General features: G+C 36.7%; 8 protein-coding genes and 1 long non-coding RNA gene across 10 annotated transcripts; 3 read left to right on the top strand and 6 right to left on the bottom strand.

Moving 5' to 3' along the window:
* Nucleotides 1-7,191: 7,191 nt before the first annotated feature.
* Nucleotides 7,192-38,429, bottom strand: LOC149621145 (uncharacterized). The gene is made up of 14 exons (XM_089854715.1): nt 38,110-38,429; nt 37,970-38,041; nt 36,371-36,502; nt 36,144-36,280; nt 35,334-35,422; nt 34,582-35,238; nt 25,083-26,449; nt 23,136-24,122; nt 15,187-16,373; nt 14,998-15,065; nt 10,256-10,326; nt 9,988-10,189; nt 7,476-7,528; nt 7,192-7,359 (listed from the first exon to the last, which is right to left on the bottom strand). The coding sequence occupies exons 1-14, from the start codon at nt 38,146-38,148 to the stop codon at nt 7,192-7,194; spliced, it is 5,229 nt and encodes a 1,742-aa protein (XP_089710841.1). The 5' UTR covers nt 38,149-38,429.
* Nucleotides 38,430-39,804: 1,375 nt separating this feature from the next.
* LOC149621144 (uncharacterized) lies at nt 39,805-42,059 on the bottom strand. 2 transcript variants are annotated; one of them, XM_089854761.1, is made up of 3 exons: nt 40,731-42,059; nt 40,406-40,650; nt 39,805-40,091 (listed from the first exon to the last, which is right to left on the bottom strand). In XM_089854761.1, exons 1-3 carry the CDS (start codon nt 40,745-40,747, stop codon nt 39,913-39,915), a joined length of 441 nt encoding a protein of 146 aa, XP_089710887.1. In that variant the 5' UTR covers nt 40,748-42,059; the 3' UTR covers nt 39,805-39,912. The 2 variants fall into 2 exon arrangements, with proteins under 2 accessions (XP_089710887.1, XP_089710886.1); XM_089854760.1 differs by having other exon boundaries at nt 40,406-42,059.
* Nucleotides 42,060-43,009: 950 nt separating this feature from the next.
* LOC149621143 (uncharacterized) lies at nt 43,010-44,665 on the top strand. Its single transcript, XR_016375275.1, has 3 exons — nt 43,010-43,822; nt 43,913-43,998; nt 44,540-44,665. It is a non-coding gene; the product is annotated as an uncharacterized LOC149621143 (long non-coding RNA).
* Nucleotides 44,666-51,190: 6,525 nt separating this feature from the next.
* Nucleotides 51,191-53,860, top strand: LOC149621142 (uncharacterized). Its single transcript, XM_089854714.1, has 5 exons — nt 51,191-51,332; nt 51,395-51,566; nt 51,751-51,891; nt 52,020-52,379; nt 53,773-53,860. Exons 1-5 carry the CDS (start codon nt 51,191-51,193, stop codon nt 53,858-53,860), a joined length of 903 nt encoding a protein of 300 aa, XP_089710840.1.
* A 7,120-nt stretch (nt 53,861-60,980) lies between these two features.
* On the bottom strand, nt 60,981-63,814 carry LOC149621141 (uncharacterized). The gene is made up of 2 exons (XM_089854181.1): nt 63,448-63,814; nt 60,981-62,347 (listed from the first exon to the last, which is right to left on the bottom strand). Exons 1-2 carry the CDS (start codon nt 63,503-63,505, stop codon nt 61,227-61,229), a joined length of 1,179 nt encoding a protein of 392 aa, XP_089710307.1. The 5' UTR covers nt 63,506-63,814; the 3' UTR covers nt 60,981-61,226.
* A 16,734-nt stretch (nt 63,815-80,548) lies between these two features.
* LOC149621140 (uncharacterized) lies at nt 80,549-83,278 on the bottom strand. The gene is made up of 4 exons (XM_089854134.1): nt 83,151-83,278; nt 82,891-83,060; nt 82,787-82,830; nt 80,549-81,770 (listed from the first exon to the last, which is right to left on the bottom strand). The coding sequence occupies exons 1-4, from the start codon at nt 83,244-83,246 to the stop codon at nt 80,998-81,000; spliced, it is 1,083 nt and encodes a 360-aa protein (XP_089710260.1). The 5' UTR covers nt 83,247-83,278; the 3' UTR covers nt 80,549-80,997.
* A 543-nt stretch (nt 83,279-83,821) lies between these two features.
* Nucleotides 83,822-89,363, bottom strand: LOC149621139 (putative glutamate receptor). Its single transcript, XM_089854713.1, has 6 exons — nt 89,036-89,363; nt 88,852-88,940; nt 87,973-88,063; nt 87,752-87,913; nt 87,467-87,611; nt 83,822-83,868 (listed from the first exon to the last, which is right to left on the bottom strand). The coding sequence occupies exons 1-6, from the start codon at nt 89,063-89,065 to the stop codon at nt 83,822-83,824; spliced, it is 564 nt and encodes a 187-aa protein (XP_089710839.1). The 5' UTR covers nt 89,066-89,363.
* Nucleotides 89,364-90,853: 1,490 nt separating this feature from the next.
* LOC149621138 (sodium-coupled monocarboxylate transporter 1-like) lies at nt 90,854-98,128 on the top strand. Its single transcript, XM_089854712.1, has 13 exons — nt 90,854-90,898; nt 90,996-91,123; nt 92,390-92,672; nt 93,656-93,721; nt 94,791-94,910; nt 94,970-95,265; nt 95,976-96,114; nt 96,179-96,386; nt 96,831-96,985; nt 97,058-97,236; nt 97,786-97,898; nt 97,968-97,998; nt 98,083-98,128. Exons 1-13 carry the CDS (start codon nt 90,854-90,856, stop codon nt 98,126-98,128), a joined length of 1,809 nt encoding a protein of 602 aa, XP_089710838.1.
* LOC149621137 (uncharacterized) lies at nt 94,020-107,263 on the bottom strand. The gene is made up of 9 exons (XM_089854711.1): nt 107,223-107,263; nt 103,194-103,259; nt 102,796-102,877; nt 102,622-102,726; nt 101,326-102,049; nt 99,613-100,904; nt 96,781-99,529; nt 94,984-96,710; nt 94,020-94,924 (listed from the first exon to the last, which is right to left on the bottom strand). The coding sequence occupies exons 1-6, from the start codon at nt 107,261-107,263 to the stop codon at nt 100,765-100,767; spliced, it is 1,158 nt and encodes a 385-aa protein (XP_089710837.1). The 3' UTR covers nt 94,020-94,924; nt 94,984-96,710; nt 96,781-99,529; nt 99,613-100,764.
* Nucleotides 107,264-112,896: the final 5,633 nt, after the last annotated feature.

Below are 112,896 nucleotides of genomic sequence, written 5' to 3'. Positions count from 1 at the left end.
CCTCTACGTAAGATGCGTTTCGCACAACCATTTTGTAGTATTTGTAATTGATTTAAGTTAGATTTATTTGAAGTGGTATATAAGATGTCACAATAATCGAATAGTGGTAGGATCAATGCATTATAAAGAATACATAAAGAATTTCTGTCCAAGGCACAAAAGAATGGATATAGTAAATAAATACGTTTCCTTATTTTTTTACAAGTATAGTCAATATGATTGGTCCATTTGAGGTTCTCATCTATATATATACCTAAATATTTCACTACCGAGACTCTTTGGATGCCGGTATTGCCCAGTGTTGTAACGTCCCTGACCTCTAACTTCATTTTTTTAGATGGAGAGAATATCATAAAGACAGTTTTTTGGATGTTTATTCTTAGGCCTTTTTGTAGAAGTTCTAATCGCAATGAATCCAAATCAGTTTCGAGTTTAGAGGTCAAAGACACCAAATCACTATCTGAATTTATTATGGCCATATCATCCGCATATTCTAAAAGATCGGACTTTTTAACTGCCGTATGGTTATCTTTAGTATATAGGTTAAATAATAACGGGCCTAGTATGCTACCTTGTGGAACCCCCGATCTAAGATATTCAAATTCCGAATAACTACCATTAAGGCAAACCTGTTGTCTGCGATTTTCAAGATAAGATTTAAACCAGAGTAATGAGTGACGGTTAAGATTACAACTTTCTAATATATTTAAGAGGACCTGATGGTTTACACAGTCAAAAGCCTTAGATAAGTCTATAAAAACAATGCCTACAAATTTGTTATTCTCCAATCCTTTGATTATTCTTTCATGTAAATTAACTGTACCAGTAAGAGTCGAATGCCCTGGTACAAAGCCTGATTGTAATTTATGAAATATACCGTTTCCTATTGAAAAGTTCATCAATTGGTTGTGCGCGCATTTTTCGTGTATTTTTGACATTGTTTGCAGTATTGAAATACCCCTGTAATTATTCACTTCAGTATGGTCACCAGTTTTATAAAGCGGCACTACCTTGGATTCTTTCCATTTTTCGGGATAAATCCCGGTCACGAAGGACATATTTATAATTTTAGTCAAGATTGGGGTTATTAATATGGCCAAGCCCTTCAAGTATGCTGTCGATATACCATCCGTACCTGTGGCTCTACTATTCGGCAATTTTTTTATAGTTTCGAATACTGTTTTTTCAGTAACATTCTCAAACGCGAATTCTGGTATTTCATGAGTGATAGGGGAATAACTGTCTAGTATTACATTTAAGGGGGCTTGATTATTAATAAAATGTTTATTAAATATGTCCGCCATTAAGTTACTTTCAGTTATAAGTTTACGATCCAATGTTAAAGATGATATTGTTTGTTTTTTGCATTTTAAATAAGGTTTTAGATTCTTCCAGATGTTTGTTGAGTCTGAGGGTTTAGCTAATAGGTCTTTAAAATAATTATTTTTGGCTTTTATAACCATTGAGTTAACCTTGTTTCTAAGATTTCGGTAGGATAGAATTCCCGAGGGTTTAATGTAAGATTTCTTTTTTTCGATATCACGTAAGTGCATAAGATGTTTAATTTCGTTATTTAACCATGGAGGGGGATTAATATATTTTCGACATTGTTTAAATGGTATATAACGGTTTAAATTTTTCAGTACTATATCGTTTAATTGTGTGACGGCTTGATTAACATCGATAACCGACAAACCCTTTAAGTCAGATGCCAGTGACATCACGAGTTCATCTATCTGAACCTTTCGTATATTTCTTACATTAGTTATAACTCTTTGAGGGCGTGGACAACTTTTTTTTCGGACAGCTAGGATTATATCGTGGTCAGAGGCCCCATTTGGTATAACCTCATTATGTTTGATATTTTGTGGATGTGTGGTATAGAAATGGTCGATAAGGGTGGCACTAGTTAATGTTATTCTTGTAGGGGTCTTAATCATTTGATAGAAGTTATTCAGGGTAGCTTTTAATGTTCTAGCTTTGGGCGTCTGACTATGGAGTAGATCGGTATTAAAGTCACCCATAATCAAGAGTTCCACATCAGCGTTGTCTTGTATTTTGGAGATCACTACGTCTAGGTCCTGAAAAGTGGCTACATAATCGATGCCTGGTGGGCAATAACAACACACAATGTTGATTGGTTTGGTATTCTTTTCACAAATCACGCACCATAAGAGTTCCAGGGAAGAGTTTTCTGGTTGTTCATATTCTATTGTTTTCTCGCGAATTGTGAGATGGTCCTTAATAGGATTATCGATTGTAACATTTTATATTTCTGTATAATTATCATATTTGAATGTGTTTGGGGAACAAGTAACGGACGCCGCCACGAGGCGTCGTTTTCCGTTTGTGACCTTTGATCCCGAATATACGCGCTTAGTCACTTTTCATTTAGGTGCGGCATGGTTTGGGCTTGTTGGCGGTATACGGGTGTCTCTCACTTAGATGGAAAACTGTTGGAATAAAAGAACTAAATGACGTAACGTATTATTTATTTATTAATTAATGGACTCTATAGTAGTAAGATGTTTTCTCTGGCCCGCTAACTAGCTTTAATGTACAGATTGTACGATTTGGTCTGTTACAGCCTTACTCGGCTCAGCAGATGTGATATTAGGCTTAATAGACACCTGCATTAGATACTGATTCTTTCTCTCCTCTTTGCTGCAGCTACAGTGAGGGTGCACAATATGCATTTGGCATCAGTGGTGGGACGTGACTCCTCCCACAATAATAATGACTATAATTAAAGGGTTCCACATCCACGAGTCGCTTGGTACGGATGAAATGACACTACCTAGCTTAAACTGCACTAGGTGAAATTAGCGCCATTGTCGCGGAGCAAGATTTTTCCAGTGGAAAGTATATGAAAAGGAATTGCTGACCGACTTCAAAATATATTTCCATTGCATATTTTGAGTTTCTATTTTAGAATCAGATACCGCGGTGAACTTCTTGCAAGGTTTTACAATAATAATAATAATATTGGCTTTTTATTGGAACAATCATTAAGGTGGAGTCCTAATTTACAATGATGTCCAGAGTTAATTTAATAAATAAAAGTAATGGATAATAACTTAGATTAAAAGTATAGAGCCTGTTTACAGATAATCCCAGCCTCATTGCCTTAATTTCTGTGCCACGTGATTGCTCATGGCATCTTTAAAAAGCATTATTGATGTTATTATTTTGTGGTGATTTTCTAGTTCATTCCAATATTTTATGCCTTGAATTTTACATTCTTGTCTCTAACGCGCGAGTTACAACTTTCAGGGTAGAAGTTATATTTGTCTCCACGTGTTCTTATATTATTATTCCCCTTTGGGAACCAGTTTATTACATATTCTGGGAAGAGACCATTTCTCACTTTAAACATGAAAATTAACAGGTCAAAGTAGTAGTTGTAGTCCGTGGTATTTATATTTGCGACTTCCGTCGCGGAGGAGTATTTTCGAGTATTGGATATAAATGTATGTATATTTTTGAAAGTAATTGGTTTATTTGTTCACTTTGTTTATATATTAAAAACAGTAAGTTGTCCCTATGATTACGTGTGGCAGAATTGGGCTCAAACATGTTTATTTGCTATTACAATTATGAAACTAAATTAGTCAAACGCAAAGGTGAATCTATTTCTTTTCAACGTCAATAAAGGATCAATGTATTGTATTTGTGGTTTATCATTATAATAAGCACACAGTAAGACCAAGTGTAAGTCACTGAACTAAATTAAATACTTACTAAAATAGGACGAATGCATTTCAATATCGTGGCTATGTAGGATCACATCCGCAAACCAAAATTTTGGAATAAAAAGAGTATAAAACAAGCGTTCAATATAAAACTATTTTATTTTTTTCCCGAGTGACCGAACATTCTCAAATATAATAAGTAAATCTTACACCTTCATTTCAGTTTAGACCATCTAAATAATCAAAAACAAACCACCCTTTCACAGCATGAAGTTAGAATAATAGACAGCCCGCGCCTTCAAACCGTCGTCTGCTCTAAGTCTAAACTGTTAAATGGCAACTTATGTCCAGCACTGGTAGAAAAAAAAGGTCTGATCATAAACCAACCTTAAAAATTAAAGGTGGCAGCACATTCTTGGATTTTTTTGAAGCTGTGCGGACAAGTACAACTCTAGGGGCGAATCGTGAGCAGATTTCCGCTTTAAATTGTGTAGCAGTCATGGTAGCAGACGATGGTTTAAGGGCGGCACGCAGGCAACGCAGCCTGCCGCACGCTTCCACGCTGGCAGCCTGGCACGGGCATAGAGCATTCCCTAATTTCCCTTTTGAAATTTTAAATAAAGTGCTTCAAAGAGAGAATTATTCAATTCTAAATATGAACTTTTCAAGGCGAATGAGCGCTATCAAGGAACAATAAAAATTGCAGACCTTGATTCTGCAGAAACGGTCTTTAACTGGTGGCCTCAAATACTTCTCCCATTTTCATTGCTCCATGGAAGCTCAATGAGTTAACTTGGAGGAGATAGTGGGCTGGAGTAAAATGTTGGTGGGACATGTGCGGCAATGAAAGTCTCCAGGAGTACCTTGCGGACGCCACTACCCTTCCATAGTTGATTATTAAGTTCTGCCGCGTAGCACCATTGTATTTGTATGAGAGTAGTTTCTATTTTTAAGACATAATGGACATCTTTGACGTTTTCGTACCGTATTACCCCATACCGAAACAGCGGAGAACGTAGTTGCCATAGATGTGTTTATAGAGGCTACTTTATAGGTAAAGATATGAAGTCTCCATCCCACTCTCTTCTCCAAGTAGGAAAGTCATAGCCCATTCGATTCTATTGATTCGAATGACCAGAAATTTCATTGCGACATGTGTTGCAATACATTCTATTTTGCCATAGCAGGGATAGATTTAATTTTAGAAGCAGGAATGGAGAACAGAGTAATGTGGGCGCGCGTCAAAGCCCCGGACCCCCTTCCCCGGGATGGGGGGTATGAAATAAAAGTCGGGTCATAGAGATAGAGGCAAAAAGGAACTACGTATTTTTCGACACCCCCATCAGCAACGTCATCAAAACGTAGTTTAAGTGAACCAATAGGATAATTTAAAATTTTCGTTACGTGTTGGAGGGAGGGGTCTATGCTGGGCTATGAGTCGAACTGAAGTAAATACTAACCGTTCCTACTTCTAAAATTGAATTTATCCCTGGCCATAGATTATACTAAAAAGGTTTCGAAGTCTTAAAGTTGATAAATAAAAATTAATTTGCAAAACAAAACTGTAAATTCAATAGATAGTTACACTGGTCTGATTTCTTGTGTGTTAAAGTGAAATCAAGATTATTATTATATAGTACACCTAAAGTTTAAAAATGTTTAAACATAAGAATTTTATTTGTCAAAATTACTTGCTTAAATGTTACGGGTGTATAAGGCTTAATTGACTGTACATAAATAACAAGCAAACATGTAACGTTAAGAAGTTCATTAATTTTATTACGAAATTTAATTTTTTTGTATTATTAAGGTGTTTAACTCAATTTATTATTTTACTAATTCTGATTAAATACACTAGTCGAACGCGTACATATTCGTATAATTCAAAATATTCCACGTCATTAAACTGACTCCAAAATCACCTGATACAAAACATCCTTTTGAACTTTAAATTCTTCTTCATATTCAATAATTTCCGTGGGAAAACTTACAGGCAAATAATCATCATCATTCTCCATAGAATAATAAATTATAATATAATTATATAACTATCTAACCACTGCCTTCTCTAATACTAGGCTTTGCGATAGGAATAAAAAGGGGGTGGCAGTTAGGATTTCACAAATGACGCTAGATGTCGCTTTTCTGAGGTTTTAAACAGGCGGCAAATTCAAAACTATGGGAAACTGTTAGCAACGACGAAGTGTAATCTGCTAAGTTCGGCTCGAAAAAGAAAGCAAAAAACCGGTCAATAAACCGGTTCATGATGCTGAACGGTTTCCGAGTTCGAAAAATACTAGTTTAAATTTGTTGTACGTTTTGACACGTGTCAATGGCGTCTGCATGGAAATTTCAACCTATCACAGCCCTTAAGTTTTTCCCAAAAACTGCCACTGCCAATGAAATGCCTTAAGTTTGATTTGGATTGACCAATGAGCGAGCTTAGGAGAGGTAGGAGGAGATTTCTTTGACAGCTGAATTCGGACACAGACATTATAAACTCCAATATTTTAATTACCCACTTCTCTAGTTTAGCAGACGATGTGCCCTGGTCAATGGTCATGGGCATTGGGCCAGGTTATTTAGTAGTTTAAAAAAATCCTTATTTCCCACCCTGGTCCGCCATAAGCGAAAGACGTGACGTCATGCGAGACTGCGCAGTACGAATTTACTTTCGTCATCGCGAAAATTCGCCTCAGAAAAGAGCCATATAACGGTTACTAAGCGCAAATTCAAAATGTCACATAAAAATGCTTCTGTTGTACATTTCAAGGCCTAGTATTAGAGTTGGCAGTGATCTAACCCTCAGACACATTTTTATATAACTATCTATGTATATGTATATAGTATTGGAGCTGTGTGATCCCTTGTGACTATGTAACTATCTATGTATATGTATATAGTATTGGAGCTGTATGATCCCTTGTGACCCTAGCTCGACGAAATAATGAAAAAAAAAACCACATCATCAGATTCAAAATCATCCTCTTCGGTCATTGGTTGAAATTTCATCATGACGTAATCACGACCGCGAGTGAAGTAAAACGCCGCACTTATAACGACGAACAATATAAACAATCCAAGGTTCTTTTTCTTAACCCTAATTATCATTTTAAACATAATTACTGTCTCAATCATTGACTATAATTAAAACACGTGATTAACGAATCGACTAGTGACGTATTTCCGTCAGCCATGCTGAGTGGTTCGAGGCCATGGTGGGAAATAAGGATTTTTTAAAACTGGACATTGGGCCAGTGTTTAGTTTGCTAAACTAAAGAAGTGGGTAATTGAAATAGTTGAGAGATAATGGTAGGACTCTGGCTACCCTTGAATTTTCTTAGTGGTCCCGTGGACCACTGACCCCCCTCCGATTTAATTTTTAAACTGGTCCAGGCAATTTTTAAACTGGTCCAGGCAATTTTTAAACTGGTCATTTGCCCTGTGCCACCGGCGCCCACCGCCTTATTTCCCACGCTGTTCGAGGCTGAATGTGGGCCTAATCAAATATAAATAGTTTTTCACCACTTTGAATGCGTTGATGTCTGAACAAATCACTATTCCGTGTGTAAGAATAATCACACTGATCGCTTTTAAAGGGTTTTTCACCAGTGTGAATGCATTGATGTCTGGTCAAATCATCCTTCCGCGCACCTGCATAGTCACACTGATCACATTTGAAGGGTTTGTCACCACTGTGAATGAGTTGATGTGTGATCAAATTAATTTTCTGCGTGAAGGGTTTGTCACCACTGTGAATGCGTTTGTGTTTGATCAAATTACTCTTGTTCTTGCTACCATAGTCACACTGTTAACACTTGAAGGGTGTTTCACCACTGTGAATGCGTTGATGTCTGATCAAATCATCCTTCCGCGTACTAGCATAGTCACACTGATCACATTTGAAGCGTTTTTCTTTGATATCCTTTCGAATGTCAAGTTCAAGCTCCCTTTCATTTTCAGGTGAACATTTGTATCGAGTTGAACATTTTTTCTTGGATTTTCCTACAGAAAGGAAATAAATTAAAACTTCATACGATATCAAACAACTCGCATCACAAACATTTCACTATCCAAAGGCAATTGATATAACAGGTTATGCTTAGGCTTAAAAAGACACAAAGGCAAACAGAACAAGTTCAGAAACAATAATCGATGTCCGAATCGAAACAGCGGTTTCCATAGATTTGACCTTATCAAATCTAATACATGCGTTGAGAACGTGGAAGATTCAAACTTGATCCCACGTTAGACACTTGCGTAATACAGAATGCAAACTTCCCCATAATAAAGGTATAATAAAATATACGTGACAATATGAACAGCCATGTTCTGCCATTAAACCTCTGTAGGTGCATGAGAACACCTACTAAGAAGTGAAAAAACACAACCATGAATTCAACGGTAAAGTTAAGCTTAGCGACAATTTTGCTGTTTCTGCCGAAAACAACTAGAACAAGAAGTGATCACGAAGTTAAAGTAAGGAAAGACGCAAATTATGATTAATCAATTATTATGGAAAAAATATTCTTTAATAGCGAAGATATAATTACTGTTAATTATAGTTTAGAAAAAGGGTTACGTTAAATATTGTCGTGAAGGTTTCATAAATAACTAACACAAACATCGTATTACTACCAGTTTCCCGTTTAGACGTTAGGCTAGTTACATTTCACAATTTTATAATACGATATAGCCTGTCCGGTGATTAATCCGTAACGATAGGCTTTTACAATTTTCTCATGAACGAAAACTTTTTCTTAGTGAGCATCTACTACAGTTGTCAAGAACAGCAAAGTGTGAAACGAAAATGAAAACACGGTGCGCAATTAACACATTGTGAAATGGTTCTTTCCAAGTCTTAAATTAATATAAGACAACTGGATAAACTTAGCGATGATAACACTGTCAGCATCTTATTATCGTGATATTATTTAACTGTATAATAAAAACGTTATTTACACAACGACTTCATTTTTTCGAAATATAGTATAAAGGTAAGCCAATAATTCTTTTTGGGTATAGAACCAAGAAGGAATTTACTATAATAAGGCCTAAAAAGGCGTCCGGTGCGCGCGTGATAGTGGACAATCCCCCTCATGGGTGGGTGGAGGGTGGAAACGGAGGCGGGACTTAATATTTTATCTTTACTCTATGTTTTCCACTATCTATCTCTTTTACCTTTCTGATTTTCCGTTGTAACCAGTAACCCTATGTGAAGCATACTTTACTTTGCCCCTCGCCCTTTTTGAAACGGGTCTATTTCTGACAATTCGTTCAAATCGTATATGAAAGGTTTTTAAAACGCTGACAATACGATTACATTAATATCTTAAATGACCACAGGCTTCAACAATTAGAAACAGATTAACTTACCTGAACTTGAGTTTTTTAAATAAGTTTGTAACTTTTCAAATAGATTGTAAAATATTATTAAAAAAATATTTTCAATTATCGCGCAAAATTCTCCGTGACTACAAAACATTTTACATGGGCAACTGGAACAAATTCATATTAAATCCCATAAAAAGAATGCAAAACAAGTCACGTTACTGAAAATAGACTTGTTCGAAAGGAAAAAGACGCTTTACATGTAGCTACTTTAAAATTGTTAATACAAATACCAGTAATGATCTATTTTCGTGAATTAACTTTTCATTTGCACAAAATATATGAGTATTTTTAAACTCAGATTTTGTCTTAAATCTAAATAACGCTAAATTAACAAAAATTGTATTTTAAAAAATTGTGTGTATATATCTCCCTTTAACGTTAATCTTGTTTAACTATGAAAAGTAACATTACTGTTATGTTGTTTTGTAGGATTTGAAAATGAAACCCAGTTCAATTCAAATTATTTCTGAAAATGGCGACAGAGTTTTGGCCCATTCATTTACGAAGAGGATGAAATACGGTTTTTGTCCAACACATTTAAAATGTAAATCCATCTATTCATGCATGTGTCTTCTACGTTTATGTACGTTCAGCTTACTCTTCTGCGTAACTTTATAGTCGCACTGATCACATTTGAAGGGTTTTTCACCACTGTGAATGCGTTTGTGTAGGATCAAATTACTCTTCTGAGTGCATCCATAGTCACACTGATCACATTTGAAGGGTTTTTCACCACTGTGAGTGTGATAATGCGCGATTAAAAGATTCTTACGATTACTAGCATAGTCACACTGATCACATTTGAAGGGTTTTTCTCCACTGTGAATGCGTTGATGTATGATTAAACCACTCTTGTTAGTGCTGGCATAGTCACACTGATCACATTTGAAGGGTTTTTCACCGCTATGAATGCGTTGATGGATGATCAAATTATACTTCATTGTGCTAGCATAATCACACCGATCACATTTGAAGGGTTTTTCACCACTATGAACGCGTTGATGGATGATCAAATTATACTTCATTGTGCTGGCATAGTCACACTGATCACATTTGAAGCGTTTTTCACCACTATGCGTGCGTTCGTGTCTGATCAAATTACTCTTGTGTGTACATTTATATTCACACTGATAACATTTGAAGCGTTTTTCTTCGCTACCCTTTCTAACGCGACGTTGTAGACCCCTTTCATATTCAGTTGAATATTTGGTCCCCGTTATACGTTTCTTCTGGAATTTACCTACAGAAAATATAAAAAACACAAATTTAGTATCAAAAATACAATTCCATTCAAGCGAATTTCATAAAAAAAGGTAATGCGCACGAAAATGCAGAAAAAAGGTGAGTTGATCAACTGAGGCGTTAGCCTAGAGTAAACGAGCATATCAACAAAAAGGGGATGAAGATTAACTTAAATAAATGGAAATCCGTAAGGTTGTACTTTCAACTTTTCATTGTTCGCAAATTAATTTTCGTTGAATCGTTTTAAAATAGGTTCATTCGAACTTACTGCGCGATGAGACTAATTCTAAAGTATGTAGGACTGATTTAATTACAAAAATACGAGGATCATAATAGTTATTAATAAAAACTGTCATTGTAGACAAAGACGGGAAAGTGTAAAAGATAAGTGTAGAAAATGAATTGCCAGAAGTAACAGATATTAAAATTTTTACTTTTGAAGACATGATCATAAAACATCGATTATTGTAAAAAATTCTTATGTTAGTTTTTTTTTCACCAAATTTTCATTAAACTCAATATATTTTTCTACATAATTTACACAAGTATTTTGCTCTATATAATAGTTCCAGAAAAAAATGGTATCTTCAAGTTTTTTGATACTAGGTTTTAGTTCAAATACTCCAATTTTTATATTTTATAATTGGAAATATTGCCAAGCAGAAAATTACAAAGGCCGTTTGACTGTGATGTAGTTATTAATGTTCAAAAGATATTTTGGGACCTATACATCACGTTAATTTTGATACTTTTAAAACTTTCAAAATAACGACTACGATTTTCACACAGTATTTTTTCAACCATTTTCTGACTATTTTATTCTCCTTATAGGACCGAATACTCAAAACTCATTGTAAATTTTTGGTATAAAAAAAAATGTACACGCGTACTGGTTTTGAAATGATGCACATGTTTCGTGACAAAATATTTTGACTAATTTTAGTGAAAAAAACTAAGATAAGAATTTTTTAAAATAATCGATGTTTTATGATCATGTCTTCAAAAGTAAAAATTTCAATATCTGTACTTCTGGCAATTCATTTTCTACACTTATCTTTTACACTTTCCCGTCTTTGTCTACAATGACAGTTTTTATTAATATCTGTTACTTCAGTCTTAATATTAATTCAAATTCAGAAACCTTAGGAGAGTAAAAGTATTAGGGCATTGTGCATACATTAGTAAACGCGTTTGAACTAACCAACCATCTATTATAAAACTGTCATTCCTGACTGCTTGACTTGACAATGAACGTCCGATCAAACTCAAATTGCTTTCCCGTCATTTTCACATGCAATACAGAGGAAGCTGTACATAGTTATACCATAAAAAGATTCCGTACACCTGAGCACCAACACATGTCATATACTTATCAAGTTCAATTACCAGTCATCTGTAATCTAGCTTAATTACCAGTCGTCGGTAATCTAGCTTTATTACCAGTCGTCGGTAATCTAGCTTAATTACCAGTCGTCGGTAATCTAGCTTAATTACCAGTCGTCGGTAATCTAGCTTAATTACCAGTCGTCGGTAATGTAGCTTAATTACCAGTCGTCGGTAATCTAGCTTAATTACCTGCCGTCGGTAATCTAGCTTAATTACCTGCTATCGGTAATCTAGCTTAATTACTTGTCATCGGTAATCTGGCTTAATTACCTGCCATCGGTAATCTAGCTTAATTACTTGTCATCGGTAATCTAGCTTAATTACTTTTCATCGGTAATCTAGCTTAATTACCTGCCATCGGTAATCTAGCTTAATTACTTGTCATCGGTATTCTAGCTTAATTACCTGCCATCGGTAATCTAGCTTAATTACCTGCCATCGGTATTCTAGCTTAATTACCTGCCATCGGTATTCTAGCTTAATTACCAGTCGTCGGTAATGTAGCTTAATTACCAGTCGTCGGTAATCTAGCTTAATTACCAGTCGTCGGTAATCTAGCTTAATTACCAGTCGTCGGTAATCTAGCTTAATTACCAGTCGTCGCTGATCTAGCTTAATTACCAGTCGTCGCTGATCTAGCTTAATTACCAGTCGTCGCTGATCAAGCTTAATTACCAGTCGTCGCTGATCTAGCTTAATTACCAGTCGTCGCTGATCTAGCTTAATTACCAGTCGTAGGTAATCTAGCTTAATTACCAGTCGTAGATAATATAGCTTAATTACCAGTCGTCGGTAATCTAGCTTAATTACCAGTCGTCGGTAATCTAGCTTAATTACCAGTCGTCGGTAATCTAGCTTAATTACCAGTCGTCGGTAATCTAGCTTAATTTCCAGTCGTCGGTAATCTAGCTTAATTACCAGTCGTCGGTAATCTAGCTTAATTACCAGTCGTCGGTAATCTAGCTTAATTACCAGTCGTCGGTAATCTAGCTTAATTTCCAGTCGTCGGTAATCTAGCTTAATTTCCATTCGTAGGTAATCTAGCTTAATTTCCAGTCGTAGGTAATCTAGCTTAATTACCAATCGTAGGTTATCTTGTTAACTTAATATACATGTGTGGGGTCCTTTTCCAACTTAACTTGTTAGCTAACACAAGCTTACGTTCTCTTGTTTTTTTACCACTACGAAAATTCGACCAAATAGCCTTAACCATGCTTACATCATAAACTGACTATTATCCATGCTTAAATAACGCAGATTGGGGTAATTTTGAAAATTTAAAATTAAACATACTTAAACTTAAAATTAATCAATGAAAGCTGGAAAGCACAAATACTAAATATGAGGCTTTCGTTTAAAACCGTTTTCAAAACAAACAAACGTATAGTTATATCATGACGGCTACCACAAGATAATATTTTCCCATGTTATTTCTATGGGAAAATTTCGAGGTTTTCGTCAAAATCTATGATTATTTTTATGGAAATGAAAACCACCCTTAGCAACTTTATTTTTTATAAAATAAACTATTAAATGGATCTCTTTGACATTTTAACCACATATTTAGGGCCCGAATTGTAGTTCTGTGTAATTTTTTCAAAGCAGTTAATACGATACAAAAAAGTTATAACCAATCAAAAAACCATCCTTATACATTAAAGTCGGTATGAAGTCTTATCTAATTATCTAATAGAGCTACCGCTCTCATAGAATGAATCATTTAAAAGCATGATAAGAATAGATGCGCGAACAATTGTCGTAAGTTTAGCCAAGTGGAGGTTAGACAGTTCCTGTAATTTTTCCCCTAACGATTATAATTATACAAAATATGAAAACTTCATATATCATTTATTTAGTATCGAAAATACACTAATACAGTAACATTCAAGGGAACTTCATTAAAATGTAATACTGAGGCGACCGAAAACAGTGTGTTTATGGAAAGAAGCATTGTTGATCAAAACCGTTAGCTGATGAATAAACGAGCATATAAAATAGATGGGATGAACATCAACTTAAATGGAGAAGAAACCTTGGCTCAAAAATCGAACGGCCGTATTTTAAGCTTCTCTTTGCTCTCACCATTAACAACGGATTTTCAGTGAATCAAATGCTAGATAACGCCGCGTAAAGAAAAGTTACCAATTTATTTATTGCGTTCTGGCACCCCCTCTTTGTTAAAATAGTTTTGGTCGAATTAAGTAGTACCAGCGATAATAAGAAATGAGCAAAGACCCTTCGGAAAGAGGGCATTTTATTATTTCATCTATTCAAGAGGATGAAAGGTCGTAAGTGCTACAGTTCAAATATACGTTATGCACAATTTTAAAAGCAACATAAAAAAGTGTGAAAGTTTTGTCCCACACATTTAAATATGTTACGGGTCCAGAATAGGACGTTCTTAACAAGCTTAATGGCTGGGGGTTCACCGCATTACTAGTGTAGAAAATAACTTAATCAAACCACTTCTAAAACTTCCCCATAGTGTTACCGATATAAACCAGGCAGCTTGGTCATATTCGGAAAGAAGAAAAATTAAAATCAACAACTTTCGAAAATATATTTAGATAAAAATCCGATCACTGAGACAAAATACAGAATGCAAAGTTATACTAATAAACGCATGATAAAATATTCGTTACAATATTATAGAACAGTAAAATAGAGGCATTAAACCTCTATACGTGATACACCTACTAAGTACTGGAAAAACAAGTTTATAATTCGACAATTTTCGTGTATCTGTTATTTCTATTGAAAGCTGATCACGTAATTTGTGATCAAATGAATCTTCTGCGTACTTGCAAAGTCACACTGATCACATTTGAAGGGTTTTTCACCACAATATTATAGAACAGTAAAATAGAGGCATTAAACCTCTATACGTGATACACCTACTAAGTACTGGAAAAACAAGTTTATAATTCGACAATTTTCGTGTATCTGTTATTTCTATTGAAAGCTGATCACGTAATTTAAAGTAATTAAAGACGCAAATGAAGATCCGGGACTAGGGTCCAAAAATAACGGCAATTTAGGAAAATGGTAAATTACGCCGTAAGATACAGCGTAAATTACCTTTCAAGGTAATTTAGCAAAATTCCAAAATATATTATATTGATAGTTTTTATTCTAAATTAATGAAAGTTCCGAGCTGGCTGGTAACAGAAATGAAAATGGTTCGATAGAAGAAAAGCTAAAACGTTTGGAACAATTCGAAAAAAGTACCTGGTTTATTTTAACATCCTCTATGTGAATTCTATTACATTTAATATAAAATTACTTCTGAAAATGGCCGTGTTACAACTGGATATGGTGCCCCAAGAGTATTTTCTATGAAAATGCGCGGCGCTTCCGTTAATACAATTTAGAATAAAGAAATTTTATGGATTGATACATACACAGTTTCGGCCCATTAATTACAGAAGACGAGCAAATATGGTTTTTGTCCCACACATCCATCTATTCATACATGTGTTTTCTGCGTTTAGGTCTGATTAAATTAATCTTCTGCGTACATCGATCACATTTGAAGGGTTTCTCACCACTGTGAATGCGTTCGTGTCTGATCAAACTACTCTTCCTACTGCATCTATATTCACACCGATCACATTTGAAGGGTTTTTCACCTCTATGAACGCGTAGATGTGTGATCAAATGAATCTTCTGCGTACTTGCAAAGTCACACTGATCACATTTGAAGGGTTTTTCACCTCTATGAACGCGTAGATGTGTGATCAAATGAATCTTCTGCGTACTTGCAAAGTCACACTGATCACATTTGAAGGGTTTTTCACCACTGTGAATGCGTTGATGAGTGATCAAATTACACTTGATTGTGCTGGCATAGTCACACCGATCACATTTGAAGGGTTTTTCACCACTGTGAATGCGTTGATGTCTGATAAAATCAGTTTTCCGCGTACTTACATAGTCACACTGATCACATTTGAAGGGTTTTTCACCGCTATGGCTTCGTTGATGAGTGATCAAATTACTCTTCCACGTGCCTTTAAAATCACACTGATCGCATTTGAAGAATTTTGCACCACTGTGAATGCGTTGATGTCTGATCAAATCCCTCTTAAACGCACTTGCATAGTCGCACTGATCACATTTGAAGGGTTTTTCACCACTGTGAATGCGCTTATGTTCGATCAAATGAGACTTCCACGCACTAGAATAGCCACACTGATCACATTTGAAGGGTTTTTCACCACTGTGAATGCGTTGATGAATGATCAAATTACCCTTGATTGTGCTGGCATACTCACACCGATCACAATCGAAGGGTTTTTCACCACTGTGAATGCGTTGATGTCTGATAAAATCAGTCTTCCGCGTGCTTACATAGTCACATTGATCACATTTGAAGGGTTTTTCACCGCTATGGCTTCGTTGATGAGTGATCAAATTACTCTTCCACGTGCCTTTAAAATCACACTGATCGCATTTGAAGAATTTTGCACCACTGTGAATGCGTTGATGTCTGATCAAATCACTCTTCCACGCACTTGCATAGTCACACTGATCACATTTGAAGGGTTTTTCACCACTGTGAATGCGCTGATGTTCGATCAAATGAGACTTCCACGTACTAGAGTAGCCACACTGATCACATTTGAAGCGTTTTTCCTTGGTATCCTTTCGAATGTCAAGTTCAAGATCTCTTTCATTTTCAGGTGAACATTTGTATCGAGTTGAACATTTTTTCTTGGATTTTCCTAGAGAAAGGAAATAAATTAAAAACTCATATGATATCAAACAACTCGCATCACAAACATTGCAATGTTCAAAGGCAATTGATATAACAGGTTATGCTTAGGCTTGAAAAGACACAAAGGCAAACGAAACAAGTTCAGAAACAATAATAATCCATGTCCGAGTCGAAACAGCGGTTTCCAAAGGTTTGACCTTACCAAATCTAATATACGCGTTGAGAACGTGGAAGATTCAAACTTGATCCCACGTTAGACACTTGTGTAAAACAGAATGCAAACTTCCCCATATATACGTATAACATAATATACGAGACAATATGAACAGCCATATTCTGCCATTAAACCTCTGTAGGTGCATGATAACACCTACTAAGAAGTGAAAAAAACACAATCATGAATTCAACGGTAAAGTTAAGCTTAGCGACAATTTTGCAGTCTCTCGATTCTGCTGAAACCAACTAGCACCAGAAGTGATGACGAAGATAAAGTAAAGAAGCTAATTATGATTAATGAATTATTATGGTAAAAATATCACTCTTTAATAGCGAAGATATAATTACTAATATACCATTTGTTATATTAAATATTGTTAATTATAGTTTAGAAAAAGGGTTACATTAAATATTGTCGTGAAGGTTTCATAAATAACAAACACAAACATCGTATTACTACCAGTTTCCCGTTAAGACGTTAGGCTTGTTATATTCCACAATTTTATAAAACCATATAGCCTTTCCGGTGACTATTCCGTGACGTTAGGACTTTAGTTTTTACAATCTTTCTATGAACGAAAACCTTTTCTTACTGAGCATCTACTACAGTTGTCAAGAGCAGCAATGTGTGAAACGAAAATGAAAACACGTTGCGCAATTAACACATTTTGAAATGGTTCTTTCCAAGTTTTATATTAGTGAGTATGCTTAAATACAATCCATTTTATTAGTCCATGTGATTATAACGTCGATGTCTGATCAAATTATGCTTCATTGTGCTGGCATAATCACACTGATCACATTTGAAGGGTTTTTCTCCGCTGTGACTGCGTTCATGTTTGATCAAATTATACTTCATTGTGCTGGCATAATCACACTGATCACATTTGAAGGGTTTTTCACCGCTATGAATGCGTTGATGTGTGATAAAAACATACTTCCGCTTACATGCATAATCACACTGATCACATTTGAAGGGTTTTTCACTACTGTGAATTCGTTGATGTCTGATCAAATCAGTCTTCCACGCACTTGCATAATCACACTGATCACATTTGAAGGGTTTTTCACCATTGTGAATTCGTTGATGTCTGATCAAATTAGCCTTCCACGAACATGCATAGTCACACTGATCACATTTGAAGGGTTTTTCACTACTGTGAATTCGTTGATGTCTGATCAAATGATACTTCCGCGTACTAGCATAGTCACACTGATCACATTTGAAGCGTTTTTCTTTGGTATCCTTTCGAATGTCAAGGTCAAGATCTCTTTCATTTTCAGGTGAACATTTGTATCGAGTTGAACATTTTTTCTTGGATTTTCCTAGAGAAAGGAAATAAATTAAAAACTCATATGATATCAAACAACTCGCATCACAAACATTGCAATGTTCAAAGGCAATTGATATAACAGGTTATGCTTAGGCTTGAAAAGACACAAAGGCAAACGAAACAAGTTCAGAAACAATAATAATCCATGTCCGAGTCGAAACAGCGGTTTCCAAAGGTTTGACCTTACCAAATCTAATATACGCGTTGAGAACGTGGAAGATTCAAACTTGATCCCACGTTAGACACTTGTGTAAAACAGAATGCAAACTTCCCCATATATACGTATAACATAATATACGAGACAATATGAACAGCCATATTCTGCCATTAAACCTCTGTAGGTGCATGATAACACCTACTAAGAAGTGAAAAAAACACAATCATGAATTCAACGGTAAAGTTAAGCTTAGCGACAATTTTGCAGTCTCTCGATTCTGCTGAAACCAACTAGCACCAGAAGTGATGACGAAGATAAAGTAAAGAAGCTAATTATGATTAATGAATTATTATGGTAAAAATATCACTCTTTAATAGCGAAGATATAATTACTAATATACCATTTGTTATATTAAATATTGTTAATTATAGTTTAGAAAAAGGGTTACATTAAATATTGTCGTGAAGGTTTCATAAATAACAAACACAAACATCGTATTACTACCAGTTTCCCGTTAAGACGTTAGGCTTGTTATATTCCACAATTTTATAAAACCATATAGCCTTTCCGGTGACTATTCCGTGACGTTAGGACTTTAGTTTTTACAATCTTTCTATGAACGAAAACCTTTTCTTACTGAGCATCTACTACAGTTGTCAAGAGCAGCAATGTGTGAAACGAAAATGAAAACACGTTGCGCAATTAACACATTTTGAAATGGTTCTTTCCAAGTTTTATATTAGTGAGTATGCTTAAATACAATCCATTTTATTAGTCCATGTGATTATAACGTCGATGTCTGATCAAATTATGCTTCATTGTGCTGGCATAATCACACTGATCACATTTGAAGGGTTTTTCTCCGCTGTGACTGCGTTCATGTTTGATCAAATTATACTTCATTGTGCTGGCATAATCACACTGATCACATTTGAAGGGTTTTTCACCGCTATGAATGCGTTGATGTGTGATAAAAACATACTTCCGCTTACATGCATAATCACACTGATCACATTTGAAGGGTTTTTCACTACTGTGAATTCGTTGATGTCTGATCAAATCAGTCTTCCACGCACTTGCATAATCACACTGATCACATTTGAAGGGTTTTTCACCATTGTGAATTCGTTGATGTCTGATCAAATTAGCCTTCCACGAACATGCATAGTCACACTGATCACATTTGAAGGGTTTTTCACTACTGTGAATTCGTTGATGTCTGATCAAATGATACTTCCGCGTACTAGCATAGTCACACTGATCACATTTGAAGCGTTTTTCTTTGGTATCCTTTCGAATGTCAAGGTCAAGATCTCTTTCATTTTCAGGTGAACATTTGTATCGAGTTGAACATTTTTTCTTGGATTTTCCTAGAGAAAGGAAATAAATTAAAAACTCATATGATATCAAACAACTCGCATCACAAACATTGCAATGTTCAAAGGCAATTGATATAACAGGTTATGCTTAGGCTTGAAAAGACACAAAGGCAAACGAAACAAGTTCAGAAACAATAATAATCCATGTCCGAGTCGAAACAGCGGTTTCCAAAGGTTTGACCTTACCAAATCTAATATACGCGTTGAGAACGTGGAAGATTCAAACTTGATCCCACGTTAGACACTTGTGTAAAACAGAATGCAAACTTCCCCATATATACGTATAACATAATATACGAGACAATATGAACAGCCATATTCTGCCATTAAACCTCTGTAGGTGCATGATAACACCTACTAAGAAGTGAAAAAAACACAATCATGAATTCAACGGTAAAGTTAAGCTTAGCGACAATTTTGCAGTCTCTCGATTCTGCTGAAACCAACTAGCACCAGAAGTGATGACGAAGATAAAGTAAAGAAGCTAATTATGATTAATGAATTATTATGGTAAAAATATCACTCTTTAATAGCGAAGATATAATTACTAATATACCATTTGTTATATTAAATATTGTTAATTATAGTTTAGAAAAAGGGTTACATTAAATATTGTCGTGAAGGTTTCATAAATAACAAACACAAACATCGTATTACTACCAGTTTCCCGTTAAGACGTTAGGCTTGTTATATTCCACAATTTTATAAAACCATATAGCCTTTCCGGTGACTATTCCGTGACGTTAGGACTTTAGTTTTTACAATCTTTCTATGAACGAAAACCTTTTCTTACTGAGCATCTACTACAGTTGTCAAGAGCAGCAATGTGTGAAACGAAAATGAAAACACGTTGCGCAATTAACACATTTTGAAATGGTTCTTTCCAAGTTTTATATTAGTGAGTATGCTTAAATACAATCCATTTTATTAGTCCATGTGATTATAACGTCGATGTCTGATCAAATTATGCTTCATTGTGCTGGCATAATCACACTGATCACATTTGAAGGGTTTTTCTCCGCTGTGACTGCGTTCATGTTTGATCAAATTATACTTCATTGTGCTGGCATAATCACACTGATCACATTTGAAGGGTTTTTCACCGCTATGAATGCGTTGATGTGTGATAAAAACATACTTCCGCTTACATGCATAATCACACTGATCACATTTGAAGGGTTTTTCACTACTGTGAATTCGTTGATGTCTGATCAAATCAGTCTTCCACGCACTTGCATAATCACACTGATCACATTTGAAGGGTTTTTCACCATTGTGAATTCGTTGATGTCTGATCAAATTAGCCTTCCACGAACATGCATAGTCACACTGATCACATTTGAAGGGTTTTTCACTACTGTGAATTCGTTGATGTCTGATCAAATGATACTTCCGCGTACTAGCATAGTCACACTGATCACATTTGAAGCGTTTTTCTTTGGTATCCTTTCGAATGTCAAGGTCAAGATCCCTTTCATATTCAGGTGCACATTTGTATCGAGTTGAACATTTTTTCTTGGATTTTCCTAGAGAAAGGAAATAAATTAAAACCTCATATGATATCATACAACTCGCGTCACAAACATCTCACTGTTCAAAGGCAATTGATATAACAAGTTATGCTTAGACTTAAAAAGACACAAAGGCAAACGAAACAAGTTCAGAAACAATAATAATCCATGTCCGAGTCGAAACAGCCGTTTCCAAAGACCTGACCTTACCAAATCTATTATATGCGTTGAAAACGTGGAGGATTCAAACTTGATCCCACGTTAGACACTTGTGTATACAGAATGCAAACTTTCCCATAATAAACGTATAATAAAATATACGTGACAATATGAACAGTCATATTCTGCCATTAAACCTCTGTAGGTACATGATAACACCTAAAAAATAGTGAAAAAACACAAGTATGAAGTCAAGGGTAAAGTTAAAGGGGCTGTTCGGACAGTGGGACAAACGACGATCTTGCTCATAGAGCTTAACATAGCGGGTGGGTAAAAAGGAGAGGGGGTTGGACAGCCCCTTTAAGCTTAGCGACAATTTTGCAGTCTCTCTTCTTTCTGCTGAAACCATAGCACCAGAAGTGATGACAAAGATGAAGTTATTAAAGAAGCAAATTAAGATTCAATGCAATAACATATAAATCAATTATTATGGTAAAATTTTTATTCTTTAATAGCGAAGATGATATTCCATTTTTAATATAAAATATTGTTAATTATAGTCAAATACAAGTTGGGAAAACCAAAATATTACCTCTCCGTGTCAAGAAGATTATATAAACTTAAGTATCCAATGAAAACGTTATTATGTTTCTGAGTTGGGGTTTCCCATTTTTGTTGTTGTTTTGAAAAATATATCGCAATGCACGGGCCTTGATAGATATAGGAGGCAATGAATGAAATATATCACAATGCACGGGCCTTGATAGATATAGGAGGCAATGAGTGAAATATATATACAATGCACGGGCCTTGATAGATATAGGAGGCAATGAAGGAAATATATCGCATGCACGGGCCTTGGTAGAAATAGGAGGCAATGATAATCTCTCTCTTTGCACGAGAGGTTTATCTTTAATATTTAAATAAATATAATTATTTTTAATTATTTTAATCTTCAATAATTAACATTAATAATAGTTAAATCGTTTAAAATAAAGTTATACCTATTATCTTCTCAAACTTTGCTAATATTGGCGTTTAAAGTGAAGGGTACCCCTCTTGCCGGCTTTATTCAAATTTGGGGTATATATACGATTCGTTTCCATTATAATAGTAAGGAAAAAGCGCAATTGCGAAAACCTTTGGTGGCGATCCCACCTTAGGGAGGCTAGACGTTTCTCGTAACCCTAACTGAACGCCGCGTATATCCTAAAACCAAACGATGATAATGGAGTAGAAGCGAATGATACAGATTGGTGTCTATGTGGAATAGACGGAAGACCAGTGGATGGTGGTGTTAGAAGCCAGTGTAAGTGCAGACTGGTGTCAATGTGGGATTGACAAAGAACAGAAGATGGTGGTGATTAGAAGCCAGTAAGAACAGACTGGTGTCCGTGTGGGATGGACAAAGACCAGAAGATGGTGGTATGAGAACTCAAGTAGAGGAGCCATTTCCGTGACTGTGAAAGCAGTTCGGAGATGGCGAACACGTTTGCTCCGATACGCAAACTGCGAACGCGGTCACGTGGGTGTAACAACGGACAGACAGACACACAGACACACACACAGACACGGCCGTTACAGAACCTCTCCTGGACTACGTCACACGGAGAGGTAAAAAGGCTATATTCAATATTGTTCGTGAAGGATTTATAAATAACTAACACAAACATAGTATTACTACCAGTTTCCCGTTAAGACGTTAGGCTAGTTACATTTCACAATTTTATAATACGATATAGCCTGTCCGGTGATTAATCCGTAACGATAGGCTTTTACAATTTTCCCACGAACGAAAACTTTTTCTTAGTGAGCATCTACTACAGTTGTCAAGAACAGCAAAGTGTGAAACGAAAATGAAAACATGTTGCGCAACTAACACATTTTGAAATGGTTCTTTCCAAGTTTTACATTTGCTGAGTATGCTTAAATACAATCCATTTTATTAGTCCAAGTGATTATTACGTTGATGTCTGATCAAATTACTCTTCTGCGTGAATCCATAGTCGCACTGATCACATTTGAAGGGTTTTTCACCGCTATGAATGCGTTGATGTTTGATCAAATCACTCTTCTGCGTGAATCCATAGTCGCACTGATCACATTTGAAGGGTTTTTTACCACTGTGAATGCGTTGATGAGTGATCAAATTACACTTGATTGTGCTGGCATAGTCACACCGATCACATTTGAAGGGTTTTTCACCACTGTGAATGCGTTGATGTCTGATAAAATCAGTCTTCCGCGTACTTACATAGTCACACTGATCACATTTGAAGGGTTTTTCACCGCTATGGCTTCGTTGATGAGCGATCAAATCCCTCTTCCACGCACTTGCATAGTCACACTGATCGCATTTGAAGGGTTTTTCACCACTGTGAATGCGTTCATGTTCGATCAAATGAGACTTCTGCGTACCTCTATAATCACACTGATCGCATTTGAAGAATTTTTCACCACTGTGAATGCGTTTGTGTCTGATCAAATCGCTCTTCCGCGCACTTGCATAGTCACACTGATCACATTTGAAGGGTTTTTCACCGCTATGGCTTCGTTGATGAGTGATCAAATGAGACTTCTGCGTACCTCTATAATCACACTGATCGCATTTGAAGAATTTTTCACCACTGTGAATGAGTTGATGTCTGATCAAATCCCTCTTCCATGCACTTGCATAGTCACACCGATCACATTTGAAGGGTTTTTCACCACTGTGAATGCGCTTATGTTCGATCAAATGAGACTTCCACGTACCAGCATAGCCACACTGATCACATTTGAAGCGTTTTTCCTTGGTATCCCTTCGAATGCCAAGTTCAAGCTCCCTTTCATTTTCAGGTGAACATTTGTATCGAGGTGAACATTTTTTCTTGGATTTTCCTACAGAAAGGAAATAGATTAAAACCTCAAATGATATCAAACAACTCGCGTCACAAACATTTCAATGTTCAAAGGCAATTGATATAACAGGTTATGCTTAGGCTTAAAAAGACACAAAGGCAAACGAAAAAAGTTCAGAAACAATAACCGATGTCCGAGTCGAAACAGCGGTTTCCAAAGGTTTGACCTTACCAAATCTAATACATGCGTTAAGAACGTGGAAGATTCAAACTTGATCCCACGTTAGACACTCGCGTAATACAGAATGCAAACTTCCCCATAGTAAACGTATAATAAAATATACGTGACAATATGAACAGCCATGTTCTGCCATTAAATCTCCGTAGGTGCATGATAACACCTACTAAGAAGTGAAAAAACACAACCATGAATTCAACGGTAAAGTTAAGCTTAGCGACAATTTTGCTGTCTCTCCTGTTTCTGCCGAAATCAACTAGAACAAGAAGTGATGACGAAGTTAAAGAAAGGAAAGAAGCAAATTACGATTAGTCAATTATTATGGTATAAATATCATTCTTTAATAGTGAAGATATAATTACTGATATACCATTTGTTATATTAAATATTGTTAATTATAGTTTTTAAAAAAAGGGTTACATTAAATATTGTCGTGAAGGTTTTATAAATAACTAATACAAACATCGTATTACTACCAGTTTTCCGTTAAGACGTTAGGCTTGTTACATTCCACAAATTTGTAAAACCGTGTAGCCTGTCCGGTGACAATTCCGTCATGACAGGTTTTTTAGTTTTTAATAATTTTTCTATGATCGAAAACATTTTGTTAGTGAGCATCTACTACAGTTGTCAAGAACGGTAATGTGTGAAACGAAAATGAAAACACGTTGCGCAATTAACACTTTTTGAAATGGTTCTTTCCAAGTTTTAAATTGCTGAGTATGCTTAACTACAATCCTTTAATTAGTCCATGTGATTATAACGTCGATGTCTGATCAAACTAATCTTCTGCGTGCTGCCATAATCACACTGATCACATATGAAGAGTTTTTTCAATGCTATGAATGCGTTGATGTGCGATGAAACTAATCTTCTGTGTACATTTATAGTCACACTGATCACATTTGAAGGGTTTTTCGCCGCTATGAATTCGTCGATGTTTGATCAAATTATGCTTCTGTGTACATTTATAGTCGCACTGATCACATTTGAAGGGTTTTTCTCCAGTGTGAATGCGTTGATGTGTGATCAAATTACTCTTCCGCGCACTTGCATAGTCACACTGATCACACTTGAAGGGTGTTTCACGACTGTGAATTCGTTTGTGTTTGATCAAAGTACTCCTGTTCTTGCTACCATAGTCACGCTGTTCACACTTGAAGGGCTTTTCACCGCTATGAACGCGTTGATGTGTAATCAAACTGATCTTCCGTGTAGATTTATAGTCACACCGAGCACATTTGAAGGGTTTTTCACCAGTGTGAATGCGTTGATGTATGATCAAACCATTCTTGGTCGCACTTGAATAGTCACACTGATCACATTTGAAGGGTTTGTCACCACTGTGAATTCGTTGATGGATGATCAAACGATACTTCCGCGTACTTGCATAGTCACACTGATCACATTTGAAGGGTTTTTCTCCAGTGTGAATGTGCTGATGGACGTTCAAATCGTTCTTCCGCGTACTTGCAAAGTCACACTGATCACATACGAAGGGTTTTTCATCACTGTGAAGAAGTTCATGTGTGATCAATGTACTCTTCTGCGTACTTGCAAAGTCACACTGATGACATTTGAACGGTTTTTCACCGCTATGAATTCGATGATGAGCGATCAAATTTCCCTTCTGCGTGGATCCATAGTCACACTGATCACATTTGAAGGGTTTATCACCAGTGTGAATACGTTGATGTCTGAGCAAAACATTCTTCGTCGCACTTGCATAGTCACACTGATCACATTTGAAGGGTTTTTCACCGGTGTGAATTCGTTGATGGATGATCAAATGATACTTCCGCGTACTTGCATAGTCACACTGATCACATTTGAAGGGTTTGTCACCACTGTGAATTCGTTGATGGATGATCAAATGATACTTCCGCGTACTTGCATAGTCACACTGATCACATTTGAAGGGTTTGTCACCACTGTGAATTCGTTGATGGATGATCAAATGATACTTCCGCGTACTTGCATAGTCACACTGATCACATACGAAGGGTTTTTCATCACTGTGAATGCGTTGATGTGTGATCAAATTGCTCTTGTTATTGCTACCATAGTCACACTGATCACATTTGAAGCGTTTTTTCTTGGTATGCTTTCGGTTGTTAAGTTCAAGCTCCCTGTCATTTTCAGGTAAACATTTGTATCGAGTTGAACATTTTTTCTTGGATTTTCCTGTAGAAAGGAAATAAATCGAAACTTCATTTGATATCAAACAACTCGCGTCACAAACATTTCAATGTTCAAAGGCAATTGATATAACAGGTTATGCTTGGGCTTAAAAAGACACAAAGGCAAACAAAAAAAGTTCAGAAACAATAACCGATGTCCGAGTCGAAATAGCGGTTTCCAAAGATTTGACCTTACCAAATCTAATATATGCGTTGAGAACGTGGAAGATTCAAACTTGATCCCACGTTAGACACTCGCGTAATACAGAATGCAAACTTCCCCATTATAAATGTACAATAAAATACACGTGACAATATGAACAGCCATATTCTGCCATTAAATCTCCGTAGGTGCATGATAACACCTACAAAGTAGTGAAAAAAAACACCACAAGTATGAAGTCAAGGGGTTAGCGACAATTTTGCAGTCTTTCCTGTTTCTGTTGAAACCAACTAGCACAAGAAGTGATGACAACGGTAAAGTTATTAAAGAAGCAAATTAATATTCAAAGCAAAAATATATTAATCAATTATTATGGTAAAATTTTTATTCTTTAATAGCGAAGATATAATTACTGATATTACCATTTGTTATATCAAATATTGTTTGTTATAGTTAAAACAAGTTGGAAAAACCAAAATATTACCTCTCCGAGTCAAGAGGAGGACTACTACTACAAACTTATTAACCTAGATATAGAATTATTTCTCTTTTTTGAAGTAAAAATTTACGAATTATTAAAGCAGTATTCCAAGCATAGCGAATATACAGTAAAGCAGACGACATTTACATCCAATAAAGATATGTCTTGGACACATTTAAATCAGTAAATGGGAAAAAACAGGACATGAAGTGTATAAATTTTGCAGAGATACAACCTTTATGTGTTTGAAAAGGCCCAATTGTCTACGCCTCAACTGTTAACCCTATATTCTTATAGCTACATTCACAACTAGTTAGCAGAATAAACACTACTGTCTTGTTTCACCTCAACGATATTCTTAGTTTGCCAACATGAGTGTTAACGTTAAATATCACCAAAGCTGACTTGTGGTTAGATGCACTGATAGTCAATGCGCAACCTAAAAAAATTTAAAACTTCTGACCTATAACCCGAAACCGATTAGCCCTTTCACTGATCTAATTGCCACCATGATGCTTATTTTCTATCATAAAATCTAAACCTGATTATTTAAACGTGTAATTAACTTTCGGCTCACTCTGAACCGTTAATGTCCCTTCATTACAGACACGAAAATTAAAACTCAAAGTTTACTTCACCTCAGGTCTCAACTATTTACTTTTAGGTTCACTAAGCCTATTGCGGATAACAATTGATTCACCCGACAGGGTCCAGGCCTTAGCTTTCTTCTCGAAATCATTAAAGCAAGGATTATTCTATATGTACTATAGCTTACAGCCATTTCAAATAAAAATATTAAAAAATGTCCTTGGAATATCAAAATGAAACAGGGCATTAAAGCTACAAAAGTACTAAAGGCATGGTAACCACGAAAAATACTTCCACATATTCATTTTATATTATGGAAAAAGTGAATATTAAGCTTCTGTAGGATTTCTTTACACATCAAAACCAGAGAGAATTTATAAATGGGAGTGGAAACTGAGGAATATAATGTAGCTCAAAAATCACGTGATCAACAAAACTGGCCAGGTCTATTTCCGGTACTATTTTTGTGGCCCCTCCCTCTAGGGTGGGTCTAGAATATTGCGGGAGGGTCTAGGGGAAATAGACGCTACCTTTTTAGGGTAAGGGAAACATCTGACTTAAAATAACTCCAAATGGCGCCAGTCGTACTAGAAATCGCGAACCCTTATTGGGTAATTGTACAACCAACAGTGATTGAGGGCAAACTTTAAAATTAAAGTAGAATCATGGGACCGGAAATTTACCTGGCCAGTTTTAGCGTCGCAGCCTACTTGTTTGAGCTACATTGTATTTAGCACTGTCAAGGGCGAGAGCTTCCACTCCCTATTATAAATTCTCTCTGTCAAAACATTGCAAACTGCGAACGCGGTCACGTGGGTGTAACAACAGACAGACACGTCGAAATTAGAACCTCTCCGTGACATACGTCACTCGGAGAGGTAAAAAGGGTTATATTCAATATTATATATATTGTGATTGGTACGTTCATGTCTGATCAAAATATTCTTTTGAGTGCAGATATAATCACACTGATAACATTTGAATCGTCTTTCGCCACTATGAATGCGTCGATGTTTGATCAAATTATTCTTCAATGTGCTGGAAACTCACACTGATCACGTTTGAAGGGTTTTTCACAGCTATGAATGCCTTGATGTGCGATTAAAGTACTCTTACGGGTACTAGCATAATCACATCGATCACAACTTGAATGTATTATCAAAGAAAACGACTTTGGAAACAGAAATAATCCATGTGTCCGAGTCGAAACAGCGGTCTCCAAAGACTTGATCTTACCTAACCCAATATATGCTTTGAGATTGCGGAAACTTGAAAAAAAAAATTGTAGGGTAATAAAAATATATAAAACATTCTATATTATTTGTTTGAATGATATTCCACGTGAACCTAGGAGGTGCACAAACCTATGATGGTTGAATATATTTGCAGTGATGTAACCGGGTTCGATCAGGGAGGGGGAATGGAAGCTTTCCCCCTGATTCGATTAGTTAAACTTATAGAACCGTCTGAGTCTCTATTTCGAGACAACGCACAGTCTGCTTTATGCCTTCAGATGTTTAGCTCGTGAGAATTTTATTTTCGATCCAGTACGAGCCGTTAAATCTTTGCAGAGACAATTGTAGTTAAACATTAATGTGCTTTGCACATTATATTATCTAAAGAAACTTTGTTAAACAGCCCGATATGTACCTATCCTATGAATGTGCTTATGTGCAATCAAGCTACTCTTCCGAGTGCTTCCAAATTCACACTGATCACATTTGAAGGGTTTTTCACCAAGTGCTGTGAACTCGTTGATATATTATTAAACTACTCTCGTGCGTGCTGGCCTAATTACACTAATCACATTTGAATGGTTTTTCACCACGGTGAATGCGTTGATGGACGTTCAAATGACAGCTCTGCGAGCTGGCATATTCACATTGATCACACTTGAAGGGTTTTTCACCGCTGTGAATGCGTCGATGGATGATCAAATCGTTACCAATTTCCAATTTATTCTGGCACCCCCTCTCTATTTGCCAAAGTATTTTGGGTCGAAATAAGCACCAGTGATGATAAGATAAGAGTGAAGATCCTTGGGAAAGGGATCATTTTAAGGGTTTGTTTCATTATTCAAGTACTACAGTTCAAATTATGGAGAATCTTAAAAATAACATAAAAAGTGTGAACGTTTCGTCCAATACATATAAATATGTTACAACCACAACGACTGAAAATTAGCATAGATTAGCGGCTTTTTGCCCAAGATTAGTTTTCATCTAACTTTAAAGCGGAATTTTTCGGCCTGATTTTCCGGCAGGGAGTCTGTGTCTCCCACATTCGCGATTTTTGGAAGATGAAAGCCAAACAAGGTCGATCTCAGAGCAGTTAAATCATGTTCACGTCTGATCAAAGAACCATTCTCGGAGCTAGTATAGTCACACTGATCACGTTTGAAGCGTTTTTCTTCAGTACCATTTGTAATGTGACGTTCAAGATCAATTTTATATTCAGGAGAATATTTGCAAAGAGTTGAACGCTGCTTCTCGGATTTTCCCTTCAAAAAGCAAACAAACTGAAACTTCCTTACAATTTGAATCAAACACATTACTATGTTCAATAGCACTTGATAAAACCGGTCATGCCGAGGACTAAAATGACACAAAGTTAAAGAAAACACAAGTTCGGAAAACCAAATTAGTACCGCTCCGAATCGAGATGACTGTCTCCGAAGATTTTACTTATCAGAAAGTGGAAACTAATGGTTGTTAAATATTAAGAAAATATTTAAGGTTTTAGTCTATTGCAATATAAATATGCTTATAAAATAAATTGGAAGGGAAAATGGTATGACTGCCGTTATTAAAAGACGTTATAATGTCCTCTCCTCTTTTTTGGTTCTAGGTGATCAAGTTAAAATGCAAGTAACTGCAATTTGTTAACACGTAACTCCTAATTAGCTCAAGACTGTGTGGGAAACATTTCGCCCTGGCGTTACCCTTATGAACTGAATATGATGGTAGAGAAAGCGGAAAATTTTCGATAAGTTGGATATCATCATAATTTTAGGATATGATGGCCACTTCTCCGAGGCGTAAGCGGTGTATGTGACAAAATCGTGATTTACTTATTGCAACGATTAAGTCAGAAGAAAAGAAAACGTCTTGGATAGTTTGCAACGACTATAACATTATTTTGCCGAAAGGCTCAACCCAAATCGCAAGGCTGTATACCTTAACACCATTTTCTCTTTAAAACCCTTGTTTCCCATACATTTAGTCTTTTCAATACATTAGAAATGGTATTCATTACGTTTTCAATAATAGATAGTTTCATCTTTCATTATCAGTAAGACCAAAAGCGGTAAGGCTTCACACACAAAGTATGCATCTTGGGCCTAGGTGAGCTACACGATATATTCGAAACGCTTCGTATAGAACCTCCTAGCACGCGAAGGACAATTATTCGGTGACGCGGTTCCTTCGACACTACCTCAAGAACCGATTGGCCACTTGCATCAAAGAGAATATACCAAGAGGAGCAGAAACTTTGTAAATAGGGACCGGCTCTGAATTTGGAGCAACTAGTTCCGGTTGTTCACGTGACCTTGTAGTCTTCGGTCTACTTAAAAATTACCTTTTGTACGTCAATATTCAACCCAGAGATCAACCCTTAGCCACCCAGGGCCAGAAATAAGCGCAGGACACTGGACCTTATCAAATAAAATATAAAAATGTCCCGTAAATGTTTTAAAAACTAAGAGGTTCACTGGACATTTTGACCAATAAATTTTCCGAAGTTTTGATAGCTTGACTATGAAGATGCGACACTATTTACGCACACGCCAGTGGACAATGTCCAGTAAATTTTCCAGTCAAATACAGGGGTCACTGGACACGTGTCCTATAAGAAATTTTTCATATTTCCGGCCCTGTAGCCACCATCAAAAATGAGCAGTCGACATAATTTAACCGATAAAAGGCGTCGCTGCTTAGCCAATCAACACAAACCGGATCTAGTTACGACCAAAACTGTGGCCGGGCCTTTCAAAAGCCTTGTGAAAGGCTAGACTTTCTGCTCCTCTTGGTATATTCTCTTTGCTTGCATAGATTCGAGAACTGCTATAGAGACGGAGTAAGTTCTCGAAAATATTCTTTAGATGAAATTATTCACAGTTTCAAAGACCATTGGGAGTAAAGCACTAAGGTCTTATCAATCTAAGCAACGTTTGCTTGGGCTCCTTATGGTCTGGAGGATAGCTGAAATAATCATGCACTTTTTCAAGAAAGCATGAAACTTGGTATAAAGTTAGTTTGAAGTATATTAAGTCAATTAAAGATTGGAGGCATTCCGTATCTCTGTTGTGACAGCCGTGACAAGCCGTCAAAGCGGCCGTGAAATTGTAAACTCACCTAACATCATTTTAGGTAGCACCCCTCGAGATACGCCGCCTTCGAGCTATAGAGAAAATGTAGGGTCGTGTATAAAGCAAAAATCTCGTAGGAGCTCAGTAAGGAATGAAAGAAATTTTCAATAGAAAATCAAACCACGCGCTACAAAATGAAAAAAATAATTTAATTCTTAACTGCTATTATTGAACATTTTACAATAACATTTTGGCAACATAATTAAAGGCATAATTTCGCATAAGCACAACTCCAAGTAACACCTGTTACTGTATGAAGTCTTATCTAAGAGAGCTACCGCTCTCTTAGAATTATTGAACATTTTAAAGTAACAATTTCGCAACATAATTAAGGTCACAAATTCGCAACATACTTAAGGTCACAATTTCGCAACATAATTAAGGTCACAGTTTCGCAACATAATTAGAGTCATAATTTCGCAACAATATTAAAGTCACAATTTCGCAACATAATTAAAGTCATAATTTCGCAACATAATTAAAGTCATAATTTCGCAACATAATTAAAGTCATAATTTCGCAACATAATTAAAGTCATAATTTCGCAACATAATTAAAGTCATAATTTCGCAACATAGTTAGAGTCATAATTTCGCAACATAATTAAAGTCATAATTTCGCAACATAATTAGAGTCATAATTTCGCAACATAATTAGAGTCATAATTTCGCAACAATATTAAAGTCACAATTTCGCAACATAATTAAAGTCACAATTTCGCAACATAATTAAAGTCACAATTTCGCAACATAATTAAAGTCACAATTTCGCAACATAATTAAAGTCACAATTTCGCAACATAATTAAAGTCACAATTTCGCAACATAATTAGTCACAATTTCGCAACATAATTAGTCATAATTTCGCAACATAATTAGAGTCATAATTTCGCAACATAATTAGAGTCATAATTTCGCGACAATATTAAAGTCATAATTTCGCAACAATATTAAATTTATAATTTCGCAACATTTAAGAATAAACAACTGTCAACGTTTTTAAGTAATAATTTGAGAACATTTTAATTATTCTTCACATTTTAAAGATCGAAAAATATTTTTATGATACAGGCACTCAGTTAGAAATTCGGTATCCCAATACTGCTAATTAATGCTTGTTAAGTTGTAAAGATCTGAAACTTCATGGTAAATTTTGGTATTGCAGTGATAGAATGGATGGATGTTTTTCTGCTTTTTCTGGTTTTTTAGGTTATTTACGGGGTTTTAGTCATCTTTTGCATGACAAGAAATATTAGGACTTGATATCATAGTTGTATAGTGCAGAGCGCGGTTCACTATGAAGTTACCGGAATTTTTCTTTTATAAAAGTAGATTTTAGCTCCCGTCGTAGTTAAATCCAAGTTAATTTATACTTCGGCTTAGTTATGAACAAGTTCGTGTTAGTGAAAGGCGATTCTCTAAATTTAAAAGGAAACGAAGAAACCGAGATAAACTGGGAAATATGCTTCTTATGTCAAAAAAATACCACTGAAAAACTGACTTGCCCTGGCAATTATGAAAATAGATTTAAAGCAGTTGGATATAAAACAATTTCCGAAACCCACAGAGGGTTTTACACATGAATGATCAAAAAAATTGTTTACAACTCTAATAATATTTATGGTTAAATATTTTTATTAATAAAAGTAACAGGTGTTACTTGGAGTTGTGCTTATGCGAAATTATGCCTTTAATTATGTTGCCAAATTGTTATTGTAAAATGTTCAGTAATAGCAGTTAAGAGTTAATTTTTTTTTTTTTCATTTTGTAGCGCGTGGTTTGATTTTCTATTGAAAATTTCTTTCATTCCTTACTGAGCTCCTACGAATCGGAGAGATTTTTGCTTTATACACGACCCTACATTTTCTCTATAGCTCGAAGGCGGCGTATCTCGAGGGGCGCTACCTAAAATGATGCTAGGTGAGTTTACAATTTCACGGCCGCTTTGACGGCTTGTCACGGCTGTCACAACAGAGATACGGAATGCCTCCAATCTTTAATTGACTTAATATACCTCAAACTAACTTTATACCAAGTTTCATGCTTTCTTGAAAAAGTGCATGATTTTATTGAAAATCGACAGTTATCCTCCAGACTATTAAGACACCAAGGAAGGCCGGGAACCTGCATTTTTAAAAGGGAATATTGTCTCCTCCGGTGGCCACGGAGCTCAGTCTGAACCGCTGAATTTAGGTAACCAAGTTTTGAGCTTAATATTATTCGCAGGGACAATTTTCCGTTTAAATTTAAAGTTAAAAAACGTATTAATTTAAATGAGACAAAATTTTTAGAAACTTAAGATTTAAAATGCTAAACATTGAGGATTAGGTTGAAAAATCGCAGGGAAGACAGAAAGTAATCAGGGTTAGAAAGGACGGGGTTAAAAAACCTGTTAGGGGAACTACCACTAGAAAATTTCGAAACATCCTCTGTTTTTGGTGAGGTTTCTACTGTAAGTGGCTCAATTTTGACGATTTTTGAGTCTTATGTTCCAGTCCCGAAAATCGTTGTTGACCCTAAGCGTAAAATGACTTACCAATTTCCGAACTGGCAGAAGTTGTATTACTTTCGGAACTACTTGACGAGCTACTTTCGGATGAATCAGAGCCGGACACTGAAGTATTGTCTTCAACTTGAATCGGTTCTTTTGGTAAATCGCTTGGCAAGCACAGTTTCATAGTTTGATTTTGTCTATTATCAGTTTTCTTTGAATCGGTCAAGGTGATTTTGGACTGGTCATCATCAAGATTCTCCTCTGGGGCTTCTTCCTGAGAATTGCTTTCCTTATTTGCGTCAAGCGACGACAATTCCCCATGTTTTTCAAGGCACAATTTCTTGGATCGAGTTGCTATTCTCTCATTTCCTCTCTTGGTCGAAGAAATTCGTGATTTGGGATAAGAATTGTTAACGCTAAGATTGTTCTCGGGAGGCGAATCTGTCGTTGGGACAGGAGACATTTCGAACTGCGCTTCGCCTTCAAGGTTAAGTAAAGGAACACCGTCACGGAATTTGAGTTTAGGAATACATAGTTTCATAATTCGCGTTGTAAAACGCGCATTTTTTGAGGTAGTTTTAGTTTGGGACGTGTTTCCTTTGCCAATCTCCGCACCACATTCAGGTGATTCTTCCTTAATGTCTTCTTCAGTCAGCGTTCCTTCGATATTGCAAGCACCTTCGGCTTTTGCCAACGAACCTCGATGATCAAAACGAAAAAATAACCCTAATAGTTTTATCAAACTGGAACTACATCAGGTTGCGTGTCAGAATCACAATAATGTGACACCATACCTATCCCAAATTGCTCGAGGTTCGTGGCTTCCACTTTAAGCAGACTTTGGTAAATGTTGTTGGTAATCTCAGCTGGTATACTTTGCGAACTGTCCAAATAAAAAATATTAAAAACTGATATAGCAACAGTAATAAAAGATTAACTCATTTTATCAGAAGGGGATAATAGAAAAAGGGTGACACTCTTTAATTATATCATGTAACATGATTCTTCCCAGGCGAAGGACCCCTTTTTGAACATTTGCTTTCCTGCTCATCAAACTTCAGATGGGCATCACAACGTGGGGTGAATTCTATAACTGTTTGGTATTTGCTAAATCCTCAGCAATCAACACTGCACAAACCGTGATTGTCTTGACGTGGATGGGACAAAAATGACCACAAGCGCATGCATGCGCCTTGGCAAATAGTTAAGCACTAATTGAGTAATAATGAGGGAACTATTTAACGCGTGTGATTTGGTTTAATAGTAACCTTGCTCCAAATATAAAATGATGTTGGGAAGAATCATGTTACAACTACCCCACTTCTCCCTCGAAGCATTATATACTTCTGATTTTATTCACGATTCTCAGGGCAAGGCTTAACGAATCAAGTTTTATGGACGCGAATTAGTCAGTCAAATAAAATATTATACTTGAGCTTAAACTTAACCATAGCCGAGACTTGACTATGGTTTAGTTTAAACAAATGCCACTAGAGATGCTCCCATAGTCGAGGGGTGGAGTTGACAGCCCCGCTGAGCTTAGCAAAGGCTAGTTTTAGCTCCGCCTCGTTGACAAGTTCTCATTGGTTTTTTGCTTTAAATACCTTTGTATTTGTTCTTCTGTTTGTTGATTTATCAGAACAGGATGAGATAATTCCTGTTCATTCAGTCCTGAATCATTTTCAACAGGTTCTGATTTCACGCATTCAATGTCGGCTCTTTCGTGTATTCCACTTTCCTCCTATGTTATAAACAATTAACAATAATTGAACTAATACTTTTAACCCGATTCTCTTTCACATCGACAATGAAAATGAAGAATGTTACAAACCATCAGATCCTTGATTTCACTTTCCAACTCCTTAATGACCCCATTGAGCCGCTCAATTTCGTCCAGTTTCTTATTTATCGTAAATAAAATTGTCATTCTCACTTCTTTCATGTTTGATATTAAACCATTACACTGAAAAAATAGACTGCGTTACAAAATAGGACTTTCCTTTATGCAGAATGTCTTTTAAAGTGTCCAGAAAGAAAACAGAGGAACCAGTGACGTCAACAAAGGGGGGATCAGAAGGGGTTTTTTCGTCAAGGGCGCCACCAGAGGTTTGGGCATGGATTAACTAATGCTAGGGAAAGTTCGTTCCCCCAAAAAGATAAGGCATGCATGTTCCAAACGCCCCCTAGCAGCAACTACTATCCTTAACAGTTAGTTAAATAAGAAAATTGGACCAAATATCACGTGGTCCATGACGTCAAAATTGAAATACTGCCTAAATTGGAAAAAAAACGATTTATTTTGCCGAGAGATGGCGCTATCTACATCCGTTTTGGTTCAATAAATTGGGGGAATGAAGAGGGGAATCAAGGAACGATTCAGAACATGTTGTTGGCGATAGCATTACATGGAAAACTAAGTTAGTGAACAATCCCTAGCGTTAGTTAATCCATGGTTTGGGGCGCGGTAGCTTTGCAAGAACTATAAGCAAGGCTGCAGTTTGTGTGTGTGGGCATACAGCTCGCACAAGGCTCTTGTGGTGCCCTTTAATAACGCTATAAATGGTCGAGGGACGTGTTTCCATCAGCCTATCATAGTGTTCGTACGGGGACCCCGACCCCGACCCCGAAAACCGGGGATCCCCGACTTTTTCCCCCGACCCCGACCCCGGTACCTAAAATGTAAAATGTAGTCGGGGTTTTTTTCGGGGTTACATTTTGGTTAGGTTATTTTTAGCAAGTAATTTTTTGTCCTGCGCCAAAAACAATTATCTCATTCGTCTCAAATAAGTGCTCCGCTTCTCCTTTATGAAAAAAAGGGCAAGGGGGTAACTAACAACAAACAAAATACAGTAAAAACAGTCACCAAAATTCCAAAGTTCACCATCCTCCCACTCGTGGATCGGCGGCCCTCCCCCGTCTTTTGTAATGGCAGTGGTCTTTCGTCATGATGCGATGTCTTACCCCGACCCCGACCCCGACTTGTTTTTTTCGGGGATAACCTGCCCCCGACCCCGACCCCGACCCCGATTAAATTTTTACCCCGTACGAACACTAGCCTATCACCATAGGCTTATGGTGTTTCTAATCAGCCACCAATGAATATTGGTTTACTTAAGGTTTTTCTATTGCGATTTATACTTTAAAGCAAATATCAGCTACTGTGGCGCCCGTAACACACTGATTAACCTTCTACACACCAATTTTATGTAGCCAAAGGCAGGAACCAATCAGAAATCGTCCTGAAGGGCGGAGCTAGACCTAGTCTTTGATAAGCTTATTGGGTCAGTCAACTCCACCCCTCGACTATGGGAGCATCTAGTGCCGTTTTTTTACACTAAACCACAGTCACAGCTGAGACTCGCTTTAAAGGGATACTGGATTGGATGGCTCATGCTGTACTGGCCAAAACGCTATAGGCTTTGAAACTCACCTTGGCTTTTAGTTGCTTTATTTCATCATCTTTGCTTAAGTGATCACAGTTACAATCATTCGCCTCCATTTCCTATAAACAAAGTCCAGTTTTTTGAAATTTAAAATTCCTGCGCAAACCACGGATAATTTCTCAAGTACCTCTTTAAGCGCCACCCTTTGAAGATTTATTAAACTCATTTCCGAAATGTCTGACTCTAAAGACGTAACTTTTCAAACTAGAGCTATTTTATCAAATACAAACAAAATCTTTTACGAAAATCATTCTCCCAATGTTGCCAAATAAATTGAGAGGGAAGACAGAAAGCCTATAAGTTATAGAATACTAAAATTTAATGCGAAAATTCAGAACCCCATCAGGTTGGGGCCAATTTCGGTTTAAATTGTGTAGCAGTCACGGTAGCAGACGACGGTATAAGGGCGGCACGCTGCCAGCATGCCAGTCCCTAATTTCCGCTAATTTCCCTTTTGAAATTTTAAATAAAGTGCTTCAGAGAGTGAATTATTCAATTCTAAATATGAACTTTTCAAGGCGAATGAGCGCTATCAAGGAACAATAAAAATTGTAGACCTTGATTCTGCAGAAACGGTCTTTAACTGGTGGCCTCAAATACTTCTCCCATTTTCATTGCTCCATGGAAGCTCAATGAGTTAACTTGGAGGAGATAGTGGGCTGGAGTAAAATGTTGGTGGGACATGTGCGGCAATGAAAGTCTCCAGGAGTACCTTGCGGACGCCACTACCCTTCCATAGTTGATTATTAAGTTCTGCCGCGTAGCACCATTGTATTTGTATGAGAGTAGTTTCTATTTTTAAGACATAATGGGCATCTTTGACGTTTTCGTACCGTATTACCCCATACCGAAACAGCGAGGATGCTCGGAGCAGGGTGAGAAATAAGGCGGTGGCACTGGGCAAATGACCAGTTTAAAAATTGCTCTGACCAGTTTATTTATTAAATGCCTGGGGGTCCAGTGGCCACCGTGACCACTTTTTAAATTCCCCTTCTTTAGTAAAAAATAAATTCCCAGTTGGCCAAGTGGGTCATAGGAATTAATACATATAAAACAAATAGACAGTATATAAAACCTAGAACCATTTCAGGGCAGCTCTGACTTTATGTAAAAACATTAAGTGGTCATTGACCAGATTTTTAATTGAAACCCTTGGGCTCTACTGGTCAAATGACCAGTTTAAAAAATTTCCTTATTTCTCACCCTGGCTCGGAGAACGTAGTTGCCATAGATGTGTTTATAGAGGCTACTATAGGTAAAGAGATGAAGTCTCCATCCCACTCTCTTCTCCAAGTAGGAAAGTCATAGCCCACTCGATCATACGCCCACGGACGATTCTATTGATTCGAATAACCAGAAATTTCATTGAGACATGTGTTGCAATACATTCTATTTTGCCATAGCAGGGATAGATTTAATTTTAGAAGTAGGAATGGAGAACAGAGTAATGTGGGCGCGCGTCAAAGCCCCGAAGAAGAGTCGGGTCATAGCGACAGAGGTAAAAAGGAATTACGTATTTTTCGACGCCCCCATCAGCAACGTCATCAAAACGTAGTTTAAGTGAACCAATAGAATAATTTAAAATTTTCGTTTCGTGTTGGAGGGAGGAGTCTATGCTGGGCTATGAGTCGGACTGAAGTAAATACTAACCGTTCTTCATTCCTACTTCTAAAATTGAATTTATCCCTGGCCATAGATTTTACTAAAAAGGTTTCGAAGTGTTAAAGTTGATAAATAAAAATTAATTTGCAAAACAAAACTTTAAATTCAATAAATAGTTACACTGGTCTGATTTCTTGTGTGTTAAAGTAAAATCAAGATTATTATTATAGTACACCTAAAGTTTACTAATTCTGATTAAATACACTAGTCGAACGCGTACATATTCGTATAATTCAAAATGTTCCACGTCATTAAACTGACTCCAAAATCACCTGATACAAAACGGTTCACGGGTAGTTGAGCGGTTTTCAAAAGAGCGTTTTGGAATAAAGCGGTTCCTAAAACAGCGGTTTGCAAAAATGCGTACAAGCAAAACCGCGGTTGCTGTTTCCGCGTTTCTCAATACAGCGCTATTTCCCAAAACAGCGGTTGCTGTTTCCGCCCAAACTGTGATTGATAGGGATGGAAATATCTATTATATTAAGTATATAGGACAAAGAACAATATTATGCAAAAAGGAGTAATGTTATATCGGAAGTAAATATAAAATATAATTTTTTGGAAAAGGCATATTATTTTGGGAATTTAATGAAGATAAACAACAATATTTTGGAAAAGGCGTACTTTCGTACGCTCAAAATATAAACGCTGTAATCAAAATGCGCTAAAACGAGAAATGGCTATATATAATGGCAAACGCGTTAATGAAAATGCCGTTTTGGACAATGCTGTTTTGATAACACGTCCAATCGATAACATACCATACAAAACATCCTTTTGAACTTTAAATTCTTCTTCATATTCAATAATTTCCGTGGGAAAATTTACAGGTAAATAATCATCATCATTCTCCATAGAATAATAAACCACATCATCAGATTCAAAATCATCCTCTTCGGTCATTGGTTGAAATTTCGTCATGACGTAATCACGACCGCAAGTGAAGTAAAACGCCACACTTATAACGACGAACAATATAAACAATCCAAGGTTCGTTTTCTTAACCCTAATTATCATTTTAAACATAATTTCTGTCTCAATTATTGATTATAATTAAAACACGTGATTAACGAATCGACTAGTCACGTATTTCCGTCAGCCATGTTGAGTGGTTCGAGGCTGAATGTGGGCCTAATCAAAAATTAAATTTTTGTGGTATAAAATCTATTTCATTTTCCATATAATTTATGTAGAAAACCAGAAGTTCATAACTTGAAGTAGGTAAATTGTTGTGTAATTATATGAAGCTAGTAGAAAAGGTTCCCCCGCGTTACATGTGTAAAGCTATTTGGTTAAAATATAGGTACGTTATGCCTTTACCGTTTTACTTACTTTTTGGACGCCAATTCCCAAGATGGCCGTGGATTAAAACCAAAAAAAAAAAAAAAAAACCATATATCTCTATTACATAGTTAACAAGATTTAACACAAACCAGAAACAGCGGTAAAAGTGGCCAAAATATACAGACGTTACCCCGCTACGACGATTTCATTACTTTTATGGCTGCCAACAGCGGACCTTACCAAATCTAATATACGCGTTGAGAACGTGGATGATTCAAACTTGATCCCACATTAGACTCTCGCGTAATATAGAATGCAAACTTCCCCATAATAAACGTATAACAAAATATATGGCTAATATGAACAGCCACATTCTGCCATTAAACCTCCGTAGGTGCATGATAACACCTACTAAGAAGTGAAAAAACACAATCATGAATTCAACGGTAAAGTTAAGCTTGGCGAAAATTTTGCAGTCTCTCGTTTCTGCTGAAACCAAAGAGCACCAGAAGCAGTGTGGGAACATAGAGACTATAAACCCCAAGGAGTGGCAGGAGTGCCTCAACTTGTTGCTCTTAATATAGGCGGCGTTGCTGGTACAAGGCGACTTCCGCCAAGCAAAATTAAACGGGCCGGAAGCTCTCATGTACCAATTTAAGAGCAACATCATTATTTGCGCTTGTAGAGCGGGGGACCTGCCACTCCTTGGGGTTTATAGTCTCTATGGTGGGAAATAAGGATTTTTTTAAAACTGGACCTGTGGCCAGTAGAGCCTAGGTATTTTAATTAAAAAACTGGCCACGGTGCCACCTACCACTTTTAGCCTCAAAAATCAGGCTTTCGTAATTTAGGTCCACATTATCTATTCTGGACAATATTTGCTAGGGTGTAGGCTTAGTAGGTTAGTTTTTATAGTTATGGGTATTAAATTCGGCCCGTAGGGAGGGAGTTGACACTCCATTGTTATCTTCCCATAGACCCTAATACAGTCAAAGGCAGCAGGCTGCCTTTCCCTAGAGACCAGACCCAAACAAGACTACCGAGAGATTATCTTCCCTTTAGCCATGCTTTAGCTAACTGCAAAAATCACTTCATCTACAGACTCTACACTGTGTAGAGCGTAGACAGACATACGAAACCCACCCATAATCCCACTCCCACATACACAATTCAGGCCAAGCAAGCAAACAGGATAGAAGCAAAGACGAGACAATTTTAGGGATTAACATAGTATTTATTTAATGATCCAAAATCTTGAGGGGAAAACTTTGAATTAATTAAGTGGCCACCAGGGCCAGTAGACCCCAAAACGTTTAATTTTTAAACTGGCCCAGGTAATTTTTAAACTGGCTATTGGCCTGTGAAAGTGCCTTATTTCCCACACTGACCAGAAGTGATGACGAAGCCGATCGCCGCGTATGTCTTAACCTTAACGATGATGGTGGTGTTAGAAGCCAGGTGTGCAGACTGGTGTCCATGTGGGATGGACAAAGAATAGAAGATGGTGGTGTTTAGAAGCCAGTAAGTACAGGCTGGTGTCCATGTGGAATGGACAAAGACGAGAAGGTGGTGGTGTTTAGAAGCCAGTAAGTACAGGCTGGTGTCCATGTGGAATGGGCGAAAGACTAGAAGATGGTGGTGTTTAGAAGCCAATAAGTTCAGACTGGTGTCCATGTGGGGTGGACAAATGAACAGAGTTGTTAAACAGGCAATGGAGTAATAGCCTGTAAGTCGAATACAATTTCCGGGACTGTAAATGCGGTCTGGAAATTGAATACACGTTTGCTCCGATTTGCAAACTGCGAACGCGGTCACGTGGTGTAATATTCACACTCAGATTAAGGAGATATAAAAAACTTATTTATTGATACTCTTTGGAAAGGTTTGTTTACATGACTATTGAGATCGCGTGACGATGACTAACTAAAAGTATTTTCCTGGGGCGATGGCCATTACAGTTTCATTTCTTTTTACATATCTTTTCCTAGATGGCGGTATAGTACTAGTGTTATTGCTTTTTGGCGGGTGTTTAAATTTTACTGATTCAAAATGCTACATGTGGGTGTAACAACGGACAGACAGACACGTCGAAATTAGAACCTCCCCGTGACATACGTCACTCGGAGAGGTAAAAAGTAGCTAGCATCTGCTACTTTATGAGCCTATTCACAGCTTGTACCCCGTGCTACGGTTGGGAAGATAATCATACGTAGAGGGGGGTCGATACTAATTTTGGATAAAGGAGGGCAAACAAGTTTCAACGAAGTGTACTTTTAGTTTTTATCCATATAAGGTTGTTTTTAGCCAAATCGTATGATGTACATATAAGATGAGGCTCTTAGTTTGACTGTTAAAGGTAATTCGATCATCGAGGGGTAACCACTAGAACTTTCTGTTCTTCTATTAAGGGTTACTTATGTGTAATCATTTTAGCATTGTTGATTCTAACCCCTCGTTTTTAGAATGGTCTGACGGGTAAACATTTTAGCAATGTTAAGGGTACTAACACATCATTCAAAGTTTCTCTTTGCGTCGCACTATTACAATCATGACATAAATAAATTTATTGAAGTAAGGATTACGGGTTATCATTTTAGCACAGTTAAAAGTAGCGCATCGGGGGCAATTCACATAAATTTATGTACGCCTGTTAAATTCGGTACGATGTGGCTACTATTACGAGCCCTTGGGTCGTCTTGTTCCATCTGATTATGCATAAAAGATGATGAACGGTATAAAAATTACTCTTTGGACGATATTTTCAGATGGAAAATCGTCGGCTAATGCAAGATATCCCTGACCAGTTTTGGCGTTCAGTTGCTCACCATGCAGAGCTTACTTCATAATTTTTGGTTCATTGGTATCACCATAAGATTATAAGATGTGTTCCATAAGTATGACACTTCCTATACTTCGTAATGCTAGAGACTTAATGAGAGCTAGTTCGAGAACGACGCGTGAATTGACAACACGCAGTTTTGCAGGAGTTCCATCTTCCTATTTAGTCTGTACTAAGCCTTTGACAGCACGAGATCTTACGCTTCTACTCTTACGCCGGTGTCGAAAACAAGTAAGCCAACATTTCTCTACCCTTTACCATTGAATACCGTGGGGGATAGGTCATACAGACACGAATGACGTATTCCGACTAGAGAAAAAAACCTCGAGCAAACTAAACAGAAAATGGAATCTGCCCGCGGTGCTGAAAAGGTACGACAGTCGTTTTCATGTGCCATTAACAACCTAGTTATAGGTTTTGAATCTAACTTAGATTGGAGGTTATTGAAATTGTCTGCTAGTTCTAATCAAGCTGGTTACTCGGATTAAAGTCATTCTTGGATATTTCCTTGTTTTAATGGTCAATGTTTGGGGGGGGGGAGGGCATATATCTGTAACCAAATGTTGTACACCCCATGTTCATTGATACTTTCCACTCAGTTGTTCCCAATAAACACGATCCCTCATAATTGATGGACTTTTCAAAGTCACCCCTTTTTACCAGCGTCTGCAGTGGATATATTGCTCAAGCTTATTTTCAAACACGGTAGCAGTATGACTCTCAGGTACTCACACTTTTTAAGAATAAAATTACTTACCAATTTTCGAACTAGCACACGAATAGTTTGACGTGCAAGGTTCAAGGGCATCTAAGATGGATACTGAAGTATCGTTTTCAAGTTCCGGCGATATATCCTGTAAGTCGCTTTAAAGGTCAACCGGGGTCATTTCCGGTGTAGCGCAGCTCGTTTCAATATTTCCTTTTTCATGACACTTATTTTTAGATTCCTGTGTTTCCATAGATTCTATAATTGAATCGTTCTCCAAATTTCTTTCAAGGGACAATTCCAAATCGTTTTTTGACTTCGACATTCAGTTGAGGAACTCACACTGCTTGGACTGCGATGTAATATCTCGATTTTCTCTCTTTGTCAAGGACCTTTGACACGTAAAATTTTAATCCTATGAAAAACATTAACATGTACAAAAATGGGCCAAGCCTCGCTTCGTGCCCTTTCCGCCGTAAAACGTTCTGAGATCCCATGTAGAGCCAAGTCTGCCTTTTGTTCTCATTCAATCGCCAATTGAACAATTATGTTATAAATTAAGTCCTTTTCCTAATTAATAACCAATATTCTTTGACTCTATCATTATTATACATCTTTGTTCGTATCAAAAATATCGTGACTTGGCAATCGCAGGTAAGTAATATTAAAAGGAAGTCACTAAATCGTTGCCGATTTTAAAATAATCGAAGGGATGTTCACTAAATCGTTTAAGGTATAGGGGATATGTACAAGTTTATAAGATGAGTCATGCTCAACCCTATGTACAAATTATATGGTGAGTTATGCATAACCCTATTTACATGTTTATTAGGTGAGTTATACATAACCTTATAAGGTAATTACCTGCGCTTGCCAAGTCACGATATTTTTGATACGAACAAAGATGTATAATAATGATAGAGTGAAAGAATATTGGTTATTAATTAGGAAAAGGACTTAATTTATAACATAATTGTTCAATTGGCGATTGAATGAGAACAAAAGGCAGACTTGGCTCTACATGGGATCTCAGAACGTTTTACGGCGGAAAGGGCACGAAGCGAGGCTTGGCCCATTTTTGTACATGTTAATGTTTTTCATAGGATCTCACTTCTTTTTGTAGACCCTCTCGTTATACTTCGGTAGTTATATTAAAAGAAGACCCTCTCGTGGTAGTTCGTTTACCAATATAATCGCTAACGTTTCTCCATATTTACGCTGAATTACCCCTTTCGACCCGCAGAGAATATGCAATAAAGATTGTACGCGATATCCTAATATAAGAATGTAGCATCAGTTACGACACATTTCTTTTAAATTAGCTTTAATATATATTTAACTTTCGGTTAACTTTGGCCCATTACGTCCTTTCATCAAGAACACACACTATTACTGTTAAAAAGACGGCAGCGCCATCTAGTTTTAAAATAAAGAACTAAAGAACAATTTTATAAAAATTTCGGGATGTTTTAATTTTTCTGTGCTTTATAAAATAAATGAAAACTAAATCCTGAATTTTAAGTTTCTATCTACCCTAGAAGTACCTTAGAATTTTGATGATCGGTGAGTGAGTGAGTGAGTGACAAAATAAGGTAAATTTCACCTGTGATATTTCGAAAAGTATATAGGGTAGGAACTTGAAATTTGGAAACTATAGCTAGAATTGACAGTCCTCGCGGCAAGCAAAATTTCAGACTTTTACCTATACCCATCGCGAAGTTACAGTGGGCTTAAAAGAGCCACGAGTTGCTTCGAGAAAAGGATGTCAGTGCTCGACTTGGCTGGGAGCACTGCCGTGCTCCCAGATATAATAAAAATAAATGTAAATCAAGATTTGGCATTGATAAGTTTAGTACAACAGAGTTCTAAGTCGAGGCTTAAAAAATATACTATTTTAGTAATAATGTTATCATAAATTTTAAAATTACTTATGTCCATGGTTAAGTGATTTTTTAACCTATTTGAGATTTTATGGACTATTTGAAATAAGCACCTCTGAGCAATCGCGTACCACCTTGCCCTCTTGATAACAAAATTCTCGCGGTACGTGCTCCATGTCGAATGAAATTTAGCGCAAGATTTTTTAAAATTGGGCGAGATGTAGAGGTTGCAATGAAATTTTTTTAACAGGAATGCAAAGCGTTATGCGATTGGTCGGAGGTGCTTATTTCAAATTATCCATAAAATCTGAATCTATTTTGAATTTTGAAATCATTTGGAGGTATTTCCTGAATATTGTATTCTATAAACAGGTCTTATAATTAGTAGAAGAATCGGTAAAAAATCGCTTGATTTCACCTTCCTTTTAACTTTTATAATATTTTTTACCCATGTGTATTTCTTTTATTATTGATTAAACTCTATAAAAATAATGTCATCAGTTATCACATACACTGTTCTGATTTTCTTGCTCTTTGGAGAAATAGTTTCCTCTTTTATTTACCGTTTTCTAGCTGTATAGCTAAAAAAATATAAATTAACTGAAGTTGTTACGGATTCCGGAACAAAAGATAACTACCAAATATTTTTTTATTTTTTGAGGTTTCAATGCAAATTGGGTCAGAGGACCGCGGCAAGGATGCGATTAATCAGGTTTCAGTATGTGTTTAAGCAGCGAAGGATATGAGGTTTAGCCGGGAGTGTGGCGCACTCCTGTAAGCCAAGCTTCTGGGCGGCAAAGTTTGAGGGAATAAGACACATGTCGGAGATCCTACCCTATAGGTGCCGACTGCCCCGTGTCCGCCGGAGGTGACTCGACCCCCACACCCCGTCCGTCACCTCCCAAGTAAACCTCATTTCCTTCCCTCCTTAAACACATACTGAACCCTGACTAATCGCATCCTTGTCGCGGACGTATGTGCCCTACTTACATTGAAACCTCCATAATACAAAAAAAATGAGGTTTACTTGGGAGGCTCACAAATGGTGATGATAGTCATCAAGAAATATGCGACAGCAGGGTTCTACATAAGGCACTAGTCAAGGCATTTGACTACTAAAAAAATGATAATGAAATATGCACAAAGCAAATCTTCTCTTGATTCGCTGGCCCATTTGGCCTTCCTAAGTTACATGGACCAAAACTGAAAACTGTAATATGTCATCATTTCATTTATTAGGTTAGGTAAGATTAGGCCAATTTAGATCAGCGTAGGTTAGGTTGTGCCAGGGGCAGTTCCATTAGACCTCTTGAGGTGTTCTTCAAGTTTCGCAAATATTTTTATTACCTACCAGCTTAAAGCTTTCACCACAACAACACAATCTTTATATGAATCCAATCCTATTTGTCCTCTTTTACCCTTCAACCAAATTAGACCAATCATTCAACGCTATTTATTTATTTACCCACCATAATGCAAAAATATTTATAAGGTTACTTTTTAAGGTAAAATAATGTTACAGAATTGTACCTAGGAGAAATGTAGGGTGTTTTTATAATTACATAATAGCACTGCCTGTAAATGTTTTTTATGTGTAGTAATTATGCGATAAAGAAGTTATGATTTATGAGTAGTGGGGAGGAAGGGCTTTCCGTAATTTCGATATGTCAGTTAATTGTAGTGTAGTCAAGGGGAATTTATGGTGAAGTGAGTTTGATGGAGTGTAATCATAATGTTCGAGCGGAGTTTTCGGCGTCTACTTTGTTTTCCACTTTTCCTGCCATAATAAGAATGACTAGAAGACAGTTAAGTTTCACAGACTATACGACATGGAGACTGTAATATATTTATTTTTGGAGTGGAATTTGATTATATATATGAAATGGGTGAAGTGAGTTTGACAGAGTGTAGTGGTTGAGGGCCATTTTATTTTTTTAATAGTTTGTGCATTCCAGAGAGCAATGCAGAACATTTTAGACGTTTTGCAGAAAAAATATCTTCCGTTAGAAAACTCAGTACAGCAGTATACAAAATTTAGCTACTCTAGAGTCATAAAATAGCTACCTTACAGCTAGAAAACAGAAGGGAAATAGTAACTACCGTAAGAAATCAGGATGTTTATAGGCTCATTACAGGTACTGTACCTTCCAGATATATTGTATGCATGTTACAGTCAGAAATTGCTAAGTTTGTAGAATAATGGCAGGCGGGTTTCGGATGCTTTTTAGGATAATTGCAGGCGCGTTTCATATACTTTGTAGGAAAATTGCAGGCGCGTTTCAGATACTTTGTAGGATAATGGCAGGTGCATTTCCGATTCTTTGTCGGATAATTGCAGGTGTGTTTCAGATACTTTGCAGGATCATTGTAGGTGCGTTTCATATTCTTTGTAGGATAATTGCAGATGCGTTTCAGATACTTTGTAGGATAATTGCAGGCGCGTTTCAGATACTTTGTAGGATAATTGCAGGCGCGTTTCAGATACTTTGAAGGGTCATTGCAGCTGCGTTTCAGATACTTTGTAGGATAATTGCAGCCGCGTTTCAAATACTTTGCAGGATCATTGCAGTCGCGTTTCAGATACTTTTAAGGACCATTACAGGCGCGTTTCAGATACTTTGTAGGATAATTGCAGGTGATTTTCCGATAAGTTTTAGGATAATTGCAGGCGCATTTCAATTACTTTTCAGGATAATTTCAGGAGCGTTTCATATACTTTGTAGGAAAACTGCAGGAGTGTTTCATATACTTTGTAGGAAAATTGCAGGCGCTTTTCATATACTTTGTAGGCAAATTGCAGTCGCGTTTCAGATACTTTTCAGGATCATTATTGGCGCGTTTCAGATGCTTTGTAGGATCATTGCAGGTGCTTTTCAGATAATTTTTAGGATCATTGCAGCCGCATTTCAGATACTTTGTAGGATAATTACAGGCGCGTTTCAGATACTTTGTAGGATAATTGTAGGTACTTTTCAGATATTTTTAGGATAATTGCAGGAGCATTTCATATACTTTGTAAGATAATTGCAAACGCGTTTCAGATACTTTGCAGGGTCATTGCTGCTGCGTTTCGGATACTTTGTAGGATAATTGCAGCCGCGTTTCAAATACTTTGCAGGATCATTGCAGTCGCGTTTCAGATACTTTTAAGGACCATTACAGGCGCGTTTCAGATACTTTAATGTGTACGATAATTGCAGGTGCTTTTCAGATACTTTTTAGGATAATTGCAGGCGCTTGTCATATACTTTGTAGGCAAATTGCAGTCGCGTTTCAGATACTTTTCAGGATCATAATTGGCGCGTTTCAAATGCTTTGTAAGATCATTGCAGGTGCTTTTCAGATAATTTTTAGGATCATTGCAGCCGAATTTCAGATACTTTGTAGGATAATTACAGGCGCGTTTCAGATACTTTGTAGGATAATTGCAGGTACTTTTCAGATATTTTTAGGATAATTGCAGGAGCATTTCATATACTTTGTAAGATAATTGCAAACGCGTTTCAGATACTTTGCAGGGTCATTGCTGCTGCGTTTCGGATACTTTGTAGGATAATTGCAGCCGCGTTTCAAATACTTTGCAGGATCATTGCAGTCGCGTTTCAGATACTTTTAAGGACCATTACAGGCGCGTTTCAGATACTTTATTGTGTACGATAATTGCAGGTGCTTTTCAGATACTTTTTAGGATAATAGCAGGCGCGTTTCAGATACTTTTTAGGATAATTGCAGGCGCTTGTCATATACTTTGTAGGCAAATTGCAGTCGCGTTTCAGATACTTTTCAGGATCATAATTGGCGCGTTTCAAATGCTTTGTAAGATCATTGCAGGTGCTTTTCAGATAATTTTTAGGATCATTGCAGCCGAATTTCAGATACTTTGTAGGATAATTACAGGCGCGTTTCAGATACTTTGTAGGATAATTGCAGGTACTTTTCAGATATTTTTAGGATAATTGCAGGAGCATTCCATATACTTTGTAGGAAAATTGCAGGCGCTTTTCATATACTTTTCAGGATCATTGCAGGCGCGTTTCAGATACTTTTTAGGATCATTGCAGGCGTATTTCGGATACTTTGTAGGATAATTGCAGGTGCGTTTCAGATACTTTGTAGGATCATTGCAGCCGCGTTTCAGATACTTCGCAGGATCATTGCAGGTGCATTTCAGATACTCTGTAGGGTAATTGCAGGCGCGTTTCAGATTCTTTGCAGGATCATTGCAGGCTCTTTTCATATACTTTGTAGGATAATTGCAGGTGCGTTTCAGATACTTTTTGGAATAATATCAGATGCGTTTCAGATACTTCGCAGGATCATTGCAGGTGCATTTTAGATACTTCGCAGGATCATTGCAGGTGCATTTCAGATACTTCGCAGGATCATTGCAGGTGCATTTCAGATACTTTGTAGGATAATTGCAGGTGCATTTCAGATTCTTTGCAGGATCATTGCAGGCGCGTTTCAGATGCTTTGCAGGGTCATTGCGGGTTTTCCTATCAATTATTGTGAATCAGTCGCCTTACACCCGGTTTTCACTGAGCGAATTTTGGGCGATTTTCCCATATTTTCGCGGAAAAGGAAAAAATTATTCCTTCTTTTTTTACGAAATTCGCGTTTTGGCGTCGAAGGTCCTATTTCTATTTTTGCGGTTTTTCTCAGAGCGCGGATTTTTCTTCCCGTAGAGGCAGACCAATCACAGCCGGTCTTAAGGTCACGTGGTAGCGCAAGCCCGGTTGTTTCGTTTTTAGTCGCCATTTTTAAAGTTGTGATAAGGCGAGAGTCAAGGAAGTTAAGTTTAAGCTATCGTGGTGATATATTGATTAGAGAACTCGAAATGACCAAAATTGATTCCGAAGCGATAGTTGAAGAGGTTCGAAAATACCCATATCTTTGGGATAAGAAAAACGTGAGTTACAAAGATATTGTGATGAAAGATAATCGGATGAGCTCCATCGCTACTTTGCTAAAATGTACAAGTAAGTATTTGTATTTCTTATTTCTTAATATTCATATCAATAATTTTTATATGTTTCATTAGAGGAGGAACTGACCCTTAAGTGGAAGGGACTAAAAGACCGCTATCTCAAAATGAGGAGGGACTTTCTCAAGAAAAAACGCAGTGGATCTGGCAGTGACGATATAGCCAAACCAAAATGGAAATTATATCCAATATTGGATGGATTTCTTGGCCCAACTGTAGAGCCTCGAAGGTTGTGCTATATTTTAATTACGGACTGGCGTTATTTAACCTGATACCGATGCAAACAAAATATTGATACTTGAGCCGATATCGATAGTGCCCCACTTTTATTATTGGGAAACGTCGGGTATCGGTTCATTGCTAATATTAAATGCATAATAATTTAAATAATTTCATTTGGACGATTTCTTTAGAACTGCCAGTAATTTTGAAGCAATGAAATGTGATAATGATGATTGTGATAAGCCTGATAACGTGGATGAAGGAACTCAGTTGGAGGATGGTGAGGAAGCTAATGTGATTCTTAACAACCTGGCGAATGGAGGACTGTCTCTGTATGTGGTTTTTATTTCATTTATTTTTCTTAACCATGTTTAGCTTTTGGTTTCAACGCTCTTTTGGCAAGGCCATTCAAAGACTCTAACGCTTAATAGCACTTAGTAATATTTAATCTTTTGAACAGGGACCGTGATTTAACGGTTATAGAGGGAGATGAGGAACAATTAATTAATTCGGATGAAAGTTTGCCTTTAAAGACAGAAATTGAAAGGGTTCAAGTGATTAAAAACTCTAGTCAATCCCAATCAAATTGTGATACAATTAAACCACCAAACGCCAAACGGAAGAAGGTGAACGATGTGGACTATAAAATGATATCATTTTTAGACGCTGCAACTAAAAATATTGAGAAAAAAGAAGAAAAACATAATGAAGCAAATGTTTTATACTTCAAAAGCTTATTGTTTCGGTATGAGGGTCTTGACAAGAAGAAACAGATTAAATTAAGGTATCAAATGGAAAAACTGTTCTTTGACGCAGAAATGTCAGAATCTGGGAGCACGGCAGTGCTCCCAGCCAAGTCGAGCACTGACATCCTTTTCTCGAAGCAACTCGTGGCACTTTTAAGCCCACTGTAACTTCGTGATGGGTACAGGTAAAAGTCTGAAATTTTGCTTGCCGCGAGGACTGTCAATCCTAGCTATAGTTTCCAAATTTCAAGTTCCTACCCTATATACTTTTCGATATATCGAAGGTGAAATTTACCTTATTTTGTCACTCACTCACTCACTCACCGATCATCAAAATTCTAAGGTACTTCTAGGGTAGATAGAAACTTAAAATTCAGGATTTAGTTTTAATTTATTTTATAAAGCACAGAAAAATTAAAACATCCCGAAATTTTTATAAAATTGTTCTTTAGTTCTTAATTTTAAAACTAGATGGCGCTGCCGTCTTTTCAACAGAAATAGTGTGTGTTCTTGATGAAAGGACGTAATGGTCCAAAGTTAACCGAAAGTTGTAACTGATGCTACTTTCTTATATTAGGATATCGCGTAACAATCTTTATTACATATTCTCTGCGGGTCGAAAGGGGTAATTCAGCGTAAATAAGGACAAACGTTAGCGATTATATTGGCAAACGAAGTACCACGAGAGGGTCTTGTTTTAATGTAACTACCGAGGGTCTACAAAAAGTAGAGCTCGGCATTTTCGATCAATTATCCACTTTATTTTATCTTTATCCATACCCGAAAATTATCCACAGAACTTACATGTTAAATCGTATTATAATCCACAAATTTGTTTACAAATAATCGGTTATCCACCAACTTGTGGATAATTGATCGAAAATGCCGAGCTCTAACAAAAAGAAGTGAGATCCTATGAAAAACATTAACATGTACAAAAATGGGCCAAGCCTCGCCTCGTGACCTCTCCGCCGTAAAACGTTCTGAGATCCCATGTAGAGCCAAGTCTGCCTTTTGTTCTCATTCAATCGCCAATTGAACAATTATGTTATAAATTAAGTCCTTTTCCTAATTAATAACCAATATTCTTTGACTCTATCATTATTATACATCTTTGTTCGTATCAAAAATATCGTGACTTGGCAAGAGCAGGTCATCCCCTTCGATTATTTTAAAATAGGCAACGATTTAGTGAATATCCCCTCGACTTCCTTTTAATATTACTTACCTGCGATTGCCAAGTCAGGATATTTTTGATACGAACAAAGATGTATAATAATGATAGAGTCAAAGAATATTGGTTATTAATTAGGAAAAGGACTTAATTTATAACATAATTGTTCAATTGGCGATTGAATGAGAACAAAAGGCAGACTTGGCTCTACATGGGATCTCAGAACGTTTTACGGCGGAGAGGTCACGAGGCGAGGCTTGGCCCATTTTTGTACATGTTAATGTTTTTCATAGGATAAATGTTGAAACCTTAATTGTCAATCTTCCTCGCGAGTCATTTTTAAATGCGTCACCTAAATTTGTTTTAAAAATTACTTGTTAGGACACTTTAGTTTTCCTTAAAATGTGTTTATTGTTCCTAGTAAAGTTAACTACGTTCCAAAATAAAAGTTTAACTACACAACTGTTTACAATCACAAAACATTGCTCATTTTAATGTGGCTCAAAAAAAGTACAAAGTTTCTTATTGTTTGTTCGCTTGCTCGACTTGACCAGGTATGGCTCCTTCGTTGCAAAGATAGTTTGCTAAAGTATCTCTTAATATACCAGAAAATCGACTGTGTCTATTAGGTTGATTACGTTCAGAAAAATCTTTGATCGCGCAAAACCCTAAATTTTCTCGCCAAGTTCCATGCCTCAATATGCTATTTTCATCTTTGTAATCTGCAAATTTCTCTGGGGCATATTTTCTTGCTGTTGAAGGCTTGCCATTTTCATCCGTCATGAGGTAGTTATGAAGACATATTGTTGCTTTAACTAGTCCATCAATATTATCTGGCGTTCCATACTGAGTACGAGAAAATATCCTCCAACGTACAGCCAAGATACCAAAGGTATTCTCTATCACCATTCTAGCGCCACTCATGCGAAGATTGAATATTCTTTTTGTCAAATTTACTTTGCCAGGATACGGCCTCATTATTTCACGAGACAGAGGAAATGCCTCATCTCCTACAATGAAGTACGGAAATCTTGTTTGTGAGAAGGGCAAAATTCTTCCTTCAGGAATATTTAGTTGGTTGTTTTGCATTTGCACACCAAACTCTGAATTTCCAAAAATGCCTCCATCACTTTGGCAACCATAGCTGCCCACATCCACCATCAGAAAACGATAATGTGCATCGCAAAGAGCTAGCAACACAGTGCTGAATGTTCCCTTGTAGTTGTAGAACATTGATCCTGAGTTAGATGGTTTAGCTATTTGAACGTGTTTACCATCTATTGCGCCAATACAATTAGGAAGACTCCATTGGCTTTCAAACCCTTTTGCCACTTCTATCCACTCCTCTTCTGAAGAGGGCATCTTCACATACATAGGAGCCATGGTTTGCCAAATGGCATTACACGTATCTTTAATTATGTTGGAAACAGTAGTTTTTCCCATTCGGTAGCTGTAAGACATGCTCACCTGCATATCACCACTTGCCAAAAAGCTAAAAGAAAATGGTATCAATATAGAAAGCAATAACCAATGCATACCATCAATAAAAATACCGTAGAGTGAGAGCTAATCGTTCTTCAGGTGCAATACAATATCTAAAGTTTGTATCCGCTTTTGTTATTTTGTCCCGAACCAAAAACAACACGTGGTCAAATTGTTCCCGAGACATTCGAAAGTACCTAATGAATATCACATTTTCAAAACTTGCATCATTCTCTAAATAACCATAGCATGACCATAGCCAAGCTAAGCTGACAAGCCAAAGCTTAACTTACTCAAAGTGTTTTTCCTGGTCAGAATGCCTCATTTCCTGTACGAGATTCGCAAAATCTCCTTGACGAGACCTTCTCGCATATAAATCACGAACCCAGAATCGTCTAGTGTATTGTTTTTTCTTCCATTTTCGATATAATAAGTAAACTTTGAGCGTATTAATAACTTCAACAGTATTGTCGTCCTCCATATTACTCCAAGTACTCCAGGTCAGTTCAGTTCCGATTTCCAATTCCATATAGCAAACTTAATCACGCGCATTCGTCGAGTGATAGAGGTGGCTATGCCATACGTTTTTCCTTTTCGGCTTTTACGCAGTGAAAACCCAAAAGCGAAAAAAAGAAATACGAAAAAGAATTTTACGCTTTTCGCTCATTTGGCGAAATTCTAAACTCGAAGGAAATCGCCCAGTGAAAACCGAGTGTTATATACCCTAAATTTCCAAAAAATTTTAAAGAGGCTTATGCTTGAGTTCAAACGTCAACAATAGCTATGTTTAAAATTATTTTAGGAATAAAGTTCCTTAAAACGATTTAACTAGAATTAAGGTAAATTAATGACGATTAAATTAATAAATATCAATTATATTTTTTTAATATTTAAAAATAGCCTCTAAATTGCGTCTCGACTTGGAGAGGTTTATTTTGGATTCCCAACTTGTACTCATCCCTTACAAAAATATTAAGCTGTAATTTATCTGAATACACGCTTTTCTGACTTGCTAAAGTAATATCTGAGATGGTCCAACTGTTTAGGTACATGTACAAGTTCTTACCACATCTAGCTAAAAAGGTCTTTTCGTCTATCTAACATCCACAACATACACACTCACAGAACATAATCGAAAAAGTCTTTAAAACTTGTAGCTAAAAACCGATAACAACTGAAGGGAAGGGTCCCGACAGGCTTGTTTTACGTCTATTCGCAACCAGGAAAACTGCTGTAGACTTATATGATAGCGCTAAAGTACTTTGGTTCGCAATTCCCTTCACATTTCGAGCGCCATGGTGATAGTAGATCTTGTCTTAATCGGTGAAGTTGGACTGCAAAACCGAGTGTATTCAATTCTCGAGTCATTCTCGAACTAGCTCTCAGCAAGTCTCTAGCATTACGAAGTATAGGCAGTGTCATACTTATTGAAATATATCTGATAAACTTTTGATAACTGTATATACAATACTGGCTCTTTTATGACCAAAAATGTTTCAATTTTCTATCTTTTATGGTGGTTTAAATATTTTTAGGATCGAGACGTGACAGTATTAGATCAAAAGATCTTATTGAGATGAATGAGTAAAGCTTTTTTAAGATGCCTTTTTAGGCCTAACCAATTGTTTATTCAAAGTTTAGGAAAATAAAAGCAGTAATATTAATACCTAACAGAAGCAGATAAAAATTTATGGAGCGCTCGAAGTTGACTTCCCGTACAAAAATTTTAAGCTATAATTCATCTGCATACGCGCTTTTTTATCGCTACCACGCTGTAACCATTAAGGCTACATTTCTGCAGCTCAAAAAACGGGAAAATTTCACAGCAATTCTAGAACTGCAAATTGACTGCCGTTTCTACATTTTCTGTTTGTTAACTGTTAACTGTCTAGCCTGGCAGAAATATGCAGCGCAATTCTGCAAACGCTATGCAAAAGAAGAAATACCAGCTGTTAGTTTAAAACTGTAATTTGACCGTTTTTATAGATATGTTACAGGTCTGCAAAAGTGAAGGAAAAGTAGAAATCCAGCTCCTAATTTAGAACTGTAATTTGACCGTTTTAATAGACATGTTACAGGTCTGCAAAAGTGATAGAAAAGTAGAAATACAGCTGCTAATTTAAAACTGCAATTTGACCACATTTATAGACATGTTACAGGTCTGCAAAAGTGATGGAAAAGTAGAAATGCAACTGCTAATTTAGAACTGTAATTTGACCATTTTTATAGACATGTTACAGGTCTGCAAAAGTGATAGAAAAGTAGAAATCCAGCTGCTAATTTAAAACTGCAATTCTACCACATTTATAGACATGTTACAGATCTGCAAAAGTGATGGAAAAGTAGAAATGCAGCTGCCAATTTAGAACTGTAATTTTACCATTTTATAGACATGTTACAGGTCTGCAAAAGTGATAGAAAAGTAGAAATCCAGCTGCTAATTTAAAACTGCAATTTGACTACATTTAAAGACATGTTACAGGTCTGCAAAAGTGATGGAACAGTAGAAATACAGCTGCCAATTTAAAACTTTAAATTGACCTAAATTGACCATTATTATAGACATGTTACAGGTCTGCAAAAGTGATGGAAAAGTAGAAATTCAGCTACCAACCTAAAACTGTAATTTAACCACATTTAGAGAGATATTGCAGGTATTCAAAAGTAGGAAATTCTACTTTTGAATGCCTGCAATATGTCTATAAATGTAGAATAGTTACAGTTTTAAATAGGCAGCTGGATTTCTACTTTTCCATCACTTTTTCAGACTTGTAACATGTCTATAAATATGGTCAAATTACAGTTTTAAATTGGCAGCTGGATTTCTACTTTTCCATCACTTTTTCAGACTTGTAACATGTCTATACATGTAGTCAAATTACAGTTTTAAATTGGCAGCTGGATTTCTGCTTTTCCATCACTTTTGTAGACCTGTTACATGTCTATAAATGTGGTCAAATTGCAGTTTTAAATTGGCAGCTGAATATCTACTTTTCCATAAGTTTTGCAGACCTGTATCATGTCTATAAATGAGGTAAAATTACAGTTTTAAATTGGCATCTGGATTTCTACTTTTCCATCACTTTTTCAGACTTGTAACATGTCTATAAATATGGTCAAATTACAGTTTTAAATAGGCAGCTGGTATTTCTACTATTTCATCACTTTTGCAAACCTGTAACATGTCAATAAATATAGTCAATTTGCAGTTTTAAATTGGCAGCTGGATTTCTACTTTTCCATCACTTTTGCAGATCTGTAACATGTCTATAACTGTGGTCAAATAACAGTTTTAAACTAGCAGCTGTTATTTCTACTTTTGCATCGCGTTTGCAGAATCGCGCTGCATATTTCTGCCAGTACAGACAATTAACAGATAATAAACAGAAAATGTAGAAACGGCAGACAATTTGCAGTTCTGGAATTGTTGTTAAATTTTCGCGTTTTTCGAGCTGCAGAAAATGTAGCCTTAATGTATACCTATTACAGCGTGGTAGCGATAAAAAAGCGCGTATGCAGATGAATTACAGCCTAAAATTTTTGTACGGGAGGTGACACGCCTCTGTTCTATTGGCGTAACTAAGGTAACGCCATGCACGTCATCATCGAAAAGGGCGCTGCTAGCCTGCTAGTGCGAAAGCAAGTCAGCCTTTCCAGTATCTCTGACGCGGCTGGGTCGTTAGAATGTTTAAACGAGATTTTTGTGGTCGAAAATGATTAGTTCTAGGCTTGCTAACTTTTAATTTCATCGCTAAGGTTCTTTGTCACACTATATAAACTAGAAACGTCTTCGTTTGTCACGTAAGGTTTGAACTTTGTTATTGGATTATCAATTTATCTTACAGCCAGTTTTATGCATAAGCCTTTGCTTTTTTACCTAGCTTCTCATCTGCTGGGAACCACACCCATAGAAAGTGAAACCAAAACTTAAACGTTTATGTATACCTTCAGTTTCTTTGTTTGATTATAAAAGAAGCAAGTGTTTTGGGGCGCTTGGAGTTCAAAAACCTTATATATTAAGTATTTTAAAGATTTTTGGTTGTGAAAATAATACTGAATTCCAAAATAGATCTCAATTTGTTTTAATTTGAGAATTTTTATGCGGTTTCAAACATTTTAATAGAAAAATGTGTCAAGTAATACCCTTTAGAATTGTATGTTTTTCTTTTTCCTTAAAAAATCTGTAAGTGCATATTTTTCATTAAGATTTTTGTAATTTAAGAGATAGTAATTGGCCAAATCGAAGATATTAACAATGAATATTAATAAATGCTTTAATTGATGTAAATATTATACTCGCCCTGAAAAATTTAACTTTTTGTTAAAACCAATTAGCTAGGCAGCTAATATTTTCATTCGACTAGTCATGTCATATAGAATACATTGTTTAATATTTGAAATTGTTATAATTGACCTGCATGTTATTGAAATATAAAAAGTACAAATTCTTAAGTGTTGTTCATTGAAAATGTATTAAAGAAATTTCAATACTAGGTATCTGTATCCTTTACTATAAGCGAATGAAGCCTCGAGTTAAGGTTTGATCGTCGCAAAACCGTCGGACCTCTTGCGGACAGGCGGTTAAGTCGACTCTCAAAAGTGTTGTATGAGGGTCGTATTTCATTCGTGTCGTAACAGTCGGTAAACCAGTGGGCCGTAGTCCCACCGGGCGGACATTTCGATTCTCAAACCCTTACTCTACCAGCCCTTTACCGACGATTTACCGTTCCTATACTAAAAAGCCGCGAAATCGTCGGATTGAGCGCGGCTTTAGGTAGGCATAATGACGCCGACCTGTAGTCGGCCAACAGTCGTTTTATAGTCGCCTCATAACAGTCTGAAAACCGGCGGGCCGTCGTCCCGCCGGGCGGACATTTCGACTCTCAAACCCTTACTCTACCAGCCCTTTACCGACGATTTACCGTTCCTATACTAAAAAGCCGCGAAATCGTCGGATAGAGCGCGGCTTTAGGTAGACATAATGACGCCGACATATAGTCGGCCAACAGTCGTTTTATAGTAGCCTCAAAACAGTAGGAAAACCGGCGGGCCATCGTCCCTCCAGGCGGACATTTCGACTTTCAAACCATTACTCTCCCGACTTTTTAGTGACTTTTTACCAACTCGTCGGTAACACACAAAGCCGACCATGTAGGCCCTACGTCGGCAGTGCTACTGGGGGAGAGGGCAAAAGTCGCATAAGTTGGTGGCTTTTTGATTTAGGTTGTGAAACCGAACGTAAGAACTCCCAAAAGGGAGGAGGAGATGACGTCAGGCTTGCTCGTGATGGAGCCAAGTTCGAGGATCGCTGGGCGGCTGGAGGTTCGCGAAGCTTCATTGTGCGTCCTACGTATGCATAGAGGGTCTTTGGGTTGTCCTAAATTTGCTCATTAATAAGGAAGCACCGCTTCTTAAATAATACTTCATACAGCCTTTAATGCATAGGGAAGGTTATTTGATTGTATAAACATGGGCTTCATAGTCAATCTTTTGGTGAAGGAAAGGCAATGGATAAAGGGTGGGCGTGATAAACCTTCGAAGGTCAATAGGATGTGCAACTCCCTGTACTAAAAAGTAGACAAGTCGATGCTAGCGACGCCAGCTAACAGCGCTGGAAAGCCTTGCCCTTGCGTGATAAATTAAAAATACTGGGCCATAGCCCATTGGATCACGCGCTCGACGAAGCAAGCTGCTCGTGCTAGAGGCAACAGTAGTCGGCGGGACGTTGCATTGCTTCTTGGCGCGAGGGAAGTACGCTGAAAAGGAGACCTCCCACCCACTTGTGTGTTGGTTTCTCTTCAGGATAGGTCCATTCACTACCTCCTATATAAGAATATATATAGGTACGGGTCTATTCATATAATAAATCTCAAATACAGTCCTGCACCGCTCAAAAACGTTTCATTTGTTATCTCATAGGAAATAGATAGCGGCACTTTAATTGAATTACCATCTGAAAATTGATATTCTTTAAATAGATTTTATGAATTTTAATATTCGTTCGAATATTAAATGCTTGTACAATTAACTTTCTTTCAATAAATGAAATGGGTCGAAGTTACAAAATCAAACAATTAAAATACCATTATAATAAAATCAGAGTATGAAGTAAAAAATTTAAATTGTTAAAAATTTAGTAGTATTAACTTATAATGAAGGTTATACATTGGCATCCTCCACTACTGTTTCTTAACAGTTTTCATTTAGAATTCTTTTGAAAATTTAGTTATGGTCAATGGTTTTGAATATTTATTGCGATCACGTGTTAAGGGTTTGCTGGTAAAGTCACACTGATCACATGAGAAGTGTTTTCTCCACTGTGAGTGAGTTGATGTGTGATCAAATGGCTCTTCTGCGTGCAGGCATAATCACAATGATCACATTTGAATGGTTTTTCACCACTGTGAATGCGTATATGTCTGATCAAATTATTCTTCTTCGTGCTGGCATAATCACACTGATCGCATTTGAAGGGTTTTTCCCCAGTGTGAATGCGTTGATGTGTGACCAAATGGCTTTTTTGCGTGCAGACATAATCACACTGATCACATTTGAAGGGTTTTTCACTACTGTGAATGCGTTGATGTGTGACCAAATGGCTTTTTTGCGTGCAGACATAATCACACTGATCACATTTGAAGGGTTTTTCCCCAGTGTGAATGCGTTGATGTGTGACCAAATGGCTTTTATGCGTGCAGACATAATCACACTGATCACATTTGAAGGGTTTTTCACTACTGTGAATGCGTTGATGTGTGATCAAATTATTCTTCTTCGTGCTGGAATAATCACACTGATCACATTTGAAGGGTTTTTCACTACTGTGAATGCGTTGATGTGTGATCAAATTATTCTTCTTCGTGCTGGAATAATCACACTGATCACATTTGAAGGGTTTTTCACTACTGTGAATGCGTTGATGTGTGATCAAATTATTCTTCTTCGTGCTGGAATAATCACACTGATCACATTTGAAGGGTTTTTCTCCAGTGTGAATGCGTTGATGTGTGATCAAATTATCCTTCATCGTGCTGGCATAATCACACTGATCACATTTGATGGGTTTTTCTCCAGTGTGAATGCGTTGATGTGTTATCAAATTATCCTTCCTCGTGCTGGCATAATCACACTGATCACATTTGAAGGGTTTTTCTCCAGTGTGAATGCGTTGATGTGTTATCAAATTATCCTTCCTCGTGCTGGCATAATCACACTGATCACATTTGAAGGGTTTTTCCGGACTGTGAATAAGTTGATGTGTGATGTTGCTGGAATAGTCGAACTCATCACATTTGAAGACCTCTTCAACGTTCCTCTTTCGCATTTGAAGTTCTTGATCATTCTTAGAATATTCGCATCGAGTTGTAAGTTCATTCTTGGACTTTTCTACACAAAGAAAATTAACCCATCAATATAAGTTTAAATCGAAGTCAGCACAAAAAGCTGAACCCTCTTTTAATTTGTGTCCCCTGTGTCTCCTTGATACAAATTTCTCAGATGATATAAAGTTCGGATTGTTTTCAAAATCTTAAAGGTTACGAATGTAGCGGATTCACTTCATTTCAGTAAACTTGAAGAAGTTTAATTATCACGAAAATGATAGTTGCAGGGAGCCCAGCCAAAAATGTAAATTTCTTCTTTCCTGAATTATAGGGTTTCATAGGAGATAAAACGTGTTTTTATAGGAAAGCATAGGACAAAAAAGGGTCATATATAATATTCCTTTGGTTAAGACTATGTAGGAAAATCTCAAAAAATTGCAAAATTTGATTTTACTTTGAACAGAGAAACTTAGGTAAATAAAATTTAATAAATAAAAATTCTGAGCTAGCGTAGGTAGTTCAGCAAGTTCGGTGTCTGTTCATATGGGACCTCGATAACGGAGCTAAATACTGATAAATTACGAAAACCTCGAAAAATTTAGGAAATTATATGATAATATAGGTCAGGTGCAAAAATATAGAATTTTGTTGGAATTATAGGACCCATGCGTTCCCTGTAAATGGCCGCTGGTCAGTGTTATTTGAATTTTTCTCATTCCAATACCCTAAACGGAGTTAATTAGATCATGAATTTATTTATTAACATGAATATATATCTGCATTGACTAGTTAAACTTCATATTCAGGGATGGGAGGGGCTTAGTTTGAGTGACGTCAGAGAATTTCCGGAGGTTTGTTTTTAAAGCTAAAGCTCTTGTCACGCGGAAGGCTAATTATGCTTGTAAATTGATAAACTACCGCATTAATTTAACTCCAACAGAAAGCATTTGATTAGGCGCTGCTCCTGCGCGCGGGGGCATCTAACAGCGGGGAAAAACCAGCATCATCAATTCTCACGATTTAAAATGTTAGTAGTTTACTTTCAACTGTTACATTAATTTTCTTAATGGCCAAGGCTTAGCACTTTACCAACAGTTTTCAGTTTCAGATTAGGAAAAACATTGCAGGCACTTATTATAATTTCCTTTAAAAGATCAAAATCACCTTCGGACATCGTGTTGAGATATTTATTCCCGTATCGGTGATCATTTTTAATATTCATTTGACGCAGTTTGGTGAACCTAACCGAAAATTGTATCCCTCATACAATTTTGTTAAACTGGTCATCTGCTGTTCTAACTTCCAGGTGTCTCGATTTTGATTGGCTACCGCGATGACGTTAAACGCGTATGTAATAGAAAGGTCCCTCCCATCCCTGAATAACATGATAGAAAGGCTAATGATACACATATATATTCATTAATAATTTTTGAAATTGGCGGAATAACAATAAAAATGGATTTAGTGACGCAGAAACTGAAAATGTTGATCAATTTGTTCGGTACTATCCCATAGAACCGAATTCCCATTTGACCGCAAACCGCCAAATTAGAAAAGAAAGAAGCGGAATGGCGGTTTTCGAATATTAAAATCGAAGTAGTGTTATTTCATTCTCTTTAAAAAAATTGTTTGAAATTTTTGCGTTGTAATTTCACAATATTTTTATAAAATTAATTTCTGTTGTTCTGCTATTCGTGTTAATGTAGGCTGGGTTGGGTTAGGATAGGTTGGGTTGGGTTAGGTTAGGTTAGGTTGGGTTGGGTTGGGTTGGGTTGGGTTAGGTTAGGTTAGGTTAGGACAGAGCTGTGCTAATTAGCTGACTACTAATTGAATTAGAATTAGCAATTAGGTAAATATTTATGAACTAATTAATTAGCCAATTAGCCAAGTAGCAATTAGACATAGAAACTAATTAAATTCAATTAGAAATTAGCCATTTATTTATCAAACTAATTAATTAGAATTACTAATTTCTAATTAATTACTTGTCTAATTAAGGAAAAAAAAAGAAACCATAAGTAAACATAAAAGTTTAAAAGTGCCCATGGATTTAGTACTTTGGTAATGCAAAGTTTAATGTTTTAATGCCATTTAGGAAGCCGTGAATTATTCATGAAAAATGAGACAAGCCTCGAGGCTTCCGTCATGTTAAAAATTGTCTCATTTCTTCATTTTCATGCCACAGTTCCTATAATGGACTCTTGAGTAGTAAATACATGGGCACTGCTATAAATTAGAGTGGGAAAACAGTCGAAATTTCGAAATGGGACAGTTACGATTTACGAAATTTTCTACTAGTACTAGTACTCATGTTTTGAGGAGCTGAAATATTTAGAGTAGTACTAAGGTTTCCTCATCGAAATAATAAGGCCGTTTTCATATTCAAATAGATGAATCAAGAGTTAATTCCTCGATTTTTAGTTTTTACTAAATTAAAAGACTAATTGAAAATCCAATTGGCTAATTAGTTAATCCTAAGTCTAATTAAATTTTAATTAGATAATTACCTTTCCTATTCATACTAATTAATTATAATTACTTCTCAATTAGCACAAAGGTAATTAAAATTCAATTACCATTTTCAATTAGTAAATGATGCTAATTAATTAGAAATTCAATTAGCTAACTAATTAATTAGCACAGCTCTGGGTTAGGATAGGTTGGGTTGGGTTTGGTTAGGCTCGGTTGGGTTTGGTTAGGATAGGTTGGGTTGGGTTGGGTTAGGTTAGGTTGGGTTAGGTTGGGTTTGGTTAGGATAGGTTGGGTTAGGTTGGGTTTGGTTAGGATAGGTTGGGTTGGGTTAGGTTAGGTTAGGTTGGGTTGGGTTTGGTTAGGTTAAGTTGGGTTGGGTTAGGTTAGGCTAGGTTAGGTTAGGTTAGGTTAGGTTAGGTTTGGTTAGGATAGGTTGGGTTGGGTTGGGTTGGGTTAGGTTGGGTTTGGTTAGGTTAGGTTAGGTTGGGTTTGGTTAGGATAGGTTGGGTTGGGTCTAGGTATCGTTTAGACCCGCGGATTCAAATTTTAAGCAATGTACCTTTAATAGTAGACGTTTCAGTATATTCATATCCAATAAATAATTTAGATTAATTTCGTGTTTTTCGATATAAAAATTAATTTTTTATCGTTGACAGCGTTTGAAAATAAAAAAAAAATTGCATAGATTTTAGTCCCATTCAAAATCCGCCAAAGTGCGGTATTTTCGGTCGAATGGGAATTCGGTCGTATGGGAGACAAGCAATTTGTTCCATAGAAGCGCATCGCTTCCATTTTAAATGCCAACGACTAAATCCTTTCATTAAACAACAATTGAAAGTTTTTTATAGAAGGTGCCAAAAACTACTGTGGTTATTTAAACAAGGTAAAAAGATCATTTTATATTTGGTACTAGAGTTAGCACCTGCTTCACTATGAACCTTGTTGCCCGTGCTACGGTTGGGAAGATAATCATGCGTAGAGGGGGGTCGACACTATTTTTGGATACAGGAGGGCTTCTCATATTACACGGCGCAAATAAGTTTCAACGAAGTGTACTTTTGGTTTTTATCCATATACTTTTGATTTAAGGTTGTTTTTCCATCTGATCATGCATAAAAGATGATGAACGTTATAAAAATACTCTTCGGACGATATTTTCAGATGGAAAATCGTCGGCTATTGCAAGATAACCCTGACCAGTTTTGGTGTTCAGTTGCTCACCATGCAGACCTTACTTAATAATTTTTGGTTCATTGGTATCATGATGTGTTCCATAAGTATGACACTTCCAATACTTCGTAATATTAGAGACTTAATGAGAGCTAGTTCGAGAACGACACATCAATTGACTACACGCGGTTTTGCAAGAGTTCCATCATCATATTTAGTCTAAACTAAGCCTTTGACAGCGCCAAAATCAGGCGTCGCTTTTCGAGAATCTATGACTCTTCACCTACGTCACTTCATGACAAGCGTTCAGTATAAACTGAGAAACTTATGTAACATGTCTTATGAACTTATGGTATCACCGTGCGACGCGTGATTCGATAGGCTTTTTAAGAATCATTTCAAACCCTGAGATATTTTCACATTTTGCAAATTATTAACTTAGCTATGGTTAAAACAAAATGGAAAATATACTATAAGAAGGTATAAGTTGCGAGATCTTCCGCTTCTACTCTTACGCCGGTGTCAGTGGATAAGTAAGCCCCACCCCTTTCATGTCCAACATTTTTCTACCCTTTACCATTGGATACCGTGGGGGATAGGTTATACAGACACGAATGACGTAGTCCGACTAGAGAAAAAAACCTCGAGCAAACTAAACAGAAAACGGAGGCTGTCCGCGGTTCTGAAAAGGTACGACAGTCGTTTTCATGTGCCATTAACAACAGAGTTAAAGATTTTGAATCTAACTTAGATTGAAGGTTATTGAAATTGTCTGCTAGTTCTAAACAAGCTGGTTACTCGGATTAAAGTCGTTGTTGGATATTTCCTTGTTTTAATGGTCAATGTTTGGGGGGGGGGGCATATATCTGTAACCAAATGTTGTACACCCCATGTTCATTGATACTTTCCACTCAGTTGTTCCCAATAAACACGATCCCTCATAATTGACGGACTTTTAAAAATCACCCTTATTACCAGCTTTAGTGGATTGCTCAAGGTTATTTTCAAACACGGTAGCAGTATGACTCGGGCTATTCTCTCTCTAGGTTCTCACACTTTTTAAGAATAAAATTATTTACCAATTATCGAACTAGCAAACAAATAGTTTGACGCGAAATGTTCAAGGGCATCTAAGTTGGACACTGAAGTATCGTTTTCAAGTTGAGGCGATATATCCGGTAAGTTGCTTTCCAGATCAGCCGGGGTAATTTCCGGTAAAGCGCAGCTTGGTTCAATATTTCCTTTTTCATGACACTTATTTTTAGATTCCTGTGCTTCCAAAGATTCTATAATTGAATCGTTCTCCATATTTCTTTCAAGGGACAATTCCAAATCGTTTTTTGACTTCGACATTCAGTTGAGGAACTCACACTGCTTGGACTGCGATGTAATATCTCGATTTTCTCTCTTTGTCAAGGACCTTTGACACGTAAAATTTTAATATAATAAAAATAAATGTAAATCAAGATTTGGCATTGATAAGTTTAGTACAACAGAGTTCTAAGTCGAGGCTTAAAAAATATACTATTTTAGTAATAATGTTATCATAAATTTTAAAATTACTTATGTCCATGGTTAAGTGATTTTTTTACCCATTTGAGATTTTATGGACTATTTTAAATAAGCGCCTTCGGGCAATCGGTACCACCCTGCCTTCTTGATAACAAAATTATCGCGGCACGTGCTCCATGTCGAATGAAATTTAGCGGGAGATTTTTAAAATTGCTCGAGATGTAGAGCGTGCAATGAAAATTTTGTTAACAGGAATGCTTAGCGTTATGCGATTGGGCGGAGGTGCTTATTTCAAATTATCCATAAAATCTCAACCTATTTTGAATTTTGAAATCATTTGGAGGTATTCCCTGAATATTGTATTATGAAGACTGGTCTTATAATTAGTAGAAGAATCGATAAAAAAATCGCTTGATTTCACCTTCCTTTTAACTTCAATAATACATTTTATACCCATGTGTATTAATTTTATTTTTGATTAAACTCTATAAAAAAATAATGTTATCAGTAATCACTTACACTGTTCTGATTTTCTTGCTCTTTGGAGAAATAGTTTCCTCTGTTATTTACCGTTTTCCAGCTGTACGGCTCAAAAATTTTAAATGAACTAAAGTTGTTACGGATTCTGGAACAAAAGATAACTACTCAACTAACTGCACCAATTGCTGCCAAAAAATAATCTCTAGCAGACGGTTTTAATTTTTGAGCCTGGTGCGGTTGGCACCAATGAGATATATCAAACCATTGGTTGGCACCTGGGGTATCCAACTCGATCATGCGCTCCTGGACACAAGCTGCTCGCAGTCGCAGCGGCTAGAGTGGGATATAGACCGAGTGGGGAAATGTAAAGCCCCGCCCATTGACATGCGCAATAACCACTGGATGTTTTACTTCCAACAGCAACACGTAAATAGCGAGAAAATCTACTCTTTGGCGCGAAATTTAAAATGCTTAGTTATAAATCGATGGTGTTGCTATAGATAATGTTAGTTCAAATCTTAATAAAAAGGTGAATATTTGTGTTATTATATAGATTTTAAAATATTTCCCACAATGTTTTAAACACAACATAGGCCTATACATTGCATATTACTAAACAATAAAGGATTTACATTCATTATTATTAATCCCTACGTTAGGAAAAATGGTTTAAATTATTGGTACACCGAGCGATGATGCTTTAATTGTAAAATACCTGCACTTGCGTCTTTTCAAGGTCATGTCTTGCTTTTTCAATGAAAGACTAACAGTTTTCTAATAGCTATTTTGTTTGAAGGATCATTTTTCTCTGAATTTTTGCAGTTAGTTCCAGGATAAGGAGAGTAGTCTTCGTAAAGTGCGGCGCCTGAAGCGATTTTAGCTACTAACAAGTTGGGAAAACCAAAATATTACCTCTCCGAGTCAAGAGGAGGCCTACTTTCAAACTTATTTACCCAGATATGGAAATGTTTCTTTTTTTATGAACAAATACTGAAGTTAATTTTATGAAATATTAAAGAGGTATACAAAGTAGGGATGTCAACTTCCCAGAAAAAAACCGGTTTTCGGTTAACCGGTATATTTAAATGGCCGGTTTAACCGATTCAAAAAACTGGCCAAAAAAACCGGTTTTTAACCGGTCGTTCATGATAAATGTTGAAAAATGCGATACTCCAACGTAAAATCAAAGACCAAATATTAGTACCGAGTAGTTAGTACCAATAGGTGTTAACTAATGCCGTTTTCCATTGGCATTCTAGAATAGGCCAATGAAAAATTACTCGATAGATGGAGTAATTTTCTTGGAGTGAGAACGAAAGTTCCATTAAAATTGCATTATACGCATCTATGTCTCCTTTGATATTGCTCCATGGTGGTAGATAGTTAGCAGCCAACCGAAGCTGAGTAATATTAAGTGACGAAAATGGAAAACTTTTAATTTTGAGAATTAATAAAAACCGATTCGGTTTTCGGTTTTTATTTTAAAAAACCGATTAAAACTGAAGAATTAAAAAACCGGGAAAAACCGGTGCTCCGGAATTGAAAAAACCGGTTTTCGGTTAAACCGGGCGGTTTTTGACATCCCTAATACAAAGCATAGCGAATATACTGTAAATCAGACGACCTTTTACATCCAATAAGGATATACTTGTACACATTAAAATCATCCGATGGGGGAAAAACGGGAAATGAAGAGATAAAACTTTGGAGGGATATTACCTTTACGTGTTTGTAAATTAAGGCCCAATTTTTTACTCCTCAACTGTATACCCTCTATGTTCAAAGCCAGATTCACAACAGGGTTGCCGTGTAAACACTATCCTCTAGTTTCACCTCAACGATTTCTTAGTTTGTCAACATGACTGTTAACGTTACATAACACTAAAGCTTATTTGTGGCTACACGTACTGAAAGTAAATGCGCACCATATAACGCATGGAAACACGAAGCTATAATCCGATTACGATCAGACCTTTCACTGAACTGGGCTGCCTTCAGCAGAGCTCACCAAAAAAGACAGCAGATTTTGGAAAACGTTAACCGGTGAGCTCTGTCTTCATAGCTTTGCTGCGCGCTTTTCTCCGGTCATCGGTGTTTTAAAAATTACGCTAGCACAATATAGCGTGCAAGGTACCAAGGCTTAACAAAAATTGTATGATAACATATTTATAGAGATACTTTTATAATTAAAATTAGAAAGACTAACATGGTCTCTTAAAATTCTCGCGTGATCAACTGGTTTCACCCCAATTAAATAGGTATAGTCCCATCAGAATCAGCAAGAGCTATTTGTAATAATACCTCCATGTTTTTACCGCCAAGCTGAGAACTAGGCGTTTTACGTCACGTTATCCAAATACCCGACTATTTTCTTTGGTGACCGCGCTGAGCATCGTGACGTCAAAATTCAAACACAAAATTCCCTTCTGTATGAGACTGCTAACAGCGCTGAGCTCTGCTGAACGCGGCCTAGATTTTCAACATGATGCTTTATTCAATTATATGATCTAAGCCTGATTATTTAAAAGTGTATTTAACTTTCGGCCCACTCTGAACCGTTAATGTCTCTGTATTACAGAAACTAAAACCAAACCCAAGCGTTTACTTCTGGGTTCACTAGGCCTATTGACACATAAAAGTTCATTTGACCGATATAGTAGCGTTCTTGTTGTCAATAACGAAAGGATTATTCTATAAACAGATGTAGTATAGCTTAAGTAATATATAAACATCCATTTCAAATAATAATTATAAAAAATATTCTTGGGATATCAAAATGAAACAGAGCTTTAAAGCTACAAAACTACTAAAGGCATCGAAATTATGAAAAATATTTCCATATATTAATTTTACATTATGAGAAAACCAAATATTAAGGTTTTGTAGAATTTCTTTTCACATCAACACAAGGGAAACTGCTAACGCGAAGCACTAGTGTAACAACGGACGGACACACACAGACAAACACATAGACTGCTGTTTCACCCTTTCCGTATTAATTTTGTTTTGAAAGACAAGATTACCTTAAATACTAAAATAAATATAATAAATATAATTATTATAATATATTTTCTTCGTTAGTTATTCACCTTATTAAGCGTTACATCCTTTTTAAAAAGAACAATTAAACATTCTTGAGATACTTGACTAATATTGGCATTTGAAATGAAGCATACGCCGGTTGCTTCGCCTTACTCAAATAGGTAGTATATAAGGGTGTCGAACTACAGTTAAAAGCAAGAACAACCGCAATTGCGAAAACCTTTGGTAGCCGATCCTACCTTAGGGAGCGGCTAGACGTTTCTTGTAACCCTAGCTGATCGCCGCGAATGTCTTAAACCAAACGATGACGATGGAGTAGAAGCCAGGTGTACAGACTGGTGTCCATGTGGGATGGACAAAAACAAAGACCAGAAGATGGTGATGTTTAGAAGCCAGTATGTACAGACTGGTGTCCAAGTGGAATGGACGAAGACCAGAAGATGATGGTGTTTAGAAGCCAGTATGTACAGACTGGTGTCCAAGTGGAATGGACGAAGACCAGATGGTGGTGTTTAGAAGCCAGTATGTACAGACTGGTGTCCAAGTGGAATGGACGAAGACCAGATGGTGGTGTTTAGAAGCCAGTATGTACAGACTGATGTCCAAGTGGAATGGACGTAGACCATAAGATGGTGGTGATTAGAAGCCAGTAAGTACAGACTGGTGTCCGTGTGGGACAAAGACAAGAAGATGGTGGTGTGAGAACTCAAGTAGAGGAGCCGTTTCCGTGACTGTGAAAGCAGTTCGGAAATGGCGAACACGTTTGCTCCGATTTGGAAACTGCGAACGAGGTCACGTGGGTGTAACAACAGACACACACACACACACAGACACACACACACACGTCAAAATTAAAACCTCTCCGTGACATACGTCACTCGGAGAGGTAAAAATGTAAATAATCACTTTCCTCACCCTCCCCCCTCTTAGCGGGCCCCTACAACTACTTTTATCTACTTGATTTCTTAAAAAAAAAAAAAATGTTATCTCTTATATCAAACATTTAAAATTATCGCTGCTCATTCTTAAGCCACTCAGATGGCTCCATGGGCGATTGTAAACTACAAATAAATAAATAAATAATAAAGGATCGGCGTGAAAAACATTCGAAGCTCTATAGGATGTGCAACTCCCTGTACAAAAAAGTAGGCAAGTTGATACTAGCGACGCCTGACTAACAGCGCTGGAAAGCCTTGCCCTTGAGTGATAAATTAAAAAAGTACTGGGCTATAGCCCACTCGATCACGCGCTCGACGAACCAAGCTGTTCGAGTTAGAGGCAACACTAGTAGGCGGGAGGGAAGTACGCTGAAAAGGTGACCTCCCACCTCTGTTTTTCCTTTTTTTTTTTTTTTCAATGCAAATTGGGCTCTTACGTCCTCGATAAGGATGCGATTAATGAGGTTTCAGAATGTGTGTAAGCAGGGGAAGGAAATGAGGTTTACTTTGAAGGTGACGGAAGGAGTGTAGGGGTCAAGTCACTTTGCCGCCCAGAAGCTTAGCTTACAGGAGTGCGCCACACTCCCGGCTCACCTGTGTGTTGGTCTAATCATATACCAAATCTCTAATACAGTTCTGCACCGCTCAAAAACTTTTCATTTGTTAATATTTCAAAGGAAAGAGATAGATGAGTATGAGTTTCCAAATAAAATGACTATATTTTTCACAATATGACAAGGTTAGGCACTTACTTCAATTGAATTACCACCTGAAAATTTATATTCTTTAAATAGATTTTATTCGTTCGAATATTAAATGCTTGTACAACTAACTTTGTTTCAATAAATGAAATGGGTCGAAGATACAAACTAGAACAATTAAAATTCACTTATAATAAAATCAGAGTTTTAAGTAAAAAATTTAAATTGTTAAAAATGTAGTAGTATTAACTTATAATGAAGATTATGCATTTGCATTCTCCACTACTGTTTCTTATCCGCTTATGTTAATAGTTTTCCTTTAGAATTCTTTTGAATATTTAGTTATGGTCAATGGCTTTGAATATTTAGTTATGGTCAATGGCTTTGAATATTTATTGCGATCACGTGCGAAGGGTTTGCCTGGTAAAGTCACACTGATCACATGAGAAGGGTTTTTCTCTACTGTGAACGCGTTGACGGGTCTGATAAAATTGTTCTCGCAGCTCACCTAAAATCACAATGATCAAATACGAAGTTTTCCAACACCGTGAATTCGTTGATGTGTGATCAATAAGCACATTGACGCGCTAATGTTGCCACTGATCACATTTGAATGGTTTTTTTCCTCTGTGAATGCGTTGATGTGTGATCAATTGGTTCTTCTGCGTGCAGGCATAATCACACTGGTCACATTTGAATGGTTTTTCCCCAGTGTGAATGCGTTGATGTGTGACCAAATGGCTTTTTTGCGTGCATACATAATCACACTGATCACATTTGAAGGGTTTTTCACCACTGTGAATGCGTTGATGTTTGATCAAATGGTTCTTCTGCGTGAAGGCATAATCACACTGGTCACATTTGAATGGTTTTCCCCCAGTGTGAATGCGTTGATGTGTGACCAAATGGCTTTTTTGCGTGCAGACATAATCACACTGATCACATTTGAAGGGTTTTTTCCTACTGTGAATGCGTTGATGTGTGATCAAATTATTCTTATTCGTGCTGGCATAATCACACGATCACATTTGAAGGGTTTTTCACTACTGTGAATGCGTTGATGTGTGACCAAATGGCTTTTTTGCGTGCAGACATAATCACACTGATCACATTTGAAGGGTTTTTCCCTACTGTGAATGCGTTGATGTGTGATCAAATTATTCTTCTTCGTGCTGGCATAATCACACTGTTCACATTTGAAGGGTTTTTCTCCAGTGTGAATGCGTTGATGTGTGATCAAGCCACTCTTGTACGTACATTTATATTCACACTGATCACATTTGAATGGTTTTTCCGGACTGTGAATAAGTGAAAAGCTTTTCTTGTTGGTGGAATAGTCGAACTCATCACTTTTGAAGATCTCTTCAACGTTCCTCTTTCGCATTTGAAGTTCTTGATCATTCTTAGAATATTCGCATCGAGTTGTAAGTTCATTCTTGGACTTTTCTACACAAAGAAAATTAACCCATCAATATAAGTTTAAATCGAAGTCAGCACAAAAAGCTGAACCCTCTTTTAATTTGTGTCCCCTGTGTCTCCTTGATACAAATTTCTCAGATGATATAAAGTTCGGATTGTTTTCAAAATCTTAAAGGTTACGAATGTAGCGGATTCACTTCATTTCAGTAAAATTGAAGAAGTTTAATTATCACGAAAATGATAGTTGCAGGGAGCCCAGCCAAAAATGTAAATTTCTTCTTTCCTGAATTATAGGATTTCATAGGAGATAAAACGTGTTTTTATAGGAAAGCATAGGACAAAAAATGCTCATATATAATATCAGAAGTTTATGACTTCTTATCGTGGGAAGTATTGAACTCTAACCATATCCGGAACCATCTCTGTTAGCCAACTTCTTATTAGGTCCGATCACCGCGCCACCTACGGCATTTCCCTCATTTTGAATTGGCAGGCTGATTTAAGCGCCAGCAGCGGGCAAGAAACGAAACTTTAAGGTGTGTCCTGTGGTTTGAGGTAACGAATCAGAAACGGTGACAAGAACAGCTGTTTTAATAGACTGATAGAAATTCCGGTCAAACTAGTGTGGGGTCCTAGGCTCACGTATTATAATGGATTTTCATAGAGTTCTAGCCAGACGGCTTTTCAACGATTGGCGCTAAAGAAGTTTTGAACACGCCCCACAGTTTGAGCGCCACAGCCTCTCGGCTTGGGATTTTTTTCAGTAGATTAGATAGTTTTCCTAGTGGGGAGGAAACTTTCGACCCTCTTTTACGATTGCCATAGGCAATTTTGACTTGCAGGGATGGATACTATATATTGCCTTAGTGTCCAATACTTCCCAGTCATCAACTTCTGATAATATTCCTTTGGTTAAGACTATGTAGGAAAATCTCAAAAAATTGCAAAATTTGATTTTACTTTGAACAGAGAAACTTAGGTAAACAAAATTTAATAAATAAAAAATTCTGAGCTAGCGTAGGTAGTTCAGCAAGTTCGGTGTCTGTTCAAATGGGACCTCGATAACGGAGCTAAATACTGATAAATTACGATACCTCGAAAAATTTAAGATAGTATATGATAATATAGGTCAGGTGCAAAAATATAGAATTTTGTTGGAATTATAGGACCCCTGCGTTTCCTGTAGTTTGGCCGCTGGTCAGTGTTATTTGAATTTTTCTCATTCCAATACCCTAAATGGAGTTAATTAGATTTAATAATTAATAATTTTTGAAATTGGCGGAATAGCAATAAAAATGGATTTAGTGACAGACGAACTGAAAATGTTCATCAATTTGTTCCATAGAAGCGCATCGCTTCCATTTTAAATGCCAACGACTAAATCCTTTCATTAAACAACAATTGAAAGTTTTTTTTATGGAAGGTGCCAAAAAATTACTGTGATTATTTAAACAAGGTAAAAAGATCATTTTACATTTGGTACTAGAGTTAGCACCTGCTTCTCTATGAGCCTTGTTCCCCGTGCTACGGTTGGGAAGATAATCATACGTAGAGGGGGGTCGACACTATTTTTGGATACAGGAGGGCTAGCAAACAAGGAGGGCGCAAACAAGTTTCAACGAAGTGTACTTTTGGTTTTTATCCATATACTTTTGATTTAAGGTTGTTTTTCCATCTGATCATGCATAAAAGATGATGAACGGTATAAAAATACTCTTCGGACGATATTTTCCGATGGAAAATCGTCGGCTATTGCAAGATAAACCTGACCAGTTTTGGTGTTCAGTTGCTCACCATGCAGACCTTACTTAATAATTTTTGGTTCATTGGTATCACCATAAGTTTATAAGATGTGTTCCATAAGTATGACACTTCCTATACTTCGTAATGCTAGAGACTTAATGAGAGGTAGTTCGAGAACGACACACGCGGTTTTGCAAGAGTTCCATCATCCTATTTAGTCTAAACTAAGCCTTTGTCAGCGCCAAAACCAGGCGTCGCTTTTCGAGAATCTATGACTCTTCACCTACGTCACTTCATGACAAGCGTTCAATATAAACTGAGAAACTTATGTAACATGTATTACGAACTTATGGTATCACTGTGCGACGAGTGATTCGATAGGCTTTTTAAAAATCATTTCAAACCCAGAGATATTTTCACATTTTGCAAATTAATAACTTAGCTATGGTTAAAACAAAAAGTAATATACAATAGGGACTTGGCAATTCGGGCTTAACTCCACCCCCAGCGCCATTATGGTATGTTTTTTTAACAGAATGAAAGCTATATAAGCCCCTCCTTCTGGTATGTTTTTTAGCACTAGTGGAACTTAGCCTGACGTTGCATGACGTAGTACTGCCAAGTCCCTATAAGAAGGTATAAGTTGCGAGATCTTCCGCTTATACTCTTACGCCGGTGTCAGTGGACAAGTAAGCCCCACCCTTTTCATGTCCGTCATTACTCCGCCCTGTCCCATTGGATCCCGTGGGTGTTAGGTCTTACAGACACGAATGACGTATTCCGACTAGAGAAAAAAACCTCGAGCAAACTAAACAGAAAACGGAGGCTTCCCGCGGTTCTGAAAAGGTACGACAGTGCCATTAACAAGCTAGTTACAGGTTTTGTACCTAACTTAGATTGAAGGTTTTTGAAATTGACTGATAGTTCTAAACAAGCTGGTTACTCGGATTAAGTCGTTGTTGGATATTTCCTTGTTTTAATGGTCAATGTTTGGGGGGGGCATATATCCGTAACCAAATGTTGTACACCCCAATGACCCCATGTTCATTGATACTTTCCACTCAGTTGTTCCCAATAAACACGATCCCTCATAATTGACGGACTTTTCAAAATCACCCTTTTTACCAGCTTGAGTGGATATATTGCTCAAGGTTATTTTCAAACACGGTAGCAGTATGACTCGGGCTATTCTCTCTCTAGGTACTCACACTTTTTAAGAATAAAATTACTTACCAATTATCGAACTAGGAAACAAATAGTTTGACGCGAAATTTTCAAGGGCATCTAAGTTGGACACTGAAACATCGTATTCAAGTTCAGGCGATAGGCCTATATCAGGTAAGTCGCTTTCCAGATCAACCGGGGTCATTTCCGGTGAAGCGTTGCTTGGTTCAATATTTCCTTTTTCATGACACTTATTTTTAGATTCCTGTGCTTCCAAAGATTCTATAATTGAATCGTTCTCCATATTTCTTTCTAGGGACAATTCCAAATCGTTTTTTGACTTCGACAATCAGTTGAGGAACTCGCACGTAAAATCCCGATTTTCTCTGTTTGTCAAGGACCTTTGACACGTAAAATTTTAATATAATAAATGTAAATCAAGATTTGGCATTGATAAGTTTAGTACAACAGAGTTCTAAGTCGAGGCTTAAAAAATATACTATTTTAGTAATAATGTTATCATAAATTTTAAAATTACTTATGTCCGTGGTTAAGTGATTTTTTACCTATTTGAGATTTTATGGACTATTTTAAATGAGCACCTCTGGCCAATCGCGTAACGCCCTGGCTTCTTTAAAACAAAAATCTCGCGGCATGTGCTCCATGTCGAATGAAATTTAGCGCGAGATTTTTTAAAATTGCGCGAGATGTAGAGCGTGCAATGAAAATTTTGTTAACAGGAATGCAAAGCGTTATGCGATTGGTCGGACGTGCTTATTTCAAATTATCCATAAAATCTCAACCTATTTTGAATTTTGAAATCATTTGGAGGTATTTCCTGAATATTGTATTATATAGACTGGTTTTATAATTAGAAGGATCGGTAAAAAATCGCTTGATTTCACCTTCTTTTTAACTTCAATAATACATTTTATACCCATGTGTATTACTTTTATTATTGATTAAACTCTATAAAAAATAATGTTATCAGTTATCACTTACACTGTTCTGATTTTCTTGCTCTTTGGAGAAATAGCTTCCTCTTTTATTTACCGTTTTCCAGCTGTATGGCTAAAAAAATTTAAGTTAAGTGAATTTGTTACGGATTCCGGAACAAAAGATAACTACACAAATAACTACACCAATAGCCGCCAAAAACTAATCTCTAGCAGTAGTTTTTAATTTTTGAGCACGGCGCGGCTGGAGGCCGGAGCTGGTACCAGGGGTATACCATAACCAACTCGATCATGCGCTCCTGGACACAAGCTGCTCGCAGTCGCAGCGGCTAGAGTGGGATATAGACCGAGTGGGGAAATGTAAAGCCCCGCCCATTGACATGCGCAATAACCACTGGATGTCTTACTTCCAACAGCAACACGTAAATAGCTAGAAAATTTACTCTTTGGCTCGAAATTTAAAATGCTTAGTTTTAAATCATTGGCGTTGCTATAGATAATGTTAGTTCAAAATTTTAAAAAAAAGGTGAATATTTTTGTTATTATATAGATTTTAAAATATTTCCCACCATGTTTTAAACACAACATATACATTGTTTATTACTAAACAATAAAGGATTTACATTCATTATTACGTTAGGAAAAATGGTTTAAATTATTGGTAGACCGAGCGATGATGCGTTAATTGTAAAATACCTGCACTTGCGTCTTTGCAAGGTCATGTCTTGCTTTTTCAATGAGAGACTACAGTTTTCTAATAGCTATTTTGTTTGAAGGTACATTTTTCTGTGAATTTTTGCAGTTAGTTCCAGGATAAGGAGAGTAGTCTTTGTAAAGTGCGGCGCTGAGGCAATTTTAGTTACCAAAAATGAAAATAATCACAATAAAGAAAGGAGGTCAATGGATAAAGGATGGGCGTGAAAAACATTCGAAGCTCTATAGGATGTGCAACTCCCTGTACAAAAAAGTAGGCAAGTTGATACTAGCGACGCCTGACTAACAGCGCTGGAAAGCCTGGCCCTTTGACGCGCTCGACGAAGCAGTACGAGTCGGCGGGACGTTGCTTTGCTTCTTGGCTTGAGGGGAGTACGCTGTCTATTGGTTTCTCTTCAAGTAAACAATGGAATGGTCTATTCATATACTAAACCTCGAATACAGTCCTGCACCGCTCAAAAACTTCATTTGTTAATATCTCAAAGGAAAGAGATGTGATATTGCCAAATGAAATGAATATAGGCCATATTTATCTCAGTATGACAAGGCTAGGCACTTCAATTGAATGGGTCTCGTACATAATCCCCCTGGACATAATCCCCCCGGACAAAATCCCCCTATTTTGGATTTGCCAAGACTTTTCCCCCCGATTTTAGACGTGTTTGTACAAAATCCCCCCAGAGAAAACGTCCAGGACAAAATCCCCGAAAAGGAAAACTGTTCAACAAAATCCTACCGAAAGGATAATTTTATTGAAAATCCCCCCAAATAATAGGCATTTAGAAGTAAAGGTAAACGGAAGCCCAAATCCAAAGATTATCTTTAATAATAATGCAAAAGTATAATTCAGAAGAGTGAAAGGTATTGCAAACAATGTTTCTAAACCAAAAGAAGTAAACTACTGATTTTGTTTTAACTTATTTCCAAAATTCCAATATTTTGGAAAAGGCGGCAATTTATGGTTAGTCAGCAATATTTTGGAAAAGGCGGAAATTTATGGTTAGTCAGCGATATTTTGGAAAAGGCGGAAATTTATGGTTAGTCAGCGATATTTTGGAAAAGGCGGAAATTTATGGTTAGTCAGCAATATTTTGGAAAAGGCGAAAATTTATGGTTAGTCGGCAATTCATACTATTTTCTCCATCGGTTCCGCTTTTCCTCGTAGGGGGAATACTACTATTTTTACTACTATCCTACTAAAAATTTTCCACTGTGGAAAACGACCTCTAAAATAGGAATGACCCCTGAAGGGTTCGTCTCCAAGTTGGGGATTTCGTTCCGTAAGCGGGGGATTTTGTTCCGTAAGCGGGGGATTTTGTTCCGTAAGCGGGGGATTTTGTCTCCAATTTGGAAAAGGCGTAAATTTGTGGTTAGTCAAAAATATTTTGGAAAAGGCGGCAATTTATGATTAGTCAGCGATATTTTGGAAAAGGCAGAAATTTATGGTTAGTCAGCAATATTTTGGAAAAGGCGGAAATTTATGGTTAGTCAGCAGTATTTTGGAAAAGGCGGAAATTTATGGTTAGTCAGCGATAATATTGAAAAGGCGGAAATTTATGGTTAGTCAGCAATATTTTGGAAAAGGCGAAAATTTATGGTTAGTCGGCAATTCATACTATTTTCTCCATCATTGGTTCCGCTTTTCCTCGTAGGGGGAATACTACTATTTTTACTACTATCCTACTAAAAAATTTTCCACTGTGGAAAACGACCTCTAAAATAGGAATGACCCCTGAAGGGTTCGTCTCCAAGTTGGGGATTTCGTTCCGTAAGCGGGGGATTTGTTCCGTAAGCGGGGGATTTTGTCTCCAATTTGGGGGGTTTTGTCTCCAGTTTGGGGGAATTTTGTCTTATGCCCATTTGGACGGGGGGAAATTTTTGGAGGGATTATGTCCAGGGGGATTATGGGAGTCACCCCAATTGAATTACCAACTGAAAATTGATATCATTTAAACAGATTTTATTAATTTTAATACTCGTTACAATATTAAAGGCTCGTACAACTAACTTTCTTTCTAAAAATGAAACTCAAACAATTAAAATTCACTTATAATAAAATCAGAGTAAGTAAAAAAATTAAAAAGTTAAAAATTTAGCAGTATTAACCTATAATGAAGATTATACATTAGCATTTAGAATTCTTTTGAATATTTAGTTATGGTTAGCGGTTTTGAATATTTATTGCGATCACGTGCGAAGGGTTGGTAAAGTCACACTGATCACATTAGAAGGGTTTTTACCTGCTGTGAACGTGTTGACGGGTCTGATAACACAACTCTTTCAGCTCACCTAAAATCACAATGATCACTTACGAAGTTTTTCACCACCATGAATTTGTTGATGTGTGATCAATAAGGACTTCCACGCGCTAACATAGGTCACTATTCACATTTGAATGGTTTATTATGGTTTTTCACCACTGTGAATGCGTTGATGATTGATCAAACCATTCTTACGAATACTTGCAAAGTCACACTGATCACATTTGAAGGATTTTTCATCACCGTGTATGCGTTCATGTTTGTTCAAATCATACTTCCGAGTACTTGCAAAGTCACAGAGATCACATTTGAAGGGTCTTTCCCCCCTGTGAATGCTTTGATGTATTTCCAAATCATACTTCCGAGTACAAGCAAAGTCACACTGATCGCATTTGAATGGTTTTTCACTACTGCGAATGCGCTGATGACTGATCTGATGACTGATCAATTGACCACTCTCTGTGGTTACAAATTCACACTGATCACATCTGAAGGGATTTACACCATGGTAAAGACGTTGATGTCTAATGAAACAATGCTTCCACACACTACTAAAGTCACAATGCTCGCATTTGAAGGGTGTTTCAATATGCATCGTGCTTTTATGCGCGATAAGATAATGCTTCCGTGTGCAGGCATATTCACACTGATCACATTTGAAGGGTAATTCACCGTTATGGATGCGTTCATGCGCGATCAAATTACTCTTCAGCTTGCTGGCATAATCACACTGATTACATTTGAAGGGTCTTCCTTTTCCCCCAAAGTGAATGAGTTTGTGCTTGATAAAATTACTTTCCTGTGTGCTGGAAAATTCACACTGATCACATTTGAAGATTTGTTCTCTATTATGAATTTTGAAGCGAAGTTCAACAACTCTTTTATCTTCAATATTATGTTTTTCCTTGGATTTACCTACACAAATCAAAAAATACATTTCATAATGAAAAAATCATGTAACATCTGGAAAGCGCGATGATTCTATGAGATTTGACGGAGCTCGTATCACACCCCATAATTAGTCACGACCTTTCTAAAGTATCCGCCCACTTTTCACACACAGTGGGGACTAGGAGTGAAAGATTCTCAGAATCGCATCTATTTTTTCTTAGTAATATTCACGCGTAGTCCACAAATTAACATAAAAAAATTGTGTATTCTGCAAGCACACTTATATTTGGACCTAGAGGCGAGTTTTTGGGCTAAAGCTGAAAATGAGGCGAATTTACACTTCCCAACATTTAACTCAAATATTTCACAGAAATACGTATTCTAGTGGCATCGTTTGCTTAGATAACTAATAATGCCTAATCTTTTCCCAAAATCGAACATACGTAATTTCGCTGTAAGTAAAGCCTACATTTGTTTCACTTATCATATAAAAATTCTAATCTGATCATAAACGATAATAATTGAGGCGTTCAAGCTCTGGCTTTATTGCTTTTGCCATTATAATATTTTAAAGCCTTTCTCTGTGCCATCTTAGCTCAATCAGATTATCACAAGTTATTTCCCAGCATGCTCTGTTGATCCTCAAAAGACTGTTGGAAAATTTGAACTAGTTTCTGTTTGGACCGATGTCTTGATCTTTGTGATTGGCATCAGCAGTAGAGTTTAGAAATAAAATCACATTCGCTACTTTCACCAACAGGGGTCGAATGAATTTCATTCTTGTGTGTTAAGCCATCAAATTATGCAAATCAGTTCAATACATGAAATTACGTATAATGCACATTCTTAAAGGGTTCCACAATGTGTTTGCCCAACTTCATACAATCACCACTGACTAATAAGGCTTTTAGAAATTGCCGTAAAACTCGTCGGGGCTTTAGTTGTAGCTTATCCGTGGGGGGTTCAAATTATTGTGAACACAGCAAGTGACTTGGGGAGTCTTACAATATTTCTACTAAAATAATTTAAAATTTACACACCAGGCTGGTTGTGGTTCTGGTCCTCAGTGGGGACTCCTTCCGAACTACACAAATAAATTGTGATAAAATAAAACAATAAAATACACCTTTTTTCACTTGCAAACCTTTCATTTTGAGGTTGAGGTTGTTGCTGTTCCGCAACTGGTAGGGATAATGCTTGGCTATCTGGTTCTGAATCATTATCAACTTGTTCAATTTTTGGCTCTGAATCATAATCAACTGGTTCAACTTTCACTGATGCATCGTTAGCCTTTTGAACAGTTTCATTTTTCTCCTAATTTTTAAACAATTAACAATGATTAATGAATATTCCTAACATCTAATCTCATCTTCGCGTGTTCATCAAATGAACAATGTCGCGTACCTTGAGATCTTTGACTTTGTTTTTCAATTCTTCTCTGACCTTATTGAGCCTGTCAATTTTATCTCCTTGCTCATTAATAGTTAGCTCATTTTCCATTCGCTCTTTTCTCACGTTTGAAATTAAAACGTCAAACTAAAAATTCAAATAAGATTCCATTACAAAAGCTGATTTCCATGGGACATTAAGGACAAACAAGAGAGAGAGAGGAAACCAATGTCCTTTAAACAACATTGATAATCCTCATTTTCAATGATGCTTAAAACAAGGGACCTTCATCCTCTAAACTTCTAGCCAATGAGAGTGAAATTTTTCATTGGCAGGACATTTACAAAAGTTCAATGTTCATCAGCCATTTAATGGGGGTAGACAATGTTATTTTGAATCTCATAAAGACTTCATAGGGGACAGGAAAACTAGGCGCTTTCGCTCAAGCATGTTTTATGTTAGATTTCCTCGTAATGTTTTTTCTATAGGGATAATATTTGGGAAGTTTTCTCGTTTTGTCAAATAGTACCTTGTTCCTCAGTTTCTTCATTTTATCATCTTTGCTTAAGAAACAATCATTCTCATCCATTTCCTAGAACAAACAGCAGTTTTTATTAATTTCACGCGGTAGAACAATATTTGCTCAAATACCTCTCCCAGAACAACTCTTTGAGAATCGACCAAATTCATATAGGCTTTGCGTAAAGACAGTTTATGGCGACACATTTCTTTCCTAAAATTAAACATTGAAACATGAAACATTTTTTGAAAAACAAGCTAAGGAATGGAGAAAAATGTTGATATTTTAAACTAATAAGAGTTTACAGTGTTGCCAGGACCTTTGCGAGACAAACAGGCTCAAGGATGAAAGGTTTGATTAGTGGGAGAGCATTGTTACAAATTCCGACTGAATTAATACATGTTAAAACTAATCAGATCTCCTGATTAGTGTCTAATGTTAAATTTTAATAAAATATTTTTTATATTTAACACTCATAAAATGTCGTTGAACTGTGATTAATGAGGGAATGTACATCACGACGTGATTAGTGAGGGAATGTACATCACGAAGCGATTAGTGAGGGAATGTACATCACGAAGCGATTAGTGAGGGAATGTACATCACGAAGCGATTAGTGAGGGAATGTACATCACGAAGCGATTAGTGAGGGAATGTACATCACGAAGCGATTAGTGAGGGAATGTACATCACGACGTGATTAGTGAGGGAATGTACATCACGACGTGATTAGTGAGGGAATGTACATCACGACGTGATTAGTGAGGGAACGTACATCACGACGTGATTAGTGAGGGAACGTACATCACGACGTGATTAGTGAGGGAATGTACATCACGACGTGATTAGTGAGGGAATGTACATCACGACGTGATTAGTGAGGGAATGTACATCACGACGTGATTAGTGAGGGAATGTACATCACGACGTGATTAGTGAGGGAACGTACATCACGACGTGATTAGTGAGGGAACGTACATCACGACGTGATTAGTGAGGGAACGTACATCACGACGTGATTAGTGAGGGAACGTACATCACGACGTGATTAGTGAGGGAATGTACATCACGACGTGATTAGTGAGGGAACGTACATCACGACGTGATTAGTGAGGGAACGTACATCACGACGTGATTAGTGAGGGAACGTACATCACGACGTGATTAGTGAGGGAACGTACATCACGACGTGATTAGTGAGGGAACGTACATCACGACGTGATTAGTGAGGGAACGTACATCACGACGTGATTAGTGAGGGAACGTACATCACGACGTGATTAGTGAGGGAATGTACATCACGACGTGATTAGTGAGGGAATGTACATCACGACGCGATTAGTGAGGGAATGTACATCACGACGCGATTAGTGAGGGAATGTACATCACGAAGCGATTAGTGAGGGAATGTACATCACGAAGCGATTAGTGAGGGAATGTACATCACGAAGCGATTAGTGAGGGAATGTACATCACGACGTGATTAGTGAGGGAATGTACATCACGACGTGATTAGTGAGGGAATGTACATCACGACGTGATTAGTGAGGGAATGTACATCACGACGTGATTAGTGAGGGAATGTACATCACGACGTGATTAGTGAGGGAATGTACATCACGACGTGATTAGTGAGGGAATGTACATCACGACGTGATTAGTGAGGGAATGTACATCACGACGTGATTAGTGAGGGAATGTACATCACGACGTGATTAGTGAGGGAATGTACATCATGATGTGTTTTTTGAAGAGTTCGTGATTTGTAATTAATTTAACGATTTTCATTTCTCTGGCCCATTTGGCCATTCTAAGATAGATGGATCAAAGAACTGAAACCTGTTTCATGTTAGCCCAGATTAGGTCTGCTTAGATAAGGTTTAGCCTGGGCCATAGCCGACTTTTATTAATAAAGGCCTATAGGTGATCCTCGGGTTTTTTTCTGATATTGGCAATGGCCGTAGTGATCTGCCGCCGCTAGATGTCGTTCTTAGGGGGAAACTTTTGTGGCGGGAACTTCAAAACAAATGAAAATGCCAATAGGACAAAGCTTACTTTTTGTCTTGAGGTTGGGTTTTTTTTTTGAAATAAAGTAAGGCAGTTTGATTTAGAAGTAATACATTTACTTGATAACAATATATTTGTCTTTATCTCATTTAAAGTGCGTTTAGTAAAGTATGTTTCCTACTTTTCCATCACAGTACAATGTAATACTTTCAAAATAAGTGTTTTGATTAGTACCTAACATATGAAATTTTTTGAATCACATTACAACTTTGCATATTTTCGGGGGATCATTAGGGTTTGACAAGCTTATCTAACATAATATCACATAAATGAATATATACAGTAGGATTGAAAAAGTTAGTAACTTATTGCGTTATTGCATACTTTAAAATACCTAAAGTATTTTGGCGAGGTAGAAACATTAAGGTTTCTTTAACAAAGTCAGATACGAATCCTACGATGATTTATAATTTGCAATTTATTATAGTTTTGATTTGTAATTATAATTTTTTATTTGAGGTTCATGTAATTTGGCCAACCCCGTGAATATGTCTATATTTACCAAAACTTTACTGGCGTATTTTATGGGGGAGGATACGAAATCTGAGGGCAATACGCGCCTTAACTGCGGAAACAATTGGGTCAGGTGGGACGCTGAAAATGGGGGAGGAATAGGTACGCTGAAAATGGGGGAGGAATAGGTACGCTGAAAATGGGGGAGGAATAGGTACGCTGAAAATGGGGGAGGAATAGGTACGCTGAAAATGGGGGAGGAGTAGGTACGCTGAAAATGGGGGAGGAATAGGTACGCTGAAAATGGGGGAGGAATTTGTACGCTGAAAATGGGGGAGGAATAGGTACGCTGAAAATGGGGAAGGAATAGGTATATATTAATTTATGTGATATTATGTTAGATAAGCTTGTCAAACCCCTAATGATCAACTATGCCAAAGATATAAGTGACGTTGAAGAAACAGTCAAAACGTACAAATAAAAACCCTTACCCCGAAAATCTGCAAATTTGTAATGTGATTCAAAAAATTTCATATGTTAGGTACGTATCAAAACTCTAATTTTGAAAATATTACATTGTACTGTGATAGGAAAGTAGAAAACATACTTTACTAAACCAAAAACGGATTTATGGGATAAGAACGTCGGAGTTAGCGAATTCACTCCCCAATCCCCATCCTCGCATACTTTATTGAGAAACTTCGTCTGCTTATATTTTGACTCCACCCACAAATTCTGTATATAGCTACTTCTAGAGATCGAATTTGTGGGTGGAGTCAAAATATAAGCAGACGAAGTTTCTCAATAAAGTATGCGAGGATGGTACTAGAGGCTAAAGCTATGATCCGACGTTCTTATCCCATAAATCCGTTTTTGACTAAACGCACTTTAAATGAGATAAAGACAAATATATTGTTATCAAGTAAATGTATTACTTCTAAAAAAAACTGCCTTACTTTATTCCAAAAAAAACCCAACCTCAAGACAAAAAGTAAGCTTTCTCCTATTGGCATTTTCATTCGTTTTGAAGTTCCCGCCACAAAATTTTCCCCCTAAGAACGACATCTAGCGGTCGCTAAAAAATCGGTATGCCGCCCCATGGTTATCTTCCTACCTATAGGCCTTTATTAATACAAGTCGGCTATGGAACTACAATCAACTTTTTTGAAAAAATAATAATTTACTTATAGGGCTACGTACTAAGTAATTCACTTGCTTATTGGCATGTTTAAAATTCTACGGTTTAAATGATTTCGTGATATTAGACGTAATAAATTTTTGATTTACACACCTTGGCGAATAAACACAGCGAAGACGTGCAATATTGAGTCTTCAAACGTCTTTAAATGCGACTGATGTGGTTTTCCACGGAAAACTCTCATTGCTGTCCAAATAGATGAAAATGCCAGAAAGGCCAGAATCGTAGATATCCATAGCTGGAGCAAAATATGCAGATATTATTTAAGTCTAAGTAATACTTCATACTGGCTCGTCGTTTGTACTCTTAAAGAGCTCTCGCGTCATGCTTAGTGAGAGTATGATAACTGAACAATTTTACGTATTTTAACTTTTTTACCGTTTTTTGAAAACATTCGAGTGACTCAAAGTAGTCTCTTTGGAATATTTTCGGTGGTCCTGTGACGAAGTTCCAAGGAAACACATTCGTTGTAGTCGAGTAGTCAAAACAGTCCACAACTTTCGAACTTAGAGGGAGAGGAATAACGCTGAATTGGGTTTCCTATCATAAATGATGTTTTACAATCTTTCATTTGACAGTTTTGCAGACTACATTCGTACATTACGTATAAGTGACCCCAGTATACCAGTTCCATTATGATCTGATGTAAGCTCCCCTAAATCTCCAAAACCAATAACAGTCAGATCAAAGCTGTCAAAATAACGAAAAAAAATAATAACCTCCGAAAGAAAATCGGACTCATTTAAGTAGTTAAATCTGGGAATTGGTTTGATTAAGTTATACTAGAAGGAGATAATAGAAGAAGGATGCCACTCTGTATCCTCCTAATACTTTAGTTATGTTACATGATTCTTCCCAGGCTAACCCTTTTTTTAGTTCACCTGCTCATCAATCTTCAGATGGGCATCGCACCGTGCAGGTGAATTCTATAACTGTTTGGTATTTACGAAATCCTCAGCAATCAATTAACCAACAAACCTTGATTGCCTTAAGGGGACTGTAAAGGAGGAATCGGCGTATGGGTAGAAATGATTTGAAATACGTCAGAGGCACATGACCAAGGAGAGGCGTGGTTCAAAGGAGCTTAGTTTGTTTATTTCGAAAACTACCACTTCATGGAATTGGCGCTGCAATCTCGCGAAAAACAAGGACTAGATGTCCAGTTCCACTCCATGAGGAGCCTTTGTATCTTGGCATCACGTGATGTCTGTGACGTATCTCAAATAATTTTTACCCACCCGCCGATGCCTTCTTTGCAGTCCCTTTAACGTGGGACAAAAATTAATCCACATGCGCATGCGCCTTGGCAAATAGTTAAGCAGAGCTAATAGAGTAATGATGATGGGAACTATTTACATGGCGTATGTGATTCGGTTTAGTAACCAAGCTCCAGATGTTGGGAAGAATCATGTTACAATTACCCCGCTTTGTGCTGTACACTTCTCCCGAAGAAAAGTATTATATACTTCTGGATATACCTATTGTTTAATTTCGTCCGAAGTATATCAATCGCAACTGAGTATGAACCAATCACTTCGTCACCGTCAATTTCCAAAACTGTCTGGACCTAATTTTTTTTATTTTTGTTTTGAAGATTTAATTATTTCTAAATATAACAATAAACGCAATATTTGTATTGCGCTGTTGTAAATTACATCTTACCTCTGTTGCAGCGGCTTTCAATTTATTCATTGTGATCGAAATATTACTTCAAAGATATTTTTTTTTAACTTTTAGATTGGTTTGATGTTTTTTATGTTACATTTTGTTTAATAAATTACAGAAATAATTTAGTTTTGAATGCTGATTTGGTTTCAACTCTAAAAAACGCGCCCAAAACGCCCTGGAAAATTTGCTGCATTCCAATCTGACGTCGTTTGTGAAATATTTTCAGAAATTGATCCAAACACACTCCTGTCGTGTTTATGTCGTTAGTCTAAAATATGATATTTTCCAGGTAGGCCTATAAACAAAACCGCACACATTAAAAATCTACAGTAACTATAATAGTTTGAACTAAATTTCATTTCTTTGCCAGAGAGACAGTTAAAGAAATACTAATAGATAAAATTATGTACTATTTTCTGAGGATTTCTTAGATTATTTTGCATTCTTGAAAGTTATTTTCAACTAAAATATAATTTATTCGTATACTTAGTTTTCAGACTAGAAGTATTTATACCATTTACACCAGGAGGTCAGGCTACTTGACAGACAAAGTGCAGTGCCAAGTAGCCTACCCTTCTGGTGTTATCAATCCTCGTAGCTCACGACAAATGTGGTACTTACAGCAACAGTGTTGTTTCTTCAAGATTATTTAGGCAGCAATATGGACAATTTTCGAAGCTTATCACATATATTTATTTATTAAAGATATTTTTGTATACTCTTTTAGGAATATAAAATTTTTAGATCCAAAATTTAACGATAAAATTAGACGCTGTTGTCCCTTTAAAAGCGTCTAACTTCACAAACAAAATTTCTGGTTGTGAAATTTTGCCATTTGCATTATTCGTATCTATTTTCGTGAAGTTTGAAAACGTCACGCAAAAGTCATAGTAACTTTCACCGACCAATCAATATTAAATTAAATAAATCAGAAGTAAATAGGTGGAAGTACGTATCTCCAGCTTTACCTAGTGTAAGGAGTCCCTTTCCCGTTATAACATGGCTTGTAGCGCAGAATTTGAATTCATCTAATCAGAGAGAGATACTTCTTACACGCGTATTTCACCACACGGCCAACTTCAAAACTTTATAATAAAGGTAGAAGTCCGAAATTTCACGAACTAACAGTTCTTACTATATCTGCCACTACCGTCAAATTACAAGTATTTCATCACAACAGTTTACGAAATATCCTATGTCAAACATTATGCCAATTTTGAAATGATCTGTGCACAATTAGTTTAAATTTTCTTAGTTATGGTTTGTTTCGTAATGCCAATTTGATAATAACCTAATTCAGAGAGCAAAAGGCTAACTTTAAATAGAAAAACCGAGTAATGTTGTATAATAGGTAGAAAGACATCATTAAGAACACTTTTATTTAACCAAAAATTAACTTTTTCCCTCTAATTATTATGGAAATGTAGCATAAGATAGTGCAGGGAGAAAAGAGATAAGATGGAGTGGTAATAACGGGCGACATGAGGCATGCAACGTAACTCTCCCAGTGTACCTCGTGCACGCCCCTACCCTTTGGTAGGCGACTGTTAAGCGCTGCTCCGTAGCGCCATTGTATTTGTATCAGAACTAGCTTCTATTTTTAAGACATTACGTTTCCATGCTTTACGACCCTGCCTAAACGCCGTAGATGGGATGCAGAGGCTTCGTTATAGGTATGGGAAAACACACTCCATCCCTATCTCCTTCAAGGGTAGCGTAGCTTACCTTTTACTTTGGTAACGCTTCAACGCTTATAAAGGAGTTAAATATAGCCATTGTAATAACTGTAGTTAATTTCATTAGTTTATAATGATGGATATTAAAAGAAGTTTTGTAAACCAAATACTACCTCTTCTGGTAGGGTTAATTTTAAATTGAAATAAAAAGTGGTAATAATTTTGGTGACATTATATCGTCATAAAATCTAACCTAACCCATACCCAATCTGGTATAGCTTGACAAACAAAAGGAGACTAGTCAAAAATTAATAGACCATCCCATTAATTCTTACAGGGAAGCAAACACCACATGGGTTACTTTCCTCGCACCAATTAGCACAGCTAGAGTCAATGCGAGCTGCAAGTATTTAATGCAATGGTCTATTACAACAACCCACGATTTAGTTCAGACGCTTGCTTCGGCTAGACGTATATCAAGGTAGCTGATATTAAAGTTTTCCAGACTTGTACTCTTTGACAGATGGGTATTGCGAACTAAGTGCATTGAAGTTAAAACTACACCCACAAGCAGACATCCCGTAATAATTACGCAACCCTTCATCTATTTACTGGGAGAGTCGAAAAACAAAGGTACTAGTACTTGATCGTACAAAGTTCATGATTATTTAAAGTTTGCATAATATTATTGTCAAACATTAAAAAAATGTTGAGACAACATTTTAAGTTATTAATCTTTATTAGCGAAGAAACGTTTACCTTCTCTGTAAGAAAATAAACTGCGGTAGTTTTAGATAGGGGTTGCCAGGCAGTTAGCGAGTCAAGAGATAGTAGAGTGATGAGAAGGATGACACTCTGTATCGTCTGAATTCTTTAGTTATGTAACATGATTCTTCCCTGGCGCCAGTGGCGAGGGACCCCCTTTTTGTTTGCTCTCCTTCTCATCAAACTTCAGTTGGGTGAATTCTATAACTGTTTGGTATTTACTAAATCCCAATGCACCAATCAATTAACCAACACACCTTGATTGTCTTGACATGGGACAAAAACACAGATGCGCATGCATGCGCCTTGGCAAAAAGTTAAAGCCTAATAGAGTAATGATGAGGGAACTATTTATCGTGTATTTGATTCAGGTGCTCCAAATTATCTGATGTTGGGAAGAATCATGTTACAATTCCCCCGCTTTGTGCTGGTACACTTCTCTCGAAGAGAAGAATTATATACTTCCGGTTTTATTTAGTACTTGTCTAACTTGAGTAGCGGAGGGCCTAACAACACTGAACTGTTTTAAGGTGAGAGAAGGGGTAAGAATGATTAAATTCACGTTTATACTTTTCTGATTTTATTCAAACGCAGACCTATCCTTTGATTTAACCATTATCACGTCTTTTGTGAAAAATTATGTATTTGATACGCCTCTGCTTTAACCTTAATCACGTCTTATTACAAATTTTCCATGTTTGCTACGCTTTTGTTTTAACCGTTAGCACATGTTGCTGAGCCCAGAACGCGAGTTAGACTTAATTGCGCTGCCGAACCGTAAGCACCGAGCTTTTAAATTCATCCCTAACGTAGTAGACATGTCGATATTTTTGAGTCCGAAAACGGTTATAGGATGACCCGATTACGTGTTTATCGTGTTTATTCTGGCCTTTTGCGTGGCGTTAAGTTTCTATTTTAATCGTAAACGAAAGAACTCGTCCGTTGGTGTCGATAAATTATCGGAATTTCTTTTGGCTGGTCGAAATCTGGCTATTTTACCCGCTACTTGTTCCATCGCCGCTACAATAATTTCACCCGTATCTTTAACAGCGATTACGGGTGATCTCTATTTGTACGGTATTTACTACTTAGTTTGTTACCTTGGATTATGTATTTCCATGATTTTCTTGGCGTTTTTGGCTGTTCGAATGTACAGAAATAAGCAGCGTACTACGTGCAGTGTTTTTCAAGTATGGTGGTTTAGACAAAATTTAACTTTTATTAAATTGAATGTTTTTAAATGTAATTAAATTTAATTAACATTAAATTTTAATTAAATTTAATTAACATTAAATTTTAATTAAATTTAATTAACATTAAATTTTAATTAAATTTAATTAACATTAAATTTTAATTAAATTTAATTAACATTAAATTTTAATTAAATTTAATTAACATTAAATTTTAATTAAATTTAATTAACATTAAATTTTAATTAAATTTAATTAACATTAAATTTTAATTAAATTTAATTAACATTAAATTTTAATTAAATTTAATTAACATTAAATTTTAATTAAATTTAATTAACATTAAATTTTAATTAAATTTAATTAACATTAAATTTTAATTAAATTTAATTAACATTAAATTTTAATTAAATTTAATTAACATTAAATTTTAATTAAATTTAATTAACATTAAATTTTAATTAAATTTAATTAACATTAAATTTTAATTAAATTTAATTAACATTAAATTTTAATTAAATTTAATTAACATTAAATTTTAATTAAATTTAATTAACATTAAATTTTAATTAAATTTAATTAACATTAAATTTTAATTAAATTTAATTAACATTAAATTTTAATTAAATTTAATTAACATTAAATTTTAATTAAATTTAATTAACATTAAATTTTAATTAAATTTAATTAACATTAAATTTTAATTAAATTTAATTAACATAAATTTAATTAACATAAATTTTAATTAAATTTAATTAACATAAATTTAATTAACATAAATTTTAATTAAATTTAATTAACATAAATTTTAATTAAATTTAATTCACATAAATTTTAATTAAATTTAATTAACATAATTAATATATATTGTATTCAATTTAACTAATATTATTAATATATTAATTTCAATTAAACTTAATTAACATTATCATTAAATTAATTTCAGTTAAATTTAATAAATTAGTTTCTTTTTTTCGTCTTAGTTGTTAGAGGATCGCTTCGATGGTTGCGTCAGAAGATCGTTTTCTTCGGTTTACATAATTCATAAAGTAAAGTTTTATTGTTATTATTAGGAATACATACAGCTATTTGGAATTATTGCTCTTTGTTTATTTCTATGCGGGTTTTGTGGGTATTCTGGGCTTGAAAACTTACCATTGGTCACATGACATCTTTCTAACTGTGATTTCATTGTTTGGTTGGTAGTGACGACTGACGTGAGGTTCGGTACGCACGTTAGGTTTAAGACAGATAGAGTATTCGTAACATAAAATTTGTCATGCATAATGATTAGTCTAGCTCCTCCCACATAATAAACCTAGACACGTTGAGACAACGGCTACACAATGGCTTTACAATGTAGATGTATTTATTCATGTTATTATTTTTTTGTATTTATAATTTAGAGTAATTATTATTCTAAACGTTCTGAAAGAAATTTATCTCGGATTTATGGAAAATACAACATAAGGGATAACTTTCTATCAGATTTGAAAGAAATTTGGCTCGCAGAGAATATTTTACCAGGGATCCATGTAATTTTAGATGCAGTAATGGAGAACAGGGTAATTTGGGCGCGGGTCAAAGTCCACGACCCCATTCCCCGGGAAGGGGGGCATGAAACAAAAGGCGGATCATAACGACAGAGGTAAAATGGAACTACGTATACACCCTTTCGACGGGAAAAGGGGGTAGGCAACCCTTAGTATCAGTAGATACAAGGGGGGGTTGCTCCAGCGCCGTGTTTGCGCACTCTCAGATCCAAAACGCCTACAGCGCAGGCGCTAAAAAGCGAGATGGAAGGCAGAGTTTTACCCCCGCCCCTTTCCCTCTTAGACTCGTCGAAAGGGTGTATTTTTCGCCGTCCCCGTCAGCAACGTCATCAAAACATAAATTTTCGTTACGGGTTGAAGGGAGGGCTCCATACTGGGCTACGAGTTGGACTGAAGTAAATACTAACTAACCGTTCTCCATTCCTGCTTCCAAAATTGCATGGATACCTGATTTTACCAAAGTTGTTTATGGAAATTTCAAATTATCTATTTAGGCAAAATTTCTATATTTAACCTATTTAAAACTATCAAAACTTTATAGTGTTACTATCTTGTTCCATTACAGTTGTTACACATGGCTCTGGTGTTATACCTTCCGGCCCTTTCGTTGACAACTCTGACACATTTTAATACGCACGTCACAACATTGGTACTCGGAATCGTGTGCACCCTATACAGTTCTATTGTAAGTATTTAACCCTAAATTATGTATAATTAAAACCAAACTAATTAAATTATTAACAGGGAGGGTTTCGCACCGTAGTATGGACCGACGCTTTGCAATGCATTCTTATAATGGCCGCTCTGTTAATGGTCATCTTTCAAGGCGTAATTAAAATTGGAAGCTGGTCCGATATTTGGTCATTATCCGTTGAAAATGGTTTTCTTACTTCGATAAGTTGGACAGAAAGTGGTACAGCGAGGAGCTCTGTTTGGGCTTTCGTTATTATGGGCCCTGTTTTGTCCATTGATTTCTTCCTAATCAATCAAGCCGTTATGCAAAGGGTTTTAGCTGTTAAATCCAATTCCGCTGCAATAAAGTAGTCAATATTTCAATATTGCTTAAGTAACATCATGGGCTAATAATACCCTGCAAGTTCCAATCTTAGTCTTTCAATGACAATTGTGCTTGTCTAGATTTCTAGTCCATCCTCAGCAGAAAAGTTAACAAAATTTTGGGGAATTCTAAAGTTTTGATAATGAAAATGGTTTGACCTCAATATTAGAACATACTAGCTTGAATGAAAGCGGTGAGATAGAGTGGCAATAATTATAATGATGCGTCATTGAAAGTTTCTCATAGCTCCGTTCGGTTAGGTAGGGAACTATGGTGGAACAGACACGATGTTGGGAGGACTTCGATACCGTCGATGAGGGTACCCTTGCAAGATACAAGGGTACTGCTGCATCGCAGGTCCACGGCCCCGCTTTCATGATTAAAACACCCTACAATGCAGGTGCCAAAAAGAGGCATGGAAATCAGAGTTTAACCTCATTTTATTATCCTCTCAGTATGATCAAACTGGTGTAATATTTCCTCTCAAAAAATATTGTCACTCATTTAGTCCGTGCTTAACAAGTTTATAAACGTCCCTCACTTTAGTTCTGGCTTACACCAAATTACCTAAAGACCACAGGTGACACAAAACCTAGACTAGCCTAACAAGACTGAGACAGTTCCTTGGGAACTTCGAGGGTATAATTAGCTTATGTAAAATCCATCATCTCATATAATTTAAAACATTTCAAGCTCGGTTATCATCGCTGCCATTCTGATTTTGCTTGTTGGTGTGACGATAGGCGCCGCTGCGGGAGTTCTCTACATACTCTACGGACAGTGCAATCCGTTAAGCTTGAAAGAATACACCGGTGTTAAAACAGTGGACCAAGTAATGTCTCCAAATCTCAGAAACTGAATCATTGTGACTAACAACCATTTAATAATAACAATAGATTTTTGTTTATGCCATTGGAGATTTGTTCCTGGATTACCCCATTCTTAAAGGTGTTGCCATTTCAGGCATCATTAGCGCTTCTCTTAGTACCTTTTCATCGTACATCAATGCATTCGCTGCACTCGTGTTAGAGGATTTTCTTAAACCATTGTTCCCAAGTATCACAGCGAAAGAGAATGTTTCTGTTAAGATATGCATGGTTTTAAGTAAGTAATATGTTTTGAATCTTGATCCAGGAAAGATTCATGATGGAATAAGCCTCTTCGATGTAAAAAAGAGGGTAGGCAACCCTCAGTATCGGGACATACAAGACGGTTGACCAATAACTGTCTCTGTTCACTCTCTGCTCTCTGGATACAAAACGGCTTGTGCGCAGGCGCTGCAAAGCTAGATGGAAGGCAATGGTTTTACCCCCGTGTCTTTCCCTCTTGGTTACATCGAAGTGATCCAGAGAGGTTTGGCTTATGATGGCTCCTCCCCTCAATGGCGGCGAACTAGTGTGAGAATGCTACTGATTGGCTAAATGGAGCCTGCGTTTTACAGACCTATGTTTACTCCATATTTTTAAAAGATCATAAGAATCAATGAATTTTTTCTTACCAAGGGTCTGTTCTGAAAACACGTTGTTTACAAACAATTTTTCTTCGTAGGCTTTTTATTTGGATTACTTGCAACTTTCACCAGCCTCATAATACCGCTGATTGGTAATGCCGTCAAAGTTTTAAGCATAATAAACGGACTATTTCGTGGACCCTTGAGTAGCATCGCTTTGTTGCTTATGTTTTACAAGAAACTAACAAAAGCCGTAAGAGTTCACCATCTTGCACCAAACCAAAAATGAATTTATAACATTGTCCATTTTTTTTCTCTTCTCAAGGCTTGCTTGTCATCTTTAGTGATAGTTATGACTCTCATCGGTTGGATTGCAATTGGCAACTCTTTGTACGTGAAGAAAAACAAATATAAAACCCTGGGACACTCTATTGATCAATGCGCCCTTGACTACTGGGAAACCAATCTTAACTCATCTGTAAAGGTCACTGTGGAACAGAAAGGGTAATGTACTCAAAGTGTTAAAGGCTGAGAGATCCAACAAAAAGGATTCTAGGCTAATTCAAAGTCGAGAATGGAAATAAAAATGGGCGATTGACAATCCTTTTCGTTGGATACAGGCCTTAAAAACCTTTTTGGCTATTACCAGGGATAGATTTAATTTTAGAAGTAGGAATGGAGATTAACGGTTAGTATTTACTTCAGTTATTCCGACTCATAGACCACCCAGTATAAAGCCCCTCCCTCCAACACGTAACGGTAAGTTTAAATTATCTTATTGGCGGCTCAATTAAACTACGTTTTGATGATGTCGCTGGCGGGGACGGCGAAAAATACGTATTTCCTTTTTACCTCTGTCCTTATGACCCGCCTCTTCTTTCATACCCCCCTCGTCCCAGGGAAGGGGATCCGGGACTTTGACGCGCGCCCAGATTACTCTGTTCTCCATTCCTACTTCTAAAATTAAATCTATCCCTGCTATTACAAATATATTTTACAAGAATCACTTGCTATTTCTTCACGAATCTGTTTTTTCTTCAATGTAATTGACAGAAGTATTTTCATGCCTTTGTACGAGATATCATATTTTTGGTACACCACTATTGGATTTTCATTGGCTTGTCTATTGGGAATTGCCTTTTCAGAAATTTCAGTCGCTTTCCATGGTGAGAATATACAAACGAATCCTTTCTTCAGTATAAAGTGTATTAAAACAGAATTTTTTCATTACATAGCACGAAAAAAATACTCGCAAGTTCAAACTATGTAAGTTATATCAAAGCAAATAGATGAATGAGAGAGTAAGGCAGTGAAGTGGAAGATCACTCAATTCTCCAAATTTCCTTTTAGAGTCCCTGCCAAAAATGGAGAACCAGAATCAGCTCAATTGACATAAAAATTATTGCGTGATATCAGCAGAGGATAATAGAAGGATGAAATACAATCACCCCGCTTTTTGGTACACTTCTCTCGAAGAGAAATATTATATACTTCAGTTAATACACTTTCTTAAGTTTGTTCTGTCTTATACTAGTGATAAATAATATATAAAATTGTTGGTTTTGTATATTTCTTTAAATTAAAATTAGTAAAGATATATTGTACAGTTTACGATATAGTTAAATTATAAATATAAATATATAAAGTGAATTTAAATTAAATACTGTTATTCCCACTACGATGCCTTTAATCATTTTGATTGATTTCTCTTGTCAAAATTATAGAATGGCATTCACGATTACCTCACGTGCTTACCGACTTACGTAAAAGTATACGTAATAATAAAAATGCATCTTTGTTAGTTCATACAAAATATTGTTAGCTCGGCACCTGCGAGTTGTAGAACTATTCACATTAATAACCGTCGTCTTGTCAAACAGGAAGTTGGACCTACAGTTCAAGGTAGTGTCCCCCGATGTATTTCTTACATTGGATTTGATTTTTACAGGGTATTTTCGATAAGTCTGCCATAAAATGAGGGGAATGTTCTTTGGGAAATTTAGAGTTTGAAAATGTTACATTTTTCCGTCCAGGCTACTGTTGTCAAGATTTTTGAGTATTTTACGATTCGCCCCTTAAATTTCATTGAGAAACTGAAAGACAATGCTAACTTAATTAAGGGGTCATCCCTAAAACACTAATCAAATCATAACTCGAAAACAGTGGCCCGGACGGGAAAATGTCATAAAATTTACATTTTCAACTCATAATAGCCCAAAGCGCATCTCCCTTAAATTATGGCAGACTTATCAGAAACAGCCTACACTGTATTTTAGGCATAAGAAATTATTAAACCCTAATAATATGAAGCTGTTAGGAGCCTTTAATATACGTCATAAACGTGGACTTACTAGCTAGTTTGACAATGTTGTTAAGAACCATCAATTAATATCAGATTTGAGCACTGGATTAGCAGGTGTTAATTTAAGTTAACGTAAATTGATAATTAATTGTACCATCGATTATTTAGGCGAAACGAGATTTACGTCTTGATCAAAATACAATTCTGCTCTCAATCAAGTTATCTTCGATGATCGTAACCCAACATTTTTGGAATAAGATTAATGGTTCACCTTGAAGCTAGTAGAAATATAAATAGCAGTTAAGCGGGATAACACCTCATGCATTTTCTGATCTCGATTGGGTAAACTGCACAGCCAAAATGACAAAGTTATTCAGAAGCATCTTTTTCGTTGTCTGCGTCATGGCTTCGGCCGCTATTTACGGTAACTATTTTCTCTATCTTCACTTGGCCTGGCTTGCTGAACTTAGACTAATAATTGGATCTGAAAGAACTCTGGAGAAAAGAGCTTAATTTTTTCTAAATCTCAGAATTTTCAAATTTTAATTACCGATGATTTGCTTGAATTCAATTTTTACCTCTCCGTGTGACGTAGTCCAGGAGAGGTTCTGTAACGGCCGTGTCTGTGTGTGTGTCTGTCTGTCTGTCCGTTGTTACACCCACGTCACCGCGTTCGCAGTTTGCGTATCGGAGCAAACGTGTTCGCCATTTCCGAAATGCTTTCACAGTCACGGAAATGGCTCCTCTACTTGAGTTCTCACACCACCATCATCTGATCTTTGTCCATCCCACATGAACACCAGTCTGGTACTTATCTGGCTTCCAACACCATCATCTTCTGTTCTTTGTCAATCCCACATTGACACCAGTCTGCACTTACACTGGCTTCTAACAACCACCATCCACTGGTCTGCCGTCTATTCCACATAGACACCAATCTGTATCATTGGCTTCTACTCCATTATCATCGTTTGGTTTTAGGATATACGCGGCGATCAGCTAGGGTTACGAGAAACGTCTAGCCTCCCTATGGTGGGATCGCCACCAAAGGTTTCCGCAATTGCGCTTTTTCCTTACTATTACAATGGAAACGAATCGTATATATACCCCAAAATTTGAAGAAAGCGGGCAAGAGGGGTACCCTTCACTTTAAACGTCAATATTAGCAAAGTTTGAGAAGATAATAGGTATAACTTTATTTTAAACGATTTAACTATTATTAATGTTAATTATTGAAGATTAAAATAATTAAAACTAATTATATTTATTTAAATATTAAAGATAAACCTCTCGTGCAAAGAGAGAGATTATCATCGCCTCCTATATCTACCAAGGCCCGTGCATGCGATATATTTCCTTCATTGCCTCCTATATCTATCAAGGCCCGTGCATTGTGATATATTTCATTCATTGCCTCCTATATCTATCAAGGCCCGTGCATTGTGATATATTTCATTCATTGCCTCCTATATCTATCAAGGCCCATGCATTGTGATATATTTCATTCATTGCCTCCTATATCTATCAAGGCCCGTGCATTGCGATATATTTTTCAAAACAACAACAAAAATGGGAAACCCCAACTCAGAAACATAATAACGTTTTCATTGGATACTTAAGTTTATATAATCTTCTTGACACGGAGAGGTAATATTTTGGTTTTCCCAACTTGTCATTAGTTGGCCCTTTTTCACCAACGAAATGCAAATTACAAACGTGGTGATGTTTTTTCAAATTTGATGGGGTAATAGATGTTCTATTAATACTTGAAACCCATTTTTTGGTGATTTCCAATTTAGAATCATTCTTTCTCTTTCCCGACTTTGGAAGTTTGCAAAAAAAGGCAAATACGTAGAATTGTGGAGACGCACTTGAAAAGAACAGAATGCCAAGTTGTACGAACAAGCAATTTAAATGTCGAAGAAAAGTAAAGGCTTTGATCACGTGAATCAGCGTACACTTCAATAATATAAGCAGTATAACTACACTAAAGTGCGTAACAATATGGCGTCATGCCACTGTTATTTGTTATTAAGTATTTACAACCACAACGATTGAAAATGAGCATCGCTTAGGGGCTTTCGACCCAAGATTAGTTTTCATCTAAGTTTAAAGCGGAATTACGTCCAAAATCAGGGAGGCCGTGTCTCCATCATTCGCGTTTTTCGGAGGGGGAAAAAATACATTGGGATTGTATTACGAGCAGTTAAATGAGAAGGCGGAAATAGTGGCTTAGAAATATGATATCTCAATCTAGGTCCTCAAGACTATTAAAGAATGAAATGACTTACGTGCAATTTCCGAACGAGGCGATGAGGTTTTACCTTCTGGATTCTTTGGAGCGACATCTTCTAATGTCTCCGAGTTGGACTCCGAACTATCATGATGAACTGCAATTGCAACTTCGGGTAAATCGCTTTCCATAGAGACGGAGGTCAGTTCTGATAGTTCAATTGGGTTGCGTTCTACTTCAGGAACACGCACTGGCACACTCAATATATCACTTTTCTTTGCACCTGTCAAGTTGATTCTGTATTGGTTATCATCAACATTCAATTCAGGAACACCAAATTTCTTCAATGGAGTTGAATTATCCTCAGTGTCCCTCTCTGTCGAGACACTTGGCGATTTACGATAAGGATCGTTAATGTTAATATTGTTTTCAAGAGGTTCTCGTGGCGGATCGCTCTCATTTCGAATAGGTTCAACCTTAATTTTAGGTGAAGGCGCACTTTGAGGCAAACTGTCACTGTATTTCAGTTTAGGGACACATGGATTCGTATTTCGCGTTATAAACCCCATATTTTCAGTTTTTTTCAAGGTAGTTTCGGTGTTTGCATTGCCAACCTCAGAAACAGGTGATTCTTGACTAATATTTTCTTTACACAGGTTGCCTTGGACATTGTGCATCACAACTGGAAGGGTTAACTCCTGGCCATTATTTCCCAAATCAACATCAACAGGTTCAGTTTTCACTAATTCATCGTTAGGAAATTGAAGTATTCCACTCTTCTCCTATTTTTTAAGCAATTAACAATAACTTTCATTCTTAAAGTAATTCTCTTTCCAATCGAGTATGAAAGTGAAGGATGTTGCATACCATCAGATCTTTGATTCTCCTTTCCAAGTCTTTAATGACCCTATGAGTCTTTCAATTTCGTCTATTTGCTTATTTATCGTTAATGATGTTTTCACTCTCTCTTTTGCCATTTTTGAAATTAAAACATTACACTAAACAAAATGAGATTCCATTACAAAACAATCTTCGGAGTTTCTTTGGCTGAACGTATTTTGAAGGGGCAAGCAAGAAAAAGGGGAAGATAATGACACGCAAGAAGGGGATCAGCAACAAAGGCCCTCGTCGGGTTTCTTTGTTAATAAAGAAACGAAGGACGTGTTGCCAATCCCCTTAGCTTTGTGCCAATCCTGATAGGTGTTTTCACCAATAACCTTAATTAATTAACCCACTCATAGAGTTTGGTTCTATTTTAAGGGACACCTGATTCGACAACTGATCCATTTAAATTTTCTCATATCTCTGTGCTTAATTTCACACTGCTAAAAAACCCCTATGCTTTGAAAAATACCTTGGCTTCCAGTTTCCTAATTCGATCATCTCTAGCTTTTACTTCTTTGATTAGATCATCTTTGCTCAAGTGATCATAGTTACATTCTTCCTCGTAGTCCATTTCCTAAAAACAAAGTTTTCCTCATCTTCAGTTTGTCTTAAACGTGCAATATTGCAATAATTTCGCAAATACCTCTTTGATCGCCAACCTTTGAAGATTTACTAAACTCATTTCGGAATTTTGAAAAGAGAGTTGGTGAGATTGAAAATCTACCCTAAAATGAAATAATTTTCCAAACTGAAGGTAAATCAAAAACGGACAAGGAAAGTTTCCCGTTCGCTATAAAAAGCTAAGAAAAACATAGCGATGCTTAAATTGTGACACTTTTGTTCAAGACTAGGGATTTTCTCAAGCACATTTTCTGAATACAACTACAACTAGCTTCGTATAAATTATTTATTCTGCTAGCATTTTTTATTTTTTAAACAGCAAGAAAGATCTATTTCTTTTCAAGGTATAATAGTTTCAATAGGTTTGGATCCGTTATGCCTTGTTGACATGATCCAAGTTGCATTATATTCATCACTTACCAGTTTAAACGTTCCACCATAACACGACATTCTTTAACAAATTCCATCACTTTTTGTACAGTTTCCCTGTTAAGATAATATACGTAACATTTTAATAATAATAAAAAGTATGGCCATAAAAAGATTTAGTGTTACCAAGGGCGTTTCCCTCAGTTTAATATACATTCTTACCAGGCAAGGCTTAAATTAACGTGGTTTTGGTTTCACAGTTGCTCACACCAGGGTGGGAAATAAGGAATATTTTTAAACTGGACATTGGGCCAGCGACCCCTCTGGCCTGGAATAAATAAACTGGTCCATGACCACTGACCAGGGCCCATCGTCTGCTAAATTGAAGAAGTGGATGATTAAAATATATAAGCTAATGTCTGGACTCTGGAAACCATTGAATTTTCTTAGTGGTCCTGTGGACCACTGACCCCCCTCCGATTTAATTTTTAAACTGGTCCGGGAAATTTTTAAACTGGTCATTTGCCCTGTGCCACCGCCTTATTTCCCACGCTGGCTCACACTGTTCTGTTTTTGGGGTCTTAAAGAGAAAAAGCTTCAACCTTTATTAAGAGCTTTTCTTGTATATATATACTCTTTTTAATAATCAATAAAAATACATTAAAGCCTTCAAAGGAGGAACAGTTACCGTAACAAAGGTATTCACTAATCACTACAAAGTACGAACGCCAAAAAAAAGGGAACGTCTAGCAGACAGCTTTAACTTTTTCCTAACCGCCGTCAATCAGTCTGGGAAATAAGGATTTTTTTAAACTAGTCCTTGGGAGTACAGTGTTGGAAATAAGGATTTTTTAAAACTGGACACTGGGCCAGCCACCCCCCCCCTGGTCTGGAATAAATAAACTGATCCATGAAGATTGACCAGAACGCGTCGTCTGCTAAAATAAAGAAGTGGATAATTGAAATAGTTGAGATAATATCTGGACTCTGGTTACCCAGTTACCCTTGAATTTTATTAGTGGTCAAGTACACCACTGACCCCCCTCCGATTAAACTTTTAAACGGGTCCAGGCAATTTTTAAACTGGTCCTGGCATTTTTTAAACTGGTCCTGGCATTTTTTAAACTGGTCCTGGCATTTTTTAAACTGGTCCTGGCATTTTTTAAACTGGTCCTGGCAATTTTTAAACTGGTCATTCGCCCTATGCCACCGCCTTACTTCCCACGCTGCTTGGTACCAGTGTTCCCCCCTAGTGTCCGAAATAATAAACTGGTTTCCGGACTGGCCCCCACCTTTGTTCTTAATTAATAAACTGGTCCTGAGGACCAGTAACCCTCACTTCTTGAATTTTAAAACTAGTCCAAGCAATTAATAAACTGGTTTTGAACCAGAGGAAGTGTGCTGAAGACTGCTGTCACTGCTGTGGAGTGAAGTGTGGTTCTCTAGAAGTATCATGTCGAGAAAATATCAGAGATTCTGCCAGGCTTGGACCGCAAAAACTATCTATAACAATTTTCAAAAGCGAGGGGTGGGCGTGATAAACATTCGAAGGTCTATAGGATGTGCAACTCGCTGTACCAGAGAGAATTTAGAAGGGGAGTGGAAGGGGTGGTTTGGAATGTAGCGCAACGTCGTCTGCTAAACGTTATCTAGGCAGGTCGATTTCCGGTATGATGCGTTTGTAACAGAGAGATTTTAGAACACGTGACCGGAAACTCGCCTACCCCAAAAAGCTCAACGCGACATCTTGTTTGAGCGTCATCACGTTTAATAGAATCAAAGGGGGGCCTTCCACTCCCCTTCTAAATTCTCTCTGGCTGTACTAAAAAGTAGACAAGTCGATGCTAGCGACGTCAGCTAACAGCGCTGGAAAGTCTTGCCCTCATAGATGGGCACTATCATATCATTTGATAGTTTTACCACTTGATACGATAGAAAACTAAATCTGCCCCTATCAAAGTATCAATTTTGATAGTTATTTTCGAGAAAAATTTGAATTATAATGATCGATTGAGTTTGATAGCTTAGAAAGTGCACTCGAAGTTGATATGATTCATTGATTCGTTGAAATCTTCTAGAGAAAAATATCGATTCTCAACGTGATCTGGCTACTAACCCCATCTTTTAGAAATCATAAAAAATGATAGGCATTATTCCTTGAGAAATAAATTGATTCTTTGAGTGAGTTTATTTGGCGACATCTGTTTTCTGATTTCATTTTAAAAAATTATGTGCTAATCTTTGATAGGCAATTTTGATAGTTATGAAAATTTCTGGAAAGATAAGTCGTTTTTTGAATGATATCGAAGTTTTTAATATATTTGAACGTTAGCAAGTGTAGGTTTATTCTATAAGAAGATTCTGTACTTGGTGGTCGTTATAACCCTCTCAAACAAATAAATAAAAATAAAATAAACGATGGTTCAACAGTTCAAACTGTGAAGACGGAGCTTCTTGTATATAGAAGCTCCGTGCTGTCACTGATGTGAACGACTACTCGAGGAGGAAGAACGATTCCACGAAATCATCCAAACGTAGAATTAGATAAATTAAAGTGTAGATTTTCTGATTTTTATTACCCACAGTTTTAATTGCAATTTTTGCCTTTAATTATTATTAGTTAACCGTTTATAGTAGATGGTTTAGATTAAATCAAGGGCGAATAATTTGAAAAAGTTTGGATAGTAGCTTTTGAACTATAGACAGTTAAAAGTCAAACTTGAGAAATGAGATTATGGAAATTATATGAATATATGAAAATATTAGAAATTCTACAAAATCAGGAAATATCAGGAATCGATTAAACAGAGTAAAAGTAGGTAGAGCCCAAATCAGTTTGATCGAAAACAATCAAATTTAAAGTCCGGAAATTAAATAATCGATTAATTTAGTCGTTCCTAAAGATTTCAATTTGATTTGATAGGCAAAAAATCTATCTAACAATGAGAGCCAATCTAACATATTGAAGGAAGATTTGATAGTTTCACCATCTATGATTTGTTGAGAGGGAAAAAATCTATCTAACAAATAATGCCCGTCTAAAATATAGCTAGAAGAATTGATAGTTTCGCCAAATATGATAGTTTGAGAGGAAAAATATCTATCTAACCAGCAGTGTCAGTCTAAAATATAGTCAGAAGAGTTGATAGTTTCGCCATCTATGATAGTTTGAGAGGAAAAATATCTATCTAACCAGCAATGTCAGTCTAAAATATAGTCAGAAGAGTTGATAGTTCCGCCATCTATGATAGTTTGAGAGGAAAAAAATCTATCTAAGAAGGAGTTCCACTCTAAAATATAGCCAGAAGAATTGATAGTTTCGCCATCTATGATAGTTTGATAGGAAAAAAATCTATCTAAGGAGGAGTGCCCAACTCTGCTTGCCCTTGCGTGATAAATTAAAAGTACCGGGCTATAGCCCACTCGATCACGCGCTCAACGAAGCAAGCTGCTCGCATTAAAGGCAACACTAGTAGGCGGGACGTTGCTTTGCTTCTTGGCGCCGAGGGAAGTACGCTGAAAAGGAGACTTCCCACCTGTGTGTTGGTTTCTCTTCAAGTAAACAATGGAATGGTCTATTCATATACTAAATCTCTAATACAGTCCTGCACCGCTCAAAAACGTTTCATTTGTTAATATCTCATAGGAAAAATATAGCGGAACTTACACCTGAAAATTGATATTCTTTAAATAGATTTTATGAATTTTAATATTCGTTCGAATATTAAATGCTTGTACAACTAACTTTGTTTCAATAAATGAAATGGGTCGAAGTTACAAACTAAAACAATTAAAATTCACTTATAATAAAATCAGAGTTTTAAGTAAAAAATTTAAATTGTTAAAAATGTAGTAGTATTAACTCATAATGAAGATTATACGTTGGCATCCTACACTACTGTTTCTTAATAGTTTTCATTTAGAATTCTTTTGAATATTTAGTTATGGTCAATGGTTTTGAATATTTATTGCGATCACGTGTTAAGGATTTGCTGGTAAAGTCACACTGATCACATCAGAAGGGTTTTTCTCAACTGTGAACGCGTTGACGGGTCTGATAAAATTACTCTCGCAGCTCACCTAAAATCACAATGATCAAATACGAAGTTTATAAATACCATGAATTCGTTGATGTGTGATCAATAAGCACATCGACGCGCTCACGTTGTCACTGATCACATTTGAATGGTTTTTCTCCACTGTGAATGCGTTGGTGTCTGATTAATCTAGTCTTGTGAGTGCTAGCATATCCACACTGAACACATTTGAATGGTTTATCTCCACTGTGAGTGAATTGATGTGTGATCAAATTGCTTCTTTGCGTGCAGGCATAATCACAATGATCACATTTGAATGGTTTTTCACCACTGTGAATGCGTTGATGTCTGATCAAATTATTCTTCTTCGTGCTGGCATAATCACACTGATCACATTTGAAGGGTTTTTCACTACTGTGAATGCGTTGATGTGTGATCAAAGCATTCTTTTGCGAACATATATATCCACACTGATCACATTTGAATAGTTTTTCTCCAGTGTGAATGCGTTGATGTGTGATCAAACCACTCTTCTTCGTACAATTATATTCACACTGATTACATTTGAATGGTTTTTCCCCAGTGTGAATGCGTTGATGTGTGATCAAACCACTCTTCTGCGTGCAGGCATAATCACACTGATCACATCTGAATGGTTTTTCACCACTGTGAATGCGTTGGTGTCTGATTAAACTAGTCTTGTTATTGCTGGCATATCCACACTGTTCACATTTGAATGGTTTCTCTCCAGTGTGAATGCGTTGATGTGTGATCAAACCACTCTTTTGCGCACATTTAAATTCACACTGTTCACATTTGAATGGTTTCTCTCCAGTGTGAATGCGTTGATGTGTGATCAAAGCACTCTTTTGCGTACATTTAAATTCACACTGATCACATTTGAATGGTTTTTCCCCAGTGTGAATGCGTTGATGTGCTATCAACCTACTCTTGTGCGAACATTTATATTCGCACTGATCACATTTGAATGGTTTTTCCCGACTGTGAATAAGTTGATGTGTGATCAAAAGACTATTCTCTTTGCTGGAAAAGTCATCACATTTGAAGATCTTTTCAACGTTCCTCTTTCGCATTTGACGTTCTTCATCATTTTTGGGATACTCGCATCGAGTTGAAAGTTCATTCTTGGATTTTTCTACAGAAAGAAAATTAACCCTTGAATATAAGTTTAGATCGAAGTTAGCACAAAAAGCTGAACCCTCTGTTAAATGCGTACTCGAAGCTCCCCAATCAAATCTGCAATCGCCCAGCCCCGCTCAGGCTCTCATTATTACACCTTGACCCTGTCGCCACCCGCCTCAAAATTAATAATCTCTGCCTCGTTCACGACTTTATTCATGGTCACCTTGCCTCCGCCTTCTCCGACTATTTTACCCGTAATAGACCTTTTCACCGGTAGAGCGGGGGTGAAAAGGGGGGAAAAATTTCGAGAGGTGAGCATGCGTAGAAAGAATGTTTGGGGGCAGTGCAGTACTTTTAACCATTCGTTTTGCCTTATTTGCTACGCATTCGAGTTTATTGTTATAAAACAGTGTTGTATTACTTGTTGTAAAAGTATTAATTGAACTTCCGAGGTGAAATTTTATCGAATTCAATTGATAGACGTAAAATTAGGGCATTTAATGAAATTCTACTCACTAAATTGGGCGCCAGGGCTTACGGGCATTTATACACAGCGCTTTCGGCACGGCATCGGCGGACATCGCCGTCTATTCGCCGATGAATTGATGATCCCGTACCGTCGCCAAGGCTTAGTGAGCTATAGCGGCCTACTAATATCAATGCACCGTTTCCATTGGAACTTAAACACTTTATTTCTTAACATGATTTTAATTGTACTATCTCGGTTTTAAATACTAGGCATTTTATTTTAATATTAAATTTCAAAAGGTCTCCCATACGTCCATCGTAGTTTAGTTTACACGTTTAACTCCATAGAAGCGCTATAACTCATGCCCCCAAACATTGCAACTTCTCATGCGCGGCCCTTAATGTGAACAGGTCTATTCAAGTACTCGCACCCGTGGTCACTCTCACAAATTATTTAAGCCTAGGGCTCTAACTACCTATCGTCAAACTCATTTTACTACTGCCGTCATTGATGACCGGAACTCTTTACCCCCTGACCTCGTTACTATTACCAATAAGTCCCAATTTCGCCGTAAATTATCCGAGTATTTTAAGTCTTTACCTTAGCTTAGTTTCTTGATCGTTTGTTTCGCCATACTTGCCTCCCCCTATAGCAGGCCCCTCCATTCCAATTGTATCTTAACTTAATTGTTCTCTTTAAAAATGTATATATATTCTATTATCTCTCATAGGAAACGCATGTTATTATCGCTGCTCACGCTTAAGCCACTCAGCTGGCTCTGTGGGCAATTGTCTTGTATAAATAAATAAATAAATAAATAAATAATTTGTGTCTCCTTGATACAAATTTTCCAGATAATATAATGTTCGGTTTGTTTTCAAAAAGGTTATGAATTTCCAAAGTTTTAGAGGATTATCATTCACTTCTGAAGAAGTTTAATTATCACAAAAATTATAGTTGAAGGGAGCCCAGCCAAAAATGTAAATCCCTCATAGGAAAAAATAGGAGTATAAATAGTATAAAAAATACTCTTCGGACGAAATTTTCCGATGGAAAATCGTCGGCTGTTGCAAGATATCCCTGACCAGTTTTGGTGATCAGTTGCTCACCATGCAGATCTTACTTAATAATTTTTGGTTCATTGGTATCACCATAAGTTTATAAGATGTGTTCCATAAGTATGACACTTCCTATACTTCGTAATGCTAGAGACATAATGAGAGCTAGTTCGAGAACGACACATCAATTGACTACACGCGGTTTTGCAAGAGTTCCATCATCCTATTTAGTCTAAACTAAGCCTTTGACAGCACCAAAACCAGGCGTCGCTTTTCGAGAATCTATGACTCTTCACCTACGTCACTTCATGACAAGCGTTCAGTATAAACTGAGAAACTTATGTAACATGTCTTATGAACTTATGGTATCACCGTGCGACGCGTGATTCGATAGACTTTTAAAAAATCATTTCAAACCCTGAGATATTTTCACATTTTGCAAATTAATAACTATGGTTAAAGCAAAAAGGAATATACTATAAGAAGATATAAGTTGCGAGATCTTCCGCTTATACTCTTACGCCGGTGGACAAGTAAGCCCCACCTCTTTCATGTCCGTCATTACTCCGCCCTGTCCCATTGGATCCCGTGGGTGTTGGGTCATACAGACACGAATGACGTATTCCGACTATAGAAAAAAACCTCGAGCAAACTAAACAGAAAATGGAGGCTAACCGCGGTGCTGAAAAGGTACGACAGTCGTTTTCATGTGCCATTAACAACCTAGTTAAAGGTTTTGAATCTAACTTAGATTGAAGGTTATTGAAATTGTCTGCTAGTTCTGAACAAGCTGGTTACTCGGATTAAAGTAGTTGTTGGATATTTCCTTGTTTTAATGGTCAATGTTTTGGGGGGGGGGTGGTATATATCCGTAACCAAATGTTGTACACAACATGTTCATTGATACTTTCCACTCAGTTGTTCCCAATAAACACGATCCCTCATAATTGATGGACTTTTCAAAATCACCCTTTTTACCAGTGTCAGTGGATATATTGCTCAAGCTTATTTTCAAACACGGTAGCAGTATGACTCTCTCAGGTACTCACACTTTTTAAGAATAAAATTACTTACCAATTTTCGAACTAGCAGACGAATGGTTTGAGGCGCAAGGTTCAAGGGCATCTAAGTTGGACACTGAAGTATCGTTTTCAAGTTCAGGCAATATATAGGGTAAGTCGCTATCCAGATGAACCGGGGTCATTTCCGGCAAACCGTAGATCGGTTCAATATTTCCTTTTTCACGACACTTATTTTTAGATTCCTGTGCTTCCAAAGATTCTACAATTGATTCGTTCTCCATATTTCTTTCAAGGGACAATTCCAAATCGTTTTTTGACTTCGACATTCAGTTGAGGAACTCACACTTTCATGGACTGCGACGTAATATCCCGATTTTCTCTGTTTGTCAAGGACCTTTGACACGGAAAATTTTAAAATAATAAAAAGATTTGGCATTGATAAGTTTAGTACAACAGAATTCTAAGTCGAGGCTTAAAAAAATGTACTTTTTTAGTAATAATGTTATCATAAATGGTTAAGTGATTTTTTTACCTATTTGAGATTTTATGGACTATTTGAAATAAGCACCTCTGGGCAATCGCATACCACCTTGCCCTCTTGATAACAAAATTCTCGCGGTACGTGCTCCATGTCGAATGAAATTTAGCGCAAGATTTTTTAAAACTGGGCCAGATGTAGAGGGTGCAACGAATTTTTTTTTAACAGGAATGCAAAGCGTTATGCGATTGGTCGGAGGTGCTTATTTCAAATTATCCATAAAATCTCAACCTAATTTGAATTTTGAAATCATTTGGAGGTATTTCCTGAATATTTCATAATGTAGAAGAATCCATAAAAAATCGCTTGATTTCACCCTCCTTTTAACTTTTATAATAATTTATTTTACCCATGTGCATTTCTTTTATTATTGATTAAACTCTATAAAAATAATGTTATTAGTTATCACTTACACTGTTCTGATATTCTTGCTCTTTGGAGAGATAGATTCCTCTTTTATTTACTGTTTTCCAACTGTATGGCTAAAAAAATTCAAATTAACTGAAGTTGTTACGGATTCCGGAACAAAAGATAACTACACCAATTGCCGCCAAAAACTAATCTCTAGCAGTAGGTTTTAATTTTTGAGCACGGCGCGGCTGGGTGCCGGAGCTGGCACCAGGGGTATACCATAGCCAACTCGATCATGCGCTCCTGGACACAAGCTGCTCGCAGTCGCAGCGGCTAGAGTGCAGGCTTGGAAATAAGGTTTATTTCTGAACTAGTCCTCCGGACCAGTGACCCCTGATGTCTTAAATATGAAACTGGTCCCGGGACCAGTGACCCTTCCCCAATTTATTTTTCTACTGGTCCCAGGACTTGTGGTCGTTCTCTCTTCTAAAAAAATCTCTCTCGGCTTAGGGTTGTATACACAACTGGACTCCTGGAGTCGAAATTTATGTTAAAATGAAAATAATTAAAGAGGTCCCCATATCAAATTTTAATTAAAGTAGGAATTAATAAACTAGTCATTGGGACCAGTGACCCTCGCGTTTTGAATAAAAAAAGTGGTCCAAGCTATTAATAAACTGGTTTTTGACCTGTAAACCCGTCTTATTTCCTAGCCTGGTAGAGTGGGATATAGACCGAGTGGGGAAATGTAAAGCCCCGCCCATTGGCATGCGCAATAACCACTGGATGTCTTACTTCCAACAGCAACACGTAAATAGCGAGAAAATTTACTCTTTGGCTCGAAATTTAAAATGTTTAGTTTTAAATCATTGGCGTTTATATAGATAATGTTAGTTCAAAATTTTAATAAAAAGGTGAATATTTGTGTTATTATATAGATTTTAAAATATTTCCCACCATTTTTTAAACACAAGATATACATTGTTTATTACTAAACAATAAAGGATTTACATTCATTATTACGTTAGGAAAAATGGTTTAAGTTATTGGTAGCGATGATGCGTTAATTGTAAAATACCTGTACTTGCGTCTTTGCAAGGTCATGTCTTGCTTTTTCAATGAGAGACTACAGTTTT

The sequence above is a fragment of the Phalangium opilio genome, unplaced genomic scaffold (assembly GCF_054372755.1).
Source record: "Phalangium opilio isolate 3A_F unplaced genomic scaffold, DU_Popi_V2 ptg000209l_1, whole genome shotgun sequence".
Taxonomy (NCBI): Eukaryota; Metazoa; Arthropoda; class Arachnida; order Opiliones; family Phalangiidae; genus Phalangium; species Phalangium opilio.
Note: the sequence above shows the minus strand (reverse complement) of the source record. Positions and strands in the feature narration are given on the sequence as shown.

Bases quoted from the DNA above. Each gene is read 5' to 3' on its own strand.
- LOC149621144 (XM_089854760.1), bottom strand. From the start codon at position 40,670: ATGTTTAAAATGATAATTAGGGTTAAGAAAACGAACCTTGGATTGTTT. The intron at 40,092-40,405 runs GTATGTTATCGA...TATCAATCACAG, and splicing joins TCAAAAGGATGTTTTGTATG to TTTGGGCGGAAACAGCAACC.
- LOC149621141 (XM_089854181.1), bottom strand. From the start codon at position 63,505: ATGAATATTAAAAATGATCACCGATACGGGAATAAATATCTCAACACG. The intron at 62,348-63,447 runs GTGATTTTGATC...TTCTTTGTGTAG, and splicing joins TCTCAACACGATGTCCGAAG to AAAAGTCCAAGAATGAACTT.
- LOC149621140 (XM_089854134.1), bottom strand. From the start codon at position 83,246: ATGGAAAATGAGCTAACTATTAATGAGCAAGGAGATAAAATTGACAGG. The intron at 82,831-82,890 runs GTTTGCAAGTGA...TTATTTGTGTAG, and splicing joins CCTCAACCTCAAAATGAAAG to TTCGGAAGGAGTCCCCACTG. The intron at 81,771-82,786 runs GTGTGTAAATTT...TGATTTGTGTAG, and splicing joins CCAGAACCACAACCAGCCTG to GTAAATCCAAGGAAAAACAT.
- LOC149621139 (XM_089854713.1), bottom strand. From the start codon at position 89,065: ATGAATAAATTGAAAGCCGCTGCAACAGAG. The intron at 87,612-87,751 runs GTAAAAAAGTTA...ATTTTGCTCCAG, and splicing joins TCGAATGTTTTCAAAAAACG to CTATGGATATCTACGATTCT. The intron at 83,869-87,466 runs GTGTGTAAATCA...GTTTAATTTTAG, and splicing joins CGCTGTGTTTATTCGCCAAG to GAAAGAAATGTGTCGCCATA.
- LOC149621138 (XM_089854712.1), top strand. From the start codon at position 90,854: ATGGATATTAAAAGAAGTTTTGTAAACCAAATACTACCTCTTCTG. The intron at 90,899-90,995 runs GTAGGGTTAATT...AATCTGGTATAG, and splicing joins ACCAAATACTACCTCTTCTG to CTTGACAAACAAAAGGAGAC. The intron at 97,237-97,785 runs GTAATGTACTCA...TGTAATTGACAG, and splicing joins GTCACTGTGGAACAGAAAGG to AAGTATTTTCATGCCTTTGT.
- LOC149621145 (XM_089854715.1), bottom strand. From the start codon at position 38,148: ATGAGTTTAATAAATCTTCAAAGGGTGGCGCTTAAAGAG. The intron at 35,239-35,333 runs GTATGGTGTCAC...TTGATCATCGAG, and splicing joins CCTCGAGCAATTTGGGATAG to GTTCGTTGGCAAAAGCCGAA. The intron at 26,450-34,581 runs GTAAGTCATTTT...TCCTTTCTACAG, and splicing joins TTCTGCCAGTTCGGAAATTG to GAAAATCCAAGAAAAAATGT.
- LOC149621137 (XM_089854711.1), bottom strand. From the start codon at position 107,263: ATGGTATTTATAAACTTCGTATTTGATCATTGTGATTTTAG. The intron at 103,260-107,222 runs GTGAGCTGCGAG...TTATCTTAACAG, and splicing joins TTTGATCATTGTGATTTTAG to GGAAACTGTACAAAAAGTGA. The intron at 100,905-101,325 runs GTAAGTCATTTC...GTTCTTTTCAAG, and splicing joins GCCTCGTTCGGAAATTGCAC to TGCGTCTCCACAATTCTACG.
- LOC149621142 (XM_089854714.1), top strand. From the start codon at position 51,191: ATGACCAAAATTGATTCCGAAGCGATAGTTGAAGAGGTTCGAAAATAC. The intron at 51,567-51,750 runs GTTGTGCTATAT...CGATTTCTTTAG, and splicing joins CCAACTGTAGAGCCTCGAAG to AACTGCCAGTAATTTTGAAG. The intron at 51,892-52,019 runs GTATGTGGTTTT...TCTTTTGAACAG, and splicing joins GCGAATGGAGGACTGTCTCT to GGACCGTGATTTAACGGTTA.